Source organism: Brachyhypopomus gauderio, chromosome 7 (genome assembly GCF_052324685.1).
Source record: "Brachyhypopomus gauderio isolate BG-103 chromosome 7, BGAUD_0.2, whole genome shotgun sequence".
Lineage (NCBI taxonomy): Eukaryota > Metazoa > Chordata > Actinopteri > Gymnotiformes > Hypopomidae > Brachyhypopomus > Brachyhypopomus gauderio.
This window is the reverse complement of record NC_135217.1, coordinates 33,116,330-33,258,780: the sequence shown is the minus strand read 5'-3', so window position 1 is coordinate 33,258,780 and position 142,451 is coordinate 33,116,330. Positions and strand designations below refer to the sequence as shown.

At 43.2% G+C, this 142,451-nt stretch overlaps 8 protein-coding genes, 4 long non-coding RNA genes and 4 other non-coding genes across 33 annotated transcripts; 7 read left to right on the top strand and 9 right to left on the bottom strand.

Moving 5' to 3' along the window:
• Positions 1-4,833: 4,833 nt before the first annotated feature.
• LOC143518295 (uncharacterized) lies at positions 4,834-6,085 on the top strand. The gene is made up of 4 exons (XR_013132152.1): positions 4,834-4,883; positions 5,178-5,313; positions 5,507-5,617; positions 5,789-6,085. It is a non-coding gene; the product is annotated as an uncharacterized LOC143518295 (long non-coding RNA).
• A 30,387-nt stretch (positions 6,086-36,472) lies between these two features.
• On the bottom strand, positions 36,473-44,545 carry armc1 (armadillo repeat containing 1). The gene is made up of 7 exons (XM_077013410.1): positions 44,353-44,545; positions 43,413-43,615; positions 42,084-42,175; positions 41,096-41,285; positions 40,468-40,584; positions 40,309-40,383; positions 36,473-39,372 (listed from the first exon to the last, which is right to left on the bottom strand). The coding sequence occupies exons 2-7, from the start codon at positions 43,572-43,574 to the stop codon at positions 39,181-39,183; spliced, it is 828 nt and encodes a 275-aa protein (XP_076869525.1). The 5' UTR covers positions 43,575-43,615; positions 44,353-44,545; the 3' UTR covers positions 36,473-39,180.
• Positions 44,546-44,897: 352 nt separating this feature from the next.
• Positions 44,898-50,556, top strand: mtfr1 (mitochondrial fission regulator 1). Of its 4 annotated transcripts, none has more exons than XM_077013408.1 (9): positions 44,898-45,060; positions 45,365-45,469; positions 45,606-45,704; positions 46,179-46,216; positions 47,363-47,471; positions 47,579-47,805; positions 48,017-48,257; positions 48,965-49,139; positions 49,230-50,556. In XM_077013408.1, exons 3-9 carry the CDS (start codon positions 45,628-45,630, stop codon positions 49,275-49,277), a joined length of 915 nt encoding a protein of 304 aa, XP_076869523.1. In that variant the 5' UTR covers positions 44,898-45,060; positions 45,365-45,469; positions 45,606-45,627; the 3' UTR covers positions 49,278-50,556. The 4 variants fall into 4 exon arrangements, with proteins under 4 accessions (XP_076869523.1, XP_076869522.1, XP_076869521.1 ...); XM_077013409.1 differs by having other exon boundaries at positions 44,983-45,026; XM_077013407.1 differs by lacking the exon at positions 46,179-46,216 and having other exon boundaries at positions 44,900-45,026; positions 47,341-47,471.
• Positions 50,557-52,954: 2,398 nt separating this feature from the next.
• On the bottom strand, positions 52,955-91,857 carry pde7a (phosphodiesterase 7A). Of its 9 annotated transcripts, none has more exons than XM_077013403.1 (14): positions 91,772-91,789; positions 62,088-62,148; positions 60,969-61,001; positions 60,285-60,374; positions 59,101-59,255; positions 58,296-58,359; positions 57,947-58,042; positions 57,623-57,723; positions 57,360-57,491; positions 57,150-57,241; positions 56,822-56,966; positions 56,496-56,592; positions 56,298-56,378; positions 52,955-55,460 (listed from the first exon to the last, which is right to left on the bottom strand). In XM_077013403.1, exons 1-14 carry the CDS (start codon positions 91,772-91,774, stop codon positions 55,258-55,260), a joined length of 1,353 nt encoding a protein of 450 aa, XP_076869518.1. In that variant the 5' UTR covers positions 91,775-91,789; the 3' UTR covers positions 52,955-55,257. The 9 variants fall into 9 exon arrangements, 8 of the variants coding, with proteins under 8 accessions (XP_076869518.1, XP_076869513.1, XP_076869516.1 ...); XM_077013398.1 differs by lacking the exon at positions 91,772-91,789 and adding an exon at positions 78,704-79,731; XM_077013401.1 differs by lacking the exon at positions 91,772-91,789 and adding an exon at positions 66,266-66,544.
• LOC143519699 (uncharacterized) lies at positions 66,773-82,846 on the top strand. The gene is made up of 3 exons (XR_013132499.1): positions 66,773-66,834; positions 82,306-82,363; positions 82,805-82,846. It is a non-coding gene; the product is annotated as an uncharacterized LOC143519699 (long non-coding RNA).
• Positions 83,362-88,684, top strand: dnajc5b (DnaJ (Hsp40) homolog, subfamily C, member 5 beta). Its single transcript, XM_077013405.1, has 5 exons — positions 83,362-83,584; positions 84,027-84,149; positions 86,518-86,731; positions 86,922-87,096; positions 88,299-88,684. The coding sequence occupies exons 2-5, from the start codon at positions 84,043-84,045 to the stop codon at positions 88,382-88,384; spliced, it is 582 nt and encodes a 193-aa protein (XP_076869520.1). The 5' UTR covers positions 83,362-83,584; positions 84,027-84,042; the 3' UTR covers positions 88,385-88,684.
• LOC143519698 (uncharacterized) lies at positions 87,259-88,361 on the bottom strand. Its single transcript, XR_013132498.1, has 2 exons — positions 88,223-88,361; positions 87,259-88,073 (listed from the first exon to the last, which is right to left on the bottom strand). It is a non-coding gene; the product is annotated as an uncharacterized LOC143519698 (long non-coding RNA).
• On the bottom strand, positions 89,049-89,134 carry trnay-gua (transfer RNA tyrosine (anticodon GUA)). The gene is given in 2 exon segments: positions 89,049-89,084; positions 89,098-89,134. It is a non-coding gene; the product is annotated as a tRNA-Tyr (tRNA).
• Positions 91,858-92,805: 948 nt separating the features above from the next.
• On the bottom strand, positions 92,806-92,891 carry trnay-gua (transfer RNA tyrosine (anticodon GUA)). The gene is given in 2 exon segments: positions 92,806-92,841; positions 92,855-92,891. It is a non-coding gene; the product is annotated as a tRNA-Tyr (tRNA).
• Positions 92,892-94,678: 1,787 nt separating this feature from the next.
• On the top strand, positions 94,679-101,747 carry LOC143519695 (uncharacterized). Of its 2 annotated transcripts, XM_077013396.1 has the most exons (15): positions 94,679-94,802; positions 95,080-95,129; positions 95,446-95,598; positions 95,778-95,858; positions 95,993-96,100; positions 96,204-96,281; positions 96,356-96,535; positions 96,645-96,985; positions 98,584-98,911; positions 99,370-99,444; positions 99,577-99,774; positions 99,930-100,139; positions 100,234-100,520; positions 100,607-101,314; positions 101,509-101,747. In XM_077013396.1, exons 12-15 carry the CDS (start codon positions 100,106-100,108, stop codon positions 101,578-101,580), a joined length of 1,101 nt encoding a protein of 366 aa, XP_076869511.1. In that variant the 5' UTR covers positions 94,679-94,802; positions 95,080-95,129; positions 95,446-95,598; positions 95,778-95,858; positions 95,993-96,100; positions 96,204-96,281; positions 96,356-96,535; positions 96,645-96,985; positions 98,584-98,911; positions 99,370-99,444; positions 99,577-99,774; positions 99,930-100,105; the 3' UTR covers positions 101,581-101,747. The 2 variants fall into 2 exon arrangements, with proteins under 2 accessions (XP_076869511.1, XP_076869510.1); XM_077013395.1 differs by having other exon boundaries at positions 99,370-99,774.
• Positions 101,422-108,932, bottom strand: LOC143519694 (uncharacterized). 5 transcript variants are annotated; one of them, XM_077013394.1, is made up of 12 exons: positions 107,938-108,932; positions 107,142-107,294; positions 106,881-106,961; positions 106,639-106,746; positions 106,458-106,535; positions 106,204-106,383; positions 105,622-106,094; positions 105,189-105,516; positions 104,313-104,387; positions 103,983-104,180; positions 103,622-103,831; positions 101,422-103,231 (listed from the first exon to the last, which is right to left on the bottom strand). In XM_077013394.1, the coding sequence occupies exons 2-10, from the start codon at positions 107,289-107,291 to the stop codon at positions 103,998-104,000; spliced, it is 1,656 nt and encodes a 551-aa protein (XP_076869509.1). In that variant the 5' UTR covers positions 107,292-107,294; positions 107,938-108,932; the 3' UTR covers positions 101,422-103,231; positions 103,622-103,831; positions 103,983-103,997. The 5 variants fall into 5 exon arrangements, with proteins under 5 accessions (XP_076869509.1, XP_076869508.1, XP_076869506.1 ...); XM_077013393.1 differs by having other exon boundaries at positions 103,983-104,387; positions 105,754-106,094; positions 107,938-108,930; XM_077013391.1 differs by having other exon boundaries at positions 103,983-104,387; positions 107,611-108,927.
• Positions 108,933-109,882: 950 nt separating this feature from the next.
• LOC143518294 (uncharacterized) lies at positions 109,883-110,698 on the bottom strand. The gene is made up of 3 exons (XR_013132151.1): positions 110,673-110,698; positions 110,346-110,395; positions 109,883-110,029 (listed from the first exon to the last, which is right to left on the bottom strand). It is a non-coding gene; the product is annotated as an uncharacterized LOC143518294 (long non-coding RNA).
• A 6,632-nt stretch (positions 110,699-117,330) lies between these two features.
• On the bottom strand, positions 117,331-117,416 carry trnay-gua (transfer RNA tyrosine (anticodon GUA)). The gene is given in 2 exon segments: positions 117,331-117,366; positions 117,380-117,416. It is a non-coding gene; the product is annotated as a tRNA-Tyr (tRNA).
• Positions 117,417-118,527: 1,111 nt separating this feature from the next.
• On the top strand, positions 118,528-118,600 carry trnaa-agc (transfer RNA alanine (anticodon AGC)). Its single transcript has one exon. It is a non-coding gene; the product is annotated as a tRNA-Ala (tRNA).
• A 257-nt stretch (positions 118,601-118,857) lies between these two features.
• On the top strand, positions 118,858-125,223 carry trim55b (tripartite motif containing 55b). Of its 2 annotated transcripts, none has more exons than XM_077013388.1 (8): positions 118,858-119,117; positions 119,616-119,785; positions 121,362-121,536; positions 121,951-122,046; positions 122,501-122,734; positions 122,873-122,895; positions 122,979-123,103; positions 123,277-125,223. In XM_077013388.1, exons 1-8 carry the CDS (start codon positions 118,998-119,000, stop codon positions 123,435-123,437), a joined length of 1,104 nt encoding a protein of 367 aa, XP_076869503.1. In that variant the 5' UTR covers positions 118,858-118,997; the 3' UTR covers positions 123,438-125,223. The 2 variants fall into 2 exon arrangements, with proteins under 2 accessions (XP_076869503.1, XP_076869502.1); XM_077013387.1 differs by having other exon boundaries at positions 121,359-121,536.
• Positions 125,224-126,581, bottom strand: crhb (corticotropin releasing hormone b). The gene is made up of 2 exons (XM_077013389.1): positions 126,366-126,581; positions 125,224-126,105 (listed from the first exon to the last, which is right to left on the bottom strand). The coding sequence occupies exon 2, from the start codon at positions 126,083-126,085 to the stop codon at positions 125,600-125,602; it is 486 nt and encodes a 161-aa protein (XP_076869504.1). The 5' UTR covers positions 126,086-126,105; positions 126,366-126,581; the 3' UTR covers positions 125,224-125,599.
• Positions 126,582-142,451: the final 15,870 nt, after the last annotated feature.

Genomic DNA, 142,451 nt, shown 5'->3' with positions numbered 1-142,451 from the left:
CTATTTGCATAATCACAGAGCTTGTTTGTCTGTGTTACTTATCATTATCAACTATGCAACAGACAAAAACAACATGCTACATAAACTGACCTCCATAACCCTCAAAACCACAACCAACATGATTGCATTCATGATTGGACTCCCTGTTTAGGAACTCAAAGTGGACCGAGACTGCTTCGCTAGTTTTTTCTTATTTTGCATAAACGATATGCATGAAAAACACAGTTCAGAGATACTGTATGAAAACAAACAGCAGGACATCCACTATTGTAGCGCCCTCATCTGATCATTAGTGGAAGTGCACACAAGTTCAGAGCACAAGTTCAGGTGCAGACTGTTACCGAGACAAACAAAAAACACCACGTATATATCACGTTTATTCCAGTACACATGGAATACGTTTCAAAGGAACTGATGAAGAGAGCATGTGCTAAGCAATCATAAAAAAGTGATTACAGAAGTGGATGGAATCATAGCACTATAATCCAGACAGAGATTATGTTGTTTCCTACAACATCTTCACAGGCTTACAAGTAAACGGTTGAACATAGCAAATAAGTAAGAAGAATTATCTGTTCAAAGAATTTACATTGCTAATGAAATTCCAGTAATCTTTTTCAATAAAATAATTTGAACTGATGGATTAGAAGATCAGAAAGCCGGCAGCATGTGGGCTTCTACAAACACAAACCAGACTATCATCCCCTAAACTTTATATATATATATATATATATATATATATATATATATATATATATATATATATATATATATATATATATATATATATATATATAAAATTAATCCTTATATTTTTTACTTCTTACTTATGCATTCAATCATCTCAAAGCAACTCAAAGGTATTCCACACTAGACTGAAGCAAAGTTACTTCCAAAAACAATTCCCTTTAGTTATTGATTTAATATGGAAGTTTTGAGAATGGTAATATGTCATAATAATACGTTATTGTTTTATTAATTCTACATCCAAAGCAAGAACACTACTTGTGCAGACAGCTTTCTCAACAGTAACATTTATTATAGCCCGAGAGTCGTGACATTCTACAATGAGCCGGTATCTCATTTGGCCGTAAGACCTTCCCTAAGTGGATTTCCATACACACAGCCTTGCACGACATCCCTCTTAAACACCTCGCAAACCCTGACCTGCTGGACCCAGGCCCTGCCCCGCACCCTCAACACACCCCTCCATCCTGCCTCGTCTGCACAAACAGACAGCCGCACCGCCCACCGCTGCAAGGACAGAGGCTCGCCACGGCCTCCGAACCCCTGAATAATGCTGCCCGCCACTTTAACAGAAACCACCTCTCCAAAATTCTGCTGTGAAGAAACAAACGAAGCGGTAATAAAGCATCCCCGGCCCAAGGTGACGCTTCTCCTCACGACATGACCACAGAAAAGAAAAACGCCAAGGTCTACGGGCACAAGTGCTGTGGAGACGGTGCCTGAATCGAAATGTGTTGGTAACGCGGCCGCATCGCCCGTTTGTTAAAGCCCATCCTACGACTGTGGAGATCTTCACTTTCTCACTCGGTACTGATTAACGAGAAGTGCTTGGCCCAAAGGCAAGTGTGAAGGGTTGCACAAGTGTGAAGGGTTGCACAAGCAGAGGCTTGAGACAATAATGGGCCTTGTCTACGCAGTTACCAAATGGCTGCTGCTTGGTTAACTGTAAGCTCCATTTTGGGACCTTTTGCTCCCACATTTAATTAAAATATCATTATCACCTTTCTGCGTACTGAGCTGTATTACAGCCCGCACAATCCGGATCTGTTTGCTTAATTGGTCTTAAATGGGTAAATTACAATTCGCCCATTCTGTCTTTTTTTTTTAGCTCACCAATAATGGGGACTGAGAGAGTGATTGTGCACAATTGTTAATGTGTTTCAAATGAACATATCAAAACAAGAAAGTGAGTAGTAGTCAAATATTCACTGATGGCACAAATTAATTCATTAATGGGGAATATTAGTTTTAATAAAGTATTTGTAAAATATATCCAAATATACTAGAGCATATTTAGTGCCTATTATAAGCAAAATTCTTAGACGCTTATAACCTCCATCACCCCAAAGTACCTGTTCACCTGTTGCGTGGGCTGCAAACACACCAAGCCCGAACCTGACCCATCCCTGGAGCTGAAGCATTGCACCTCAGACGGAGACCCACCTGGGCCGAGCTGGGCCGGGCCAGACATGGCACATGAGAGTCTGGGCCGCGGTAGTCTGCCCTCCACCCTGCTCCACTGCAGCAGGTCGTGCTAGCCCGGTTCGTACTAGCCCAGCTCCCATGGCAGGCAGTAAGTGCCTTGCTGGCATATGGTGCAGTCTCCATTTGAGTGCTAAAAGCTGGGGACTGTTTTTGCAGAGCAGATGTTTGCCAGCGCAGGAGAGGCAGCTGATTTCGTGGAACAGCTGGGAACGGTGTGTGACCCACATACAGGCCATGTGGATACGCAGCACCAACCTGCCAAAAGGGGGCAAAAAAATCTAGTTTGTTCCGTTGTGTCCGTCTCCCCTTTTAGAGCAGGTACAGTAGATGTTCATCTCAACATGAGGGCACCTCAAACATCTTATTTTAACTTATAATTACTGAATCGATGAGAAGTGAACATATAAAGCGGTGTGACAAAATTAAAGCGTCACTATTCTGCACTGTACTTCGAGGCGGTTGTTTGGAATGGACTACGATTCAGAGAGTGTGGATAGACATCTGCACATCTATGTTTGCTTCACCGTTGCACTGGGGAAGAAAAGGCGGATTATTCTAGGCGTATGACAAGGATGGCAGGGTCATTACAGTGGGCACTTTGATAAACGTTGCTGCATCCTCTGAGCAGATGGGACCCTGTTTGGGTGGAGAACCCCGAATAAAAACATCCATCAGTGAAGCAGTTTTGCAGCGTGTTTGCGGGTGAGAGGGACAGTACCTCCAGTCGGTCCGAATGAACACACAGAAAAAAGGGTCCGAGTCAGTGTCGTCAATATAATAAACAGGCCATTCCTTATCCATCAAAATCGCACAACTTACACTGTAGTTTGATTTTACTGTGATATTAAGCTGACAATATACCGTGGAACTGATGACCATATCATGCACACTGATAACCGATATAACGGCCCCATAATTCTGTAAATCACTTTAAATAACTGGATGCACCGTTTTCATGGTAGGCGACGATTATTTTAGGTGTAATACTCATGAAATAATTCCATTCTTTGCGGTGGTAGACAGGGTGACTGAGTAGGACAGTATATTGGAGAAACATTTACAATGTAAAGCAGAAAGGTTTGTTCACGTAGGACATGGGACAGGACTGTTACAACACACACCCACACCCTAAAAAGGGTCTTGAACCACACTATAGTTTATCTTCCCTGACCCAACACTAACTCCAGGACCACTGGGCATTGTTAAATGCAGTGACAGCATGCCTGATGGGTAACCACACCACTTCCCCCAGATCTCCACACAGGCAGGCATAGGGGGCGCCAGAGCTCCCTTAATGCAGAGCTCACCAGAGGGGCAGAGCCTGATGCACTGGAAACCCTGGTAGTTTGGTTCAAGTGCAGACGCCCCCCACCCCATTCGCTCTGTAAGTGAAGTCATATGCAGGAATTTTGTAACGTATAGCACCACACACATGGCATGACAGTAAGGGATCAGGTATCTGCTAATTACTCAAGGATGATGCCATATCAATGTAATTCATAGTAAATTGTAAAGTATTTCCTTTGAACAATAAGGCAATATTGGACTTCTCTGTCAAATGAATTCATGCACTGTAGATTATTGGTAATTAAAGTGTACACTGTTATTACCTTAAATTCACTGACCGTGGGAACACAGAACAATTTCAATTGACTTTACTGTGGTCATAAACGTCAGAAACAGAAGCCGAACCGGACACACCACAGCTGCAGCGTAGCGCCTGTTCCCAGTAACCCAGCTGACAGTCAAACGCAGTCACATTCACAAGACTTCCAAGGTCAGGATTCTTGATTTCTGAGCACAGTTCATAGTTCTCTGGTCTCCAGTGAGCTGGCACGTCTGACGGAGTGTGGAGGGAAGAGTGAGGGGCCACAGTGACAGTGAGGTGCTCGATGTTTTGAGCAAGACGTGAGACAGAAGAGCAAACCAGGTGTACTGAGCACCAGGTCAGTTGAGGCTTGCATGTGCGGACGCAAAGGACCTGCAACCACACGGGACACGGACCACAACACGCATGCAGTGATAAATGGATAAATGTACCTTTTACTCATATAAAGAGTTGCAGCAATCTACTTGCTACCAGAAGCAATTCTAAAGTCTGTATGTGCCCTAAGCAAAAATTCACGAGGCCCCATTGGGGAATTCGGTTCTCATTCTGCCATTGCAAATTTCGCACATTGCCACTGCTGTAGTTTTAAGTTTGCCAGTGCTCAAGGGCTCCCCACTGGCCTCTGGGCCAGTAATACTGCCCATCTTGCCAAGTGGCAACTCCGTTATTGACTCATAGATCCACAACAATCTATTGACTCATAGATCCAGACCAATCTAATGACTCATGAAGCCATTCACCCACATCAAACGTACTGACTCACAACAATCTAGTGACACAAAGATCTGCATTAATCCAACATGTCGATCTGAAACAACATAAGGACACACAGACCCACACTTTCACCCAACAATTTTAAACTCTTTAAGACCAAGTTTCTTCATTTGCTATATTACACAATAAAGGCTTTTGGGAATTTTGCTTTATGACATCACTGACTTCCAGGTCCTTCTGTTCTGGATTAATTCATCATCTTAACTAGATGTCGATTTAATCCAACAACAGCAGCTGCCACAGTGGTGGTGCATCTCTCCTCCACCGTGTAAGGGACTCCTCCATCTTCCCCATCAGCCAGCAGCCCGCACCACCCAGATCATACTTTGACAGACACCTGGTCTGCGATACTTGTCAGGACATTCTTTCAAGGAGCCAGCAGGGAAAGAAAATACATGCTGTATTCAAATGTGTGAATGTGTGTGTGCACAAGAGTGTGTGTGTGTGTGTGTGTGTGTGTGTGTGTGTGTGTGTACACACATGCCCACCTCCTTGATGCTTGATTTGCCTCAGTGTGTGTTCCAGGACAAGAGCCTCTTGCTTTTTCCCCCATCAATCCCAGGATTAATGGTGAGAGAGTTGGAACGGAGTGTCAAATCTGTTGCTGCTGTCTGGAGGAACAGAAGCCCGTGTGTTGAAGCAGAAAGATGTCAGAGCAGATCTGGCCTAATTATTGTGCCCCCTCACTACAGTTTGAGGTGATGAATGTGATCCATTTAGCGACGGGTCTGCTAAGAATACCAAAGCGAATCATTTGCTCAGCAACTGTTGGTTTTCTGAATATTCTTCTGCATTTTGACTGTCAAATACTACACCTCACAGACAGTCGAATAAAGGACAGCAGTAACTATGTCTCACTAGCTAATAAGATGCAATTTTATTTTCTATTAGGCTAACTGAGGTTTTTACCACATTCTCGTGGGTCACAGCACGTCAAGACACTCCGCTAACTACAACTACTATAACAAAAAGGCATCAGTGTGACCGTAAATTACAACAGAGGTAGTGGCATTTACTTTCTGACATTTAAATTTGCTGAAATTATTTGAAAATATTGCTTCAGAAAACAATTGAGTTCTTCCACTTTTTTATCAAATCTGGGTTTTAGACCAGTGTCAAATTTCCTCAGTGAGCGACTGGAGTCACAGACATGTTCCTCTATTCATTTCGAAGACAAACGCAGCCCTATTGAAGTCAAAGCCAGCCCGCAGTCTCTGGAGGCAGCCTGCTGTCTCTGGTCTTGGACATGTAAGAGACTTCACCTGAAATGACAGGTGAGGGGCCTGAAGGTAGAACAGACCAACAGGAAAGCAGCGACCTGCCAAAGATCCATCACTCACTCTCACACCCACTCACAAGTGTCTCGAGCATGACATCTTTTTCTCTATGAATCAGTGTGACACATCAAGTGTATGACACAGAATGATGTTCAAACACAATCCAATAAAGAATGGCTGTGAGCTAGAAATCACTGTGTAACTAACACATAAATGATGGTCACCAGGGCTCGTGTAAATAATTAAGAGCAACAATATTTCCGCCCATGCTTTCATCATTTTCATAATTAGTAATGAGTATGGAGTTGTGTAGAAACATCCAGGGGCACTTCATGGGAGGGGCAAGAAGACTGACACTACAAGTGCAAATTTAACGAGATGTCACTTTCAGAGTATGACTTTCTCCTGTCATGCAATTAAATAAATAAATATCAAAACAAATAAAACTGATTTTCACAAAACAATCACATTTTGTGTACCAGTGTTCAGTTTTATTTTTGGTACCGTCAAGAACTTCAAACCTCAGAACTGTCTATCTTGCCAAGGGACTATGTGGAACGCTCTATTTACTTGAAGATGAACAATTATTTCATTTTCTAGGCTCCAGTTTCTCTGTGTGGTGCAAAAGGTTGAGATGACCTGGCCCTATAATCTTCCGTTATCTGCACGTAAGGGGTGGGGGCCGGTTGCACCATATGGCTAACGATTACAACAATAAATCAGGTTCCGAGGTCCCATTATAATTTATGCCAAAATTATGCAGTATTTTAATCAAAGGAGAAGTGGTTGTTATGACATTTCAGGACGTCATTTTGCTCATCTCCTTTCTGATCGGACAGCTGATTTTTATTTTACTGTGGGGATTGTACAAATAGCTCACACACACTGCTGACTGATTGAAGGGCCATAATTATTGGTGAGGCTTTTTCAGTATGCAAATGAGTAACCTTTAGCAGCCCTGCGCTTGGTAGCAGTGGCAGATGGGCAGTAATGGTAATGGGGTGGAGATTGGCTGGAATAAATCTGAAAACGGTCTGGACCGTGGTTCACAGCCCCCAGCCAGGCGAGAGAGCAGTGGTAGCGGAGGGCAGCGGGGGGTAGGGTGGGCGTAGGTTGGGGGTAGGGTGTCAGCCCTGCTGATGTGGCCCTGATCTTCCTGATCACTGCAACATCCTGGCCTCGCAGTGCCAGGTAGGTCAAATGGGAACATCCTCATGGTGTAGCTCGATGGTGTCTGAGGGCACTGGGCTATTTTTGAGGGTAGCGCTGCTCAATTAACACAAACCTTGGTGATTGTTACACCAGACACCTCATCATTTCAGCTCTGGACTCCTCTCTTAAAACCCAATGCCATTTCAAAATTAAACTTTTTTTTTTTTTAATATACAAGGAATAATATGACCCATTGTGTTTATACGAGAGCTGGATGAGTGCACAACGCAACACAGCTGTCAACAATGCCTAATTGAAAACCTCTCCAGAGAAGAGTCCAACGCAAATAAATACCAAACACGGAGACACAAAACCAGCAACACGGCAGCACAAGAGAATCCATCCCCTCTCTGGCTCTAAATTACCCTGACAGCCACTAGCTTTCCTGTACAGCCAAGTGAGTGATTAGTATCATCATTTAAATAGCAATTTGCCAGTTAATTAAAGTGACCTTGGTTGTTCCTCATGCATCTAAAAAAAATGGCAAGGCTACCTTTCTTGTGCCGTCTGTGCAAGTGTTGTCAGAGGCTCCGAGATTAAGTCACCCCAATGACAAAAGTAAATTAGACAGCTGTCAGGACGTACCTGCGTCTCTCCACACAGAGCGATTTACAACTGCCTGGAAACTGGAATTTTCCCTCATCATTATTATTGTGCAATTTACGACAAGTTTTAATGCTTTTTTGGCAGGTGTCATTAAACAGGAGACGTAAAAAGCGGATTGCATGAAATCGTCGGAACTGCACATTAATGTTTAATGAAAAGTCTGTGACAACATCTTTAAAACCCAATGGAGTGGATTTTATAATTAGCCGTGAAGATTTTGGGATGAAAATCATTGGCAGCATCTCCTGATCTTATTCTGGAGATCCAGATGACTACACCATGAATTATTTAGCAGAGTTGCTAATGTTCCACTGTTTTAAGCTTCATCTAAATGTTTTTACACATTCAATTTTAAGGAGGATATCACATCTGACAAGTCTATAACAAAACTGAACAAAACTTTGGGTGGCTGTTTAGCAGAAAGTTAATTTGGAATGTAATACTGCACATTTCACTATCAGACAAGCAAAAATATGAATAAAGAAGCAAACAGAAGATAATTCAACAGATCTGGGAAATCTCTCCCAATTGACTGCAAGCCGCCACAGTCATAAAACACTTAAAACACTTAAAAAGGACTCTAATGGAGTAAAATAAATAATTTCCTATGCTGCTTCACAAGGGACATTTCATTTAGTTCAAACCAAATTAGAGTGCGCGTGTGTGTGTGTGTGTTTATCTGTGTGTGTGTGTGTGTGTGTGTGTGTGTGTGTGTGTGCCCGCCCACCATGATGTACAGTATTCAGTACCCATAGAGGACTAGTTTGGGTAACAGTACAAGTCTATTCTTAGCAGTAAAATTACAGTGCTGTCAGCACTCAACCACAGCTTGTCACAAGGAAAATTACATCAAAGAAAGATACAGATTTTGCTCTAGGTCTACAACGGCAATGCTGAAGAAACTAGTTTGTCCTCCGATAAATTCCACAATGCTAATAATGTCAAGGTGCCGTTTGGGTTGGCTGCCTTAAATGGCCCGGTTCATTTCCCTTATTGCCTATGGCTCATTTGGCTTCCCAGGGGCCTGATGACTGTGTCCCTAACTCCATCACCTACCCCGCACGCGAGAGCCCCTCCAACCTCCCCGCTACACCGTAGTCGGGTCAGCCGGAGGGGGCCCCGTCACAACAGGTCGCCGCCACGGCAACAGCACTCCTAGTGACAGCAGGTAAATTGCGTGTCAGGAGGGCCCTGGTTTTGTGGCTCACACGAAGCCCTTCAGTGAGCGATTTCTCACTAAATGTTTATGATTAAAATGTCAGTAAAGCTGCACGGACCTTTCATCCTGGGGGTGCCGAGCTGTCCATCTTCCCGGCCGGGGCCTGGCACACCGAGCACCATTTATCCATGATGAGGATCACGTCATATAATAATGATTGTCTCTGGAGAGCATTTAGACTGAAGGAAAATGCTGATTGCGACAATGGGCTGCTGAATCTCATTTGGGCGCCACTGTGACAGGTGACTGCTGGCACAAAAACACTCCAGTCTCCAGGGACCCCAACAGGAATCCCTCTTCCTCCTTTCCTCCGTATTTCGTTTTATCTGTCTATTTATCTATTTATTTATTTTAATCATGTCGACAGCTGCTGCAAAAGTTTGTGTTTCATTCCAAGCAAGAAGAGAAATACTCAGAGGTGTTATCTGTGTTAATCAATATCATGCATTTGTAAACTTTAATCTTCTGTGCTAAGGCAGGGTTGGTGTCCAGTTGTCCCATTGCCCTTAAAAACCCTCACGAAACTCAACATAACTAAATATACAGTGAAAGGAAGTTCAGAGCAGAACAGCTTACAGCCGCAGAAAGAAAAAATCGAGCGTCAGTTTCAGCTTCTTACCAACTTAACACCATTAAACTGATGACGAGAGGCACGCGAGCAAAGCCGCGCGTATCATTGTGTGTTCGAGGCAACGGGGCCAGACAGCAGCTGTATCTGCAGATGCTGTTGGAGGGATAAAAAACACACAACCTCATCCACGCAGCTCTCTCCACTTGTTTGTTTGTCGGTAATTTAGCCCTTCAGCGCTGAAAAATACAGCTATGTTTTCATACTAACAAGGCAATTAGCAATAATTACAAATACTTTTCCCCCTCCTTTTCCCCTTCCCTCGATCAGATGGCATCGATGCAGCAACACCAAATGTCTGGTTCTCGTGAAATTGCGGGTGCGCACGTCTCCGCGTGCAGAGGAGCGTGCGCGTGGGCTCGCGAGCCAAAATGTGGGCGTGTTCGAATATCCGCGGCGTTAAAACGCAGGGCCGCTGTGGTCGGATTTGCATGAGAAAGAAGTGGGGGCCTCTGCGGTTCCGTCCCCAGTATGGCCGCGCTTTCCCCAGTGGACCTCCGCATGAGGAGTGGCAGAAGGACCCTTGATTAGGACGCGTGGCGTATAATCACATAAGAATAGTGCTATAGCGCCAGCGTCCAGCGCGAGGGAGGCAGCGTGGGAGGAGCAGACAGCCGACGTTAGCCCAGGAACCAGGGGACTACTGCTCCAACAGGACGGGCCCAGCCAGCTTGCTAGAATGCCGCTTCAGTCTGAAAGGTAAAAGTGGAGATTGAGAGCCAAGGATAAAAAAACATTTATTTTAATCAGCGTTCGATATTAATACGTTTTTGTATGCAATAACGCGTTTATTTTAAATTCAGAAATAACCAGAACTGATTGGCTAAAACAAAAACATAAAGGTACTAATATAACGTGCATCAAAACTAACGTGCTAACATAACATACAGAAGATGTCAGCCCTAACATAAAGTAAACTAAATGCTAAAAAGGTTTATACACAAGAACAGCGCACAGCTCCAAACTGTGTGCGCGTGCATGCTGGGTCTGGCAGCGGGTGCGCGCGCTGCCACAGAGCGCGTCCTCATTGTCTATGCAGGTTCATCTGGCCTGGGAGCGCGCACGGCTCTGCCGCCCAGAGATCCAGCCGCGTCCCCAGAGCGGGACACTCTGCTCCGGGACCACCGCGCCCGGCCTACCTGCTTCGCCGCATCTGAGCAACAATCAAAGCCATATGCTGCGACTGTGGAAAACAGATGCTGTTTTTCCATTTGTGAAATCAAGTTGTTGGACTACGGTCAGCTTTCTGGGCACCGTCAAGAAAGAGGAGAGATTAAAGTGACAGTGTTGTTTATGTGCGGGTCCTGTATTAGTGTTGGGTGGAGGAGAGAGGGGGCCCGCCCATGTTTCCAACTCAAGCAACCAAACATGAGTGCGAGCTAGCACCGTTAGCCATCTGTTCAGAGCCGCTGTCCGCACGTGCCACCGCACATCACCACTGCAGATTCTGATGGATCACGCCATCTCATTTGGGCTTTGACAGCTTCCCTTCTATAAAACATTTCGAGCCTACATTTTGACTTATTACCACGTAAACTTGTTATTGAGAGTGTTTACTTGTAACATTTATGCCAGCTGTTCTGTACCTTTCCACATGAGGTGAGGTGAGGTGTCACATAACATTGTGCTTCCTTAAACCAGGTCTGTCAACTACTATATATATGGTAGTAAACACAACCAGATTTCCTCAACACATCAGGCCTCAAACCCGTGTGGAGCACAGTGGCTCGTTTGTGTTTCTACTGTCTGTTGGCAAATGCACAGGTCAGGCAGTCAGATGAGGCCCAAGCCATGGCAAAGGGAGAGAGCACACACACACCACCCTCTGCACACACACACACACACACACAACCCACCCCCTACACACACACACACACACACACACCCTCTGCGCACGTGCACGCACACACACACACACACACACACACACACACACACACACACACACACACACACACACACACACCACCCCCTGCACACACACACACACAACCCACCCCCTACACACACACACCCCTTGCTGTCCCTCCCAATCGCCCTCACATGCCTGCAGGCCACCAGCTCTAAGATGACACCCGCCACTCACACCATGCTTGGTTCCAAAGAGTCGTCAGTGGGCTTCAGTTTTATAATATGCCCCAAGCGTTGCAGAGAAGAGCATGTGTGGATCAGCCAACAGATATCTACAAGATCAACACCGCACACTGCTTTTAAGTACAAATGTGCTAGTACTACATACAGAAAGAGTCAATGACTGCATATTTGCAATTTGCATATTGGGGGGGGGGGGGGGGGGGGGGGGCTCTTACTGTAGACAACCACAGCTGACAGACCTGAACAACCAACTTCCTAGTGGCGACAAATTTCATTAACAAACCAGATATCCACAGCGTAAAATACATAGCTGCAGTTCTTATGATGGACATAAATTTCAGGCCATGTGTGCCTGTGGTCATATTACAACTAATTACTGATGCCTCTCCTGACTCCACTTCCAGAAAATATCTTCTGCTGTTCAAGATGGGAGGGTGTGTAAAGGGGGGGTGTATTATTACTAATCAGCATAAATTACAAGCATCAATCTGAAGAGGCTCGAATTAAAAATCTCATTTGACAATGCAATGTGAGCAGTGTGAGCTCATATATGAATCAAAATGATTTAACCCAATCATCAAGGTCCCCAAAGCAAATATTAACATCTAGATCATTTGGCCCACCCCTCGTCTTCTTAATATCAGCCCTGCGTGATTCAGAGACGAAGGACACAGCTTCTCTTTTAGTTCCTCTAAAGTACTTCAGAGGATCCAGTCCACAACTTCATATTAAGAGTCCTCTGTACACCTGCCTGCTACCACAGACCAGATCAGTCTCTGGATGGCACTGCGTTCCTTGCAGTCCCCCAAATTACCTGCATTTAGGGTGCGGAGGGAGTGAGGGGGAGGGGGAGGGGGTCAAACAAAACCACAGCATGAAACGACTGGGGTTCTGAGATTTCGCCATCTCAGCTGGAACACGTATCCTCGGCTAACCTATTCTGTACGTCGGTAAGGCCCGGTCACACGTCCCAGTCCAACAGAGCCAGTCGTGGTCTAGCTGCCACAGACAGGAATGCAATTAGCACAAGCTGTGGGCCTCGACCGAGTGAAATGTCACAGGCTACAATCGCACCGCTGTCTCTGTCATGTTGAATGAAAAGACAATGCCAGTGCAACCTGACAAGCTAAGCAAACAGGTGACCTCCCGAGTCACTCAGACATGATGTTGTTGTGGTCATGATTAGAGAGGCTCTGGCACCTGCACCTGTGCTGTACAAACGGACTGGAGGGGAATTAACTACATCGTCACTAGTCACAATCCACCGAATCAAAGCCTTGAAACACTAATTCAATAGTGCCTCAAGATTTCTGCAATATGAATGAATCCAGTTAGTGATTTAAGTGCACATATTTAACATTTATAAAAATATATATATAAAATTGGATGATTAACAGCATTCATGGACAATTCAGTAAAATGATGCAGTGTATGGAGTACAATGAAATTTGACCAATTAATCAAGTGCAGTAATGAACTAAAGAGGGAGTAGGGTGAAAGGATTAAGGCCTCCATAACGGCCTCAACATCAACTCAACGCCAGCGCAGTGAACGGTGGCCCAGGCACTAAAAATACAAGATGGGTTATGGAACTGCTTCCTTTATGATGACGTTTTCATATAAATTTGCTGGTTTCACAAAGTTTAATTAACATTTTCACAATTTCATAATTTAGACATGATTAATATTTAATACAGGGTAGCAAACTCCGCGCCAACAGTCTGCTGACAGGAATGCTGTCCAATTCATATATTAAATACAGAATTGGTATTCTTAACATTAAATATCGAAGCCTGTGACAAGAAGTTCGAAAATGAAAAATTTCTAATCAAGAAAACATTGGATTGGCTTTTGCTTGGATTTAACAGATGGTGTTTCCATTTTGAACTTTTGCAGTGGAGCAAAAAAAAAAACTCGGAGAGTCAGGCTGTTTTTTTCTCACGTTGCTGACATGAGCTCGTGCCTCAGACGAAGGAGACGTGTGAAAAAAACGCTCCCTCGCAGATTTCCGCACCACGCGTTCAACCAGACACCGTGCCGACGCAGGAGTACGGTCGCAGAATCATCCGGCAGTCTGGCGAGCCGAGCTCAGATCAGTTGAATAACCGTGATCGTGCTCTTGCTAAATTAAATATCTCCAGTTCCACAATATGACAAAGGAAAAAGGGAGACACTGAGAGCGTTGAGGTAATATTATAGCGTCCAACCAGCGGGACCCTAAAATGGGCCGTTACATAAGACCTTCACATGCACGTGTCCCAGAATTTTACTCCCTCCACTTGGGTGTCCAAACCACCGCCAGACCCCGTGCCCCATATTAGTGACATCGTGTTCCTCATTTTCCCCCGGCGGCGTTACAGGCCTGGCCGTGCGTCCGGGCCCGCCCGTCGCGAGTGGGCAGGACGACTAGCAAAAGATCACAGTTCAAAAGCAGTCAGACGTAAAATATGGAAAACAGGGGCCGCCTGGCCGTGACGTCTCCCCCCTCAATGCAGCAAGCTGCCACAGTTTGACTGACAAACTGACTTTTGGAGGGGCCCGTGCCCATTCCAGTCAGAGTTTATTGAAGGTGATTTTGATCTCCTCCATGAGTCCACAGCAGTAGCCGTGCCATCTGTCACCTTGATTGCATGGCGGACTCTCTGGGGGGAGTGCTATGGCTCCTGATCGTTTACAGATTGTGCTGCTTTCGCCTCCATAAGGACCACATGCACAGGGCCAGATGGTGAGCATACACGCTTATTATGAGTCTTTATCTCTGTGCAGGAAAGAGTCGAACCATTAGGTCTCCCTCAGGAGCTTCACTCCTCCCTGTAACCATGCTGTTCTTCCACAAATACAGTCTTCTTCAGCTGTCACTGCCCTCAACGCAGCGCTAATAACTAATAAAAAAAAACCCAAAAAATAAATAAATAAACAATGATCCACTTCAAACACTTTGTACGGAGGTAAACAAAACGGGGCATGCAAGTGCACAAAACACTCGCTTTGTTTTGGTGGAAATAATGAGCGGCACAGTTACAAAATGCTAGGGATTCGTGTTGATATCTGTTGCCATAGAAACCTTTTTGCGACATCAGAGGTTGGAAGAACAAGAGGGTCATTTATTATGTGAATCAGAGTTTCATTATCTTCACTGCTGCCTGATATAATGAGGACAACGTATGGACATAAGACGACATCTTCCCTTATAGGAGCACGTCTACAGTCTCCAACACTCCTTACTCTAGTCTCTCTAAGACCATTTTTATTAAACCAAAATTGTTCTAGTTAATCTGGTCATGAGATCATGATTTTTGAATACACTGTTCCGTCGTCCAAGCACAGGCCAATAGACACGCCAAGCCAAGGGAAATTTATTCATAAGCTTTTTTACAGATGTCCAGGTCCAAACCTGCCCGTGAGCAAGCCACGTTGGCAGAGAAAACCTCTCCAAGAGCACAAGGAAGAAAACCTGCGAGGAACCGAGACTCAGAAAGGGAGATCCATCCTCTACCACAGCGGGGACAAAATAAGAAATGAGCACGCTGCACTTTTAAAGCAGACCCTGTCGTGTATAACATAATGACAGACAGTATGCGAGAGTGGACATGCAGAAAGAAGCAAGGTGTCCATGTCCACACTTTTTTCTCTAGGCCTGTCTAAAGCTCACTTAGGATTGCATTCAATGAACAAAACAATCATTTATATATAAACAATACAGTTTTTAAAAGGATAGAAAGTCAGGTCACAACTACGCCCATTCATTAAATATTCATATAATATATACTGGAGATAAACACTAGGAGTGGTTGTGAAGTGAAACTATGCAAGAACATGAAGATGCCCTGAGAAACGAGTACTAATGAAATCTCTCCCAGCAGAGTCACTGGCCAGGCCAGAGGGGGCGCTGGTGTGACATGTGCTAGAAACGCTGGATCTGCCTTCTTGAGTGCACGCCGGCCTGACCTGTCCGAGAGGGGACTGGGAGACTCATGCGTGTCCCCGATTCTCTGGCCCCAGGGCAGTGTGACGGCATGCTGCATTTTTAGGGCGACAGCCGGCTATCTGAGAGAACGAGGCCCCTTGTCGGGTGTCGCCGTGGCGCACGCAAGGCCACACACGTAGGCCTGGTGTCACAGACGAGCTTATGGTGCATGGAAAGTGCAGCTCGGCCCAACATGTCCAGAACCGACCGTAGACGTGGCCTAAAACGGAACAAGTCACTCCGTTTGACCTTTTGTTTGTTTTTTTAATCAATATGTGATGATGCCAGTAGCTCTGGCCCATCACCAAAAGACTCTATAGACATTCAAGTAATGGACAAAATGTAGTACGGACCTCTATGTGCGATTCTCAGGGGGACTGGCGGCCCAGCCAGCTCCTTCTCTTATAGTGGCCGAAGGGCCCTCGGCCTACTAAAGGAGGGGAGGGGGGGTTACAGGTCCTGGGAATACCTGAGGACAGATGTACACAATGGATGGACATATTAATCATCATTGTTGTTATGGTGCACTGAATGTGAAATGTCATGTATATATTGTTACTGCAGTAATGTTATGTAATGTATGTATGGTATGTTTGTGTTTATAGATAACCCCTGCTAGTGGTAATGGTATGCCCCAGCTTAATTAAGGGGAGGGGCTACCAGTATAAGAGGGCTTCCTCTCAGAGGCTAGAGGAAGGTAGATGGTGGAGAGGTTGATGTTGGTTGGTTATTGGTTGGTGGATATTGTATGTGTTGCGTTAAGCCCAAGGAAGTTAGGGGCTAGACTGGCTGCTGTTGCCAGTGCTTGTTTAAAAGTACTGCTTATAAGCCTTTGCGGGCTTGAGTACATTGTACATATTAGTTTTCCTTTATACAGTTTTCCTTTACGTTTATTCGTCAGTTATTTATTTATTCATTGGATTTCAACATTAAAACACCTGGAACTGGAACTTTTGTGTGTGCATGTTCATCTCACTCTCTGTAGTGGACCCACCTCCATATTCACCCACTCGTACCACGTTCACACAATAGGATTGCAATTATGGCTTACATCTTTCATCAGTGAGACACTGCACACGAGAGCCAAGGACAGATAAGAAATGGTAGTGCTACACGAAAAATTAAGCTATACTGAAACTAATCCAACTATGAAAAATGTTTTGAGTTTAATTTCATTAAGTATGTAAATATCCAAGCCACACAAAATGAACGACCCCCTAATGAATGTCAACATTCACTTTAGGGCTTGGCCTGAACAGAGGCTGAGCACAAACCGGCGTGTGGCCATGGAATCAGCCAGGACCTGCAGGCTGGCTGTGGATCCATCATGGACCAAAGGCGTGACCCGCGGCAGCAGTCCGATGAAGCTCCACACAGCCTTCACGTGGTCGCCAAGCCCCCGGCATGCGCCGTCTCGCCCCAGGATCCGTTCTGTCCTCCTCGAAATTCAGCAGGGGAGGTAGCGACGGTGCACAGTGAGACCATCGGTCTGTCAAGCCATTTCGCAATGAAATGAGAAACATTTAGAGCTTACACCTCAAACTTGGTAAAAGCACAATCTGGCGTTTTTCTTCACTGGACTATAAGAAACCAGTGAATCTAAAAAATAAAAAAGTTACATTTTAAAAATACCACTAAGTCCTTCTATTGTTATTTTGTCATGGGTATGATCAGGTGAATAACCCTTGTTTTCATTTCTTTTGTTTAATGAAATATTCAATGCTATCTGCTTCTACTCAAACATCAGTTGACCATGTCTTTGCTGTACATACACTCCATAATCCACTCTGTAATCCTTTGTGCTGTGGTGGATTTAGAACCCAAACCTGCTGGTAATTGCAGGAGGCCATTCAAGGCCACCCAGGACCCTCCAGTAGAGACTTTGAGGAGAGTCTAGCTGAATAGAGCCGGGTTACTTAGGCGAAGCTTCTACGCGCATTTGCTCTGGAATGGGCTGCTAGAGCAAACACACTCAGACTCTCTCACCCTGCTGCATCAATCTGTTCCCAAGCTGTTCCCACATTTTGGTGAATTTCCCAGGCTAATTCTTTGGCACAGATAGGGCTGAGGGCCTGATTACTTCAGTGTGAACCCCACAAGCCTTTCCAAGCCCATGCAATGTGCATGTTTTGAGGACCAGAATTTCTCCTTTGTCTGAGGCCACTAAAATGTGCATATTTAGATTTTACCAAATGTAGTTTTGGGATAGCGTAGTTTGCATCATCTTCAGTGAGAGTATACACTGGAGGTAATACATTTAGGTGTGTTTCACAATAAAGTGTAAGCCAAATGCATGAGTAATTAAAAAAACAAGTAGACTGAATAAAAGGCTGCCTTGTAGTTCTTAACATCACAATGTCTTCAAGCACGATCAACTAAATCTTAATTAAAAGTCATGCAACATCAAGATTTGAGATGATAAAAGTAGTATTTCAAAGCAGCCAGTCTTTTAGAAAATGCAACCAGCATCAAATCCAAATCTAATTATAAAGTCTGAATTTTAAGTCTTTTCTGGCATTCAATTCATGTGTTTTTTCCCTCCTTTTCTCATAAATTACAGTTCTGGAGCTCTGTGCAAATAATACTAAGCTGGAAGACAGCTGTGTCCCATTAAAAATGTGTGATGGTTACTGATTTCCTACAGCACATGGTCATCAGGCCAAATCTACAGACAGTAATTAGGAAGATGAAATGTTTAATTGTGCTTTGATTTGGATAAAAATTTCTCTGTCACCCATCCTATAATCAGCCATTATGCCCCCAAATCAATGTCAGCAGATTTAGGCTGAGAGACATTACGGGTCCTGACAGACATGCCTGCGTGTCTCATCGGGGCACTAGTGGCCTCTAGCACACGCAACCTCATCACTGGGTTTCTATACTGCTTTGGTTCTGGTATAGTAATCTTCTTGTATTTACTATTATAAGAAATGAAAATCTATTTACATGAGAAAATAAAGTCTTTCTGTATCCATCCCCTTCTGTCTGTGTATCCGTCAATCCATCTATACGTACTCTCTTTCCCCATCCATCCATGCGTCTATCTATAAATCCATCCATTCATCAAGTTTATAGGCTGCCCTCCCCAAAAAACAATGCAGTTTGAAGAAAAAAAATCATTGTAGTTTGTACTCCAAAACAGTCCCAATGCCAAAGATGAGTATTTTCAAGCCAACACCACCTTCAACCATGCAGTATTAGCACACTACACAAATCCACACCACCCCCACCATATCATACCAAATCCCATACCCATATTTCATTAGCATTACACATACCATGTTATGCTGCTATCCATATTCATAGCCAGGGTTATACCCCTCTACCATATACATGCTGTGTTAGCCTGCTTCTCATACCAGTGAAGAAGAGGTGATGTACCGATCCCTCTTCCCTCTTCTAATACTGATTATTTGTGCATTATTAAGTAAGTCATTGTTATCATGGTATTAGGAAACTTGCTTGTCCAATGCAAGCTTTTTTAAAATTTATTTTGAAGGGGGGGGGCATGTTACATTATTTGTTCTTATCACCCAATTTTATCTACAACGCATCTTTTGGCCATTTTCAACTTTGGCAACAGTCTGAAATAAAGGACAAAAATGTCCTATTGATCTGGTCACACCATAACTATGCAACTGAACTGAAAATACGCAATCTTAACACACATTTGCACGTGCCACCCAGCTACAAGTGTCCTGTTTGCAGTGGATAAGAGAAGCCCGTCCTGTGTCCTCTCCCGCACACAGACAGATGGACAGCGGAGGCAGACGAGTGGGAGAAGGTCAAGAGGAGAAAAACAAAGCCTTTCTCATACCGCATGATGGAGTGTGATATCTCTAAGCAAACGCACAGCTCTGCCAAGAGTGTCCCAGGCAAGCTCCGTCGAGCCTGTAGTCGTTATCAATGACAACATGCTCAAGGGAGGGGGGGGGCACCCCAACTCAAGAGGGGGGGGGGGGGGGGGGGTTGGAGTGATGGGGGAGAAGCTCTTAATGCCACGAACTCCAGGCAGACGATCAACAAGCCCAGTGCCAGTAATGGATGACGCTCGTAACCGCTGGCTGCTTGAATCCGGGGAAATCAATTACGAAACGCTGCTTCGGCAAGATGGGTAAACAAACACTGTGCTGATGTGCATTTGTGCTGCCAGAGTTTTCACACAAACTGTGTGCTGTACATTACACTGACAAACAAGGAAAAGTCAGGACACCAGTGCTTGGTTTCTTAAGAAAGAACTGAAATTGTTCATTGAATTAGGCCAAATTCCATGTACTGTTCACACAAATAGCTTATCTTTGGAAAGCAAGTTATTGACTCTTGCACTGACTAAGGAAATTGATGGCTGAATGCAAAGTGTGGTAGGAAATGGCTGAACTGACAGCAGACAGAAATTGTGGGAGTCTGCATATTAATGATTCGTGCTGTCCCCAAGAGGGGCCACTTCATCCCTGGAGCATTATGGGTGATTACTGTCAATTGAGTCCTGCCAGTTTGTTCACCCACACGCCACATGAGACACATTATTACAAAGGGAAATATAGGGGAACTGGAGACAGGGCATGGCTCCAGCAGTAGTACTTGATAATCAGAGTCTAACTGCTCCCTGCTGAATTCACTCACCCATAATCATGTGTGTGTAGACCTGTCCGGCAGGTCTGCAGCGGTAGGACATCCTGCTTAACATGTGGCTCCTATAATAATTAACAAAAAAAATGAATGCATATAATTTTATAGTCCTTCTGCCACTGATCACTGCCAAAGATGGCCTTGTTTGTACAATGTGCTCTGGAACCTCTTTATTACGCCCACACGTAACGCGTTTTACTCCAAAAACTGTGGCGAGAAATCTGTATTCATTTGATCCGTACATAGAAAGCTTTTAGAATTGCGTTTTCAAGTTGTGTCTAGAAAAGAGAGTCCTATACAATAGCGATTGCAACAGTATACGCATTAGCCGACACTACATCTACAACAACCTGCAAAGAGAGACACAAGTGTCCATTGTTACCAATCTTTTCAAATCTAAAGAAAGCATATTTTGCAATCTAGATTCTAAGATGGGTCATGATGAAATCAGGGCACTGGCAATTTGAGACGCATGCAATATAATTAATCACTCACTGTATGAATCGCTGTGAAATCACTGATGATTCACAAAAGCTGTAGCTGACAAAGTTTTAAAACCCAATTTGCAAAAAGAAAATGGAGCCTAAATGTTTATTCAAGCTATAATATTGCTGCAGATCATAAAAACCATCTTATTTTACTGATAAAAACCACTTTGCCTCTCGCTTGTGTTCTCTCTCTCTCTCTCTCTCTCTCACACACACACACACACACAAAAACAATATGGCAGTTGTAATTCAAAACATGTTAGTGAATATTGTAACAGCAGGAAGCGTTTGTCGTAGATGACAGGAAGGCACACTGGTTTGGTGCATCTGGGTCGACTGAGCAAAGTCACGCGTCTGCACCGGGGGCTTTGTATTTCACATCCAGGCCATTGATCGCATAAGCTAAAAGGGAGGAGGACTGTCTTTGATTTTTGTCCTTTGATTAAAGAAGAACATTTGTGATTTGCATTTTAAAACATGATGATCAAAAACAATTATCACCCCTTCTGCGTGTTTCTTACAACAAATGAATTGGATTACAGGCCTTTATGAGCACTGGCTTCTTATAGCCTTGTAGCGCTGACAGAATCTGAAGTTTCCTGCGGTAACTTCATTACCCATATTTTGTCCAGAATTAGTGGAGCGTGCTGAAAATTGCTAATGACAGATGTTTCTCCACTCTGTCACACTCCTTGTATCATTTGATTTGGAAAGCAACATACGGCGTTCTGCTCTATCAGTATGTCACAGGCTGTCTGCAAACAGCTGGTCATAACTCAGTTCAGTGAAAACCATTACTTTCCAATGAAGGGCTGGACACGTTCCAAATTGTGTTTTGGCATGGCCTCAGCCCCCATAATGCAGCCAGACTGATGCAGCAGGTAAGGAGAAACAGACTCTTCAGCTAAACAAAGTACACTGCTGGAAGAAGGGGGGGAAGACACAGCAAACACTAACAACACCCAACCCATTCTGACAGTTTATTAAAAAGACACAACCAGTAATAATGAAATAAATTACTAAATTTAAATAGCTTTTACATATAAATCTGCCATGCACTATGTATCCTAAACAAGAAGGCTTAGAAGGCCAGTCAAGCACCTGTAACTGTGAGTTGGGCGTCATTTATATTTGCTTTAAATCAAACATTAGAAACCGATCTGAATACTGCATCATTGAGTTGCAGTTTGCTTGTTAACAGCATACGGCTGGTGTCGGGACATTCAACAGAAGTTGTCATTGTCAGGAACTTCACGCACTGACAAGGTGGTAACAAGGAAGATGACATCAGCGTGAAAGCACCCCATGACACACAACACGGGGGCTCCCTGGCTGGCTCCAAACGTTGGCATGTATTACTCTATCCAGAAGCTTCATGATGTGTTGAAAAAATCGATTTTCCGATTCAGAATCGATTCGCATATGATGATCTGATAATCGATTCGTACGTCCAAAGATCGATTTTTTTGTGAACTTTTACCCCCGCCTCGTCACTGAATTCACGCAGGCGTGCTCGGTCTAACTAACTGTAAAACAACATGGCGTCGGACAGTGCCGGTAACTAGTCAAATCGGAAATCTAAAAACAGAAAGACAGTTATTTACAGTTAGTCCATGTCACTGACAGTTTACCCAGTGTTTTTACAGTTTTAAAAAGTTTAAAATGTTCTTGTAACGTTGGGCGCACGGCGATGGATGAGACAGAATCCTTTGCACTTTCCAAATGGTTACGTTTATTACATTTACCGAAGCGCAGACAGCGCACATAAAACACGTTTACAACGAACATGTGTGACTCAAACAACGACGAGCACAGGACGCTGCGCGAACACACAAACCCCACGTGACGAGACGAGCCACAGGTGAGAGGACTATCACAAGACGCACCCGCACCCACGGAGATCCACAGACGCAGACGAGTAGACGCAGACAACGTTAACACACGCCCAAAAGGGAGGGGTCGAGGACCGTAACATGATAGTTCTGTTCTTATATTCGCACTTTAAAGAAAAATACACGTTTACATTTTATACTTTCAGTTTATTAAGTGTGAGCACTTTTAAAATAAAAATGCATTTGGTAGCAACAGCTTTTGGGTGAATTCTTAATTATTTTAATCATAATAATAATGCACTGGTTAGTGTCCCAGTAGGAGTCCACTGTTGCAGATATAGACACCTCAAAGATGCCCTCTGTTTATTGTCCTGGATTACCTTTCTTGAAGGTGATTTATGATGACCCTTTTCACCAGTCTTCCAGCCATCAGTAACTACCAACTACCAGTAACTATTTGCTGATTAATATCGATATAATACTAGTTTTAACATGTTGCTTCTGTACATAGTCAGGAAACAGCTCAAATACATTTTTAATAACACCCTGAATTGGATCGAATCGGATCGAATCGATTAAATCGGATTAAATCGAAATAAATCGATTCTTAATCTTAATGTCTTAATCACACACACACATACACACACACACTCAAATGCAGACATAAAGCCTTCGATTGTAACATGGACAATGTGCTTTCAGTACAATGGGTCTTAATGAATACCAAATATCCTACGTATTCAAATGTCCCTGTCCACTTCGCATTGTGGAGTGTACAATGCCTTTCAGTTTGACTGGGGTTGTAGGTGTTACCTCTCCAGCGGTGCTCCTGTGTTGAGAAAATAAGGCTTGATAAACGTCTAGCCGCTGCGCAACAAACCACAAATGTACCCGTATACTTACGAGGTCTTTCTTATGAAGTCCTTCTGTGGGTTGGTGAGTGTTCTTCATTTTGGTCTACAAAAGGGTTTTTGTCGTTTATCATTCGTGTATCGAATTATCCAACTAGCTATTAACGGATATTAACCGAATTGTCTAACTAATTAGCCACTTGACTCGCGGTATCATGGTTCTGCCGGTTCTGAGCGGGAGATTTGTAGCTATGTGAGGCGCTTTTCTTCTCATACGCTGAGGTTTAAGTGTTCGTGGTTCTGATGGAGCCACATCAGGCCTGACCCGTCAACCGAGAGTCCAGAATATCAGTGGAGTCTATAAGAAGTGGGCTAGTTTTGGGCTGGGAGTTTGCGTGTCATATATTTAGTTTACAGATGAGTAAATAACGTGCTTCACAAGTTTTACTTTACATATTTTACTTTACATATTTAAAAATATTATTTAAACATTAAAAGCCATTATAACATGACCCCAACCGTCACATTATCTAATCAAAATTTGAAAATGACACCTTCCATAAATATATATATATATATGATATACATATATATATTAGGGCTGAACGATTTTGGAAAATCGATTGCGATTTAAAATCGCGATTTTTTCCCACTGTTTTCAGGAAACTCTGTTTCGGCATTTTTTATACAGCTTAGATACAGGGTTGCCAACTTTTCAAGATCGCTTGAAGTGAGACTTGAACCTGGAGTGGGTGGCGAACGTAATTTGTTGTTATCGGGGCGGTGTAAAATGGACAAAATTTATTATTATTATATCGCGATCGATCGATCGCCTGTGGTTGGCGCCAGAGCGAACTACTAACTTTTTAGTCTAAGACGCTCAATGCGTGAGAGTTGGCAACCCTGCAGGTATAGCAACTTGGCTAAAATATGTGTGTGAGGGCGTTTGGTAGCGCATATCCAGTGTGTTTAACAAAGCCATGAAGCCGGGCTTGTTCACTATATTAACGGGCATCATGTATTTCACTATGAACTCCGTTACTGCCCGAGTTATTTCAGCGTGCCGCTTCCAATTACATCCATAAGGAGTTACACTTTTAAACGGTTCGGTCAGTGAACCCTGTCTGCTGGACCGCGGTCAAGCTATCCGCGCTTCCGCGATTCATCCGTGCTTTGAATCTTATTGCGCCTATATGCGTGATTTTACGGTATTTCGCTGCTCACCGCATACTAAAGCTGTATAAGCGCAGAGAAACACTTTGGCGATGAAGATGCAGCACTGGTCGTTGGCATTTACATAGCCTTACAAATATCATACGAGGCTTTGTGGTGTTTTTTTTTATACTGAAGAAGTTTGTAGTGTTACCTCGCGTCGTAGTAACAGTAGCAAGGCACGTTTTGAAAGGTACCTGACGTTGAGCAGCATCTTTTTTAAAGCCAAAGTAATTTCACACAACTGATGTGCTGCCCCTCTTTGGTATTAGACTTTCAGTTGTGTCAGCTTCTGTCAAGCCTGAAGCCATTGTGCAACAAGTTAAAGTGCGCTGTGTTAACTTCACTTCTCCACCTCCCTGCCTCCTGCTAGGGTTTGTTCCGTTCGTCCTCGGCTCGGCTCGCTCCCAAGTCACGTGACCAGTTTAAATCGCAGCCTGTGCGATTAGAGAATCGCGTTTTAAAATATCGCGAGATTATCGCAAATGCAATTAATCGTTCAGCCCTAATATATATATATATATATATATATATATATATATATATATATATATATATATATATATATATATATATATATATATATGCAGGGCCGGAGTGGGACACTTTTTCAGCCCGGGAGTTTCATGCCCAAATCCGGCCCAAAATTATTTTCCCCTCCCAATCGGCCCAAACTAGAGACTGACATGAGCCGGCCCATCGGGAATCCTCCCGAATCTCCCGATTAGCCACTCCGGCTATGTATATATGTATGAGAGAGAATGAGAATGATACTATATATAGGCCAATAGTGTCTCATTTACTGCCCAAAGAGGAGTAATGTTGCATTAATTAGTTTTAATGCCAACTGGTACCAAAAAGCAAATCACTGAGCTGATCTAAATGTGGTCTTTCCTAACAGTCTGTTTTGCATCTCTTGGGTCTTACATGGCTTTCGTATTAGGGTGTCTCACTGAAGATAAGCATTACAGGACTGTCTTTATCTTACCAATCAGTGTGGTGTGATTTCCCTTATTTTGCACAGAGGAGCAACCACATTCCAGCCGATAAGGAATGATAGTCACATTTATATATGTAATTTCCAGCATCAGAGTATTAGCGTTGATAATGTGCTTTTTGTTATCTTGTTCTCTCTTTTTTTACACACCTCCCTTATTTCCACTGTTTGTTTGTTTGTTTTGAGCCCAGAAATGGTCAGGATGGTAAGTCTGATGCAGGGACACGTAAGCGCTCTGGAAAGGTAATTTAAAAGCGAGTTGAGCCATGACAAATGGGGACAGCTGGCCTAATTGAATCATTTGAGCTAAGACAGCTCAACTTGGTTATCCTCTGCAGCCCACAGTGATATTAGTGTGGGAATCATTAGCCATGAAATCATGTCTGTGCTCTGCGACTGCATCCTTTTATGACTTGACAGCCAGCAAGGCCTGCCTTTCATTTTAACCCTAGTGAGGGCCTTTCATTACAGACAAGCAGAAGGGCTAGAAGTGGATCCACCCTTCAATATCAGTGGATTTTGTGTGTGCGTGTGCGTGTGTGTGTGTGTGTGTGTGTGTGTGTGTGTGTGTGTGTGTGTGTGTGTGTGTGTGTGTGTGTGTGTGTGTGTGTGTGTGTGTGTGTATCCACATTTTAACATTGTGCTTTTCCCCCCCTGTATTTATGCCCCACTGAATATCTCTTTGGAATCTCATAGTGGAAGATTTTCCAAATGGGCTAATGAAATGGAGTCTGATCAATTTCATTCTCCTGTGTTTAATGCAGAGTCTTAGAGGAGCTGGAATGCGTTGCCTCTTTATAGTTTTGAGGCAGTGGGGAAGCAATCTCTGCTTCAGGCCTTGTCACACTCCAGAGCTCATAATGAGCTGCAATTACACTCATTCCCGTGGACCGCTTGCCAGTAATGTAATCAGGTGCGCGTGATGGGCTCCTCCATGGTGCTGTGGAAGGGCTCCATGGCAGGACGGCGGAGTTGCCCTGCGGTTTCTTGCCCCCTGGCGAGTATGCCTCCCCCAGTCCACCCGCTACCAGTGCGGGCGAGGTGCCATGCCACCCTCAGCTGCCCCCGTGCACATCCTGGAGGGTCTGGGAAGAAGACGTGTGAGCTGAACCCCCCAAGGAGGAGATTGTGAATGAAAAACTAGTAATGACATTTTTTACAAAGGGCATCCATCCTGCCACCTTGTGAGGAGTTTTCCACTATGCTACCGTGTATGCTACGCTTTTGAAGATGTATTTTAAATTTGGAGAGGTGGGGTTTTAAAGAAGCTTTACGTGGGTTTGCTTGCAATGTGTAGATCCATTTCGTTTGCAAGGGTGTGGGCATGACCCCAATGAGATGCCTGCTTTACCTCTGCAACACTGATTGATGCCCATATCTCTGAGAAGAGCCATGTCAAGACTTCTATTTGCTGGAAAAGCATGACTAAAGAAGCGTGTTTCTTAGCTGCACACACACACACACACACACACGCATGAATGCAAACCCCCCACCCTTAGTAAAATTTGACATGAGCAATTATTGGGACTTTTATGATGACAGGTCTATTCCAGGTCTGAGTGCTGAAAACGGACGAGAAGTGTGCTGACAATCGCCTGGAAAGATGAAATTACTGCTATTCCTGACGATGCAGTCTGGGCTGACTGCTCACGCTCTCTCTCCCTCTCTCTCCCTCTCTCCCTCCCTCTCTCCCTCCCTCCCTGAGGGCTGCTGAGCTGTGTGCTCCCCGGATGTTTACACATCATTAATGGGTCTCTCCCCAGCACTCCTTAGGAAATATGGATGCACATCAAGAGCAGAAAAAGAGACAGTCGCGGTCAAGCGTGATAGAGCAGGAAGCTAGTGCTGTAACATTTGATTACTAAAGAGATGATACGCCCCCGTGACAGTGGGACACCGGGACAGTCAATGTCAAAGAAGCAGTGACATTATATGCCAAGGGCCCCCTGTTAGATGTGTAGAAAGGCTTAATGCAGTTCAAAATGCATTTAAGAAATGAAACTCTTTTAAGGATGGTTATACCTAGATATGGCCATTTATTCAGAGGTTTGTGTGTGTGTGTGTGTGTGTGTGTGTGTGTGTGTGTGTGTGTGTGTGTAGCATAGGACAAGATATTGAGTAGCCTACCATATTTTACATCATATCCTGTATATATGTACAAGATAGATTTAGATAATAATATAACAATTTTATTGTTACCTGGTGAAATTCTGTCCTTTCTAAAGAGGAATCTAGCAAAGAGAGAGGAAGTCTGGTCTGCCACAGACACATTAGACGACAGTGGTAATGAAGCATTGGCAGAAAGTGATAATTATTTTAATTAATGATAATGGTTTTAATGATTCAACATTTTAGCTAATTGATTATGATTGATTGCACATTACCAAACAAGGAAAGTGAATCAGGGGGGTAATCAGTGAGATGACAGCACAGGTCAACAGTGCAGCATGACGAAACATACAGTACACATGCTAATCAGGCCCAGAGAGACGGCAGGCAGGAGTGAGAGCTGTCTGTCTGCCCACCCGTCTGTCTCACCGACATTCCCCCTACAGTCCTCCTTGAGGTTGCATACTTGGAGAAGAAGCTCTGTCCAAATCTGTCGTTAGACGTCAGTAATTTTAACTAGAGTGCAGTGTTAAGTGCTGTTTTACTATAAAACATTTTAGCTCGGATAGTAGCCCTGAGTAGTTCTTCATTTTTAAATGTATTTTTAGATGTTAACAAGTTGGCTTTGTAAATTAGATGCTCGGTTGAGAAATCTTTGACAGCACTGCCAAATATCTTTAGGTGTTAGTTTGGCAGACTACATGTTCTTACCAAATCTGTGTATGTTAATACTCCAAAAATATTTTGGCAAATACTTATTCTCACTTTATTCATTTTCACTCCTCTTTAGAGCCTGGTTTAGTGGAACCACTTGTGGCTAATCTGCAAGTTATCAAGAAAACAGAATTTTTGTTAGCCTCAGTGCAGCTTTATTATGAACAGTTTGTGTGTGTGTGTGTGTGTGTGTGTGTGTGTGTGTGTGTAGACAGGGGTGTGGGGTGTATCTGGCTGAGCTCTTGGTAATTGCACATGGGTTAATGCTAGCTACATTGCACAGTAAGTGCTCCTATCTGTGTGTGCTTTTGAGGTTCATCACAAGAGTGTCCGTGACAGACGCCACTCATCCAGGCCACTCCACGCTTTCGTGGGTGTCCAATGAGAAGTAGCAGGGTTTTCCAGCACCTCGTAGACACCCCCAACGGCAACCGCCGCGGCTGACCCGGGATCTAATTGTCCGTTCACCCTTTCCGCGTGCGGCCCTGCTATTAGCAGCGCCGAGAGGACACTCATCGGGCGAGGACCCATCAGAACCATGATGGCTAGGCTGCCACATGCGGTCCCAAAAGTCCCCCTCATGCATATGTGAGCCCCTTCTCTTCCACTCGGGCGCAGAGTGACCCTGAGTTCCACTCTCCCCGTTCAACCACTCGTCTCTGGCTTTGAGACTCTTGGAGGTGGCACTTCTCAGAGTAGACTGGGTTAGGCTTTAATTAATGAAATATATGATAATGTGATTTCTTTAATAGAATGACATAGTCTAATGGTGTTGTGTGATTATGATTAATACAGTGCTTTACAACATGAAAACCACAGCCAAGGGCTAAATGTAGTCCACTCCCTGTCCGATTCCCGACCCTGGACACATTTTATCCCATCTACATATCTGTGCCATTGTGTGAGCTGCATACATCACAGCACATGAGTGTGTCTTAATTGTGAAGGTCACTTTTTCTCCTTCTGTGACTCTATTAAATGGTTAAATGTCCAAAACTTTTGAGTGATGGAGGAATTATTCCACAATAAACATGGCGAGATGTTAGAAATCTGATACTGGATTTTTGAGGGTCACACCAATGATAGATGTAGGGCATCGTAGTGAGGAGCAGACAGCTCTTGTGGTGTGACGCCGCCACAGCGTTCGTCAGTCAGATACCAAGTGAATACGATAATTAATACCATAATTCAACTAAATCCACTCTGTGAGAGCTGTAATGAAAACTGATGTAGCCACTTAGCACGCCGAACATCACAGGTGGGCCCAAATTAATGTGCAAATCGAGCTAAATTGCCTGTGCCCAGTGTTTTCGTCAGCGTCATTTCAGTTTGGGGGAAGTATCGGTAATTAATTCTGATATAACAAAGTCGTAAAATTTAAGGTTAAATGCGCTTGTTACCTCCAAACGTGGTGATGGGGGGAGACCTCATGAGGGACTCCCAGCTGGGACCCTACTCTCAACGGCAAGATCAAGCCCTCAGATAGACAGGGCTACTGCCGCACCAATGTCAAGTTCAGTTAGTCCAATAGCAGAGGAGTCAAGGATACCGATATACAAACAACAGCTCAGAATCCATCAGTGTTACTGTCTCAGTCATCATAAGGTAAGTGCATATGACTACAAAATTAACGTGAAGTGACACTATTCCCAATTACGGCCTAACCTATAAAAATGAATACAATCGAAATAGACAGAGAAGTAAGGACAGTATAGTAACTTTGGGTAATATCATAGCTAATATGGTTCCCACGGTTCTTCCCTACAGGGAAAGGCATTAATGTGGCCATAGCCTGGTTCATTCTTATAGGGTTGTATAAAACGTTGGCAGTGAACTGCAGTGTCTTTTTGCTAAGAGTGGTAGAAGGTAAATGGTAACTGGAGGTGTCTCCATTCAGCCTGTGCTTGTGTTGTGTTGTTTTGTGCCACACACTGTGCTGCACCACTCTTCCTTAATGAACACGGTGGCTGAGACCAAACCCCAGACAAATCAGAGAAATAATCACACATTTATGAATATTTAATATCATAGTCATGGCAAATAAGGGGAGTAATTAGTGGTTTCCATAAATTTGCAAATTGTTATTTCATGTTAATGAAAGAGCTTTGGTTTTGTTCATGAATTATTCATGTGTCAGCAAAAGTTTGACTGAAAGAAATGAAAAGGAATAAAAGTGGATATTGGCCCATGAACATGTAGCAACACAAACAGTGTGACCCAAATCCAAGAACAATGACCCTTATTTATAGGTTTTCTAATGATCATCAATGGATGATTTACTTTGTATATAAAACAACATAATAAATAATCAAAAAAATTTAAAAAGGTCAATGATATTTTAACATATGAATCATTAAATGTGGAGCCCACATTATGACAGGATTAACCCAATATTGTGACCTCACTGAATGACAGGGACTCTTGAATACTGATGCACCATTTCATTGGCGTAAACACACTGCACATCCTATTCATGGATGTGTGAATGTGTGACTTTGCACAGTGAGGACCCTAAAATTCTGTGAGGTGAATGAGCACGTCTGACACTAATCCTAACATTAGTCACCATTACCTTCAGATATATATATATATATATCCCTCACAGTAGCAGTAACTCACCTTTAAGCACAGCTCATTACGAAAAGCTGGTAGCAAGGCAGCTGCGGAGAGGGCCGGGCCAGGGCAGGAGTGGGGCAAGAGAGGGGCAAGAGAGGGCGGGGGAAGGGCGGCTGGGGGGCAGGGGTTAACATGTCGGGTGGAGGGAGGAGATGCAGCGAGACAGAAAACAGGAGCAAAACAAAGCCGCGATCTGGAACTTCCTAAGCACCCACTCAGAAGGGATTAATGAGGAGTACACTGGTGTGAAATTATGTGCCCTTTGAGTCAGGAAAATGGTACTAGTGGTGCGTGACCTTGAAATGAGGTGAAACAAACTTCACCTGATCCACAATTAACAACGTTACACAGAGAAGCAGGGGGTGCAAACACCAGGCGAGGAAATCGCAGTCCTTTGGTGCGTCAAATCAGCATTGGCGAAAAATAGCAATTTAGCAAGGTGGAAATATTTATAGATTCATTTTTGTATTTTAGTTCTTTTTATTTTTCTATATTTTCAAAATCGATGTGAACGTACCGAATGTCTATAGGCGATTACAGTAGAGGAACACTTGCTTGCCGTGCCGATCTTTGTGTGCCTTTGTTGTCTGGTGGCTGCCTTCATCTTTGTGTAATTCTCTGTCTGATGAAATGTGTTTAAAGAGATGAATTGGGATCGGAGGAGCCGTCCTGACATGATTATGAAGGATTCATCGGGAGCCATCTGCCATCGTTATGAAAGGGGGTGAGGGTGGTTTAGCCGAGGGAGCGTACAGAGACAGCAGACCTTCTGTTCATCAGGCCTGCCACTACCACACAATAGATAAGCCTATAGGATGCAAAATTAACATGCACTCACCTCCGAATACACTTCGCAAGACAGATGTGGAAGACAACAGACAATGCATTGACAATCTGTATCGTTTCCTTTTCTCACAATGGGTAAACGTGGCCTAATTAACACTGCCTTAAACCTAAGGCGTTGGGATTTAGAGGATGCGGTTCGGATGAGAGCAGGTAGTTACAGGACGAGGACGCAAATGTAATGCACGCGCTCTATACGTCATTCACACACCAGTTGGAGGAATGCGAGCAGCAGATGGGTCCCATTGCTCATCAAAATGTCCAGTCGCTGTTCGAAGGGAAAAGACCGGAAATGAAGCCAGCATGCTTCTGTGTGGTGGCACGGACTTGGGTACCGGGCGATATCAAGCGTCGCTTTCTTCGCGCTCTTGGTTCTGTGCAACAATGCTTCGCGTGCGTGGGCGCGCGCCAGAGCCCGAGCCAATGAGTTCACCATACCAGAGGATTATTGTATCAGAGGCGAACCATTACACAACAGGAGATCTCCTTTTTGATTACATTAAGTCTGTGTAGGAGCTGGATACAAGCAGAGTCATTTTCAGATTGCAGGGATGTTATTTTATGTGATGTGATGCCTGTGAGCCGTACAGAAAGAATTTTAAATTTTTTTTTTTTTACTATTTTCAAAAGTCACTGCGGATGGAATAGACCGGAAGTGGTTGCAGCATGATTACCTGCAGGCCTGTGATCAGTAGGCATTATTTTTCTTCACATTAACTAAATATGAGAATCTTAATGTAATACACATTAAAGGGCATCTATAAATCATCACATTCGCAGGGATCTCAAGAATAAAATAAAAGGTCTGATTAGGCACAGCATTAACTATCTGAAAAATCTAATGTTTTTTTCAGTGTTCTTGCTTTCCTTTGCCTCCACTTTTCCCCGCTGAAGACATGGATTCAGTATAGCACCTTCAGGTCGTATTATGGACCTGGTATCTCGCTCCAGACAGGACGACCGCAGTGTCCGGAGTGATCAGACGAGCTGGGATGTGATCCCCATAACCTTCGAGTGAAACGGTCAGAAATCTCGGTGCCATCTTAACATCTTTATGACAGGCCGTTGCAAAGATAAACCCGGGGCGAGTCCGTGTAAAATAATCCCATCCGATAGGAGAGCGACTGCCGTTGCATCGCTGCTTCAACGGAACCCGTTTCATCCCCCATTACAATCCTGCCATCACGCCCCATTCCAGGTCAAAGTTATGGTGCTTAATTATACGCCGCCTGCTTTCCACTTCTAATAACCTGTCATTTGGGGTGAATTTGAATGTCACACCATATTGTAGAGCCCTAATAGTGTCCGGCAGATCCACTGATGGGACGTTTTAGGACAATTATAGCAGATATTCAAATCACAGGTGGGATATTGAGTGACCCTCCACTCCCCCATCCCCGAATGCAGCCTACTCGGTCTCGCATCTTGACCCTGTGCTTGACTTTGTCAAAATGAACGTCTCCACTGCTGAAATAGTTTAACTGTAGCCTGATCGCTTTTATTATCCTCCTAATCCGGATATCAGCTATTTCATCAGGGCGGAAGATATGCATATCATGAATTATTTTGACACGGGGACCTTTTAATTTTCGCGAGCGATATTTCATCTCACCAATCAGTGCCTACAGCCAGTGATGTGCCAGTGTGCGGCTACGAAGGTGTCGGAGGACAGCATCCCCCCGATGGCTGCAAATCATCTGGGAACCATAATGAGCTACAGCCACAATTATTATCGGCTTCTGTGCTCACGCATTTCATCAGCCCGGCGGGAGGGGGGGGGGGTGGTCCTGCAACACACACACACACACACACACACACACACACACACACACACACACACACACACACAGGCATAACAGATTATCCTAACAGCACAACACAGAAGGGACGAAATTGTAGAAGCAGTAATAAAACTGCGGCTGCATGTTTTAGGTATTTTAGATATCAGAACTTGTCTGTAAATATCCCAAGCAAATGAACTTCGATCTCACATGCACCTTTCATCCAAACCATGTAGAGAAGGCCTACCACGTTGCCTAAACAAGAAAGCACTTAAAGAATAAAAAAGTATTCCTGAAAACATTACTATTAATGTGAGTTATATGAGTTTTAGTTTGTTATTAGTGTTCTTTGTCGGGTTTCTCTAGTGTGCCATCTTCATAGCCTGAGTCTATATGACCTTCTCGCATCCCATGTGTTGACCTCCCATCTTAAGCGCGACATAACCGCACATTACACCTCGACATCCTCTCTATCAGCCCACACGATAAAGAAAAATGTTTCAATTAAATCTTCACCGAGCTCCGGCGCCGGAAACCGATTGAATCCGATCTCGCCACTTTTACGTCCTCAAAAGTTATTTGACATAAATTACAGGTGTCACATCATTTTCCCCGCACACCGGATGTAATTTACTGCTGATCCCATTGACTGGGAGCTGAACCTCGAATAAAATCGTCAAAGCGCCCAGCGCGTCCAGACGCACCTTTCTCCTCTATCAGCGCACAATCAGTGCTGCACTCGCACTGGCACATTAACAATGCAAATAGTACCTGCGATATAGATGAGGCGTTTATGCACAAATGTGCAAGGCTGCCTGATATCTCTCGGAGCCAGCGAGGGCCGGAGTTACAGCTTCTTATCTTCTCCTCAGTTCGCCCAAGGAGACGCGCCGCATAGGAATGCGCAGAACTAGTGGCCTATGTATAGTGTACAATAAATGAAGGCTTGTTACTGTGGGATGTACGAGAGTTTCATTCTATTATAATGGCCTATTTGGTCCCAAAAAGTGTTTAAAGATGAATGCTTCGATGCTTTTGAGCATTTTCTAACTGTGAAAAATATAAGGGACTGTGAGGAGACAGAGGGTGAACATTGTTGTAAAGGTGCTTTCTTCATAAACGCATGAGAGGTTGATTAGTAATTTCAATGGAGCTAGCGCTCAATATGTATAATGTACTAAATGTATAAAATCACAAAATCAGTTGTAGTACTGGGGAAACCAGATTAACTTTTGCATGGCTGCAGTTCGTCTTATTACTGTGAGAAACTTAAATATGTGTTCAAAATATGCATGTCTACGAGCCCTATTTAGATATGTGGAAATGATCACACACAGGACATTTACGCAGACACTTGACTTTATGTTATTGTTATCACTATATTCGTGAGCGAACTGAACATTAATCTAGTGTATCTGTGCATCTCCTGAATGTTTAAGTACCAGGGAGCCTGTGTGCTATCTGTGTTAACCATCAGTTCTGCAGGGGCAATGTGGCACAGCTTTTCGGGCACTTGAATGTATGCTGGATTTGGTCATATCAAAGCTGACTGACACCCCCTAGTGGCGGAATGTGCCAAAAACGGCAGCTATTATTAACGTCACACCTCGTTTTTGGACAGGACTTCACCCTTAGAACCAGCCCTCTTAACACAGACAGCCATTACGAGCCAGTCGGACACACACCTCTCCTGCCACGCCAGGCATCTGGGTCTCGCCTCCTCAAATCCATGGCCTTACGGGCACGAGCAGGGCACTTCCTGTGGCAGAGTCCTGCTGAAGAGGTTGACCTACTTTGCTGGCTGCTGCTGGGACTGGGGAGGCAAGTCCAGGCAGAGAGGGAGGTGAAGGTGCAACTCCACTTGACGCTACGGTGCCATGGCACACGGAGAAGACGGATGGACTTCCCTCCAGCACTCTCTGCTAGGGCTGGAAGAGGCCGTCACAGAGGACTGTTCTTGGAAGGGGTTCCTTACACCCCCACCCAAGGAAAAAAAAGGTGGTGTCAGAGGTTTGTTAGGTCTTGGGGCATTTCAAAGACAAGAGCAAACATACAACATTAATCTACCAATTATCTGCTTCAAGTACAAGACATTGAGGGCTATTTTCAACTATGCTCATTATACAACGCTTGCGTTGATGTGTACACATTACACCTCATTTTTAACCAGCGATTCATACTTAGCAAATGAAGGTCACCCCAGTCAGTGTTGTTTGTAGAACACGTGAACGGTGACCTAGCTCAGCCCTAATTGTACTAATTCAGTCAAGCTTGCTTTCCAGTGAGCAACCACGAGGCAGACTGCAGTGATGTAGCCCCCAGCCCACCGACCGGAGCTGCTGGCACCAGACAGCCAAAGCCCAGCGAACGCTGGACTCACACCCAGCCGTGCGCTTGGTAACCAGGCCCGGAGGGGTGGGGGAGGGGCCCGTGGCCATTCACAATCATCGAGATGAGGACAACACAGTTCTCCTCCTCTCCCTTCTTGGAGGCAATGCTGACCACACTGGGGCAGATGTCTGCCCCTAGGGCCCGGGCACAGGAGCTTCGACTCCAGCCGAGTGTACCAGCAACCGTGCCTAAAGGCTACAGGTCCCACTATGAACACAGACACTGTGGTGGCATCCACAACACTGGCGGCATTCACAAAGCATCACAGATGAATACATCTTACCCGATTAGGGTTTAAACATTTTTTTCCACCAGTGAAAGAAATACTGAAAACAGTGTTTTAACCCCATGCCACCCCCATAATCACCCCTGAACACAAAACACAACAATGCATTCTTTAATCTATTTAATAATGGTCATTACTGTGAACAGGCAACAACTCCCTGTGATCTGAAATAGCAAATATACACTGTACAGAATAAGCTACTACAGCTAAAACTGCTATTTTCTAACAGCCCTCGATGTTGTAGAGGTTACTTGGGGACAATTTCAGAGCAATACATTTAACTGGGATGAACCTAAACGATGGTCTAAACCAAAGCAAGCACAACACTACCAGAGGTGTAACAAAAATGGTCAGAGCTGAACTTGTGCGCAAGAAAACACTGTTAAATAGAATACTGTTGATGACCTTTCTTTGTTTAAACGCATGACACTCAAAGAAAAATGATCGATCTACAGATACTAATTCAGACCATGTAATTTCTTAAAAAAAAAAAAAAGACATACTGTAATGTTTTGATGGAATGCTTCAACAAAAAATCTAATTTACACAGTTTTCCACCCTGAGTTCAAATGTAGCTGATAAACGAACATGTTTTGTATCTAATGTTTGCTTTCATCATTTTGCACAGGACTACGATGCCAGCAAATCCACCAAATAATTTCCATAAATACATGGTGACATCACCACAGACCTGCCTTAAACTGTGTCCAGGTCATAAACATTACAGGCAACTGCCAATGTGGGTTGGGAAGAGGCATGGCTGACCCAGAACCCAGCATCCATAGAAATTAAGATGGTTCAGCAGATTAGAGAATCATCTTGCTGAAACCCATATTTGTTAGAGCCAGGTAAAAGTGATCACTGCACACTGGAGATTTTTAACAATCTCTCTGCTGAAACAACGCTCTTGCAAATTCATAATTCATTGTCATATTCATAGACTTCAGCTGCGCTGGAACATGTGCAGTGTTGTATACCTGAAGGACACTGGTGTTCAGCTCTTTCCCAGAGGGTAACACTAGATTATGGGACATTTAGAAATTCAAGTTGCAAGATCAGAAGTAATTATACTGTCCCAGTCTGCAAGCCTTAACAAACATATTTAAAAGTGAAATTAATTTGCTAAATGTTGCAGGCCAGAATATGGCAATATGGGCATTCATTTACATGAAAGATTTTGGACACACGTCCATTACTTGTTACTGACATTAGTCCACTAGTGAAGACTATGGGCCAAGAGGAAGATTGTGTAAAATAAGATTTTTTTTTTTGACAAATCAATCCTTTAAAATTAAAGTAAAAAAAAAAAGTAAAGTAAAACAACTTAAAAGGGGACACTGTTATGAACTTTACAATTTCTATGCGGCTTTTCTACAGGCTCTGGCTTAAAATAATTTGGGGCTTTTGTGCAAATACCAGAACTCACCCAGGCAGCAATACAACACCAAAGAAGACAATGACATTACGACACCACGTGGAGTACATGGTGTACCCACACATGGTGAATTTACATGCTGTTCAAAGAAAACATTGTGGGTTTGAGAGGTATCAATGTAGATGCCATCAATTTGTGGTTACTATGTACATATAACAGGCACTACCCATGTTTGTGGCAAGATTGGTGGCAACTCAAGATGCTCAAGATGTTCACGTTTATGAAAGGCCCTGAATGAAGCCCCGATTATGGTGGAACTGGAGCTATACTAGTCGTCAAAAGACTAGAATTGACTTATGTCAGGCAGGAAAACATGAGATCAAAGGGTAGGCAACAGCAAAGGAAATCAGAGGGAACAAACAAAACCAAAATCACAGGAGAGTTCCCCATTAAAATCTTCCCATTCAAAACCCTTCAGAAATTGGAAACAGACATTTCTTTCTATGCATTCGTCTTTAAAGAGGTTACTACTGTGCTTAACTGAGCTGGTTAGTGTTCCAACTAAAGCAAAAGCATGTGGCGAGCTCTCTTTCCCCGCATGCATGTAGGGCGATCGTTCGGTTGACATAGGCTTGCTCATAGAGAGGTTATTAGGTTACACAGGATTGCTCATAGAGAGGTTATTAGACTACACAGGATTGCTCTATGATGGGTCTCCCACTTCCCTTACTCAGCATTAACAAAGATTCGGGAGCAAATAACTGTTGCCAAGGGCTTTTAACCTCAGAATATGAATGTGGAGATCGAAACAAGTAATAAATCTCAAACTGCATTGCAAAGGCACACACACACACTAAAGAATAAAGATTCAAAGAGGATGGGGGGTATTAAAAAGTTACAGCATGCATTATAAAGTCCCAACAGCTTAAAATGAAAAATTTAAGTGGATTATTAAATAAATGGCAAGAAGAGTAAAGATGCTAAAAACACACAAGGGTTGAGAAAAGGGGCAAGTTCATGAAAAAAAGAGAAAACCCCCAAGCCTCGTGGCCAATGAGAGCACCATCATACAAAACTGACCCGCCCAAAGCTGTTTGGTGTCAGAGACATGGACCCACGAGAGCAAACCAGACCAAACCGCTCAAGAGAGAAACAAAAGTCTTCTGAACCGAAAGGGTGGGCGTGCGAGAGCGCAGCAAGAGAGGAGACGCTCCTTCTGACGCACATCTTAATGTCTCTCGTGGCGCGTGAGGTGAGCGTTAGGAGGACTTTGCTTTGCGGGTACTGTACACAGCAGCCTGCAGTAGAGTTCTTGAGGTTCTGGACAAGGGTGATGGTTATTGCGAGATACACGCGGAGGCCCGGGACGCTGACTGCTGCAGCGGCAGGGCGGGGAGGGTGGCGCGGGGGTTCGGTTCAGTGCACACCCACCCGCGGGTCACCAGTAGAAGGAACGGGAAAGGAAGTTGGCGGCCGTGCTCAGCCAGCCAATGCCGTCCTGCATGGAGCCGAGGCGCGACACAGCCTTGTGCTGCTCGTGAGACGGGCTCTCCTCCTCGGGCAGGTAGTCCGGCAAGTCCGTGTTCTGCTCCACCACCACGTCCGAATCTTCCTGGAATGGGACTATCACCTAGACACACAGCAGAAAGAAGGATACAGGCAGTGAACGACACAGCCTTCTCAGTGCTGCGATGTAGCACTGATTTACTTCTGAACGAAGAGGCTTGTGAACTACTAAATACCTCAACAACGCTTTTGAAATCAGTAAATGTTACCTTGCGTAAGACCAGAGGTGTCAATTCCAGGTTCAGAAAGTAAAAGTCCTCACCAGGATTTTGCTCAAGCTTGCTAGATTTTCTAATTAGTGCAATCCAGGTAAAATTTGTGGAATCAACACAATCCTGTGAGGACTTTTACTTTCTGAACCTGGAATTGACACCTCTGCGTAAGACTCTACATTAACTGCAAAGCAGCATGGCTCGGAAGGACAGAACACGGTCAACTATGCCCCCTGCTGTTTGACAGAGGGAGTGCACACAAAGCAGTGGCCACACTCCTATGGTGATGACCACTGTAGGTCACGGGTGCGTAGCTGCAAGTGAAGAATGCCCTTCCAGTTCTACAGGAGAGGACATGGCTCATAATTACCACACAGGGGCTGTTAAACTGTGTGTGTGCGGCCAATTCTGCTACTACAAAATGCTGCAGGGGCCAGTGAGCCCATTATTAAGGGGGAGGGGGACGGTGTAGGTCTTAGTACCGCCCCCTCCACAGACAGACTGGCTCCTACAGCTGAAGGTCAGACAGCAGAAGGCTCTGGATCCACCTTAACCAGAAACAGCACAGACACGGCAGCACTGCCATCGAGTCTGTACCTCAATAAACACACACAATAATTTATCAGGGTGGTCGAAGAGTTAGTGAGATCACGTTCTCACGTACGCCGTGTCTGTACATGTAAATTCTTGGCGAGTCAAGATGTCGCTGTTCAGCTTAATAGCACAGATCGAGCAGCGCGTTGGCACTCCGGGTGCAGGGAGATCTTCACTGAGGAAGACTCTCTTACCTCGCCACCGTCTTCTCCCTTCACTACCTGCTGAGCTCTCATCACTTTGGTTGATGCTATGGCTGTTCCCAGGGCCTGCAGAAGCAGAGCGGCTTTCAGCATAAAACTCCTCCACTCTCATTTACAGGGTTCGTTTTTTTGGTTAACGTGTTGACTCACTTCAGCCTTCAGGTCGGAGCGGATCCTCACCACACACCTCTTCACCGCCATCTGGAAGGTGAAGCTGATGACTCCACGGATCTTCAGTAAGGCCTCCTCACAGAGACTTCTCCGGATCTAACACACACACACACACACACACACACACACACACACAATGGCAATCATCCCAAAATTAAAACTCACTTTTTGCAACCACCCAAATCAATTCGTCTACAAATTGCACGTGGCTGATGTGCTGCCAACCCGTGATGATATTTCAGCGCTCTGCGCCGAGGGAGGCATCATAGAGAGGAGCCACGGGAGGTGGGGCTCCAGAGAGGAGCCACGGGAGGTGGGGCTCCAGAGAGGAGCCACGGGTGGGAGGTGGGGCTCCAGAGAGGAGTCACGGGAGGTGGGGCTCCAGAGAGGAGCCACGGGAGGTGGGGCTCCAGAGAGGAGCCACGGGAGGTGGGGCTCCAGAGAGGAGCCACGGGAGGTGGGGCTCCAGAGAGGAGTCACGGGAGGTGGGGCTCCAGAGAGGAGTCACGGGAGGTGGGGCTCCAGAGAGTGGCCATCAGGAGCAGCTGCTCCCTGGGGCCCGACTGCCGTCTGGGGAGAGATGGAGGGAGTGAGGCGGAGTCCTCACCGGGTCGTCCAGCCCGTCGATCTGCAGCACCACGGTCTTGGCCCGCTTATTGCTGGAGCCCAGGAAGAACTGGGCCTTGCGGCGGCTCGAGGCCCCCACCTGTGCCTGCTCACCCTCCCCGCTGCCCGAGCTCTGCAGGATCTCGTAGATCTCGGAGGCCAGGAGCTTGGTCTCCCCCGGCGACGTGGCCCTGTTGAGGTGAGAGGGCCATGTCAGGTTAAGTCGAGCAGACGGCTTCATGCGAGACCTCTACAGCAGCCGTCTGATACCACCACACGGAGATGTGCTCCGAAGATATATTCATATAACTATGCAGCACCTATTGAAATTGACTCTTTAAAAGATGCACACTTGCTCATTAACACTGAAATGGCCCCTGATCCAGCAGACACAAGACGACAACACAGATGAACAGTGGGCAAAGGCTCTAGTGGCTAAAGAGAGTCACCCTGACAGAGCAACAGCCAGATAACCTGTACCATGAAAAATTTACGAACAGTGCAGTTACACGTTCCACAGTTTAATCTCTTATGAGCTGCGAAAATAACGGCTGCTCATTGGTCATAAAGGTTCGGAGATGCCCTGTAAGCAATAACAGGGTGCTGCAGTGCCATTATTCAGAATGGGCTCCCTGTCTGCGTCTGTAGGGCCATGGGGGAGGAGGATGAGTTTGACACCTGCGTTCTGCATATCCACACAAATTCAGGTCACCAACGGAGAAACGCGGCTACCTGGACTGTGACCGTTTGGGGAGAATCATAAATGAAGACAATGTTAGTCAAATGGCCTGCAATGCACAAAGCCCTGCTAGAAATCACAACAGGCTCAGACCACTGATGTCAAACTGAATAGGTTTGACATCACTCGCACTTATCCGCCCCCCACCCCACCCAACACCCCCTTTTCTGCAAGGTGGAAAGCGAGGAAGAGCTGTGGGGTGCGCTGGTGCGTAGCGAGGAGGAAGAGGAGGAAGAGGAGGGCGACTCACTTCTGCATGACGGTCTGCAGGCTCAGCATCATACCCAGCACGCCCTTCAGCTTCTCTCGGTTGGCACGGCATTCTGCCAGGTAGCGAACCGCCTGTAAGGACATGCCGCGCCGAGGTCAACAGGAGACAGACAGAGCGCTTACAGCTTTCTAAATCCTGCCATCTGGATTTACTGTGTATTTGCGTGTGCAGGTTTGAGAAATTATATTTTTCATTATAATTTAATGTATTACATTGTTTACATTGTCACTACCTATATGTAAGTAGTAGGCAAACAAGATAAATAACGTTTAAAAGAAAAATGTTACGACCATATGACATTTGAGTAATAATAATAAAAGAACCCTAAGCATTCCAGTGTATTTGGTTAACCTTGAAACAAACTTGACCTGACCATGTTTTACTCTGGTCAACAGGAACAGACATTCATGGAAAACAAAACTAAACAAATATTTCACCAAACAGGACTGGTTTCTTCATCATTCCACAACGTCAGTCACCAATTGCTTCTGACATCTTTCCAAGAACAGCAATTTTACATGCACTACACAGCTTATATATCTACTCTTCATCAGCACAAAATACATATTAAATTAATATTTTAAAATCTGCGTTAAAATACCCAGTTTCAGTACATCAGGAAGAAACAGGAAGAACAAGAAAAACTATTTTCCTTCACTCCAGGAAACATTTTGTGAAATGTAGTCATCATGATACATTTTTGGGTGAATGAGCAAGATTAAAATGAATGTCTTCTGTCTACTGCCAACATTTAAAGAAGGATTTTGAATCAAGGAGAAAGTAGTGGATTTTATTGGCCTTCTTGGTTCACCTTGAACAACCCTTTTTAAGAATAAAGAAATCTTGGACCCTGAAGCTACAATACAGCAGCAGTTAAATATGTATGACAGTAATCTAATGTAATCTATAGCAATCAAAGGATATTGTAAAAAGTCCAGGATCTGTAATGCTTGGGCAGCCAGTTACCACAAATATCTCTTTTGTGTTCAAATAAATATATAAATCCACGCTACAGTATGTGTGTGGTGTTGTACATAAGAGCTATGTCTAAAAATGACTGTCAAGATTTAGTGCCAATTACAAACACAGCCATAACACCAAAGCTCCTGTCTGATGAGAACAGAGCAGACACCTGCTGTTCCCTGTCTGCTGCCTCCTTACAGAAGTGCAGCAGAAGTCACTGGAATTTCACATCAATACCAGCACAGAAGGACATGTGACACGAGGAACGTTCTAGACAGAAGCACATAGATGTTTTTTTTCCCAATATGCACATTTAGACTTTATTGTTAATTCACAGGAGCTCACCAATAAGGCAGAGTAAACAACTTGCGGGTTGTGGTGGTCAAGGAAGAGGATTAGACCTGGTAAGCATCCATGATCATCTACGATAGCTCGCCTGTTCAAGGGGTCTGCAGCCAAGTCCCTTAGCTGGTTGACCACAGTCAAGGCATCTGGCTCGGCACTCATTGTGTGACCACACTTAGTGCCATGTACCCAAGAGAGCCAGCCTTAAAATACAACACAAAAAAGAAGAAAACGTTAATGAAATTACACCCTTTCCACAAAATAACATACGTCCTGACTATATGAAACGACTAATACAGTATAAGGAAAGTCTACTTAAACTGGTATGAAACTATCAGAAAAAGTGATTAGGTGGCATATTAACAGCCACTGATCAAACTGGCATTTAAACTGCGGCTATAATGGGAGAATTACTATAATATCACGTGACACGTCTCGTTTGTGGATTGGGCCTCTGCTAACAATAAAGAAAAGATTCTGATATTCACAAACAAATGTGGATTTGCCGTTTAAAAGTTTACCTTCTATTAGCTAGCTAGTTTGTTTTCTTGTCCTCTGGCCAGGTTACACAGATATAAAGTAATCTAATTACTAACTAAATATATATCTGTATTATTAACACAGAGTACTGACTCCATCAGTTAGCTAACTGGCTAGCTACCGCAAAATAACGCAAAACATAGCAGAAAGTTCCCTGTGCCTCTTTATTTTGCTGGATGCAGCATTAAACACGTTTTAACGTATAACTGCACGCTTCGTCAGTAATTAAGACTATTTAACCTTGACCAATATGTTATGGCACTGTTGTCCACGCATAACCTTAGCATAGCTCGCTAGCAACACAACAGGACAGGACGGACGCCCTGTTGTCAGGCCAACTCGCTGTCTCGCGCGAGCGAGCCAGCTAGCTAGCTAGCTCGAGCGCTAGCGCGCGCGTTACCTCGCGTGAAGACGGTCCTCGCGACCTCGACAGGGACAAATGGCCGTTTGTTAGTTTTTCGCGGGCTCGTGGCTGAGTGACAGCGGTAGCACGCGCACCACCACACACATGACAACGGCTGAATTCGAGAACACGGTCGCTGTGAAAATGTTCAGTTGGCCATTTCCAGTCGCACTTCCGTGAAACGCTCATGACTTCCTGGCTACATCAACTCTGATTGGACAACACATCTGGCGAGACATAATCAATAAGAGAAGATTGGATTATTAACAAAAAAAATAATTTATTAAACTGTTTAAATTTGTTATATACTGTGACGGGTTATTTTGTAAAAAAAAAATAACAATAATTTTTTGAGCGCGTTTTCCTTTGGAATATCAGTATGTGGCGTGGAACAGTACTACATGTAATTTGGTTGGTCCGTTGAACTGTCCTTCACTCCGTTTGAACCAATAGTCATCATTAGAATATCAGCGACGCCTCCAGTTCTGAAGGTCGCCAAACCCTATTGGCTATTAGAGCGTCCGTTCTATTGCCACGGCCAACGCCAAGATTTGGAAATTTTTCGTTAGCAACGATACAGCTAGCTGCCTGCCTAAGGACGCACTTGCCGGCTACACTGCAACATAGATTGTACTAAATTCAGAGTATACTGTGTAGCATTTCAGCAAACGGTTTGTTTGAAGAACACACACCAATATCGTATTAGTAAGTTAACAAACTTTAATACCACGCTGTTACACGGTGTCATTTAAGTTCATCAGTGCTAGCTAGCTAAGCTACATAACTAGCTAGCGTGCTGGTGCTAATCTGGAGAAGTGTAGCTAACAAACAGTGTGTTGCCATCAGACACTTCATGAATGTTAACTCTTGGGTTTATCTGCTTTTTACTGCAAGTTTTGAAAAAGTAAATTTAGTAAATTAGCTAGCCAATGAAGATAGTTATAGATAACTAGCTAAATTAGTTATAACATCTCTTCTCAACGGTGACTCACGTACATTGTTTTCACAGGTTATTGGAGTGAATATGACTACGTAAAGGAAAATGCATCAGAAAAGTTTTGATTGACTTGGTTTGAAAATGAGTAAGCATCATGAAAGGATAGAAATGGACCTGGTGGGTTAATTTAATAGTTGATTGCACATAATGACTTAATTACTTAATTGGTGTTTAAACGTGTTATCATTCTTTAGTGACAACAATGCCTTATTTTTGTGCTGGGGAAAATCTGGATTTGTGAAAATATTTTCAGGCTGTTGGATCAGCGAAGCTTTATGGGTCATCTAGGAGTATTGTTAGAAGGATTGCCACAAACCTACCTCTTGCACCCTGCCCACGTGTCCACTTCCAGGTATGGTTTTAAAAATAACAGGACACTGATAAATCACGTTTGGTTTTGCATCTAATTTAATTTTGAAATGCAATGTTACTCACAACAGTGGCTGATGTTAATATCCTTCAATGGTAGCAGCCTGTAATCCCAGGCTCTTGGTGTTTACAGTTAGGCAAGGAAATTGTGCAACCCTGTTTATGCTCACACATACCTGTATTGGATCTGAACTGTTGGTGCTTTTCTGATACACTGTTAAGATTTCCCACTCTTACTCTGTCTGGCTACCTTAACCTGTATCAGTTTAACTCATGACTTCAAAACAGAAACATTATACCTGCCTCACCATGTTTCTCTGTCTTATGATTTGTGCTGACTATAAACAATATTGCTCATAGCAGAATCTCTTGCACGGTATTTAAAAAAGAGAAAGTTCTACTTTGCCACCTTGTTTTCTCACTGTTGTCCTCTCCCCTCTGTTTCCTCACTTTCCAGCTGTCCTGTCTCTAAGGAATGCAGCTTGTCTGCTTTAGGTTGGTTTATCGATTGCCTGCCTGAAATGTCTGTGCTGCTAATTTAAATGCTTAAAGTTGGGTTTAAATATGAAACACTTATCAGATCTCTTTACGTAAAATTGTTGTGCTAAATTCCAGAATATTGTGACAGCCCTAGCAATGCGTTTTCTAAAGCAAGGGGCTTGATCTTATTTATCTTTATTACATTTAGAGTTGGGATTCTGAATGTGACAACCAGTAATACGTCGTATAACGAGGACTCTAAATTATTATTTTTGTTGGGTAACATTTTGTATCTGCTTTGTTTAAAAAGAAATTAAATCCAACCCCATTTTTTTTGTTTTTTTCACTGAAATTGAGAAATTCCATAAAAATTGTGAGTAATTTTGAATACACTCTCCATTTGTACCTCAAGCACATTCATACTAACTCTAAGATGATCGTAACATTCCAGTGTTATTGGTAAATGGGTTCCTGGTCAACTTATGTCTGCACTTGAAACTTTGGGTGGGGTTTAAGAAACGTGGGTGTTCATCATTCCTGAGCAGATCCTGATTTTGACCATGAGTCAGTTTTCCCTGTTGTCACTGTTATTTTGTACTATTGCTTCTTTTAAACATTTAACCAATTATTTATAAAGTGTTACTGGTGGACAATAACATATAGAACACCAACACTGTTTAGAACAGTTTTAATGTCTTTGCAGCATATTCTTTGAGTTCCCAAAGAGTTAATCAGGCAAGAAAAACTAAACGGTGCAGTGCAGATGTTGCTTAGGACTGGATTGAGAGCCACAGCACTGGCACAAATGTGATATTACCCCTAACACACTGTAACAACACCTTACTTGGATAACACTAATACAAAGTGTGTAAAAAAGGAACTGCCATTTGGGGGAGAAATTTTGTTTTTAGCTCAGCATAGGTTGCTTTTAATGTAAGCTTGTAGCTGTGCCGTCACATGTCCAAACTGTTTGCACTCTGCTAACAGAAGGCTCGCTTTGCTTTTGCAGTTGCCAGTAGGCTAAAGTAACTAGTATTTTCGTTGGTTGGGGCGAGCTCTCTGAGCATGAGGCCTATTGTACAATTTATGTGGTTTTAGGTTTCGTGTGATGACTAACTGTAACCATCTCTAATATCTAGCTTCATTCTTTCACCCTTGGAGCTGCAGCCCACGTCCCAGGAGCTGTAGGAGGTTACAGTGGCCTTGTAGCGTCCCTCGCTGATGTAGGGAGGCTCGACCAAGAGGAGAGCGATGTATCTGGCAAAAACAGGTAACACTTAGTTTTTGTTTTTTAAATACAATAAAACGAATGAACTGATTAGAAGGCATGCTCAGTAGAACTTCTCCTCCCACGTGACGTTGACTCCGCCTCTCCAGGTGGGAGGTGCCGTCTGGGCTGGCGTTCCGCTCCCAGCACTGGCAGCCCCTCCAGCGCCAGGCCTCTCTCCCCAGCCTGTACGGCATAGCGGGTGCCACACAAGGCCAGGCGCTCGTCAGTGACGAGGCCATCCACAAGATCAGCGTTCTGGAGAACGAGCTAGCCAAGCTCAGAGTCCAGATCGCTCAGATCGTCCAGGCCCAGGAGCTGAGCACACAGTCTGCGGGTAAGAGCGTCCACAGCACAGGGGCGGTGGTTTTTTTTTTTATTTTAATTTTTTTACACTGAAGCCGATGTAGTGCTGGATCGTTTATTTTCTCTGGGACAAACCGCTTACCTTAGCCTCTCTGTTCGGGAAAGTCCTTAAATGTGAGGAACAATGCTTATCCGTACACCATCTTTAAACGCCTTTTGCTTTCGTCTTCTGATGACCTCAGCTCTAGCTCCAGGAGGCCCTCCTGTATCTCTGGCTCCTCCTCCACCTCCTCCGCCCCCGCCCCCACCCCCACCCCCATGCCCCGGCATGCAACGGAGCGTTTCAGCCATCGATCTCATCAGGGAGAGGCGCTGTAAGAAGGCTGGGCAGCATACGGAGCCTCAGGCAAGGCAGGCGGAGATCCCCAACATGCTGGACGTGCTGAAGGACATCGGCAAAGTGAAGCTACGCTCTGTTAAGAAGTACAAACATATCTACTTATAGGAATCCTCATGTGCTAGCATGAAATTTGAATCTGATTTGATTTTTTTATTTTCAGTAGTTAAGCAGGATGACGTTGAGCATCAGGTTAATTGACCACAGGCAAAATTTTACAAGGGCCCCTCCAAACAGCGTTTGTCGTCATTGTTATAAATAATGCCAATAAAAATAACCTGAGAAATGCCTGCTAGGCTATCGGTGCTGTCGAGTTGACTCCTGACATCTCTACTGACTAGTCACAGCCAACAGGCTAAGATGCGCTGCCAGCCAGGTTACCCAACAGTAATAATGTAATTCTAGTGGACGTTATGTTTAATTCCCTCACAGTTAAGGCTAAACAAGCAGTTATTTGGCATTATGTTCATCATCTGCTCCAGACACCAGTCATGCTTTTTTCCCTCTTTCCTTTTTTTTTGTTGATTTGCTTTGTGGTCATTATTAAACAATCATACAGGTATTTTGCAGAAGGAGGGAGCAGAGTTAGATGGGGAACCGTTGGGGGAATTCAAACCCTTATACTGTCATTGGGGGCCCCCTAGCAGTTACCAGCCTTGCCTGCTGGCAGCCTAACCAGGTTGATGTTAAAGAAAAGTAACTTCAAAGTAACTACCTAGTTGTTCTGGGAACTACCTAGAAGTCCCTGTCTGCTGTCAGAGTGGTCGGTCACTGACGTGTTTGTGTGCTGCAGTCGCCCTGACGACGGCCACCCGAAGCCCCCGGCCGGCCCGCCCACCGACGCTGCTGCCCTCATCGCCGAGGCGCTGAAGCGCAAGTTTGCGCACCGCTACCGTGCGGACAGCGAGTGTGAGAGCAGCTCCAGCCTCCCTCCTCAAGAGTCCAAACCCCACACGGAGGCTCCTGCAGTAAGATCCTGTCTCTCACTCTCACGTCTCTCAATGAGCAACGCTTCGTTGTGCCTTGTATACAACATTTTGGTTCTTTATGCTCTGCAGTTTGGACAGCACATGTTAAAGTCAACCGGGAAGAGGAACCTCTGCTGACTGCGGCTTTGGTTACCGTCAAGCTTTATCCTGTGTGTGTGTGTGTGTGTGTGTGTGTGTGTGTGTGAGAGAGAACAAACAGGCGCGTAGCTGCCAGAACACTAAATGGTCAGGCAGGTTTTCTACCACAAGCAGCACTGGTTGTAATGGGTGGGTGTTGCACTTTGAGGAGAAGGTTACATCTAAGACGGTTCTTAGTGAATTATTATGCATTTCTGCACTTATGTCAAATCGTTCCAAAGTTTTAAGACTAAAGAAATTGTTTAATTGTTTTTATGTCAATGTCTTAAGATGAATCTATTTAGGTTCTCAGACCCATTTTAAGGGCTATGGATGAATACCTAACCAAGTGTGTGTCTAGAAGCCAAGGATAGGCATGGTATCGAACTGAGCAAAATATTATTAAACCTATTGGATTAATTCAGTATTGTTGCTCTATTAATGTGCCTGTATCAAAATTACTTTGTGTCTAGGACAAGAATGATCACTTTCTGCATATTTTTTTCTTAGTGTTCAGAACCTCTTGTGAACTTGTTGAATTTAATTTATATTGTTTGTTGGAGGTTATTTATATTTGGTTTTATGTATTAATAATAGACATTTTGAATTATGCAGTAGTTGCTTATTTTAAATCAGGAAAATTCCTACCTCCTACAAATCAAGATAAAGCATGCTTCTGTTGTCTAGATCACCTGTATCTACCTCAACAGTGCTACCCAAGTTGTTTTGTTAGTGATACACCCCCCCGCCATACCTGTGTTGCCAGTGTACATATGATTTTGCTTTATTGCCAAAATTTGGCTGATGTACTGTTGTACAGGTCCACTTTTGCTCTACTGGCAACATAAGTGTATTCGTGCTCATCACGTACCAGAAAGTGTTGTTCTAAACTTAAATTAAAAAAGTGTTAAATTATGCATCCTATATGGTCATGTTAGACAGGTTTGTGTGCAAGTTGCATCATTCCTGACCGAATAGTAACTGGACAGTGACCAGCTGCATTAATGCACTTTTTCAGTAAAACCCATTTGATTCTGACTTGTAATTAAAATGTAATTGTGTAACACTAATATGTACTGTAGCATGTGATTCAGATTCCGGTGTTTCCATAACTATTCACTAAATTTGTATTCATATAACTGCAGAATTAGAGCAAGTTTTTTTTTTAGAGAGAACGTTATATTTAAATCCAAGTTAAAATGTTTGAAACAAACAGATGGATATTTTCTGAATATTCATAATAGGAACAAAATTCCTCAATAAAATTAATAAATGCTCATTTGTGGATTTTTTTTAAAATCTCCTTTAAATGTATATTTATATTAGGCTGTGCAGCTAGTATTTGCCTGCAGAGGAAGAAGTCTTAATCTTCACATTAAGCACTTTCAGACTTTTGTCTGTGTTTGTTATATTACTTGCTGATGCATATACAGAAGTGTATCCACATTGTTTACTGACATTTTTTCTAAAGTATCTGCTTGAGGCCGAATCTACTACAATTTTACGGACTCCAGGTTGTGAGTCCTTTGCTTGCACTGCACAATATTCCCACTGCATCTTTCTTTCTTTCTTTCTTTCTTTATTTATACAGGAAAATTTTAAGCAACATAAGAATGCCACACAAACTGGCCTGACTCAGTTAAAAACTGGTTTACAGCAGGTTCCTGTTCTGCAGCACAAAAAGAAATACAATACAGGATATACAAAACATTTAAACATACAATTAAGACAAAGTAAAGTAGAATAAGAGGGGGGCATGTCTACCTTTCAAACTTAGTCAGTGATTACAATTAAAGCTGTCCATAAGATGTTGTCTATATGCTTGTTTAAAACGTACACTAGATGTGCACATTCTAATATGATAGGGTATCTCGTTCCAGACTTTGGTGTACATATGAAGGAAAGACCTATAGCCATAGTTGTTTTTATAAGCTGGGACTGGAATAAGAATATTTGAGACAGATCTAGTAATGTATCCTTGCCTCTGATTAAACCTTGGAAGAAGATCAGCTAATGATGAGTGAACGTTGCTGTGTTGTAACTGAAAATAAAATCTCATAGCTAGAGTATTTACATAATTATGAAAAGTCAATGCATTTGAATGTTCAAGAGCAGCACAATGATGAGTCCATAAGGGCAAATTAGCATGGATTTTATATGCTCTGTTATATTGTTTTACAATTGGTTCGATGATTTCTTTGGTGGTAAGAGACCAAACAGGTAAGCAGTAGGAAATTGTGGACAAAATTATTGTATGAAGATATGTATAAGAAACATTGCATGTAAGATATGATCAAATTTTTCCATAAACATACAATTTCTTATTGAGTTTTTTTGTTAGATTCTGCATATGATCTCGATATGTAAGATGTGAATCCAAATAAACTCCCAAATATTTATAAGACTTTGAAATTGTTAAAGGCTGCCGTATGAGACAAATGGGCTCTGACACAGTTATGCATTTTCTAGAGGAGTGAAAAAACATACATTCCGTTTTCTTAACATTTATAGTTAGTTGATTATCTTTCAACCATTCATAGAGACACTGAAGGTCATTAGACAATTTTGAATTTATGACATCTACATTTGAACCAGAAAGAAAGATGACTGTGTCATCAGCATACAGAAGACAATTAGAATTTCTACAAATCTTTGGGAGATCATTAATATACAAGAGAAAAAGTAACGGACCCAAAATGCTACCCTGTGGGACACCCAGATTACAAGCCATGGGAGAGGACTTTACATGATCAATTTTGACTGACTGATACCTGTTAGATAAGTAAGAGGAAATCATCGATATCACAGAAGAGGACAATCTAAAAGACCACAGTTTATTTAACAAAATCTGATGATTCACTGTATCAAAGGCTTTACAAAAGTCTATAAAAATCGCACCAGTAATTTGTCCTTTGTTAAGAGAAGTTCGTACTTGTTCTGTAAAAAATAATAATGCATCCATAGTTGATCTACCAGAACGAAATCCATATTGTGAATCACTAAGAAGGTTATTTTTTTCAAGATAACAACTTAACTGATTATAAAGAGCTTTTTCCAATAATTTAGACATTACTGGAAGAAAGGATATCACACAGAAGAGACCAGCAGGGGGCGTACTGAGGGCACCCAACCCTTTCAGTTGAATATGGACAGTAGGACCGGAGATGTTCTGAACCACAGCTGCGCCATCTGCTGCTAGCAGTGTGAATCAACACTGGCAAAGTCGTACGCCATGCTAAAGAGTGCAGGGTCATTATTAGTTCAGCTGAAGAGTAGGGATGTTCCTCCCACTGTGGTCAAACTCATGCTGCTTGCAGGGCAGGCAGAGTACATGAGCTCAGCCTCTCAGCCCAAAGAACAGGATGCAAACTGAGCATCTTCTCTGAACACACTGACTAGATTCTTAGTGATGCATCTGCTGCAGCTATGCTGAAGTCAGCAGTAGACCTAAACACTCGAGCTAAACTGAACTTAACATTATTGTCCCACCACAGTCTGAAATACAATGGCTTTAAATAACATTTACTTTTAATATTAAACTTGTGCAGTAGCAATATATTATATATATACACACACACACGAAAGAGAGCATGCGAGATCACATATACATACCTACAGTGTGTGACAAACTCTTGCCACCAGAGGGCGGCATGCAATTAAGGCGTCTTGGCATTCAATAGCTTGAAACATGTTAAGTTTTATTCATCAAAAATGCAATTGCAACAAGCATGTATCAAAAACGTCTGTACGACAAAGCCTTTACAAAATGGCTTGACACTGAATTCTTCTTCCCAAAATGGCTGTTACAACAAATTGTAAACAGTTTTGAATCAACAGTCTTACAGCACTTACAACAACAAAAAAACAACAAAAATTTAGCTAAAATAAGGAAAGCACCTGCTCTCTTTCAAATGCAGAAAGGGAAGCGGAGAAACGACTGCACCATCTGTACAGTTTTTAAAAAATGCATCAACAAAAACGATGGAATGTTCAATGCTAAAAATCAACGCAAACTGATTTATTCTCCACAAATTTAAAGAACAAAAAGTTATTTTTTCCCCTCCCACAACAAAGGCAAATGGCTGGACAGGAATTAAACATACATGATTCTCTTTGATGAAAATACAAGCTGGTTTGGTCACTTAGCTTTGTGCATAGTTTTAAGGCATTATTTTAGCAGTTTTTTTTGAAGAGATGAAGTGAGAGTGAGCGTGTGATTGTGGTGCGATTGACATTCTGAGAGGAGCCTACGTAGAGCCTGACGTAGTGGCGTGGAGAGGAGCCTACGTCGAGCCTGACATAGTGGCGTGGAGAGGAGCCTACGTCGAGCCTGACAGTGGCGTGGAGAGGAGCCTACGTCGAGCCTGACGGAGTGGCGTGGAGAGGAGCCTACGTCGAGCCTGACATAGTGGTGTGGAGAGGAGCCTACGTCGAGCCTGACATAGTGGCGTGGAGAGGAGCCTACGTCGAGCCTGACATAGTGGCGTGGAGAGGAGCCTACGTCGAGCCTGACATAGTGGCGTGGAGAGGAGCCTACGTCGAGGCTGACGGAGTGGCGTGGAGAGGAGCCTACGTCGAGCCTGACAGTGGCGTGGAAAGGAGCCTACGTCGAGCCTGACAGTGGCGTGGAGAGGAGCCTACGTCGAGCCTGACGTAGTGGTGTGGAGAGGAGCCTACGTCGAGCCTGACAGTGGCGTGGAGAGGAGCCTACGTCGAGCCTGACGTAGTGGTGTGGAGAGGAGCCTACGTCGAGCCTGACAGTGGCGTGGAGAGGAGCCTACGTCGAGCCTGACAGTGGCGTGGAGAGGAGCCTACGTCGAGCCTGACGGAGTGGCGTGGAGAGGTGGCGGCTACCTACAAAGGCACGACTGCTTCCTCGTTTCTCCCAGCTGACTGACAGATACGCAGGTTGACTTGCGAAACCCTGAGCGAGATCCATGGAGATTCTGGTCGGCTACATGCCCTTTGCCGGGCCGCAGGAGCCCAGGGTTAGGAAGGCAGGCACGTCTGTGCTCGCCACAGGGTGAGGGGGGGAGATGCCGTCCCGTGTTCCATACGCATCCGTAGGCCGGGGGGGGGGGCTCGTTTCTGGAGTGTACGGCAGGGAGAGATGGACACGATGGAGCTCATATGGCACTGGGCACACGGGACTGACCTGAGGTCCAGTCGCATGGATTATTTTTTTTCTTTTTCTCCATTTCTTCTTTTTTTGTCTTTTGTTCAGTACATCAGCAGTAGGACAAGAGTTCCAAACATGTAAAAGTGGTTCTTCACATCTGTGCTTCAAGGCAAAAAAATAATCCAACAAAAACAAACAAAAACAGAACCAACATGATTCATTTATACCAATGACGACGACAAAAAAAAAGACACCTGTAAACAGTCTTCAGAGAGGCAGCAAAAGGACTAGGCTCTTCACATTTGCCTTTTTTGTTTGTGTACACAAGAAGGAAGATTCGTTTGCAATACACATACATCCACCCACCCACACACACCCACCCACCCCATGTCTCTCGGTGCAGTTTTATATTTTACAAAAAAAAAAACCCTTATGAATACTCTTGGTGACTCGCTAACAGAGCAATTCAAATGTGTTGAAAATGGCACTTATAACCCAGCAGAAGGGATCCTTCCTGTTCAGCATTTCCCCAGGGGCTGGAAACACAGCGGAGTTCACTTAGCAACACTCCCCTCTAAAGAAAGGGTAAATAAATAAAACTAACGCCATAAGAAGGAAAAGTCAGAAACAAAAAAAAAAGAAGGGGGCAAAAAAAAATACCTTAAAAATCGCAGCAGTAGCCAAATGAGGTATCGATGTATTGCTTTATGTCAAAGGGGGAAAAGGGATAAAAAATTAAATAAATTAAATAAATCAGTGGTTGGTTGGAGATGGGAGAGAAGCAACTCGTGGGGGTTTAAGGTATCAGGCTAGGCAGGGGCTGGAGGAGCGGGTCCTCCACCCAGAGTCGGTGAGGGAGCGTCAGCACTCCTGGCTTCCCTGAGGTACGGCTCTGGAGCCGGGCTGCTCCGTGGCGGTCTGCTCGCCCTCTGCCTCCTCGGGCTGCGTGGCGTTCCAGCTGGCTTTGTTCAGGCACAGGTGGCCCAGCATGGTCTGGGAGAGGCGCGTGTCTGAGAAGCGAGCCCACTCGGAAAACAGAGGCTCCACCACGTAGGTCATGAAACCTGGACACACACAACGGAGGGAGCAGGGGGTGAAAAGGAAGCAAAGTAAGAAAGGAGAGAGAGAGAGAGAGAGAGAGAAAGAGATCTAAGTTCAGTCCCAGACCAGGAACTCAGTTACTAACAAATGATAAGATTCCTCGTCTTGTTGGAGATTAGAAGTGATCATTTGTGCTGCTTGTGTCAGCGATGGCATCTTGTTCCGAGCTGTAAAAGCCGCCAGAGAGGGTTCATGCACGTGCAGAACAGAACCAGTGCAGTTCTCAGTGCTCAGTCTGGTGTGCATCCTATAACAGCTGGGAGCTGGTAGCTTCAATGACCATTGGCTCTCTAACACTCAGAAAAGCTCAGGCAACACGTCTCATTACTATTATGATTATTTTCAACTACCACTTTTACATCAAAATCCTCCCAAAATGATTCCTCCACCCACACCGGGATACACCCTCTTGATGTTGGGTTTAGACTGTATGGTGAGAGCATACAGCCATAACACAAATGTTAAATAAATAAAGTTTCCCCCGTCATAATTACTGATGCCGTTCCACCAGCCAGTCAGAAAACGGCCTGTGATACTGTTAATTAAAGTGCTGGAGCCTTCAGTCTGATTGGCTAGAGACCGCAGCCGATAGTCTGATGAAGAGCCTTTCAGATCCTGATGTTTGGATCATGGACTCCCTTCCAAAAACAATACAGGGCAAAGGTCAACGATGCTCTTACGCTCAAGAAACGGCCTGAACACCCAGTACAAACAGCAACAGGTCCAGGATCAGTGAACACTCTTGTGGACTGTGTCAGAAATGACATCGGTAGCTCAGGAAACCAAAATGCTGCTCTTACCGATCTGAACGTCAGCGATGGAGTTGGTCTGGCTGTCACACAGTGGGCTGACCTCCAGCTGGTGCTTCTTCTCAATGTCTCCTGAAGGGGGCGCAAGTGGGCGGGAGAAGGGAGAAACATGATCATAATGAAGGGGGAGACCTTTCCACACTCAGTAAGCCGATGTGGGAGTTGGCCGGCGCTGGCCGTGACGTGTACCTTGGTGGAAGAACTCCGCCGTCACCTTCTCACTCCACTGTTTGCTGAGCTCCCACGGTCTACATGGGTTACAAATATCAGCACACTTCAGGGCCATCTGCGCCCACACACACACACACACACACACACACACACACACACACACACAAGTGAGGGATTTGGCAAACCACAGAGATGACACTCACAGACGCACCCTTGCTTTGAGGCTTCAGTGAAGTCACACTTTAATGTGAATGTTCAGCTGTTATGAAACAAAACGTGTTGCTTTCGTTTACATTTTTGTCTCCTGCCCGTTGCCATGACACCTGCAAGCACCTCCCCCTCACCTGCAGGATGAAGTGGCGGTGGGCGGCGTTGCCCAGACACAGATCCTCCTGGTCCAGGTGTGTTCTGAACTTGGACAGGTATTCATTCTGCCTGCTGATATCGGTGGCCAGGATGAGGGAGCCCAGCTGCCTCTCCATGTTCAGGCTGAGCAGAGAGAAAACTCCATTACCCATAATGCAGTAGGACACACTGCTTGCACACAGAACATAACAGCCATGCTTGAAAAGTGAAGCAGCATTTCAGAGGGCAGCAACGTACGGGGTGTGTGTGTGTGTGTGTGTGTAAGTTTGTAGAAGAGCACCTCCACTACCACGTACTGATACACACCTGTCCTCCAAGGGAAGATGGGAGAACAGCTCCGTCTCTCGGAGCAAGCCCACTGCTGACCTCCAATGGTGGTTCTCCAGAACTGAGGTATTCTACGCAGCCAAACAAAGTCATTAAAACCGTGGTGGTATGAGACAAGAGCACCACGAGGGAGAGGTGGGGGCATGGGTGGTGGGCGTGGGTGGGGGCGTGTGTGAGTGCAGCCCTCACCCTGTACAAAGCGGCTAAGTAATGGTTGGTTTTGATGAGGAAGGGCTGGTTCACTCCAGGGTGGTCCAGGTCGTGTGTGGCTGCTGCCAACAGGCCCAAGAGTATATCACAGGAAGTGAGAGCCTTGGCAAGCTGGAGAGAGAGAGAGAGAGAGAGAGAGAGAGAGATATGAGTGGTAAGTGGTATGCTTGAACATTAGGTTTGCGATTTGAAGTCCTGCATGTGAGGGCAGTCGAGAGTCTCCAGCTCTCTTGCGGTCATACCTTGGGCTCCTTCAGGTAACAGTGCATTGCCTGGGTGACATCAGCGGCGTGGACCGAGTTGTGATAGGGGTTATGGTTGTGGTAGTCTTCCTGAACCAAAACTGAAACAACCAAAGTTCAGCAAAGTGACTTCCGGTAGAGAACCACATCAGGAGCACCACCTCACTGCATCAGGAGACACCGTCTCCCAGGTTTAAAAAAAAAAACAAAACAAAACAGCACAACACATTTCTGTCCATTTTCAGGCCACAGCTCAAATCTCATTTTATACCAAAGTCCGACATGAGGGAATTCCCCACTGGAACTCTGGGAAAAGCCACTCACCTAAAAAGCGACGGACTTTAACCATGTCTAACTGGAAGAGCTCAATTAAGCCATAATGTGTCAGCAGATATAACGTCAAGGAGATGAGACTGTTTCCTGAAAACAAGGGGGAGCAAAGGGTATGAAATTAGTCTGGTGAATTTACAGCCCTTTTAAAACAAAAAAGGAATAATCATAATGCAATGTCCATGCCAATTCTGGCCAGCAGGTGGGAGTGTTGGCCACAACCACAGCAGAGTGCCCATCACAGTCTATGCTCTGTGACTGGGGGAATACCGGCACACGCAGGGAAAGGGCACACGTGCACACGCAAGCGCAGCAGAGGCACACATGCTGCACACACACGTACCGTTTGTCAGCCTGTCAAAGAGGAAAATGTCAAAATTCCAGCTTCCGACCTTTTCCAACATGCACTGCGGAAAAACACACACAAAGGCCATTGAGTCAGGGGCACATAACAGACACAATGGGGGTATAAGTGCTGAATATACCATAACCGCAGTGGGGAAAGTGATTGGAACATCACAGCATCCTAAGGCTGCAAAGTACAACCAGTGATTTTAGACTCCCAAGAAAAACATAAAACTTAAGTGGCGTCATGCATCATACAGGGGTGTTTGAGGGGAGGCCCACCACACTGCTCAACACGGATCTGCCCTTTTACACATTTGACCTGTGCTCCATCCGTCACTCCCAGACCACGCCCACATTGTGATGTCAACACAACGGTAAAAAAAAAGAGCTCAACGTTCTCTTAAAATGTTTTTTTTTTAAAGGAGTCTAAATCAATCATTAAAGCAAAAGAAAATAATCTTAAGATGGTTCCCTTAACAACGATGAGTACCCACCCAATAACGATGAATACCCACCCTTCCACCTAAAAATAAGTGGCCGGCTGGATGTTTGGTGTGGAGGGAGCAACACGAGGGGGAAGGGGGGGTTTTGGCTTCCTCCGCCTCACGCTGCTTCCACAGAGAGACGGTACGCTGGCAGGGTCCCTCAAATCCCCCACTCATCAAATCAATGTACTGACTTCAGGAAATAAAAACACTTCAGCAGGACCCCACCGAGCGTGGCTCTGAACCTACAGCAAAACGGGCCAGTTCGGTAGCGCACTGAAGCCCAAACGGACCCAGTGACGGAGACAAGCCCACCTTGGCCTGGCCGCAGTAGTCCTCGTCCAGGAAGTGCAGGGGGCTGAGGTGTGTGACGCCCCCCCGCAGCACGCGGGACGTCAGCAGGTGCCGCTGGAAACTGAAGAGTCTCCGGATCCTCCTGGCTGGGATCGCCCCCACCAGCTCAGCATGGGCTGGATACGCACGCACACGTGTACACACACGCACGCACACACACACGTGTACACACACGCACGCACGCACACACGTGTACACACACGCACACACGTGTACACACACGCACACACGTGTACACACACACACACACACACACACACGTGTACACACACACACGTGTACACACACACACACACACACGTGTACACACACACACACACACACACACACACACGTGTACACACACACACACACACACACACACACACACACACACACGTGTACACACACACACACACACACACACACACGTGTACACACACACACACACACACACGTGTACACACACACACACCTCTGTGGTTTGACTGAACGACATGCAAATCGTTGACATTCTTCTTCATATGTTTTTCTTCGATCTTCAAGTGTCTCAAACCGAGATCTGCTCGTCATTTACATCAAGCCAGAGGCAATTTGTAAACTCACAATAAACACATGGTGTCAGATCTCTGGCTCCATGTTCACCTTACACTGACTCTGCCTCATTCCACGGCGATTACACACATTATATGATGTCAACTCTTCCTCACACAAGGAAGGAGCGAATATCGTTTCAGCAGAACACCCTGAGGCTGCTCAGCAATCTTTGCACAATAAGGAGTCCTAGAAAGATGGCTGACTGATGCGGCATTCTTACACAGGCTGAAATGCGTCTGCCGGGTGGACCTCACCAGGGCAGAGGGGCCGGCACCGTGCCTCTCCCCTGCCAGGGTGCTAAAGGACCCATCCTGGGTCCCCACTGGCTGGAGAACCCTTTAAATGGGCCTGTACTTGATCAGAACTAGCTAAGTGGATTCTGGCATGAAATAGAAAGTGTAGTAACGCCTAAATGATTATATATAGAGCTGTCATTTAGCTTACATTACATACAAAAGCATTACATGGCTTCTAGCAGGCGAAACAGCCAAGCTGCATTTTTGCAGCATTCGTTCAGTGGCGAGATACGGGTGTGTGCGCGGGTGTGTGATCTCCGCTTTGGTACTTACAGTGCAAGGTCCGGAAATCAACACCCAGGTATGGGTGTGAGCCCCTTCTCTCGGGTTCAAAGCCTACCTGGCTCCTCACTCTCACATCTCCTAAAAGGCATCAACACATAGGGGTCCTCAAGACATCCGTTGGCAAACCGGGCTAGTGCCATGACCCCAGGAGACGGGGCCTGGCAACAGAGGGGCGGGGCTCCTCACGAACACACACACACACACACACACACACACACACACAGCCAAAATGGGGGCTCGGTGGGGGTGGGGGGTGAGGTGAGCATGCAGAGTCATGCTAGGAGGCAGGCGTAGGCATTAGTATTCGGGCCGCCGTGGATGAAGCAGACAAGCGGGGGTGGAGGGGGGTGGTGCTGCAGGGTGGAGGGGACAAGCTCGTGACTCAGCCCGGACCAGAATGGAGGGGAAATCGGAGGGACTTCAGATGAGGCTGGCCAAAGCTCTCAAGTCACATAAGCTCATTCTCACTCAATCGTCCTTTTCATCCGTCTGTGTGTGCTGAGGAAAGGGGGCGGGGCAGGGGGCGGGACCACAGACATACAGAGGAATGGCTGCCTCCAACATATCAGTCACTACTGATTGGTGTACATGTGCATGGGGGAAAATAAAGAAACAAAAATGAACAAAACCAATGAAATTAAAGGACAGTCTCCCACCAGCACATTTACTTACTTGAAAACAGCTGTTTGAATATTACACAAGCCCCTATCAAAATACCAAAACTGTGAATTACAATTACATAAAAAACACTATCGAAAAAAATGAAATCAGTCAAACAAGGACGGACATGAGTGTAAAACCAGCATTCAGAGGTCGGACAGAACGTACGAAAGTGTAGTAGCAACACGGCACACATGCACACGGGAAGGAAACACACGAAAGGAAGAATAATCCAATAAACAGAAAAAAGAAGAAAAGAAACCCACTTAGACATGCAGGAGGGAGAACGCTGCCAAGGTAGAGAAGCAGGGGGAGGGGCAAGTAAAGGGGGCGTTCCCAAATTACAGAACCAAAAAAAGAATTTTTCCCTGCAACCACCTGCTTGCTGTTATGCTTAATTTATGGATTTTAAGGTTTGGTACCAAATACCTTTGCATTTGGTTTAAATAAAAGAGCCTGTCAGCAGCTGCTCAGGGTCGTCTCTATCTGTGTCTATCTTCACCACGCCGATTTCAACTTGTGGTTTGATGTAACGATGAAATGTACCACCTGCTGCTGATTGGCTGCTGTGCAGTGAAACTTGCATCTCATTACCGATAGGTATGACTCCATGGCCAACCGTTACATATCCGATGAAGTCATAACGTGAGCAGCGCTGTGCTCTCTAAAACCTGGACATGATTGTGTAAGAGGCCGAGCATCAGATCCAAAACCTGTAACTCCAGCCACCTTTGACCCCAGCAAGCAGGTACGCAGATCCAAATCCTTCTGCTGTAACATTCTATGTGGCCATTTAAAGTCCAAGTTCCAGCTGCGGTGGTGTTTGGGGGGTGGGCGTGTTGCTGTCTTAAAAACAAAATCACATGCAGAGGGTTGTGGGTAATGGGCAGAGCCAGAGAACGTGTACTGGTGAACCGCTCAGAGAAGTGATAGAGCCCTCAGTTTCCAAACTCCAGAAGTGTTGGTGGCATTCGCAGCAAAACACACATCATGGACAGTAGTTTGCATAGGATTGCGTGTGTGTGTGTGTGTGTGTGTGTGTGTGTGTGTGAGAGAGAGAGAGAGAGAGAGAGAGAGACAAAGAGCCAAGGTGCGAGTGAGCATGTGCGTGCCAGAAGAAATTATGCTTACCTAGCATCCGAATGTACAGGGCAGTTTGATCGGAGCTGTCGTAAGAGATCGCACCGCGTCTCTGTGGAACAAGAAGAGGGTCAGGCAGGTGTTCAGGTCAGGCAGGTGTTCAGGTCAACTTGCCCTCGACAACATCTAAAACGCAGGTCAGATAAAAATGACTCTGCTGCCGTGGAGGGCGTTGATGGTGATGGTAACTGAAGGTTGCTGGCCAAGACACTTTTTAAATGGCCTTGAGTGTTTCCTGCCCCCTCTCCAATTAATGAATAAATAAATAAATCCATCCAACTGTGGCATTAAACCATGGCTCAAATGGCCAGTGAGCATGTGCAGTCGGCCACTCAGCAGCTAGACTAAAGCCTTATGGTTGTCCAAGGCACATGTCGTAAGGGCACACATGCCTTTCTTACATGGTTATACTTCAACAGACTGTGTTTATTTAATAGCCAGGGATTGGCTGGTCACTCTGCCACTGATCCCACACACACACACACACACACACACACACACACACACACAGGTGCTGAATTAAGCACACCTCATCTCTCGCATGTAATCTACTCATCTGTTTCTAGCCCTACTACATCAGGCCGGTCAGTGACTAATGGGGGAACAGCACCTCGGCGCAGGAAGTGTCCAGAGCAGCATCACCCCCCCCTGGGTTCTGGGCAAAAACGCATTATGAAAGAACTGGTTATGAAATATAAAATCATGGCAGAGTGAGGAAAAGGAGTGCAAACGATGACCGTGCTCATCGCCATCGTGCAGATCTATTGTCTTTGCGTCTACATGCCCAGACAAAAAAAAACCTGTGACACTAATCTCTCATTGATAACCACTAGCTAACAACTACCAAAACAACTGCAATCATCAGTGACAGAGACCGGTCAGTTCTGTAATCACCTGGCCAGGGTATTGCCTCACTGCGCTCGTAACACTTAAGTACAAGTAATAATAACTTTGACCATATCATGAGTTCAGCAGTATCAGTATTAAATCAGTCTGCACATAAATGTTTAATAGTAACGCCAATGAAACATCATTACTTTTAGCTCAATTTTCGCAGGATTTAAAAAAAGCACAGAATAAACACTACAAGATTACATTCGTGTAGCCACAGTATTATTCACACCTTCCAGTAGGTCTTTAATAGCTCCATTTAAACATTTCTGAAGTGATATGATACACTTTATTGACTAGACATTATTGAGGCGTTTGAAAGATGACTTACATGAGTGTAGGACATGTAATCTGATGAATGACTAGCAAGTTATCAGGTTGCTTATCAGTTTACATTTCTAATCACAAATTAATGGTCAGATTTCATGTATTAATTTGGTAATTTGCAAACACTTCTAGGCTTCTGGGTAAGTGCAAATGTAAACGCAAGTCATTTTGAAGACGTTACTGGCACAAGAATAAAGGGGGGGGGGGGGGTGGTTAATAAAATGGAGGGAGAAGAGGGGGGGGGGGGGGGGGCTTTGTGAGGAAGGAGGAGCCTGTGAAAAGCCCTGAATGGAGGAGGGAAGAGGACATGATCACAGCTCACCACAGAACCTCAAACCTGGGCTTCTCTTCTGCTGGTTTACCTCTCCATCTACCACTTACAAACGCTCCTGCGCGCACACACGCACACACACACACTCACCCTTCCCCCTCTCCACACACACACACACACACACACACACACACACACACACACACACCAGTACAGCTTTTAGATGGCTGGCTGTGGTGTCCCCAGATGGCATACAATTCAGCGTTTGACGTCAATGGACTGAACCAATTTGCATTCTTGATTTTTTTTTTAGCCATTCCCAACCTCCTCCCCCCCAGGCTGCTCTTCTCAAATAAAATTACCCAACACAATGTGTCTTTTTCCAACTGCCAAAATGGTCGTGGGTGGGGGGTGGGAAATTTTTACCACAACATGCAAATGCATTATATTACACATCTTTATCATACACCAGACACAAAACTGCGTTGTAAAGGAGCAGAAATGGGTCAGAGTCTAAATGTAGTAAAAGGCCCTGGTGTCTTATAGTGCGAGAGGCCCCTGGTGTCCTATAGTGCGAGAGGCCCCTCGTCTGTTTGGGACCACAGCGCCTCAGCTTAATCCTCAGCCAGGCAAGATAAAGCCCTAAAACAGCTCGTCCATGATAAACAGCGAGGTGTGTCCTCTCCCTGCTGGCATTCACCCAAAACTGTGGTCAGCCCATGTGACGTCTGACATCACCCGCCACTTAGGCGGGGGAGGGGCATCGTGGGGGCTGGGGGGGGTCAGCTTCGTTCCGCTGAAGCCGGGTGCTGCGTTTGCTCACACCGGTCCACATCACGCCCGCTAGCCCGGTGTGAGTGAGTGGGTGAGTGAGTTGCAGGAGATCCAGACTGGAGTGACCTGTGGCTGAAACACGGAATGCTCACGGCAGGACCAGGACACACCACTGCGGAGGAGGACACACCACTGACTCGTTACAGGGGAGGTGGTGTCTAGAGAAACAAACCCCCCCCCCCCCCCCCCCCCGGAGCTTTAAAACAGAAATAATGCTGTTTAAGTATTGCACAGACATGTGGCTCTGCATCCAAAAACTTGACATTTACCAGAGTGTGAAGCAGAACGCATTACACTATGCAAAAATGGAACAAAACAAAAAGGCTGCGTGAACTGGAGAATTACAGAACAGCTCAGAGCGCTGGGCAGGAAGACCACGGCCGCCGCACGCCTGCTGCCCCTGGAGAGCTGTGGGTTCTCCATCTGAACAGCTGCACCTGCTGCCCGCCCACTGCTGCCCTAGTGCCGGGACAGGCGACGTGCTCCACACCCTCCCCAGGAGCACGAGCACACACACACACACACACACACACACACACACACACACACACACACACACACACACACACACACACACACACACACACACACACACACAGGCTTTACTCCTACAGAACCAGAACCAGGCCATGGGCCGGGAGAGGAGCGGAGCAGGCCCGTGCCGAGGCAGGTTACTGCACCTCCGTTATGGAGGAGCAGGACATCGTGGGAGGTGCAGGTGCAGTTACACTTTGCAAATATTGGAGTATTTTATGCAGATCCGTTGCTGCACCATTAAGGGTCATTTCATACACATAAGGAACTAAAAGGTTTACATAAGAGGTTATAAACTACTACCATCAAGTGACTCAAAAATAAGCTCTTCAACTCAGCAGAAATGGAAATAATCTTGGGGCACGGATTAGACTACACCACCGTCCCATTTGTTAATCTGCCTCCATTTTCAAAATTAATCTGAACCCTCATCCCAAAAAGGTCACTGCTGGTGTCCAGGAGCTTCTGTGTTCCTCACTGCGTTCCTCCCAGTCAAGGTAGCTTTGTAAACGGCAGCAGTCTCTTCACGTCCGGGTGCGTCCGCGCTGTTCAGACCCGTAGCTACACGCCATGGGGCCCAGGGCAGCTGAAGCAGGCTAGCTTTACCATGGTGTGAACAGGGCTGGATCTGTGCTTACAGAGGTGCGCACACCCTGAGATTTTGAAAGTAATGAGAATGAACATTAAGGCGTGTGTGTGTGTGTGTGTGTGTGTGTGTGTGTGTGTGTTTGTTTCAACCTTCTAGCATGATCAGCAGGGCTGTTTCCCATGTACTGTATAGAGAGCGTGTCATTCCATGCAGAACTCCAGGTGGTGGGTGGGGGGGGGGGGGGGGGGGGGGGGGGGGGGGGGGGGGTGGTAAGTACACAGGCATGTCTGACGCAGACTTGCGTCACGAGAGGATCAACGTTAAAATGTCACACTTCAGGAACTCTGCCAAAATCAGTGTGGATGAAAGTGCAAGAGCTCAGATGCTTGTCTGCTTGCACAAACTCGCATTCACTATTCCAAGGTGACTTCCAGAGCACCGGAGTGAACAGAACGTTCACCATTACAGATGCCAGAATCACCGGTGACCTTACAGGGGAGCTGTAGGTTGCCATCACAGACCGGCTAAAACACCACATCACCAAGGAGCAGCTAAGAACAAACACACACACGGTGATACTGCCCATATCGGACCAGCCTCTAAGGCCCTGTGAACCTTCCGTTTAAAACAGGACAGACAGGTGTCAGAGAGAGAGAGCGGGAGAGAGCGGCTCGCTCTGAAGTTTCAGTTCTGAACTTACTCCTACAATCTACTGAAACCTACCTTGGAGAAAATCCATCTGACGAGAATCGCAATTACAGACCAGATCAGAGCTATTCCCATCGGACCTCATGTACACGGTGGTTCATAGTCCGTCTGAGCGTGCGGTGTTGGCGTCTACGTCAGCGTGTGTTTGGATGTGTGTGTGTGAGGGTTAGTGCTGGAGACACTCCGCGCTGTCCGAGTGGAGGCCCAGACGAATCACACACTGAGCTTGGAGCGGCTGCCTTAGACACACAGCCATCGCCCGACCGCACGATCGTGGAACTGGCACTGCAGCGACACGCAAACGTACACAAAGCAGCTGGCTGGGATGGCCCTGAACGCCTCTCACTCGCCCTCTCTCCCTCTCCATCTCCCACACCAACTCCCCCCCAGGCACCTAGAGACAGCCAACCAGACAGGCAGCAGCATTGACGCACGCAGGAGGGGCTGGCCGAGCGCGCAGGACTCTGCTTATCAGTAGCGCTGAAGTGCAGTCTGCACACTCTGTTTACTAAAGAAAAGACTGCCGGCACCGCGACGTCTGCACTGGGAAAGATTGGAGCTCAAGAACACAGGGAGGGGTAGAGGTGAGGGGGGTTTGTATTCTTCTTCCTTTACCTTAAAGAGCAGCTCCATCCAGCGCAACGCAGGTCTACAGCAGCAAGATCCTTTAAGTTTACGTACTAACGAAGGAGACAGAGACCATTTGGGTGTTTAGTTTACCAACATGTTTGAAAATCTATATTTGAATTATGAATAACACCCAACACTAAAACAAAATCCCAAAACACCATATTTTTTTAATACACCACCCACCAGTCTATTGTCCATGATTTATAGCAAATCCTTAATTTTATTTTTCTCAAGCAAAATCAAATTCTCTTCCTCAAACGTATCCTTTTAACTATCTTAAGAGCATCTCGCCGGCCTGATTTTGCTCTTCAGTATAACGCGGTGGTCTTGAAGCAGTAGCCAGTTCACAGCCTTGGCCCTGCCAGACGGAGCCAGACGGACCCGCTCGAACAACAGGGGGCGCAACACTGTCCCGCAGCCCAGAACGAGGCCCCACGGCTGCTCTGACATCATGTATCTCCGTGGAGAAGCATTTCCACAAATAGCCTCCTGCAGCAAGTCAGACGGACACACGTGCTGGTCCAACACCACAGTCTCGCCAGGCACAGAACAGGGCCGGGTGCGTACAGCACACGTAAGAGGGTTATGAGTGTAAGGGTGGACTGCTGCTCTGAGGGAACCATAGAGCAAGGTGCTGGACACACCAAAGGTCATGGGCTTGATCCTCACAGAACGCACGACCCGATAAAAGTGCAGATTCCTCCCCAGTGCTGGGAGTCACTCTAGATAAGAGTGTCTGCTAAATGCTGTAAACGAAAATGAGCTTTTTCAGCATCTATTCCCAACAGCCACTGAATACATGGACCATGTCTTTGCTGAATATGCAGTCCTGTCTGGTAGTGCGCGCACACACACTGTATCCAAGGCTCACATGTTTAAACACGCACTCTCAGTGGGGGAAGCCAATAGGTACATTGTGGCAACGAGAGTCCCGCAGTCTGGGGACATTCGCCGTGACTCCGGCAGCCGGAGTGATTAAGCACGCAGCTGCAGGGTTCCCGAGGCACACGCAGGAAGCACGATGGCCGAGCGCGTGACCGGTCGCCCCGTCGGACTCCAACTCCCAGCTCTTCTGCCTACGCCAAGTGGAAACTCTGTAATGCGCGGAGGACACCCCTGCTATGGTTCTGGCCAGCGCCACTTTGCCCATCGTGAGCTGCCCTCTGGTTTCACCGCCCCATAAACCTCGGGGCTCATGATCTCCGGCGGGCGTGCGGGAGGAACGGCTGAAATGGAAGGTCAAGCTAAAATAGCGCACGATTCGATTAGATGACGATTCAATGCCACTTGGGCAGAAGACTTTTCCTGAGTGAATGATTAAGTAGTTTAAGTCAGTGTCCTTAAGAAAGAGCTATGCTGTGGCACGATCCAGCCGTAGAGCAGGCGTCAGGGCCAGGGTCCAGCCAGGAGACGACCTTATCTTCTCCCCTGTGCCAAGGCTTCCTGGTGACCCCCAGAGCAGGTCAGCCAGTCTTAAAGCGAGCCTTATCAAGGTTGCCAAGACACTGACCCTCATACAGATATGCTCTGCCTCCAACTGAAAGTTCTTTCCAATTAAATGCTGCTACAGCCTTTGTAGAAATCCTGATTAGCCTCTTTTTTTTTTAATATACAATCATATATTTTCTGAGCAAGGTCATCTCAGGGCATGGCAGACGTGCCATGTCCCTCCCTCCGAGCACATCCCACTCTCCCCAAGGCACCACTGCGCCAGTTTATCAGCACCCATAACTTGTTTCTTCCTCGTGTCTAATTGCGTACACGCACGCACGCACACAGGAAAGTGCCCATGACATCACAGGGGAAAAAAGAGGGTTACTTCCACAAGCACCGATCCCCCCACCAATCAAATGGGGCCTCAGACTGTAACCCATCACCCACCAGTAGTTGGTAAGAGACGAGTGTCAAATTGGGAGACACCGCATGCATTACACCAAACACACGATACACCACAGACATCCAGAACGTTTTTTTTTTTTTGTTTGTTTAGTCATTCCCTTAATGAAATCATGCAGCAAGTGACGAGGATCAGTAAATGAGAAACGCTGGGAACGTGAGGCAGGAAGGTGGTTTTGAGAAGAACGTGGACCGTCTGGAGCTCCTCAAGCAGTGGATTGGGAAACACGGCCGTCTTGTGTAACCCACCAGTCACGCTGCAGATAGGCCGCAGTGCGAGCTGAAATCACTCACTCTTTGCACTTTGCCAACAGCTGCAGACTAGAACAGCTCGCCTGTAACAGACGATTTGCAAGCCCGTTTACAAATGATATGAGAAGACTATGTGCACAGTCAGCCACTCATCATGTTGGACCTTAAGAAGAAGCTAAAGTACTACCAGCCACTAAAATCACAACAGTAAAATCATTATTCAAATACATGATCTGTACCCCCTGCATGAGCGCACACAAAATTGTAAAACCACCCACAAGATTGTGTATTGAGTAAAACATACTGTATTGAGTAAAACATACTTTAGTAAACGCTTATACCCACAAGTGACCAAACATTCTCCAGTGCCAACTTATGCTAGGACGTAAGTATGGCCGAAGGGTGTCGCCCTGCATCCCAGAGGCACCTGTCTCACTCTCCGTGTGCGATTAGCTGCATCAACAACGGTTTCTTATTTTCTCTCTTCATTTATCTGCCATTGGAAACCAAAACACAGCACAAAAGGGTTTTTGTTTGTGCTTTTGCTGTGTTTCTCTTACACTGAAACTTTGACAGAATATTTATCAACTGTGGGAACAGACACACGTGTCAAAATCAGAATACAGATTCCAAATCAACAACCATCTGTCATTTTATTTTTGTGCAAATTCAACCCCCCCTCCCCCCAGGAATTATTCAACATGATGGAGTGCTCTGCCATAGGACAGGAGACTCTTCCCCACACAGATTTCACTCTGAATGAACCACTTTTGTTTTTACAAATAGTTTCTAAATAACAAGAGGGGGAGTATGATTTTCTATATATACACTTAATTCAAAGGCTTGACATTACCAGTAACAATCTAGCCCTTCATAGTCTATAAATTTGGTTCTGTTCATTTGAAAATATATAAAAAATATATAAATAAACATTTATCAATCACCCTATCAAACATCAATGAATACTGAAGCCACATTTTAACAATAGATGTAAAAAAAAAAAAAAAAAAAAAAAAAAAAAAAAGACATTAAACCATTCTGCAAACCAAGCCCTTGTGGTACAGATGTAGTGATGTCACCCCTCTCACAAACTGTCAACAGTAATACCTGCTTCCAATATTAATCCAGTGACCAATAAAATGGCACCTGAAATCATATTCTAATCCATCATAAAATCTTGATACAAGTTGTAATGTGGAATAGAGTTGCACAAGGCATGGAATGATCAGTGTGTTTCCAATAGGCCTACTACAACATGGCAAACGTTTTGATTCTGTAGCAGTCGAGGCTTTCAATACTGAACATTGCTTGAGGAATTGAATCGGTACTCTGGATAAATGAATCAAATACCACATGTTAATTTGACTCGGATGGACGACGCACCCAAGCTTGAGCGGCCAGCCAAAGTTCAGCCACGTCCACAACTTACGGGGGGAAAACAACTGGCTCAAGAAGTGAGGTGTGGGCATATTTTGTCTAAATCACAGATGACAACGACCAGCCAACATGTTCGACAAAACTAATATGTAAAATGTATTATAAATTAGAGGTGTGCCAAAAAAAATCGATTCATATATCAAAAATCGATTATCGTTTACTACGATTCAGAATCGATTTTAAATGTCCCAAAATCGATTCTAAGTCGTGGTGAAGTCTCGCGTTACGTAATTACAAAATTACGCGAGACTTTACGCAGCATGTTCTGGGACACACTCATGCGCGGAAAAGGTTCAAAACACATGGAGGAAAGAGATATTTAACCTGTCCGGTCTTCATTTAAGGCAAAAATATGGGTTCATTTTGGTTTTTACCGAATGCCGGGGAAGACCGAACTGGACACAATGTAGCTCGTGTACAAGGCTTGTGTAACGCGGTGAGCACGGGAGCGTTAATATAGAGAAGGGTGAGAAATAATATAGAGAAGGATGGACCCAAGTGCCGGCTCGCAAGATCAAGACGTTTGACACTCAAATGTATTAGCGAGAAGGAAACGCGCACAGCGACCCAGAACAAACAAACAAAACAACACGGAAGACTTGACGCGCAAGAGAATAGAAACCAAAACCGCGAGGGCACGGAGTAAATAGAAACAAAAAACCAATGCGGAAAATACAACGCGTGAAAAATAACACTCAACCATAGTGAGACGGTAGGAAGAAACAAAACAACAGTAACTAAAAAACAGTGCGGACAAATGCAACGCGAAAACGAAACCAAGGACACCAGCAGAAGTAACTGGCAAAAAACGCTGCAGCAAAATAAAACCCTTCCCAAAAATAAAGGCAAAACGGTTAGGAAGACATACAGGATTGGGAAAACTTGAGATGGGTCAGGAAGCGACGCATGAGATACTCGAATAAGTAAAGAGAAAGCATAACAGAGAGAGGTGGCGAGACCATTAAACGATAAGCAATCACAGAGAAAGCAGAGACTGGTTGAGAACGTACGGTTACGTCGGTTTAGTCTGGGACTGACTCTGGTGCCCCTAGCGACGGCTGGGGAACTGCATCCGAGCCAGCCCTGACAGCTCGCAAAATGAAGCTCAAGAATTTTGGTAACAACAAAAACCATTTTATTTTACCAAAGCACTTAATTTTTGTTAATTAAATGTGAAAGACACTTAATTTTCTGTATTTGTCGTTCTGTCTTGCAAAGCAGACTGTAGTAGATCATGCAGATTTTATAGACTGAAGCAGACATTTTTATAAATCAAATCGTTTTTTGAATCGAAAATCGTTTTGAATCGAAAATCGATTTTTGAATTGAATTGTGACCCCCAAAATCGGAATCGAATCGTGAGATAGTAAACGATTCCCACCCCTATTATAAATCCCTCCACTGCAAAGCATGTGGCCAACAAACACTCTGACCTCTACAAGACGGGTTAGCAAAGTTAAGGGCTGTGCTGAAGTGCTTTCTTAAGTGATTACAGAAATGTTCCATTTAGAATTTAATTGCTTTGTAACAGAGATAAGCTAATTACTCGTCCCTGCCATGTGAGAACATGTTTGTGTTCTCACTGCCAATAGGCTGTCAAGCATGTTGCCTACTTAAAATTAGTCCAAAAGAAATGTAACAATTAAATGGTAAAATATTGTGTATAAAACTGAGAAATTAGTGTACAGATCAATATGAAATTATGAATCTCCTCTTTATTTTGCTCAATCAGAACTACAACCACTCCAAGTTCATCCAGTCGAGCTACTACAACATCTGTGCTACACAGACAAATAAAAAAATGACAAAGACACTAATAAGGTCAATAACTAACAGAACAGTCCAAGAAGAATGAGACTGGTGAACCACAAAGACACACTGGTCTTCATAGCTAAGAACTTTAAACAGGCAAAGAAACTCACTGACGTATTTCCAAAAGAAAGAGGCCATTTATTTAGTTTATTTTATGACATAGTAATTTTACTTGCTTTATATAGCAAGGTTTCACTGAAAAATCAAACCTTTGCAATCTGATTTTTCTGTGTTCAGCTGAGAAACATTTTATAGGTTCAAACAACGGAGGAACTTCATACTTTTGTGGGGTTTTCATGTTAAAGTGTTGTTATGGAGAACCGTGGCACTACACCTGGTATTGAGTCAATATTCGGTTATCGTGTCAAACCTACTGTGGAGTGAGGTGACATTCCCAGAAAATTAAACAGCTGTACAGACAGGAATGCATCAAATACCTGTATGAACACACCATCAAAGGTATCGACTCGAAAAAGCACATATACTGTGGTAATCTGCCTGTTAGGGATTTATTTACACATGGGTCAGCACAGTGCCGAGAGCACAACTACACATGATGAACTGATGCACTAAAGCAAATATCCTGACATCATACGTAAAACAGTTGGCCAACTCTTCTACAGGAACGCCACACCCACTACTACACCCACCCACCCACCCACACCCACTACTACATCCACTACAACACCCACCCACACCCACTACTACACCCACCCACAACAACACCCTCTACACCACCCACCCACACCCACTACTACATCCACTACACCACCCACCCACACCCACTACTACATCCACCCACACCACCCACCCACACCCACTACAACACCCACTACTACATCCACTACACCACCCACTACTACATCCACTACACCACCCACTACTACATCCACTACACCACCCACCCACACCCACTACACCACCCACTACTACAACCACTACAACACCCACTACTACAACCACTACAACACCCACTACTACAACCACTACACCACCCACCCACACCCACTACAACACCCACCCACACCCACTACAACACCCACCCACACCCACTACTACACCCACCCACACCCACTACAACACCCACCCACTACTACATCCACATCTTCATCCAGTTCGGCAGACAACTCCATCTAAGCAAATAACTTATTGTGCAAAAGTCTCTCCATCATGAAACCCATTAGTGGAGCTTTTGATTCTTCCAGTAATTCAGTACCTGATATCCAGCAGTGTGCTGAACAATCTGGACAGACAAGCGGACCATCCCAGCATCTGATTTATTTAATTTCTGTACAACTTCGAGAGCCTGTGTGTGTGTGTGTGTGTGTGTGCGCGTACACCTACACACCGACACACACTTTCACATATGAAAACTGCGTCTAACAGGAAATGTTTGCACTTGTTGCACTTGTCCTACAGTGGCTGACTCAAACAGCGTGGCTCGAACAGACTTTTGCGAGAACGATTTACTGCTACTAAAAGAGAAGTGATCACACATGGTCACAAGTTCACTCATTCAAACTAAAGCGAAATAACTGCATCATCACATCAGTCTTAAAAAACAGCCTACTATAAGACAAATATAATAAAACAATAAAATCTAATTATGAAAAAAGAGTAATGTACTTGTAGAGTAAAAATTTAATTTAATTTATACAAATTCAAACAAATGTATAAAATGTTTGTATAAATCAACAAAGTCATTAAAGAAGTTAAAGAAGGGGTGAGACCAAGTGAACAGTACAGAGTTTGCACATACACAAACACACACGCACACACACAAACACACACGCACTGACTTGTGAAACCCTGAACAGCTCCTTCAGCATTCTTACCACATCCTGAAACTACGTCACTACAACAGTTGCGTGAAAACCTTATCACCACAGTCAAGATAAACAAAACACACACACACACACACACACACACACACACACACGAGTGCCAGAATGCCACTCCAGCTAGATCCTAGAGCCAAACTGACATTTCTGACTTCCTGCATAAAAACATCATGACACAATCTGTCTGTGGCCATCCATATGCAAAATGATTTTAACAGAAATACATAAATATGGTGTGTGTACAAATGTGTACACACACACACAGTGTTATCATAAGGGGACCATCACTTAGGGCTGGGTGACAAAGTGCATAGATACATAAAAATGTACTGACGCACAGATGACTTAACACAAGAACTACATTTCTTAAACCTTTGACAAGTTCAAAATGTGACAAGCTACAAGGACTAGCTGTCCCATAAAAACGAACAGAAACCCAAAACATGATAGTCATCAGCAGAGTCCAACCCTCCAAAACAGCAGGACATTCTCCCCTGACCACATACAGTCCAGTAGCTCCACCCGAACACCAAGTGACCGGACAGCCGAACTAAATACAGGGAGAGGCCAGACCTGAGCTAGCGTGGGAGTTAGAAAACCAATGATGGAAACCTTTCACGGGCCAAGCTGAGGTGGAGAAGAACGCCTCACTAGAAGAAGACCTCCCTTCTTGTAGATGCCCAGTTGTTCCTCACGGAGAGCCTTGATGCAGCTTCTCAATCACAGGTGGATGTGACCGTGGTCGGCATGTGTGGAACGACACAGAAGGCTTTGTTTAGACGTTTTGCTGAGACGCCCACGTTTCACCGTGCCTTTACTGGAAAACATAACGTCAAACGCCAGGCCTACGAGAAGACATCATTACCAAAAACACACCTGTTTGGGACAAGCTTGGGGCAGCGGGGTTGAGAGAGGACACAGCAATAGTAGTGGAACTGTGTCATGAATTAGGGGGTGGCGCATGCAAGAAAGCGGTGTGGCCTTCCGTTGGCAACTGGCCAAACCACTGCGCAGACGCGCAAGCACAGGTTTAACTGTGTCCTCTGCATCCGCAGTCGAGCTCAGTGCTCACGAACGCAGCAGTAAGAAGCAACCACGCACATACACAGGCCTGCGCACAACACAAGCGATCTCCTGCACTTTATGACTACGCACACACTTCGCACTGCAACAGTCTCTCACGTTTTATGACTGCGCAGACAGGGAAACAACGTTTACAAAAGCTAATTACTAGCCACAGCTTGTATGCACTACAGCCTTGGTTTAGACTGCAGCAGCAAATGCTCAGATCACCCCCCCCCCCCCCCAATCCTAACACAGGTACGGTTCATTTTAATAATTAAATTATTTACATATCAGATATGCATCTGTTACATTTGTTTATATAATATACATGTATACACGTGTGCATGCAAGCATATACACACACAGATTTTACATATTCAATTTCACTGAACCTTAAGCTTAATTAAACAGCATCTGAAATACCAGGTACCTGATCTCAAAAACAAACTTGCTACCCTAGGCCCAAGCACATTTGTCTATTTCACCCAGGTACTGGAATGCTGGTCCAGTTTGCCCTAGTGGGTTTGTGTGGCACATGCTACTGTCCAATCGATGTTCGGTTCATAGATTGCCACATTGAATTTTGTTCCTCCCCCTCAGGAATCAACTGCAGCCCGATCCCTATGCTTTCTGGTTCACACAATACTGCTAGCCTGCTTTTCTCTTTACTATGGTAAATTCCAGCTCCCCAAGCACTGTCCTGCAGCCCCTGCCTGCGGAGTTTATTCCCAAACCTGGTGGCTTTCGTCCAGCTTAGTCAGGTCCTCAGGAGCAGCTGAAGAGTACAGTTGAATGTTTTACCTTTGAGCTTGGAAAGAGATTCAGTAGCCAAGCGGATTTTCAGGAGCACCTTTTATTATGGATACATAGTGCAATTATTCCCCTTTTATCCATTTATTACTCCTATTTGTTTCGTTTAATGTCAGGTTCTAATGAATGATTATGCTGTCACTATCTGAAGTTGCAATTAGTTTCAATTAGATTTGCCTCCATGTTTACAGGCTGAGGAAAATAACAGCAATCATGAAATGACTTGTTCTTTGGAACATCTCAGTAGTCTTTGGAACATGCTAGCGCAACTAAATAACTTGTCTGTTGGTCCCTGGAGCTCCAAACACAGTCTCATCCCAACGCTAGCTCCACATCGTAGCACACACCAGCGTGGCTTTGGTTTATCACTCATTACAGCTTTCTTCAGCTGTTGGTTTTAGGCCCATCACAGTTAAAGTGTGAACATTCTGACTGTCCCCATAACAGAATTCCCCGACATGTACCACTGGCCTACAGCAGGACACGTCCGAGCCTGGGCCGAGAGCCGGAGCCCTGCTCCAAATCCCCCCCCCCACATTCCACCCGCAGACGAAATTCCAGTTAAAACCCAGGGAAAGCCTAGAGGCATTCAATTGTTTATAGACTAGGCTCACCTGCCAGAAAAATGACGGATCTGACCTGTGGCCCACATTTATAAAACACACAAAAAAGGGATGGATCAATTTCTACCCAAGCATCCACTTATGATTTGGACAGAGGGAAAATGATTTGAGGCACCCAATAAATGGACTAGGTTTTCATCATGGCTACAATACAGATGGAGCCCATGTGCAGTGTGTTACCTTTAATGCCAGGTGCACACTGCATGATTTTAGCCATGATTTTGCTGTCACAGACAAATTTTTGGGCTGAGTGACAAATTGCTGCATTTGTCTGTGTTGTTGCTCACAAAAGTCTTAACAGTTCGGTGACAATTTCCCTTCTGTGTATGTAGACCCTCTAGTATTGCCAAAAAAAATTCTCAGCAGTCAATCTTGTCAACGTCAAATCTTGCAGGACAAGCTGAAAACGTAGAAGCAACAGCGACAAGCAGCATCTACTGAGAATGAGGTCCTTTTACACAGTACCGATTACATGTGTAACATGCTTAGGCCTTGTGTATAACTTACAAAATACTGAAAATAACAGTGGGGAATTAAAGCTAAAATTTAATATTTTGTCAATAGCATTCTGGAAAGCAAGGGTGAGTGAAATGAGAGACAATCTTGGAATTGTTTTTTTGGTCATCAAGGCTTTCTTAGGCTCCAAACTACCCATGTCCCTCCGTTTTGATGTGGGGCAAAAACTGGCTTTGGCTCATTAGAAACTGTTAGTTCTATACGTCTCTATAAAACAAAACACACAATACAAGTAGACTATTTGATTATGATAGAGAGATTTCAGTTAAAATAGAACCATTTATTTTTTCTTTAACCTGGATAAAAGTCAGGACATGTGACAACCAGGTTTCGAAACTTACAATCAGATTGAAGCAATTGATTCGTTTTGGCTTGAACGGTTCAATAGGTTTTTATTGCACTTTTTTTTTTTTATCTCCAAGCTTTCATTGAATAGGCTGTTCTTGCAGCCAGCGTCTCTCCAACTAAGACTTCCTCCATAGTTTTATTACAGTAGAAACAAATGCAGTAACAACCAGAATACTCAGTTGTTCAGGCTCCATTTTGCTACAGTGCATGTTTGTGAGAGCAGCATCTGAGGAGCACGTCGGGGGTCTCCTCGACTGAAAGATCTTGTAGCGAGAGCCTCGTCTGCCATCGCTTGTGTAGTCTACACATTTACACTTCATGTCAACTTAAACAGGTCTCGGGAGATAGATGTTGTGTGGTGTGAGCAGTACAGTGATCCTGAGATTTTAAAAGTTGTGTGGTGTCCACTTGGCATAAGCAAGCCAAGGACCTCAATAACATCAACAAGATTAGTGACCACAATACCATCAAAACAAACATCTCTCATACAACCAGTTACTTGAAGCCATTATTATTTTCCCAGTTGCCAAGATCTACAGCTCATCGCTTGCTTGAGATTTATGTAGAATAGGTGAACACAAGTACTCGACCATAAAAGACACCTATCTTTCATAAAAGAAAAAAATTCACGTTCATCAAGGCACATAACCAACACTTAGAACGTAGTAAAGAAACAGTCCCTTCCACTGTCAGCCAAAACGTGCTTGCAGCAAACACGCTCCCATCTGTGAACAATCTTATTAACCCAAAGCCTAATACTCATTTTAGTAAGCGCGAATACGAATAAAATGCATCGCCTGCATATAGTGTGGTTTAGCTAAAAAAAATAGTTTAAAACTATCCAAAATGTTCATTTGTAACAGGTCCCTCACTTGTACACAGGAAGGAGAGATTCTGCTGTACTGATACTATGTACCAGCTGCGAAGCATCGTGAGTGACTTACGCCGAGTGAGGAGTGAAGAGTGAGGAGTGATGAGTGTGGACATGTAGACTGATCTGGGGGGGTCACGTTTACTTTACCTACAGTAGTGGAAACTGACCATAAAGACAACGTCTCCGCGACTATTGTCCGTTGCTGTCATTTACAAAGTTAGAACACAAATATCCAACAACTCCAGAGTAAACATTTAGATCCCTAATATTTGAGACCACAGCATACACACACAGTACAAGAGTGTACACATGAGATGTGAGCTGGTGGGTTCTGTGGAGACGGGTTTACCTGCGACAGCTGTCTCGGGTCGGGGGCTCCGAATAAAGACGAGCTGGAGCTGAAACTGATGGCTCCCCTCCGGCTGAGGACGTGCTTGGGAACCGGCCTGTCCAGAGGCAACACCGGCAGCTGATAACATACTTCCATTGAACTACTTCAACGCTGGATCCAGATCAAATAAATTAAATAAAAAGCACAAAACAAGAATCGCTAAAAACGTGGAGAAGGAACTGCATGGAACTTCAACGTTGCTTGCAAATGTCGAAAAGCAGAATTTTCTTTAAATGCAAAAAGAGGCAGATGTTCAAGACACAAAGTGCTTCATTTTGTTGGGATGGATCTCAAACTCGCGCACGCCGCCGTCACTGGTACCGTCCATGTTTCCCCATATGCACGTCTCGTGTTCCATTTTATTCGATTTTTATTCATCAGGCTCGATCGCCTTTCTTCTCTTCTCAGACAGATCGCGGCCTACAGACGATGAGGCCTGTATCTTTTTAGTATCTTTTAAAAAATGCTTCCTCATTTTAAAAAAAAACTCCGCTCTCTCAGTCGTGCCTCATCGTGAAATGGCTCCGCAGTGTGCCTCTAAATAAAAAAACAAAAGGCATGACCACTTCTAATCGGCACCGATGCTTAGAAAATATTGTCAAATAAATCCTGGTCGGAATGGTGCAGAAACTTCAGAGAGCTTCGATGGGTTTTCATTCGGGCTCTGCAGCGCGTGCAGAGAAACTATCAACATTTATTCAGTCCCCTTTTTTCCCCTCAATGCAGACATAAGACAGGACTTCACACTCCGAGGCGTCTCAGTTCTGCACTGTGTTGAACACACAGCAGCGTGGATCAAACGCACATCCTGCAGCAGCCCTGCGCGTGACGCCGCACGTGCTGACGGTGTCAGATCGAACGCAAAACGAGAAATAAATTACGCGGATAACACATGAAGCCCAGGCAGGCTTCCCCCGAGCATCGCAAGCCGTTTCCGAACATGCACCACTTGCCAGAAATGGGGCTGTTGAACCGCTCGCAGAAGCGTCCTTGCATTTTTTTCCAGCCAATAGATATACAGCAGCTAATGTAAGGCCGGTTCTGATTGGGTTGAAACATGGAAAGATTTTAATACGAGTGATCTTACTGGGTGGACGTTCAGGGCGATTCCGAGACTGATTTATGCAGTCGTTCACCGACTGTATGGACCTCAACGAGGGTATTCCACCACAACGGGGTTTGCCCTGCAGACGGTCTACATCACACTACTAGTGATTACCTTTCTTGAATGAGTCATCCAGTTGTTTGTGAACAGCAAGCCTCACTTAACTGTCTGGGGGGTATATAAATGCAATAAATGTCATTTCACGTTTACTTTTTATTTAATTTGTATTACTTTATTTATTTATTGTATGGTTAAAATACAAGCCTGCATAGTCTCTGGTAATACCTTATAAGTAAACAGTAATTAGTCACTACGATAGCTGCAAATGTATTACAGTGAGCCACTTAGTTTGGATGCTGACATAGACTACATGCATTAGGCCTAAAGATACTTTTATCTGTGCTAAATATGGAGGTCTACTCACATAATGCTGTAAACATCTCAATCAAGGCTGTCTCTGAAATCATATATTGTTGTGTAGGCTGATATATTCAAAATCAAATATTTGGGTGTTTGCATCACCACACAGTTCAGCATTGTTCCAACATGACCTCAGGAAAAATATTTAGCTGTGCTTCTTTAAGGTGAATTATACCATACCTGACTGCAGCCTACTGAAACCAATACAGTGACATATCAGCCAATTAATACCTCAAGAATCTGTTCTCTTTTGGGGTTGCTCAAGTAGCCAGAGGAGAGATGACTTGTGGTTTGTTTTGTTTTTTTCTCATAACAGGTCGTGGACAAAGTGATATCTTTTTTGACCCATGGACATCCCAAGGAGCAAATTCATCTCATAATAGATTTGTACATCTTTATGCATTAATTACAAACACTCATTGTTTTCTCATTCAGGTGTTGGCTGCCATCTCCAGTGTCTTTAAGGGTGCCGTATTGTGACGGTGTAAACCAAGTATGCCATTCAGTTTGCTAATCTCTTGAACTTTCAGGAATGACACTCAGTTGACATTCGATTGCTTATCCTCTATATGCTTAACAAATGCTTTATATACATAGTTACACGTTACATAATACAACAGTCATTGTCACATTTGGTCCTGAGTTTCAGTCACCTTAATGAATTTATCTTTGGCAGACTAACCTGTGTGTTGCAGTCGTCATATATGAAGTGTGACGATCCCATTGCTTTACAATGTTTGAATGTTTTAACTTGAATCGCAAAAGGCCATGAGGACAATAGTGATTTGTGTCATGGCAACAGTCAGGCTGTGTGCCCATTGTGGGTACAACGATTCCCTCCCACCCCGTCCCCACCAGCTCAGAACACAATTCAGCAGAACCCAGGCCCCCGCTACGCAATCCGAAGGCTTTTCCAGGCAACCTGGCAAAATGGTGCCAGACCAATTTTACCTTCCCAAAGAGCAGCAAAGTCTGAACCAAGGCACATGTTTAAACTCAAACTCAATGTACTATATAAAACTGTGTTTAAGGAAATGCTTTTCATAAACATTCTAATTAAACATTATTATTGTTATTAAATAATGTAATGCTTCTCAGTGTATCAGAATTTGTAATTTTAAAATATGTCCAAGAAGGTAAAATACTGTGTGTCTAAAAATAAGCGTCTAAAATGTAACACTCTATGTCTGTGACGCATAACAGCAGTGTGCTCTGTCTGTGAGGATGGAGAGAGGTAAATAAGAATAACGAATTATACAGTGTGGACAGTGTACCAAACGTGAACAAAGCAGGGTGCTATGGAGAAGCTACATCAGCTACAGCCCCCCCATTCCCCCCCAACACCCACCTCTCCGACAGCTCTGGGGAGGCTGCTTATGATGAGACAAGGGAGGCAGCACAGCTGCTAATTCCCCCCGAGATGCCGGGTATCCACTCGCAATCCGACCTGCGCTATGCGCCAGTCATCAGGAGACCATAAACGCCGGGAGTGCCGGCATAATTGATAGCACTCGTTTGACGTCAGCAGTGGCACGAGGCCCAATCCCCATCCAGCCAGCATTCACTTCCCTCTGCCGCTTCCACTTGGGAAAATCCATCATGAAGGGGTCATCAAATTCTCACTTATGTGCAGCATCATTTAAAGCTCATAACATGTGTTGTATTTCATGATGTTACTGTCTATATTCTGACTATGCCAGTGCTGTTATGTGTCCATGAATTTTCTGGCATGACACTGAACTTACACCCGTTTGAAGATAAATGTGCACCCCTGCACGTTGGACTGTCCCAACTTGAAACGAGTAGCGGCTGAATGAGGCCACTTATGTTGAATGTGAACAGAAAAGTTCAATAAAAAAGATACTTTGATATAATGAAATCATTTCTGATAGTAAAAAATGCAGATTTGTAAGATAAGAAGGACGTGCTTGGTTCTATGCTTCTCCTGTTGCTTAATTTTATTCTTTTACTTCAATTTACTAGATATTTTACATCTATTAAAACAGTAAAAAATATAATGTTATTTCTTTTACAGGCCATGAATATTCTATAAGGAAGAGCGACGCAGGTTGGGCCCTGCTGGACTAATCCATGTACGTTCACGCCATCTTCTGGTGACACAGGATAAACACATGAAGACCATACTACATAAAAATGAAAATAATGCAATACACACCATGGCCTGTACTACACGGTGGCGCTGTTATGAAAACAACAGTCAACATAGTATGCTACAAACTGTTATTACTGACACTATGGGCTTATGCAGTTAATCAGTTTAAATGTTTATCGGTTCAGATTAATTTGAATACATGTTTTACCCCAGTGCACTGCAGTTTCTCTCTGTGAATTTATGTATTGTGCTGTATACGTACACTCAACAAACACTTTTCAAACCAACTTTCTTGGAAGCTCCTATAAGGTGTATAGTGTAATGTGTGTACAGAGGGGTACGGAGTCTTTTACCATGTACAATTTATGTCATCCACCCTCAAAGCACTCATCAATGATTCGTGTCTGACCACTAATGTCAGGATATTTTTCAGTGACAGTACTGCACTCCACCCACCTTTGACAGGGGCATACATGAATACTCCAGCAATTTTACTGTATCAGGTAAGCCTACCAACACAACTCCTGTATTGCCACCATAGTCCATATTATTGTTGAGAATGGTCAACCATTAAGAAGTGAATCTGCTGTCAGAAGGTGACCGATGGATCAGATCAAGCTACAGAAACAGAGCTATATTGTATTTGTAGGAGACAAAAGCATGTATTTTAGTATAACTGTGACGTTAAATGACAAATAAGTTAATTTGATGACCGCAATACAGTATCCAAAATAAAACATGGCAATATAACATGCTGTACCTCCACAGTAACATATAAGGTGCACCAAATATAAAACACCACAAGATGGAGTTCTTGCACAAGAAGAACAGAAACACATAAAAACATATTATACAGGTAAACAGATACCAGAAGACTAAACATATAAATGAAACTTAGATATAGTGTTTTAATCAGTGCCTTTTTTCTCATCATCAGATACCTGCATCTATCTACATGCAGTGGTCAGCCATACATCAGAGACTCCCCTGTAGTCCAGTGGACATCCACCATGAAACCCAATAAAGCCCGCTGGCAACCATGTTAGACAGACCTAACGTTACCTGAGCTCGTGGGTTGCTCCATGTATAATTCATTCCTTCAGTAATCTACTCACCTATAGAGGAGCAACCTGACTCCATTGACCTGTCTACTGTGTCTTGTGGAGCAACAACACTCAGTGTCTGAAGCTAAGCTTAACAGGTAAGAATGCTAATGGAATTCCTTGGGATTACTGGAGTTCTGATGGAATTATCTGATATTCACTCAGTTTGGGTATCCTAGCACAGAAACACACATGGAAGTGTCATGATTGGATCATTTTGTGGACTATTAAATAGCACAGGCTCACCTGTATTCAGGGAATACATAAAAATTTGGATGTTTCAATGAATATGTTTTATAGTTAATTTAGTTATTATGGGCAACCTACCTGCCTCGCTGTAGTAACCTTCAACAGGTATTCTCCGATATTCATATTGTATCGATTGGCACAGGGTCAAGCCAGCTGTACATATGACAGCAAAAAACACTAAAAGGATCCCATCAGGAGCCTTTTAAGGAATATTAACCCTGAGGTTCAGACTGCTTCGGTAAGTACCTGTCGTACGTAAAACGTCACATTGATAGTGTGTTTGGTGTGCAGGTAATGGTCAAAGAACATGAGTGAGCAAAGGCAACGGGCCCTGTCCACGTCGGGCGAGGCTCTATACGAACTGCTGGGCCTGGACAAGAACTGCACCCACGATGACATCAAGAAAGCCTACAGGTACGTTTCTACACTGCCCACAATTTGTCTCCTCTCTGAATAATTTGCTGGCGACGTTCAAAATGAGGCAACCGATGAGGTGATGAGAGGGTCTGAAATGAGACGATGCCTTTGGTGGGAAACTGAGAGCCACTCTGATGGCTGGCGGTGCCTGGGTGTGCTGCCCTGTGTAACTTTAAGAGCACAGTGTGCTGAAGGTCGCAGCAGAACACAATGCAGGACAGGTAGAACTGTAGGAATCTGTTTGCTAATTTCATCCTGCAACTGGTCAGCAGATAAATGAACGTAACGACTTTTATAAAATTAAAATATTTATGATGCTGAAGAGACAGCGTATCTCTTGGATTGGGGTTTGTTATAGCACACCAAACATGAGTGTGTGTGTGTGTGTGTGTGTGTGTGTGTGTGTGTGTGTGTGTGTGTGTGTGTGTGTGTGTGTGTGTGACCAGCGGACTGGTAATGCTTGCCTAGTGCTGTATAAGCACACTAGCCTTGGTTAAGAACAGCTTCATGGTGCTCTTGGACTCACTAGCAGTTCCGACGTGTGGCACCCAGCTCCAATCCGGAGAGACAGGCTCTTAGGTGATTTCCCAGATCCAACACACCCAAATCAACTAATCAATTAATTACAACGTTTAGTAGGTGTGTTGGAGGAAGGAAATCACCAAGTGTGCTGGGCTCTGGCTGTTTATCCAGGCAGTCCTGGACACGAGAGCGCAAAACAGACTGGAAAAAGACTGGACAAACTTCTCTTTTCTGTCTGGAGTCACTCACCTAGTGGGACCCTCACATCCAACAAGTAATAACTCAAAGTATAACAAGTAATAACTCAAATTCAAGCCTATTTGACATTCATGTAGATCTAGAGAAGCAGACATGTCATTCTATGCTTTGTTCCCTGCATGTGCAGCTTAGACGGCACTCGAACACGCTCCCATCTCGTCTAAAAATAAAGCCAGGCACTAAAAACACTGGAGCAACTAGTGGGGCGATTCTGTAACATGAGTTTACTTCAAACCCACAGTGATGCTCCAACAATTACAGGACCTAACTGCACTAATTCATGTTGCCTTTAAGAGCCATTTAAATTGTAAGCATTTTAACGGCACTTGTTTGTGGTTAATGAATATGTAATCATAGAAACCCTTTCAGAGGCCATTGGCTTAATAAAAATTTAATGAGCATGCATGCTTCAAGCATTATAAAATGTTGATGAGAAATGGCGATTTTTTGTGTTGAGCAACAAAAAAAGCTATGATTATTTCTTTTTTTAAAGAAATATGGTTTTACAGGATTTAACTCTGGGACAAATGAGCTGTAGTCCCTTTCAAAATAATTTAAACACTTCACTTTTATATAAAAGTCCTCTTTTTTGATATCATTGTTCTGAGTATTGATTTGTTTAGCAATTGTTCTTCTGCCACTTAGGTGAAGGCAACAGGGATGCAACACTAAGTCAAATGTCAAGTTCCCTGAATTCTCTGAATGAAGCTGAATTTCCATGACCTATAACAAATGGAAAATCAGGCCGCCTTTGTTAAACGGGCATGGACAAATCAAGCAACCATAACAACCACTTACACAATACAGGAAATGCATGAACATATAACATTTTGATAAATGACAAAAATTTAGTGCATGATTTGACCCCAAAAAATGATAAAATCCTTGACTTTTCATGTCTGGAATAGACTTTTCAAATTCTTTGACATTACACAAATTCCATGACTTGTGGGAACCCTGGTGCAAAGATCTGATCTCACAACACATTTTCATAAGAAGCAAAATGAAACGGGCAGGTGGGTATATACTTGACCAAAATGGACATACAACATGACCTAAAATTAGCTGAAAATGGTTTGGGAATAATATGGCGTGAATCTGGCGACCCATTGGGGGCATGCGTGGACTTGGCGGGGCAAGCACGTGATGGATCTAAAAATAGGGGCTGGTGATGTTCCTCTCCTCACCCTCTCCATGTGCTGAGATGCTGCCAGAGATGCTAACAGGGTCTGTGTTCAGCAGACAGTAGGCAGGCAGATAAAAGTCAGGTGGTTAGGTGTAAATAAGGTCATCTGACTAACAACTGCCCAGTAGCTAATTTCTGTGGAGATCCTACGGCAAAATGCCACATGTCTCCAAGTCCCAACTTATGCTGACAAATCTGAGTTAGAGAAATGCACATTCTATTATTTAGGTCCAAATGATTTTATTAAAGCTGCTCATTAGCTCATTAGCTGCTGATTGGCACTATATTTGGAGCAGATGAGACTCTGTGAAATCATGGATTTCAGATCATTTACAAAATCCTGTGAACTGGGTTTGAGAACACGAGGATGTGGTGAAAGGCCTCTCTCCATTTTTACAGAAAACTTGCCTTGAAATATCATCCTGACAAAAACCCAGAAAACCCTGAGGCAGCAGATAAATTCAAGGAGCTTAACAACGCTCACTCAGTGCTGTCTGATGTCACAAAGAGGAACATTTACGACAAGTACGGCTCTCTGGGTCTGTACGTGGCCCAGCAGTTCGGAGAGGACAACGTCAACACATACTTCATGCTCTCAAGTTGGTGGGCCAAGGTGAGATTTCCAATACAATATTATAAATATCATCTCTGTTATATATAAATGTTGTCTTTTCTTATTGTGTAGATTATAATGTGTGTCAGATTTGTTTCTCACCTTTTACCTCTTCCTAGGCTAAACCAAAGCATGTATGTGTGTGTGTACGTGTGTGTATTTGCGCATGTGTGCACATGTCCACTTACAGGGTCTATTTGCCATCTGTGGCTTGCTAACGGGCTGCTATTTCTGCTGCTGTCTGTGCTGTTGCTGCAACTGCTGCTTTGGCAAGTGTAAGCCCCACCCCCCAGGGGAGGAGGACACCGAGTGCTACATGTCTCCGGAGGATCTGGAAGAGCAAATCCGCTCAGACATGGAGAGGGGTGAGTATGCACGAGCACACACCCTCCCACCCACATCTGATCACCGTAAGGACGGCTTCTATATAGTGGCAGCGTCCCTGGATTGAAGGCACATTAGATGGAGATCAGCCATTTTGAGTCAAACTAAGTACTGAAGCAGGCTAGAAGTTTTTAAAACGCTGCTTTCCAAAATTAGCATCGTTTTGCATTTGACAAGAATGTTTATATTGAATAAACATGGAGAAAAACTTCCGAACATGGAAAAATATTGCATTATCTGTATGTGATATGTCAGTTCTTTATTAGTTCAAAAGCTACCGCCTTAAGAAAGTGTTTATGCTGAGTGGCTTTTGAAATCGGTGTATAAATCTCTCTGCTTTAAATAAACATCCTTCTAAACACAGTTGGGCACCGTGTTAGTGGCAATAAATAGTCTAGATACTTCTGAGCCAGATGTTTGGACATAAGCCATTGTTTTTCTGCCAGTTAGCTGCAGGAGGTTTTTCATGTCTGTTGAAGTCTCTCACAAAACTGATAATTACTGCATCTGAGTCATTTGTCAAAGTGAGTCTGCATCCTGGTTATTTTTAGTTGTCGCACAGTAATAAGGAACAATCTGTTTCTTTCTGCCCTTTGAAAAATATAATGTGAGACAGAGTAAACATGAAATGCTCGCCTTTATATTTACTCTTTCAGGTCTTATTTGCTCAAACCACTTTCTAGACAAAATACTGTAGAGGCGCAACTCACCAGCATGTGGTTTTTCTGTTTTGAAAAACTAGATGAGCATGGCACTTGTTAAAATGGCAGCTTAGAAGGAAGTCAGCAAAAAGGTCGATTTACATTGCAGGATACCGCATAACTTGCAGAACATCAAAGTGCCATGACTTTACTCTTGGAAAACTTTCTGGGCAGAAAGCATCAAATAACCTCGCCCGCTGTCGGGAACGCCAGCAGAGCCCGGACTGCCCTTCAAACCCGGGGACACGGAGCTCACTCTGTGAGGGCAAGAGCAGAGGCAGCTGGGGAAATTCAACAGCAAATTGTTCCGATGTCCTTGGACAGAACAAAACAGCTTTCATATTCTGCAGAATGCAATTAGAGCGTACGCTATAACGTGACACCACACAGGGCGTAGGTTGCACACCTCTTCTTTTGTTGATGATAATTGTCCTGGCTTAAATGATTGTTGTTGTTTTTTGTGGGGTGGGGGCATGTTCCAGATGGTGACACTCCTGTTATGCATCAGCCAGCCAATGCGAGTGAGAAGACCCAGTTGATTGGGGATGGACACCGGACATACACCTGAGAAAGGCCTGCAGCTTAGTCTCAATAGACAGCAATTTCTTCAATCCTTCTGATTTTAAATATTGTTAAATATCTTTTTCAGTAAGTCTCACATAATAGTAAAATAGGAATGCAGTGGACGAGTACACAGAAAATGGGTTAGCCTTCGTTTATGTACATCTTGAACATGGACTCGATCTATACTGTCTCGACCTATTTCACCCTATGCTGTCTGTAAATAACCGACAATGGATTGTTACTGTTTTGTTTTTGTGCGTACACTCACTCACACACACAATATATATATTTAAAATACTATATATTTTAAGTACTATATTTAAATTATATATATATATATATATATATATATATATATATATATATATATATATATATATATATATATATATATAGTATTTAAATATATATATAATCATATATATATATATATATATATATATATATATATATATATATATATATATATATATATAATGAGAATGTGACTCTCATGTCCAATATTAAAGAAAAAACCTCATCAGAGATTTCACATTAGATTATTCAATATTAATAATTTACGCAATAATAAATACGTAATGTAAATTTTGCAGTGTAATATATTATAGAGAATTGAGGGAACCACACACATCTGATTTTATCGTCATAAAATGTTTAAAAAGTCGGATTCCTTCGAGCCGGATTCGAACCAGCGACCTAAGGATGTCTATGTATCCGCTACAGTCCTCCGCTCTACCAACTGAGCTATCGAAGGGCCGGTGCACGGCAGATTTTATGTGTCCTTTTCATATTGAATATAACAAAAAATAAAATTTTAAATTAATATGATTGATGCCGGTTTTTGACCTCTACAATGCAGGCAGCTAGCTAACGCTACCCAGCTGGCAGTTTGTAAACATCTAACATTTATCACCTGAAAAAACGACAACAATTTAGACGTGTCATGTCAATTGTCATCTAACGTTAACCAATTTAGTGTTAGCTAACTTATTCTAGCTAGCATTACTTCGTTAGCTGGACAGCGACATTTCATATCCTAAAAGATAACTTTAATTTGGCTCATATCGAATTAAAGGTGGTGCATAGACTGTCCTGCCCAGCTGGAATTAGCGTGTAATAGCGATCCAACAATCTTTTTTGATCGATGGGGAATTCACTCGGACGGCATCGTGCTGTCGTAAAAAACAGGCTGACAAGACTTCTACAGTATGAATTCAGTATGACTTCTACAGTAAGAATTCAATATGACTTACATTATGAATTCAATATGACTTCTACAGTATGAATTCAATAAGACTTCTACAGTATGAATTCAATATTTCTACAATATGAATTCAATATGACTTCTACAGTAAGAATTCAATATGACTTCTAGTATGAATTCAATGATTTCTACAATATGAATTCAATATGACTTCTACAGTAAGAATTCAATATGACTTCTACAGTATGAATTCACTGACTTCTACAATATGAATACTGTCTGTACAGTTAGTCACTGATGAGTGACACCACGCTACAACAACTGGTGGAATACAGAGTAGAGACCCAGAATACTTACCAGGCCACTTATTTTCTCATTTTTTCATGGAGAATGTGGTGAAACTAATTAGTCCCATTTGCTTAGAAATATTTACCAAACCAGTTGTGATTCTTCAATGTCAACACAACCATTGCAGAAAATGAGCAAACAACATATTTCCGTTAGAGGAGTTCTTTCTAATGTATATTATGCATTGGTGCTGGGCTTAGGACTACCCAGTTTAACATATAACAGACTATGCTATTATTAATACTTACTATAATAACAGCTGTAAATATGGGCTGCAAATGTATCTTGTGGTGGGAAATACTGACGTGAAAACAGGAGTCAAGAAAGTGAGAGCTGCTAAATGGACAGGAAGTGATGAAATTATGTCCTTTCAGTATGGCCACTGGCATATTTGTGTAGCATTTTCACAAACCTGATTAACCACTGATTACAGATTTATTAAATCTACAATACCAGATTGTATGATTTCATTTTGGTAAGCAGTGATAGGATTGGCTGCATACCAAAATGAAATCATACAATCTGGTATTGTAGATTAGCATATTTTCACTCTTTGGACTCCGTTCATGTCTTTCTGCTGTTTTCATACAAAGAATATACTCAGCTTTATGACTGTTCACAATTTGCAATCGTGAACACAGGTCCCACCTCACTATTTGTCCAAGTGAGCTAACGAGTTACAAATGTAATACGCAGGATGAGATGTCCATGTTAAGGAGAGCAATAGCAGGAGATCTCAAAGGCCTGTGTGGGCATTTTCAGCTCCTCTACAGATCCTCACTACTGCAATTATACGCATGAGATTAAGACCTATGCCAAATCATTAAGGTTTCACATGTAGCCCAGCCCTGACAATAAACCCAATACCTTTAACAAACACATTTGTGTGTTATGTACTCTGTAAAATCCATACTTGACCTTAGAGGAGATAAAAAGCATTAGAGGTGACCGTCTGATTGTAATGGTGTTCGGTAGCTGTGTCACTGACTGGCGTGTCAACAGAAACACTGTGTATGTTTTGGGAAGGTGAAAAAATGGCATTATATGTGCTGGATGCTCTTTGTCCAGGAACTGGACTGAACACCAACTGAGGTATGATGGAGACAGCTTGACCCGGTGTGTTTGGTGGCATGTGGTGTTCATGAATCTGATGAGGGTAATGTGGAGGCACATCAGTTTGTGTCCTTGCTGGTAGTGGATCGCACACTTTGTACCACTGCACGAATTTTCTGGTTCACCACTACCAGCTGAAGGGAGGTCTGCTCCATCACTATCCCGCTGTTTAAAACAAGGTGCCATATTGTTTCTGTAATCCTCCAGCATCAGTGCACATTTTGACAGACTTTCTCTGGGTTTGGGGACTTGTGTGGCTGTTGCTCAGTCTTATAAAGATGGTTTCAAGAGCTGTCAGAGCCACCTGATCCCACACCTTGTTGTGCTGTCAAGACCAGGGGAGAAAACAGTTTTGGGGGTGGATCTGAAGTGGCCTGTCAGCAGCCTATCCTGATGCTGAGCTGAATACACCAGTCTTGTTTTTAATCAAACTGGCTCAGGTTTTGCCACAAACTCACAATAGTACTGGCTTGCTGGTATGTCAGCGTGAGGTTTGTATGTGTGTGGAGCTCAACCAGGTACTCTGCTAATTCATCCACCTGGTCCATTCCAGGAATGTAATGCACACCCACAGGCCAGAAAAAATAACAATATGAAACTGCTAATTACAATGGCTGATGTACAATAAGTGTTTAACTATGACAAACAAAATTAGAAAAAAACTGTGTTGTGTGTTTGTTTACAGAAGATTATCATGAAAATGACAAGTAAGACACTTTCACCTACCATTTGTTGAGCTGATGCCTCTGTTTGAGACTGGATAGTCAGTGGTGGAGGTTGGATCAGAGGTACTGCCTAAGGCTGGATCCAGTGTTGGCAAACTACAAAGCCGTGTTGGCAAATATTCACAGACAGCCATGCCAGTCCTTGTCAGCCATGATATTTTTCAGATGTTGACATGGTATGAAACAATACAGAACATTGCAAACTGGCAGTGCATCGTTTACCTTCTAATTAAAACAAGTAGGCCTAAACAATGTTAGCAATGTGTGTTTTAACCCCTTACACTCCAAGGACTGTTGTTGGATCCTGGAACTTATTCCTCACACTTAACCATATACTTTTGTTGTTGTTGTTATTTTGTTTCAGTGTCTGAGTTCCATAAATGACAAGACTATATACTTAACCGAGCTAACTACTGTGTAATTTGGTCGGTCATATTTAAATACAAATATATATATAGCCTATATATTTTTTACCTCAAAGATTTCTGCACTGATCCTTTGAAATTCTGATATCAGGGTAAATGACTAGAAAGAGAAACGATTGACGAATTATTCTTCAAATTATAATATGATTGACACATTACTTACATGGTAGATTATCCACAACAAGAAAGTTAAACGACAGAGCTACAAGTTACCTGACAGTTAGCTAACACTAGCTAACCTAACCTATCTGACATTTACCTCAGAAATAAGTTTAGCTAGATAGCTAAATAGCTAACAAGGTAATATCAAATTAAATGACATGGATTATACCTTTTTTGTTTACCTTCATAATTTGTTTTGCAAAATAATTGTACCCTTCTACAATTTTAATTATATCTACAATGGCGAGGACAAATTCCACATTTTTTTCAGTTACTTGTCAGAATTACATTTGTCTTCGGCCAACGACACGGCCCCCGGCTTCGTGTCCGACATAAACTGGTTTTTAAACAGTTTCCCACCTTTTCATATCGTTGCAAATATGTACAAGGAGGAACGTAACACACAGTTCTGATTTTAGTGTCGAAAAATATATTTTTAAAAAGTGACTCCTTCGAGCCGGATTCGAACCAGCGACCTAAGGATGTCTATGTATCCGCTACAGTCCTCCGCTCTACCAACTGAGCTATCGAAGGGGCCGGTGCACACACTGTCATCTATATCCGCTTCAAATATATAGTTCTCTTCAGTTCTATATTTTTAAACATTACACATTTGATGGATGCCAGTTTTTGGCTTATACAATGCAGGTAGCTAGTTGTTTGAAAACATGCTGCCTATCATCGCATGAAAAATACTTGACCAAAGTCTATTGCTCTTAGATAACTAGTTCGTTAGATAGGATTATCTAACTAGCTAGTAGTTGGAGGCACAATCTGTTGCTCTGCCACAGGCTCTCAATTTGGCAATTAGTGATGTGTCGTTCGCGAACGATCCGGCTCTAAGAGCCGGCTCTTTGTAGTGAACGATTGGAACCGGCTCCACAATGGGAGCCGTTTTAGGATCCTATTTGGGAGCCGCTTTTTCCTTCAGTATTGCGCTTGTGCTCTGCAAGTGCCACAATTTTTTCCCAACATCGTTTTTATTTGTCCTTCAGTGCCTCGCTGTCTCTCCCTCTCCTTGCGCGTATTGCTCTGCTTCTGCCAGTGGTAGAGAGCGGAGAGTTAATTTCCTCAGTCGAAAATGACGCAATCGTGGTGGCTCCGCCCCTGCGTGAGGACCCCTGTGAGAAGCGAGGTCGTGCACCTCTTCAGCGCAATGAACAAAGTTATGTATGCCGGGTTCATACACCTTTACAAGGTGGAATTCAAGCACTTGTACGTCACTTTCAAGGTCCATTTTCAATATTTCTCAGCACCTTAAACTTAAGTTAAATATTTATACATATACTCGAAATTATTCGCTTTTTTATCACATCGATTCAGTCAGACAGCTATTTGTTGTGAAACAAAATACAGTTACATTTTCAAGCATTTTCAAGTACTTTAGCCTACTTTAGCACTTTTCAAACGTGGAACACAATGCAACATCAGGTAAATTTCTTCCCGTTTTTGAGGGGTGTTTCTTTATACTACCACATATCATTTCGGACAACACTGCAAAGAATGTCTCCACTGCCCGCATGTCATGCATGTGCTCCACACATCTGACCAATCACACGCAGCTTTCAGTTAATAACGTGGTGGGAAAACACTGAAAAAACATGTTATCTCCACTTTTTTTGTGGAAACAGGCAGACAATTGGCCAAGCTGTATTGTGTTCTTTTTTGGTGCTATTTTGTGATAATTTAATAATTGGTTATAATAAAAGTTTTATTTATAAAGCATTGTTATGCAGCATTTTTACTCATCACAAGTGCTTAACAATGTCAATAATGAAACAAAATGTTATAAAATTAGGTTTAAGCTATTAATTAATTAATAATGTAAAAAATATATATGGGGAGCCATTTGGGAGCCGAAAGAGCCGGCTCTCCACAGTAAGAAGAGCCATTAGAGCCGCATCTCAGAATAGAGCCGAAAATCCCATCACTATTGGCAATAACAGTCACATCAGTGCCAGATACCGCCACCCGTCTGTAAAATACATCCAATGCCTGAGCCCCATTCCATTTTTCCTCGGCCAATGGCGCGAACCATTCCATTTTCTTCGTTTTCCTCGGCCAATGCCTGGCCACCATTCCATTTTTCCTCGGCCAATGCCTGGCCACCATTCCATTTCTCCTCGGCCAATGCCTGGCCACCATTCCATTTTTCCTCGGCCAATGCCTGGCCACTATTCCATTTTTCCTCGGCCAATGGCGCGAACCATTCCATTTTCTTCGTTTTCCTCGGCCAATGCCTGGCCACCATTCCATTTTTCCTCGGCCAATGCCTGGCCACCATTCCATTTTTCTTCGGCCAATGCCTGGCCACCATTCCATTTTTCCTCGGCCAATGACACGACGAAGGCGATCTTGCCCCGGTCACTTCAAAGTATATAAACTTTACACCGCGTAGAAGAAAGAAACACCGTCTCGGATTTGGGATTTCTCAACAAGACACAGGTATGCCTTATTTTTGCTAGCATATTTATTTATACGCAGGGCTGTTTTATGCCTGTTTGTATAAGGAACCAATAAATAAATGCTGTAGATATATTTTGCGATCATCGGAAAGGTAGTCAGCTAAGAAATACTGTATATACATTATTTCCTGCGGTGACGCTCATGGACGTAGTTCGTTAGCAAGCTATCGGATAACTTCTAACTAGCCTAAATTGGAGGAATAATTTATGTAATTCTAATCATGACGAATAATCTAATTAATGTTTCTCTGTGTTAGCCATCTATCCTGTTTTTCGATTTTCAACGGACAATCGCCGAAATTGTGAGGTAATTTAACGGTATATAAACGCTTTATTTAACGGTTTTTAAACGTCTTGGAAAATACGTGCCCCTGCCTAACGTGTTATTATTTTGTTATTACTAAGTATCTACGTAGAACGAACATTATAAAGTATATGGTTAAGTGAGTAATACGAATCCTTGTAGTATTAAAAAGGTTAAAAACACATTAGTAACTAGTGAGTTGGTACCAACTGCTCACATTCATTCTTAGTTGCCATTGATTTACTTATTTGTTAATTTATGTTTGTTTTAATTATAAAGTATATCATACACTTTCGTTATTTACAATGTCTTGTTTCAGATCATGTCAGCATCAAAAAAATCTCACAAGGCCATGGCTGACACTGACTGGCTTGCCCGGCTACAAGCATTTGCCAACACAGGGGTTTGGCCATCGAGCGAGGGCAACAGACCTGCTCCAAGACAGAAAAAGTGGCACGAACTCTATAATAAGGTAAAATAATATGATTTCTCTCATTTTAAAATAACTTAAGCCTTATTATTCCATATTTATTTATTGTTGCCTGACTCTTTAAATAGTTCTAATTGGAGTTGTGAAGGACAGGTGAGAATTGCAGAAAATTACAATTACAAAAGAGAAGATTCTTGCCTGAATGTGGATTTTTTTTGCAGATTCAAAAATGCCCCCAGCACCTGAAGGGACAGTCAACCCTTGTGGGAGGATTGCCCAAGTGTGTTTGTAGCTTTCATAAGGTAACTTAAATTAATTAAACCTGCAATCTGCAAATACATAATAATGTATTACTAAGGTTGACTGTTTATGATGAGTTTTAGTAACTATATATGTTTTCTCCCTATATATAAATGTATTTCTGCTACATTTTCAGGAACGTTCCAAGAATCCACTGGCTCCTCAACCATCAACAAGTACTGCCAGCCTGAGCACTTCTCCCTCCACCAGTCCTGCAAAGAGGCCTAAATTGACTTTATCCATGGTAACATACATTGTACTATAAAGATATGAACATTATGTGATGTTGCTGTGCTGAATATTCTTCATGGTTTCCAACAAATATTGTGATCTTCTTTTTGTACTAGTTTGAACGATCAAGGTATGGTGGAACCCATGTGGCTACAGCAAAACCAAACCTGAATGTCACAAGGAAGCATGTACAGGTAAAAAAAATATTATATATTAATGTTTTTTCTTCTATTTGTTCTAACTGAATAACAAACTATGAATTCCACAGCCACAGGAGATCATAGGAGCAGGTTCAACGTCTTGCCAGTCTCCTGGTCCTCAGCCTTCAACATCCTTCCATCCTCACAGGCCTCTCCTACAGTCCCCATGTTTTCTTGCTCCACCACCACAACCACAACCTGCAGAACAAGGGCAACATTCTGCAGAGTCTTCTGTTGTGATGAGCATGGTACGGTAATGTGTCATTAATAAATCACAAGTACATTCATGATTCATTCACAAGTTATTCATGATTACACATAAAATCTGTGTATACTTGTGCTATTTTTTCATCATAGCCAATCTATCAGCCAGAAAATACAGCAGAGCTCCCACTATTGTGGCCGCAGACATTGCCATGACAGGACCAGAAATGGGTGTCTGAAGCTCTCTTTAGACTTGGGCCGAAGGGAAAGCTGGAGCTACGCGACAACCTGCAACTATGGTATCATGCACCACCTCCAGCTCTTTTGTATCACCAGTCTCCCACTCCTGATCGTTTCTTCTCGCAGTCTCTGTTGTTGTGGATGCCTTACAGGTTGTGGAAGGTGCGGCTTTACTGTACGAATCCTGACTGTAAACATCGGCTGAGTGGAGGTGGTCTGCACAGGAGGGTTCGGCAGGTCCTCGACATCGATAGGTACTACAACCTGGTGACGGAGACACTGATCTGCAGCAGATGTAGATCCAGCTACGTATCGTGGAGCCAGACAATCCTTCACCAACTGGACCTAGCACATGGGTTAAAGTTCTCCGTCACTACGACGGATTTCCGTCATTTGATTTTTTTGGGGAAAAAATCCGTCAAATCATAACAAACAACACACGCGCGTGCTATCTGTTTTGTGGCCGAAATATGATTCTCACTGGCGCTCATCAGCGCTGGATGGATGACGGCGGTGTCATTTGATTGACTTGCGGTTCATTCCGCCTTCAGATTTGCGGATGTTACGTAGAAAAGTTTTTACCCCCCTCCTGCCTGGCGTGATCGTAGCGCGCGACTCTGTACACCTGCGCGAACGGCGGAGGCTACTTGCTGCGTCACATTCTTTTTGCAGTGTAGTCCGAAGCAATATGTGGTAGTATAAAGAAACACCCCTCAAAACAGGGGAATGAACATTTACCTGACCAATTGTAATGTTGCATTAGTGCTGGAATTTAGGCTAAAGTACTTTAAAATGCTTGAAAATGTAACTACTTCGTTTCACAACAAATATCTGTCTGACTGAACAGTTATTACGTTAACAAATACGAGCCTCTTGTAATTCCAGGACGAAACATGAGAGAACGTGAAGTCGTTAAGATTGGGCGTTTTGAAAATAAACCACCATTAAATAATGTGATAAAAAGCCAATTATTTCGAGTCATTTCGAGTATATGTATAAATATTTAACTTAAATTTAACGTTGAGAACGCGTTGAAATGGACCTTGAAAGTGACGTACAAGTGCTTTAATTCCACCTTATAAAGGTGTATGAACCCGGCAAACATGACTTGGTTCACTGCGCTGAAGCGCTGTGCGCGCGAAGTTACAAAACTGCGAGGCTCTCGCGCACGGGTGGAGCCACCGCGATTACGTCATTTTCGGCGTGCGGACCCTCGCGCTGCTCACGCCACTCGTGCTGCGTCAAGTATAAAGGCTTAAACCAGGATTAACATGGATGGTGTTGTTCTGTTTGTATTTAAAAGCTCTATCCAGTGGTGTTAATTTTTTGTAACATACCTACATAAAGCATGTAATATTACGGCTTATGTTTTTGCGATGGTGAATCTGATAAAAACAAGAGAGCTTCATACCTCTCACCAGGATTCACTAAATTTGACTTGATCTTTAAATAATTTTCTGGAAGAGGACCCCCAGATAACTCCATTATATAAACATTTATGTACATTTATTGCTCAGGTGTTCATTCTCTCTTCTCTCCTTACACAGGCTGTTTAGATAAATATACTTTATAAATGTGTTTATTGTGTAGAATTAGGCAAAAGAGGCCGTGTCCCAACTACACTACATTTTCAGTAATTGCTGGCATTGTCTTTTGCCAGGAAAAATTTTTCAGTCAAATGAAAATTTCTTGCTTTAACCCATGACCTAGCACATTGCTCTGAGTTTAGAGTGATCCTTACTCGCAGGTGAATGAAACACTAAATTACTTTGCCATCATGGACATATCTTTTTGCAAATCTGACACTTATTTCCCTAAATAACAGAATAATAAAGATTTTTTTCCCCCCAAGATATGCCTGTGACATTCGGGTGATCCGCCTGCTGCGTGAGCGAGGACTGGGAAACGGCCCTGTCCGGATCATCGGCCAGCTGAAGGAGAACCACAGTGAGCAGTGGCTCCAGAGGGCCGCACGATATGTATCGGAGTGTGCTGCCTTCATGGAAAATGCTAGTGTGCTTCCACCACAGTTTCAGGAGCCCCAAGAACCTGCCACAGTGCCCAGCTACAAGTGGCTCCTCACTGTGTACAGCCAAGACATCCTCAACAGACTGGAGGAAATCAAGGCTGGAATCACTTCAACTTATGGAGCCATTTTAAAAATGGATTCTACCAAAAAGGTTAGATGTTATTTATTATATTAGTTATCATTTGGCAAACTTTTTTTCTCAGGTTATTTCTCAACTATATACACACTATATATAAATTTTAAAACACCACCACCCAGCTATTCTCTCAGGAAGGATCTGATCTGTTGTGTGTGATTATGGTTATTGCAGTTAACACTCAGTTTGAATGTACTTTAATGAAGGAACGAATGTCTAGGCCACTTATTTTGTTTTGTTGATAGAAGGCCATTGATCACTTACTTTCAAAATCCCCTTTAAATCACCTCTCTTTGTCTGGCAAGAAGAACCATTATGGCCCATGATGGTTTGTTTTTGTATATGCTAAATAAGTCATATAGTCTGTTTGTCCTGAAGGAGACATCCTCGTTTGGATCCTTTGTTATGATAAGCTAGGTATGATGGGTAAGCCATTGGGTTTGTTTCTTACATTGTTCCTCTCTTATTGACAGATCACCAAGAAGTTGACTGGACCTGCCAAGGGCACTGCACAATGGCTCACATCTGTGGGGAATGAAAAGGGCCAGGTGTTGATGAGTGTACTTACCACAAATGAAGGTGCTGGGTTGGACCTCATGATAGCAGGTCTAGTAGACCGGTACTGCAAGGCTGGTGTTGATCCCCCTGTTGCCCTTTATGTGGACTGTGGCTGTTGTAAGGAAGTGGGAGAGACAAAGCTGAAGACCAGATTCAGTGGGTGGCCAGATGTGATTGTGCGTCTAGACATCTGGCATTTTATGCGACGACTGGCAACAGGGTGCACCACCGATGCCCATCAGCTTTATCCAACGTTCATGTCACGTTTGGCTCCACATCCCTGGAATCGTTTCACTGCCATTTGAATCGCTTCATTCCAGGTATGTGATAACTGTTAACTTTAGTAAATGTTTTCTGCAAGATATCATGTTTGATTATATTAAAAATCACATAACTATCAATTAATTTAGCTTGTTTTGCTTTGTTTGTAACAGATGGTTCCTGTATTAATTAATTGTGGTACACATTCTTTCAGGAAACAGTGCCAATAGTCTGAACTTTCAGATATATCTACTGGAAGGGCTGAATCGCTGGAACAAAGACCGTGCTGCTTCTGCTCTTGCAAAGGAACCTACAACCCTGCGCAGTTACACTGGGGAGTTGGTTCACTTTGTCAACGACAACTACCAGAAGGTTTTTAAAAGGAAATTGATGCCGGCATTTACACCACCTGCAAAATACATTGGTAAGCATATTGTGATACAGCATTTAATATTTTAGAATACTTTATACGTCACAAAAAATGTTTATTTTTCTTTTTTTATTCAATACATTTTCAGGGGAGCTCATTGGTGTGCAGTACCTGCTAAGGCAGAATAATGAGCCACTGGAGGATATGCACCCAAATTCTGACAGAACCACCCAGCTGCTGGAGGAGTTAGAAGTGCATGACCAAGATGAAGATGATGAGGGGTTCAACGAATCCAGTCTGCAGGATGAAGCCATGGTGGCAGACCTGGTGGTTGCTGATGAGACATTAGAATTTGTGTTCCCTCACCCACCTCTCCACCATTCACCAATGCCCTTGGTCCAGCCTTCATCGTCATTACCTTCAGTTCAACAAATGGTAAATGATAGAGTCTTACTTTGTCTTTTTATAGTAAAATTTATCTGTTAAAACCACTAATCCAAACTACACCTATACTCCTTCAGCAGCCTCCACCAGTGACCTCGGCCCAGCCTCCACCAGTGACCTTCCAGCCTCCACCAGTGACCTCGGCCCAGCCTCCACCAGTGACCTCGGTCCAGCCTCCACCAGTGACCTCGGTCCAGCCTCCACCAGTGACCTCGGTCCAGCCTCCACCAGTGACCTCGGCCCAGCCTCCACCAGTGACCTTCCAGCCTCCACCAGTGACCTCGGCCCAGCCTCCACCAGTGACCTCGGTCCAGCCTCCACCAGTGACCTCGGTCCAGCCTCCACCAGTGACCTCGGCCCAGCCTCCACCAGTGACCTTCCAGCCTCCACCAGTGACCTCGGCCCAGCCTCCACCAGTGACCTCGGCCCAGCCTCCACCAGTGACCTTCCAGTCTCCACCAGTGACCTCGGCCCAGCCTCCACCAGTGACCTCGGTCCAGCCTCCACCAGTGACCTCGGTCCAGCCTCCACCAGTGACCTCGGTCCAGCCTCCACCAGTGACCTCGGTCCAGCCTCCACCAGTGACCTTCCAGTCTCCACCAGTGACCTCGGTCCAGCCTCCACCAGTGACCTCGGCCCAGCCTCCACCAGTGACCTCGGTCCAGCCTCCACCAGTGACCTCGGCCCAGCCTCCACCAGTGACCTTCCAGTCTCCACCAGTGACCTCGGCCCAGCCTCCACCAGTGCCTATTCAGTCTCCATCAGAGCCTTCAGCTCAACAAATGGTAAGTGATAGTACCTTACTTTCATTGTTAAACATGTTCATTGTTAAATTCTCTAATAAACAGCACACAAATAAGAACGCTACACACAAATGCTTTATTTTCTCATCCTTTATTGTAATTAAACCTTTATTGTAAATAGAAAATGCACATTTCTACAGACATTATAACGTTTCATATTATTTTTTTATTTCTAGGCTGTGGATGTCCATAACATTCCTGGAATGGAAAGGGTGGATGATGTAACGATTCACGGGGCGGGGAGATAGCAGGAGTGACGCAAGTGCAAGATTAGATAGTTTAATAAAATAAACAAGGAACAGACTAGACAGAAAAGACTAACAGGTACACGAAAACCAGCGTAACAGAAACGTCAAACAACAAGACGGCAAAACAGAACCACAACACGACAGAACCACTCTTGACTAAATACAAAACTCAAACACTCGTAACTGTAAGACAGAACAAAAACCACAGAGGACTGACTAACATAAGACTCAGGGTTAACCACACAGGAACAGCTAACAACTCTAACGTAAAGTGTTTGGCTACAGACAGTAACATAACACAAGGACACCACCGACTTTAAACTGAACAACAATACAGAGGAGAAAACTACTGAATACAAAGAGACCGAACGGGAAGCTGAAACAGACACAGAGAACACGTACGGCAGGCAAAACAGAGCACGGGCAAGGAAGACAGAGGGATGCACTTACTAACAATGACCGACACGGGAGCAAAACACTAGGGGGTTTTTATACACTGGAAACAAGACGGTGAAACGAGACTCAGGTGTGTGTGACCAATGACGAGGGCGTGACAAACAGAGGGAGGAACAAATGGGAGCGGGGAGCTAGGCGGGACCAGGGAGGAGGGAGGGGCTGGACGTGACAGATGAATTAGTATCTGGTTGAGCTTCGCACTCAAACAAGCCTCACCCTGACAAATCAGCAGACCACCACAATTGTTAGTTTGTGGCAAAAGCTGAACCAGTTTGACAAAAACAGACTGGTGTATGCAGCTCGGCATAAGGATAGGCTGCTTACTGGCCGCTTTCGATCCCCCAAAAAGAAGGCAGTTTTCACCCCTGGTGTTGAGAGCACAAAAAGGTGTGTTCTGGGATCAGGTGGCTCCCCTGCTCAGTGGCCTGACTGCTGTCGGCTGATTGAATCCATCTTTGTAAGACTGGCCAACATCCACAGAAGCCCCAAAACTCTGGGCAAAGTAAGTGTGTCAAGGTGGGCACTGATGTTGGAGGACTACAGAAAAATAAGGCAGCTTGTTTTGAACAATGGGGCAGTGATGGAGCAGACCACCCTTCAGCTGGTAGAGGTGAACCAGAAAACTCTTATGCAGTGGTACAAAGAGCGCCTCAAATCTCAGGAGGTCTCTGTGCTACTTCAAGGGGTGCGCCTCCCTGATGCACGGCCAGTGGCAGCTCAACCTCTACTGCCAGCAAATGTACAACCTGATGAGACTCCACAGTACCCTCATCAGGTTCATATTTACCACATGCCGCCAAACACAGCAGGTCAGGCTAAAACAAAGTTTCGAAAAATTCTGCCCAGTGCCACACCACCATTAGCCCCTACTCAACGACATCAGGACACTTCCATTCAGCCTCCTGTTGCTTCCATGGAGTCTGGTTCACAGGCCTCTTTGAGAATGATACAGCCAAGACCTTCACCTGTACTGATGATGTTACCCGCAGGACCAGCTGTGTCTGTCATGCCTCAGGTGTTGTTGCCCAGTTCTGTCCCTCAGCCTGCTACCCCCACTGAGCGACATTACAAGTGGACAGTCCCATATAATACCTGTAGGAAGTGTGGACAGTCACGCAAAACAGCAACTGGCCATAGCCAGTACAAGGGGAAGATCTTCTGTCCTATGACAGAGACTCTTACCAAGGAACAGTGGCTGGAAAAGATGAGAAAACTGTGATTAATGTGTATACTTTATTTTCATACATTACTATTGTATTTTTATATTACTAAAATATAATTATTATTATCTTTAATGGTTTAAAATGTTGTAAATGTTTTGCTGTAGTTTATTGGAATTTTTTATAGTTCAGCTGCTGTGGCATTAATATGTGTATATATGTATTAGTGTAGATTTAATATTTTATTTTTATGTAAATTGTAGTATAATTTTGTTAATTGTATTAGAATATCATTTTGTTAATTTTATTCATGTTTATTATATATATATATACATAAAGTGTATAAAGTATATAAAGTGTGAATAAATATATTTAAAAGTATAAAGTATTCTAAAATATTAAATGCTGTATCACAATATGCTTACCAGTGTATTTTGCAGGTGGTGTAAATGCCGGCATCAATTTCCTTTTAAAAACCTTCTGGTAGTTGTCGTTGACAAAGTGAACCAACTCCCCAGTGTAACTGCGCAGGGTTGTAGGTTCCTTTGCAAGAGCAGAAGCAGCACGGTCTTTGTTCCAGCGATTCAGCCCTTCCAGTAGATATATCTGAAAGTTCAGACTATTGGCACTGTTTCCTGAAAGAATGTGTACCACAATTAATACAAGAACCATCTGTTACAAACAAAGCAAAACAAGCTAAATTAATTGATAGTTATGTGATTTTTAATATAATCAAACATGATATCTTGCAGAAAACATTTACTAAAGTTAACAGTTATCACATACCTGGAATGAAGCGATTCAAATGGCAGTGAAACGATTCCAGGGATGTGGAGCCAAACGTGACATGAACGTTGGATAAAGCTGATGGGCATCGGTGGTGCACCCTGTTGCCAGTCGTCGCATAAAATGCCAGATGTCTAGACGCACAATCACATCTGGCCACCCACTGAATCTGGTCTTCAGCTTTGTCTCTCCCACTTCCTTACAACAGCCACAGTCCACATAAAGGGCAACAGGGGGATCAACACCAGCCTTGCAGTACCGGTCTACTAGACCTGCTATCATGAGGTCCAACCCAGCACCTTCATTTGTGGTAAGTACACTCATCAACACCTGGCCCTTTTCATTCCCCACAGATGTGAGCCATTGTGCAGTGCCCTTGGCAGGTCCAGTCAACTTCTTGGTGATCTGTCAATAAGAGAGGAACAATGTAAGAAACAAACCCAATGGCTTACCCATCATACCTAGCTTATCATAACAAAGGATCCAAACGAGGATGTCTCCTTCAGGACAAACAGACTATATGACTTATTTAGCATATACAAAAACAAACCATCATGGGCCATAATGATTCTTCTTGCCAGACAAAGAGAGGTGATTTAAAGGGGATTTTGAAAGTAAGTGATCAATGGCCTTGTCACGTTGAGGACCCCGGCCCCTCCCTTTTGGGCGTGTGTTGACGTAGTCTACGTGCATCGTCTGCGTCTATGGATATCCGTGGTTATGGCATGTCGTGTGAATAATCAGTATCACCTGTGACTTGTCTCGTAATCACGTGGGGCTAATGTGGTTTGTCTATTTAATGTGCGCTCGCGCAGTGTCCTGTGCTCGTCGTTGTCTAAGTCTGCACGTTGTGTGTTTAAACTGTGTTGCCCGTGCGCTATTGCGCAACCGCTATTTGTGATTAAAAGTGACGTTTTGCCACGAAAGCAAGGATTCCCGTGTCTCGTCCTTCGCCCTGCCCGCACGTCACAGGCCTTCTATCAACAAAACAAAATAAGTGGCCTAGACATTCATTCCTTCATTAAAGTACATTCAAACTGAGTGTTAACTGCAATAACCATAATCACACACAACAGATCAGATCCTTCCTGAGAGAATAGCTGGGTGGTGGTGTTTTAAAATTTATATATAGTGTGTATATAGTTGAGAAATAACCTGAGAAAAAAGTTTGCCAAATGATAACTAATATAATAAATAACATCTAACCTTTTTGGTAGAATCCATTTTTAAAATAGCTCCATAAGTTGAAGTGATTCCAGCCTTGATTTCCTCCAGTCTGTTGAGGATGTCTTGGCTGTACACAGTGAGGAGCCACTTGTAGCTGGGCACTGTGGCAGGTTCTGGGGGCTCCTGAAACTGTGGTGGAAGCACACTTGCATTTTCCATGAAGGCAGCACACTCCGATACATATCGTGCGGCCCTCTGGAGCCACTGCTCGCTGTGGGTCTCCTTCAGCTGGCCGATGATCCGGACAGGGCCGTTTCCCAGTCCTCGCTCACGCAGCAGGCGGATCACCCGAATGTCACAGGCATATCTTGGGGGGAAAAAAATCTTTATTATTCTGTTATTTAGGGAAATAAGTGTCAGATTTGCAAAAAGATATGTCCATGATAGCAAAGTAATTTAGTGTTTCATTCACCTGCGAGTAAGGATCACTCTAAACTCAGAGCGATGTGCTAGGTCCAGTTGGTGAAGGATTGTCTGGCTCCACGATACGTAGCTGGATCTACATCTGCTGCAGATCAGTGTCTCCGTCACCAGGTTGTAGTACCTATCGATGTCGAGGACCTGCCGAACCCTCCTGTGCAGACCACCTCCACTCAGCCGATGTTTACAGTCAGGATTCGTACAGTAAAGCCGCACCTTCCACAACCTGTAAGGCATCCACAACAACAGAGACTGCGAGAAGAAACGATCAGGAGTGGGAGACTGGTGATACAAAAGAGCTGGAGGTGGTGCATGATACCATAGTTGCAGGTTGTCGCGTAGCTCCAGCTTTCCCTTCGGCCCAAGTCTGAAGAGAGCTTCAGACACCCATTTCTGGTCCTGCCATGGCAATGTCTGCGGCCACAATAGTGGGAGCTCTGCTGTATTTTCTGGCTGATGGATTGGCTATGATGAAAAAATAGCACAAGTATACACAGATGTTATGTGTAATCATGAATAACTTGTGAATGAATCATGAATGTACTTGTGATTTATTAATGACACATTACCGTACCATGCTCATCACAACAGAAGACTCTGCAGAATGTTGCCTTTGTTCTGCAGGTTGTGGTTGTGGTGGTGGAGCAAGAAAACATGGGGACTGTAGGAGAGGCCTGTGAGGATGGAAGGATGTTGAAGGCTGAGGACCAGGAGACTGGCAAGACGTTGAACCTGCTCCTATGATCTCCTGTGGCTGTGGAATTAATAGTTTGTTATTCAGTTAGAACAAATAGAAGAAAAAACATTAATATATAATATTTTTTTTACCTGTACATGCTTCCTTGTGACATTCAGGTTTGGTTTTGCTGTAGCCACATGGGTTCCACCATACCTTGATCGTTCAAACTAGTACAAAAAGAAGATCACAATATTTGTTGGAAACCATGAAGAATATTCAGCACAGCAACATCACATAATGTTCATATCTTTATAGTACAATGTATGTTACCATGGATAAAGTCAATTTAGGCCTCTTTGCAGGACTGGTGGAGGGAGAAGTGCTCAGGCTGGCAGTACTTGTTGATGGTTGAGGAGCCAGTGGATTCTTGGAACGTTCCTGAAAATGTAGCAGAAATACATTTATATATAGGGAGAAAACATATATAGTTACTAAAACTCATCATAAACAGTCAACCTTAGTAATACATTATTATGTATTTGCAGATTGCAGGTTTAATTAATTTAAGTTACCTTATGAAAGCTACAAACACACTTGGGCAATCCTCCCACAAGGGTTGACTGTCCCTTCAGGTGCTGGGGGCATTTTTGAATCTGCAAAAAAAAATCCACATTCAGGCAAGAATCTTCTCTTTTGTAATTGTAATTTTCTGCAATTCTCACCTGTCCTTCACAACTCCAATTAGAACTATTTAAAGAGTCAGGCAACAATAAATAAATATGGAATAATAAGGCTTAAGTTATTTTAAAATGAGAGAAATCATATTATTTTACCTTATTATAGAGTTCGTGCCACTTTTTCTGTCTTGGAGCAGGTCTGTTGCCCTCGCTCGATGGCCAAACCCCTGTGTTGGCAAATGCTTGCAGCCGGGCAAGCCAGTCAGTGTCAGCCATGGCCTTGTGAGATTTTTTTGATGCTGACATGATCTGAAACAAGACATTGTAAATAACGAAAGTGTATGATATACTTTATAATTAAAACAAACATAAATTAACAAATAAGTAAATCAATGGCAACTAAGAATGAATGTGAGCAGTTGGTACCAACTCACTAGTTACTAATGTGTTTTTAACCTTTTTAATACTACAAGGATTCGTATTACTCACTTAACCATATACTTTATAATGTTCGTTCTACGTAGATACTTAGTAATAACAAAATAATAACACGTTAGGCAGGGGCACGTATTTTCCAAGACGTTTAAAAACCGTTAAATAAAGCGTTTATATACCGTTAAATTACCTCACAATTTCGGCTATTGTCCGTTGAAAATCGAAAAATAGGATAGATGGCTAACACAGAGAAACATTAATTAGATTATTCGTCATGATTAGAATTACATAAATTATTCCTCCAATTTAGGCTAGTTAGAAGATATCCGATAGCTTGCTAACGAACTACGTCCATGAGCGTCACCGCAGGAAATAATGTATATACAGTATTTCTTAGCTGACTACCTTTCCGATGATCGCAAAATATATCTACAGCATTTATTTATTGGTTCCTTATACAAACAGGCATAAAACAGCCCTGCGTATAAATAAATATGCTAGCAAAAATAAGGCATACCTGTGTCTTGTTGAGAAATCCCAAATCCGAGACGGTGTTTCTTTCTTCTACGCGGTGTAAAGTTTATATACTTTGAAGTGACCGGGGCAAGATCGCCTTCGTCGTGTCATTGGCCGAGGAAAAATGGAATAGTGGCCAGGCATTGGCCGAGGAAAAATGGAATAGTGGCTAGGCATTGGCCGAGGAAAAATGGAATGGTGGCCAGGCATTGGCCGAGGAAAAATGGAATGGTGGCCAGGCATTGGCCGAGGAAAAATGGAATGGTGGCCAGGCATTGGCCGAGGAAAAATTGAATGGTGGCCAGGCATTGGCCGAGGAAAACGAAGAAAATGGAATGGTTCGCGCCATTGGCCGAGAAAAATGGAATGGGGCTCAGGCATTGGATGTATTTTACAGACGGGTGGCTTGAGATGTCTGCCACTTGATCGCTTAACCCAGTGGTTCCAGGTGGGGCGCGGAGCTATTGCAGGGGGGGCGCGGAGCTTGAAAGTAAAACGTGCACATGTATCAATTAGGGATGCACCGATTCCGATATTAATATCTGAAAAAATTCTAGATCGGGTATCGGGGACAATGTGGCCGATCCATAAAAACAGATCTATTCACTCTAATTCTATGCTTGTATTGCTTGCTTTTCGGAGTTAGTTCAACCCTAATACTCGCGCTGGTGGTATTCCACTTAGTCCGTTTATTTGCTGGTTGACCAAAATAAACCTGGGCTCCAGCAATACTTCACTGTTCATACATGAACTGGTGAGTTGTCCAAAGCTCATTTAATGCGTTACTTACAGAAATAAAATAAAGAGCAGTGGTCTGACTCGGTCTACGGCAGAAAGCTAAAAAAACAACAATATTCCGTACGCACGCTCAACTCGCTCCCTTAAAGAGACAGTACACATATTTCTGGCCGTTACATGCTTTGTGCTCTGCGTGATGTCTGCGCTTGCAAACTAGCCGCATATGTATTGCTGTTTCTCTTATTTCATCTCCTTATTTATTTTAAATTACATTTAGAATTCTTGAACCATTTAAAATGTTTCTTGCAGTTAATTTTTTTCATGTTTGACCAAAGTTGTGAACCTATTGTTTTTGTAAGTTTTCAACACATCCCTAGTCAATATGGGGGGGGGGGGGGGGTGTAGGGGGGGCGCAAAAATATTCTCATCTACTAAAGGGGGGCACGGCAGAAAAAGTTTGGGAACCACTGGCTTAACCTTTAACACTAATTTAGTGTAAATTCACCATAAGGACTCGTCTGCTACCCTTTGAATTTATCTAATGAGCGCTTCTGCGACCATGTTTAAAAACTGCTTAGCGTGACAAAGTTTGAGCGCTGTTGGTATCGTAATGTTATTGCAGACAGGAGAGGCGCTATTTATCCATTAACGTTTGAATATTGACATATTTTAGCGTGGTAGCGAATAGCATTTTAATTACAAATCTGATACAACCTTTGCATGATCACATGAACTTGATCATTCAAATCGGGAAATACATTTTCATTTCAATAAAGGCACAAATAAAGCATTAAAATGTATGTGTAAATGAAATATGAATAGACGTCTACCACATTGAAAATGTGAATGGAACAATTGCATTTGAATTTGAATTTTGAGCTCAGAGTTGCTTGTATGAGTGGAACATGTAAATGCAAATGCGTATTACATGTTAATTTAAATCTTCTTCTTCTTCTTTCGGCAATTCCCATTTAGGGATCGCCACAGCAGATCAAACTCCTCCATCTGGCCCTGTCCTGAATCTGCAAAAAAAAATCCACATTCAGGCAAGAATCTTCTCTTTTGTAATTGTAATTTTCTGCAATTCTCACCTGTCCTTCACAACTCCAATTAGAACTATTTAAAGAGTCAGGCAACAATAAATAAATATGGAATAATAAGGCTTAAGTTATTTTAAAATGAGAGAAATCATATTATTTTACCTTATTATAGAGTTCGTGCCACTTTTTCTGTCTTGGAGCAGGTCTGTTGCCCTCGCTCGATGGCCAAACCCCTGTGTTGGCAAATGCTTGCAGCCGGGCAAGCCAGTCAGTGTCAGCCATGGCCTTGTGAGATTTTTTTGATGCTGACATGATCTGAAACAAGACATTGTAAATAACGAAAGTGTATGATATACTTTATAATTAAAACAAACATAAATTAACAAATAAGTAAATCAATGGCAACTAAGAATGAATGTGAGCAGTTGGTACCAACTCACTAGTTACTAATGTGTTTTTAACCTTTTTAATACTACAAGGATTCGTATTACTCACTTAACCATATACTTTATAATGTTCGTTCTACGTAGATACTTAGTAATAACAAAATAATAACACGTTAGGCAGGGGCACGTATTTTCCAAGACGTTTAAAAACCGTTAAATAAAGCGTTTATATACCGTTAAATTACCTCACAATTTCGGCTATTGTCCGTTGAAAATCGAAAAACAGGATAGATGGCTAACACAGAGAAACATTAATTAGATTATTCGTCATGATTAGAATTACATAAATTATTCCTCCAATTTAGGCTAGTTAGAAGATATCCGATAGCTTGCTAACGAACTACGTCCATGAGCGTCACCGCAGGAAATAATGTATATACAGTATTTCTTAGCTGACTACCTTTCCGATGATCGCAAAATATATCTACAGCATTTATTTATTGGTTCCTTATACAAACAGGCATAAAACAGCCCTGCGTATAAATAAATATGCTAGCAAAAATAAGGCATACCTGTGTCTTGTTGAGAAATCCCAAATCCGAGACGGTGTTTCTTTCTTCTACGCGGTGTAAAGTTTATATACTTTGAAGTGACCGGGGCAAGATCGCCTTCGTCGTGTCATTGGCCGAGGAAAAATGGAATAGTGGCCAGGCATTGGCCGAGGAAAAATGGAATAGTGGCTAGGCATTGGCCGAGGAAAAATGGAATGGTGGCCAGGCATTGGCCGAGGAAAAATGGAATGGTGGCCAGGCATTGGCCGAGGAAAAATGGAATGGTGGCCAGGCATTGGCCGAGGAAAAATTGAATGGTGGCCAGGCATTGGCCGAGGAAAACGAAGAAAATGGAATGGTTCGCGCCATTGGCCGAGAAAAATGGAATGGGGCTCAGGCATTGGATGTATTTTACAGACGGGTGGCTTGAGATGTCTGCCACTTGATCGCTTAACCCAGTGGTTCCAGGTGGGGCGCGGAGCTATTGCAGGGGGGGCGCGGAGCTTGAAAGTAAAACGTGCACATGTATCAATTAGGGATGCACCGATTCCGATATTAATATCTGAAAAAATTCTAGATCGGGTATCGGGGACAATGTGGCCGATCCATAAAAACAGATCTATTCACTCTAATTCTATGCTTGTATTGCTTGCTTTTCGGAGTTAGTTCAACCCTAATACTCGCGCTGGTGGTATTCCACTTAGTCCGTTTATTTGCTGGTTGACCAAAATAAACCTGGGCTCCAGCAATACTTCACTGTTCATACATGAACTGGTGAGTTGTCCAAAGCTCATTTAATGCGTTACTTACAGAAATAAAATAAAGAGCAGTGGTCTGACTCGGTCTACGGCAGAAAGCTAAAAAAACAACAATATTCCGTACGCACGCTCAACTCGCTCCCTTAAAGAGACAGTACACATATTTCTGGCCGTTACATGCTTTGTGCTCTGCGTGATGTCTGCGCTTGCAAACTAGCCGCATATGTATTGCTGTTTCTCTTATTTCATCTCCTTATTTATTTTAAATTACATTTAGAATTCTTGAACCATTTAAAATGTTTCTTGCAGTTAATTTTTTTCATGTTTGACCAAAGTTGTGAACCTATTGTTTTTGTAAGTTTTCAACACATCCCTAGTCAATATGGGGGGGGGGGGGGGTGTAGGGGGGGCGCAAAAATATTCTCATCTACTAAAGGGGGGCACGGCAGAAAAAGTTTGGGAACCACTGGCTTAACCTTTAACACTAATTTAGTGTAAATTCACCATAAGGACTCGTCTGCTACCCTTTGAATTTATCTAATGAGCGCTTCTGCGACCATGTTTAAAAACTGCTTAGCGTGACAAAGTTTGAGCGCTGTTGGTATCGTAATGTTATTGCAGACAGGAGAGGCGCTATTTATCCATTAACGTTTGAATATTGACATATTTTAGCGTGGTAGCGAATAGCATTTTAATTACAAATCTGATACAACCTTTGCATGATCACATGAACTTGATCATTCAAATCGGGAAATACATTTTCATTTCAATAAAGGCACAAATAAAGCATTAAAATGTATGTGTAAATGAAATATGAATAGACGTCTACCACATTGAAAATGTGAATGGAACAATTGCATTTGAATTTGAATTTTGAGCTCAGAGTTGCTTGTATGAGTGGAACATGTAAATGCAAATGCGTATTACATGTTAATTTAAATCTTCTTCTTCTTCTTTCGGCAATTCCCATTTAGGGATCGCCACAGCAGATCAAACTCCTCCATCTGGCCCTGTCCTGAGTGTCCTCCACTGACACACCAGCCACTCACATATCCTCTACCTCTGCATCCATAAACCTCCTCTTAGGTTTACCTCTCCTCCTCTTGCCTGGAAGTTCCTTCCTCAAGACCCTCCTACCAATATACCTCTCCTCCCTCCTCTGTACATGTCCAAACCATCTCAATCTCGCTTTTCTAACTTTATCTCCAAAACATGCTACATTTGCTGATCCTCTAATAAACTAATATCTGATCATATCCGTCCTCATCACTCCAAATGACAATCTCAGCATCTTCATCTCAGACACCTCCATCTCCCTCACCTGTATCTTTGTCAGTGCCACTGTCTCCAGTCCATACAACATAGCAGGTCTCACTACTGTCCTATAGATCTTTCCTTTCATTCTAGTCGACACCCTTCTATCACTGATCACCCCAGACACTTTATGCCATCCACACCACCCTGCCTGCACTCTCTTCTTTACCTCTCTTTCACTTCCTCCATTACTCTGTACCCTCGACCCTAAGTAGGTAAACTCGTCAACCTTCACCAAATCAACTCCTTGTAACTGGACCTGTCCACCGTCTGCCCTCTCATTCACACACATGTATCTGTTTTACTCCTGCTCACTTTCATTCCCCTCTCTCCAAAGCATATCTCCATCTTTCCAAGCTCACCTCCACCTGCTCCCTACTCTCACTACAGATCACAATGTCATCAGCAAACATCATAGTCCAAGGGTACTCCTGCCTAACCTCGTCCGTCAGTCTGTCCATGACAATTGCGAACAGGAAGGGTCTCAGGGCTGATCCCTGATGTAGTCCTACCCCCACTTTAAACCCATCTGTCATTCCTACCGCACATCTCACTGCTGTCACACTGTTCTCATATATCCTGCACTACCCTCACATACTTTTCTGCTACTCCCGACTTCTTCATACAATACCACAGCTCCTGTCTCGGTACTCTATCATAAGCTTTCTCTAAGTCAACAAACACACAATGAAACTCCTTCTGTCCTTCCCTATACTTGTCCATTACCACTCTCAAAGCAAACAGCATCTGTGGTGCACTTAAATGGCATGAAACCATACTGCTGCTCACAGATCTCTACCTCTCCTCTAAGCCTAGCTTCCACTACTCTTTCCCAGATTTTCAGGCTGTGACTGATCAACTTTATTCCCCTGTAATTACAACAGCTCTGAACGTCACCCTTATTCTTGAAAATCGGCACCATTATGTTCGTCTCCACTCCTCAGGCATCTTCTGACCTTCCAAGATTCTGTTAAATAACCCAGTCAAAAACTCCACTGCTGTCTCTCCCAAACATTTCCATGCCTCCACTGGAATATCATCCGGTCCAACTGCCTTACCACACTTCATTCTCCGAATTGCAGCCCTTACTTCCTCCTTGCTCACCTGAGGCACTACCTGATTCACAAACTCTACCTCTTCTAACCTTCTTTCCCTTTCATTCTCTTGATTCTTCAGTTCCTCAAAATACTCCTACCACCTTCCCAAGGCACTCTCCTCACCCGAGAACACATTTCCATCTTTATCCTTTATCATCCTAATCTGCTGCACATCCTGCCCATCACGGTTTCTCTGTCTGGCCAATCTGTACAGATCCTTTTCCGCTTCCTTAGTGTCCAACTTCTCATACAGCTTGCTATATGCCTTCTCTTTAGCTTCTGCTACTGCTCTCTTTGCCTTACGATACATCTCCTTGTACCTCTGTCTACTTTCTTCTACCACAGTCCTCATCCTTTAACTTCCACCACCTGATCTTAGGTTCCGCTCTCACTCTCTTCCTCTTCTTCACCTCCAAAACCATCCTACATATCACCGTCCTATGCTGTTTAGCTACATTCTCCCCTGGTAACACCTTGCAATCACTAACCTCTTTCAGGTTTTGTCTCCTACAAAGGGTATAGTCGACCTGTGTGCATCTTCCTCCACACTTATATGTTACTCTGTGCTCTTCCTTTTTCTTAAAGTAAGTGTAAACTACATCTTTATCCTTTTAGCAAAATCTACCACCATTTGTCCTTCCGTATTCCTTTCTTTAACACCATATCTACCCAACACCTCCTCATCACCACTGTTTCCTCCACCAACATGTCCATTTAAATCTGCTCAAATAAGCACTCTCTCTTCTTTAGGAACCTGCAAAACAACTTCATCTAACTCTCTCCAGAATTCTTCTTTCTCCTCCACATCACAACCTACCTGAGGAGCATAAGCACTGATCATCACACATCATCACCCCATCAATCTCTAACTTTACACAGATCACCCTGTCACTTACTCGCTTTACCTCCACTACACTCTTACTAAACTCATCCTTCAGGATTACCCCTACTCCATTTCTCTTCCTGTCTACACCATGATAGAAGAGTTTGAAGCCACCACCAATGCTCCTGGCCTTGCTCCCCTTCCACTTGGTCTCTTGTACACACAGTATATCTATCTTCCTCCTCTCCATCGCATCAGCTAGCTCTCTCCCTTTACCTGTCATAGAGCCCACATTCAACGTACCAATTCTAACCTCCACCTTCCTGCTCTGCCTCCTCTCCTTCAGCTTCAGAACCCTCTTCCTCCCTCTCCTCCTCCTCCTTGTCCCAACAGTAGTCCAATTTCCGCTAATGCCATGTTGGACAACAGCACCAGTGGCGGTCGTTGTTAACCCGGGCCTCGACCAATCCGGTATGGAATTTAATTTTTGATCCGCATCATTTGATTTGGCACAGTTTTTATACCGGATGCCCTTCCTGATGCAACCCTCCCTATTTATCTGGGCTTGGGACCGGCATGAAAATACACTGGTGTGTGCACCCTATAGTGCCTAGGTTACATGTTCATTTTAATATTGACACAGAATAACTTCCATATCATTTAGTTCATATTTATCGGTTTTGATGTCCACGTTATATATCTACACTTGTGTTAACTAGCTAGAATTGGGGTGTTATAACTATCGACGGTTCGTCCTTAATAACTGCTATAAATAACTTCTATAATACATTTCATGGCATTTGGCAGACGCCCTTATCCAGAGCGACTTACATTTTTATCTCATTTTTTTTTTTATACAAGTGAGCAATTGAGGGTTAAGGGCCTTGTTCAGAGGCCTCAGGTCTGGGAATCGAACCCACAACCCTCTGGTCACAAGACCAGCTCCCTAACAGCCAGGCCATGACCACCCAATAACAGAAGCATCTAGAATGATATACAATGTCTAGTGGTTTATACTTGTTTTGTAGCACAGAGACTCTGAGTTTTGAGGCAGTCTTTGTATCAGTGCATGAGAGTTTACTGGTTCACTTTACCAGCAGAAGGTTGGACTGCTCCATCACTGTCCCATATATACTGCACTGATTCTTTGAAAAACTAAAATTAGAGTAGAAGGCTACACAGAAAAAAGGTTTGATAAATTATTTTTCAAATTATAATATGAACGACATATTACTTACATAATAGGTTATTCATAACGGGAAAGTTAAATGACAGACAGCTAGAAGTTACCTGATAGATAGCTAACTAACATAACCTACCTATCTGACATTTTTCTCAGAAATTGGTTTAGCTTCAGTTCACTTCATCCTATCCATTCTACCAACAACCACACGTCTGTAAAAAAAAAAAAAACAGCACCCAATGGCGTGGACCAATTCCATTTTTCATCTGCCAATGGCACCAACGAAGTCCATTTTCATCTGCCAATGGCACGGACGAAGTCCATTCTCATCTGCCAATGGTGCAGACGAAGTCCATTTTTCTTTAGCCAGTTACCTGGAGGAATTCCATTTTTCGTCAAAAACAACAAAGTCCGTTTACTTGTCCAGGCCATGTTCAGACTACTTATGTATCGCCTATGATTTGGGATGTCGGAGGAAGACACATGTATGCTAACATATTTGTTTATACGCAAGGCTGTTTTGTGCATGTTTGTGTTATATAGCTTGAACTATTTATTTTCCCATGAGGTTTCTTAGGTAAAACTCACAAATCTAGTTAGTTAATTAGTTAGCTATTGTCTCTAGACATATATCATAGCGATCTGGGTTTGCAAATAGCCCTCAGTGTTCTGTAGCTTGAGGAGGTACAGTGGAGTGGATGTAGGGTCAATGGAAAAGTACAAGATAAACAGGGAACAGAAAAATTGAAAAGGTCTTACTGAGGTGCAGGCACACAGATAAAAAAAGAATGAACACAATGTCAGTGTTGAGATTGAGGGTCACAGACAGTGAATCATAAATGTCCTTACAGCTGTCAAGTAACTTCTAGCTAGTGTGATGTAGCGATGTACCTTACTTGTTATGGATTCCATGTAAGTCATTCATATTACATTTTGATCTACATGTTATTTATCATTTAATGTTTCCATGTTATCTAGCTAAAGACGTTTATTTTTTCCTGAGTTAATTCTCACAACGGTATAGTTAGCTAACCTAAATTTGAAGAATAATGTATCTAACTAATGTCTCTCTGTTATCAGTCCTGTTTTTAGATTCTCAAAGGTGCAGAAACTGTGATGTAGAAAAAGGGTATTAAGTGTGAGGAATATGTGTCAATCTTTTGAGTGTAAGGGGTTAATCACATATGAAAAAGAGAATCACTTTGCCATCATGGATATATCTGTATGTATGTATGTGTGTGAGTTGCAACATGAAAAACTTGTGGTGCACTATTACAATTTTAACGTCAGAAAAACTCCAAAAGGTTGTCTCTTTCGAGCCGGATTCGAACCAGCGACCTCGCTGGTTGCATATTTTTTTAGTCAGTTACCTGTCAGAATTACATTTGTCTTCGGCAAATGACACGTCGAAGTCTAATCAAATCTTTGCCCGGTTACGGGATTCGTGTCCACGTAACACACAGTCCTGATTTTATAGTCACAAAATACATTTTTAAAAAGTGACTCCTTCGAGCCGGATTCGAACCAGCGACCTAAGGATGTCTATGTATCCGCTACAGTCCTCCGCTCTACCAACTGAGCTATCGAAGGGGCCGGCATGCACACTGTTTTCTGTTTTCCCTTCATATACACTTTTATACTTAGTTTGTAGTTTAAAAGCCGTTAATAAAACATCCGAACTAAATCTGGCAGACGTTTTTTACTTGGAATCAGACATTTAATTAAGGCATAATAGTTGCGTTTTTTTTCAAGTTGCTGAAGATTGAGTTAGGTTAATATACGAGGCTGAAGTTGGTTCCTTATTCGCCAGTGTCTTATTCGCACTTTCCGTTCCACCTTAAAAAAATAAAGCGGTAGTTTCATTATGTCGCCGCGATAGAATGTATTGTACGTTTCTATGGCTGTATCTCCTGATTATAACATCGTCTCAGAAATCTAATGAGCAGGTTTGATTGACCATATAAGTGACTGTATAAATCCAGAAGAAGAAGAGTTTTTACTGTAGAATATTTTTATAATCGTCCTGTGAATTTGGCATGTCAGGCGAAAATGTACTATGCATACAGTGCATTGGTCTTAGTTTGTATGGCTGTATCTCCTGATTCTTACATGGTAAGATTTATACAGTCACTTATATGGTCAATCAAACCTGCTCGTCAGATCTCTGAGACGATGTAAGAATCAGGAGATACAGCCATACAAACTAAGACCAATGCACTGTATGCATAGTACATTTTCGCCTGACATGCCAACTTCACAGGACGATTATGAAAATATTCTACAGTAAAAACTCTTCTTCTTCTGGATTTATACAGTCACTTATATGGTCAATCAAACCTGCTTGTCAGATCTCTGAGACGATGTAAGAATCAGGAGATACAGCCATACAAACTAAGACCAATGCATTGTATGCATAGTACATTTTCGCCTGACATGCCAACTTCACAGGACGATTATAAAAATATTCTACAGTAAAAACTCTTCTTCTTCTGGATTTATACAGTCACTTATATGGTCAATCAAACCTGTTCGTTAGATTTCTGAGACGATGTAATAATCAGGAGATACAGCCATAGAAACGTACAATACATTCTATCGCGGCGACATAATGAAACTACCGCTTTATTTTTTTAAGGTGGAACGGAAAGTGCGAATAAGACACTGGCGAATAAGGAACCAACTTCAGCCTCGTAGTTAACATGGGGAATTAGCTCAAATGGTAGAGCGCTCGCTTAGCATGCGAGAGGTAGCGGGATCGATGCCCGCATTCTCCACAACACCCGGCTTTTACAAAATTGTTGACTGGAAAACTTTCTGAAGTTCGCTGGCAGCGTTATTAAAATAGTTGTAGATCTATGGGTCAAATATATTACCATTTTTACATGACAATGCACCACGTTTTGCCAGGATTTGTAGTTTCTCGGTGTTCGCTCAGAGGAAGATGTTTCCCCACATTCATATATGGTAAACCAAACGTAGCAACTGACGTGAATGTTTCTAAAAACAGCACAGACTGATAAGACTTCTGCCATATGATCGTGGGCTGCACAAAGTTAGGCAATGGCGAATTCCACCAAGCCACAAAAACAGGGGACTTTATAACAGATAAATACCTATAGTGAGAAGAGAAAAGAATACAGAGTAGGTCACCTCTTATTTCCTCGTCCTATCATGGATAATTTGGAGAAACAACTCATTTGCCCCATATGCTTAGAAATATTTACCAAACCAGTAGTGATTCTTCCGTGTCAACACAACCTTTGCAGGAAATGTGCAAACGACATATTTCAGGTACAGTGGAATTCTTTCTTAAGAAACTTTGTTTTTGCGTTGGCATTCGACTCAGGACTATCTTGTTTAACATATAACACTATAATTACAAATTAGAGTGTATAAATATATTTTTATATAATAACAGTATGTCTATAAAAGTCCAGAATAATGTACAATGTAGTACATTATTATTAACACTTACGTTTGGTTTGATGTAGTCTTTGAAGTTATCAGAGTATTTAGCCATTAGCAGCACTAATATGTAGGCCATCATTTGTGTTCATTCTCTTAAACCAGTAAAACTTAAAGCTAAACGTGTCACCTTAGTTGTCTAAACATCTGTAAAAATATAGAAATGCCTACAGGAACAAAACAGTTAGTAGTGTAAAACTGCCACAGTAACAAATATATAATCATTTGGAAACTGTTCTGCTGTCACCATTATTTAGTGCAATGCTGCATTTTGAAAACCATGCTGTGGTGTAACACTTGTTATTGTCCCTACAACACATGCAGGCTTCTAATCCATACCTTCCCACCAGAGGAGGCACGGTGACTTCAGGTGGCCGTTTCAGATGTCCCTCCTGCAGACACGAGGTGCTACTGGATCGTCATGGAGTCTATGGGCTGCAAAGGAATCTTTTGGTGGAAAATATCATCGACATGTACAAACAGGAGTCAAGCAGGTCAGATCTGCTAAGTGGACAGCAAGCAGTGAAATTATGTCCTTTCAGTATGACCACCAACAGCATCTTTGTGTAGCATTTTAACAAACCTATGACTACTGATTGCAGATGTATTACATTCTTTTGCAGTCTTTCTGCTGTTTTCATACAGCTTGGTTCCACCTCACTATTTGTCCTGGTGAGCTAACGAGTTACAAATGTAAAAGGCAGGATGAGATGTCCATGTTAAGGGGAACAATAGCAGGATATCTTCCAGACCTGTGTGGGCCTTTTCAGTTCCTCTACAGATCCTCACTACTGCAATAATACACATGAGATTAAAACCTATGCCAAATAATTAATGTTTCACACGTATCTCAGCCCGCTGACTTCACTCACAATAACCTCATCACCTTTAACCCTCTCTCCCCTACCACTGCTCCAAGCCCCACTGAGTCGTACTTATATACATACACAATACATAATTATGCTTCCTAACATTTTGTCATCTCAGCAAGCAGGAAAATTTACAATTTTGAATAAATTCACTAATAATTAATGCTGTCCTACACTCCTAGCTTGCAACCTAGATTTGATTCCAAAGTGTTCAGCTAAACTAGCTGGCTAACGCTAACTACTTGGTTACAAAAATAAATACAGACAGTCCATCTATCGTCATTGAGAAGTTCACATTATAAATGTTGATTATACTCTTACAATAACAAAACAGATCATCTCAAATTAGGGTTGCCACTTAGGTCTGACAAAAACAAGGACACTGTCAAGTTGTTGAGCGGGGGTTGGGGGGGGGGGGGGGTGGCGAACGTAATAGAATATCCACCTTGGCTATAGAATATCCACCTTTATATGGGTGATCCATTCATTTCATGTATTAGTCTTTTTTCAACTGGATTAAGATAGCAAAATATTTTACTGGGTTGGTCTGTAATTTATAGGCCTACATTAACGGTGACCCCCCCCACTCCCCAACCCATGTCCATCAGTGTGGATGTTTTGTTTTTGTTTTTAATTCAAAACATTGAACATATATTGAATGTATTGAACATAAAATTTTTCATAATATACTGAACATTTAACTCAATATTCAATCTGCATTTTTTTTTTTGCTTACCCCTGCTCACAAAATAGTGAACTTTGGACAGATGGAGTAGAAAGATGTTCGTAGTGACTGCTATGATCTGCGAATTGCAAGGAAAGTAATACTTTTTGTGAGGCGCTGGTAATGGTGGTAGCAGTAATTTAGCCAAGAAGAATCTTAAAATTGAGTGCGGGTTCTTGGTGCCCTATAGTTTGTAGGTCAAAGGTTTGGAGGGTCTCTGTCTAGGGACCAAGCTAATCTTCTGGCTGCATTCTGTAGCGAAGCCCTCAGGGATTCCCCACAGCATGCAAGACACGAACCTCACCCTTTTAATCAGCAGATCATTCTGGGGTCAATGCTTCGGCTCTTTGCCTGGTACTGGGGGAATTCTCTGTCTGCGGATTCCATACTAGAGCACGAAGAGTCCACATTTTGATTACACAGTTCACCTGTTGACGTATCGTTTTAATATGTACATTTATTGATGTTTCACAGCAGCAGACCTACTCTGGAGAGAAAAGCTGACCAGCCCATGTGTGAGGTGCATCAAGATGAGAAGATCAACATCTACTGCTTGACATGCGCAGTTCCAACTTGTTCCATGTGCAAGGTGTTCGGCTCTCACAAGGACTGTGAGGTGTCACCCCTCAAAAGTGTTTACCAACTCCAAAAGGTTCATTATATATTGAAATTAATATCACTATTGAGTATTTTGGACTAGGTCACATTTGTTCAATTTAATAAGTAATGTTAAAATTAGAGTTGAAACAACACAACTGTTCAAGCAAACAGATAGTTTTCAACCATTGTCCTTAGTCTCACAGCTGTTACACTACATGGTCATGGTAAACTTACAGCATTCAAAAATAGTTATGTAATTTATACGTATATATATATATATATATATATATATATATATATATATATATATATATATATATATATATATATATATATATATATATATATATTGATATATATATATATATATATATATATTGATATATATATATATGTGTGTGTGTGTGTGTGTGTGTGTGTGTGTGTGTGCACCGTACTGATTGCTCACATATGCCATGAATTCCAGACAGAGCTGACGGACGGTATAGCGATGATGGTGGGCAACAATGACAGAATCCAGGGCATCATCAGTCAGCTGCAGGAGACCTGCCGGGCTATAGAGGTGAGTTGTCCTGTGTGTGGGCCGGTCCCATGACCGAAGGTACTGGAAGGAAGCTGGGTTACAGATGGGGGGCATGAGGTCGGCCCCTTGGCCAAACTTGCAACATAGCTAATGAGACAGGCTGGTGGGATGCTGGAGACGTTCCAGCCGCCCACAGACATATCCTGGACGTCTGCGGGACCGACAAGCAGAGGAAAGCTAGTCACCTCCATCACACACACGGCTGAGTACAAGCCACTGTAACTAGACCTGAAGGATAGAGACAGTCAAGGACAAATTAGGGCTGTCAGGTAAGGGATTTGAAAGTTTATTTTTATATATTTTTTATTTTTGTTTAATTGTGAATAATGTTTTACTCTTTCTTTTTTTTATCTTGTTTTTTAACACTTCACCTTTATTTGAGCCACTGTAAAGACCAGGGCTGGTTTATAAGAGATGAAACTCTGTCTTGCAGGTGAACAGCAGGAAGCAAAAATCCCAGGTGTGTGAAAAGTTTGACCATCTGTACGCTATCCTGGAGGACAGAAAGCAGGAGATGAGTGGGAGAGTGACAGCCGAGCAGGAGGAGAAACTTGGATATATCCGTGGACTCAAGAGGAAGTACGAAGATCACATCGAGTGCATGACCAAGATTGTGGAGTCAGGGATCCAAACCATGCAGGACCCTGAGCTGGCTGTTTTTCTCCAGGTGAATAAATTCAGCGCTGTGGATGCTCCACACAGCTTGGTTGTGATGCACCAGAACTGACTAATTAGCACTGGAATGCTGTCAGCCTGTTTTCCACTGAATTGCATTGCTTATGTACTCCTCTCTTTGGGATTTCAGAGTGCCAAGTGCCTGTTACAAAAGTAAGTGAAGACATTCAGCAACACTAGACAGATGTTTCAGTCGTGTGCCACATCCAGTCTGAGCATGCTGTCTATTCCACTAGGATTGATGAGGCCTCCAGTACATCCCATTTGGAGAAAGTGGAGCGTGGCTATGAGAACATGGATCATTTTGCTGTTAATTTTAAAAAGGAGGGAAGGGCCCTGCATGCTATAGACTTTGCCAGAGGTAAACTAAAATAGTTTATCCAGTAGCTTAAGCTTATGTATATTAAGTGTGGATGAGCTAATGGCTTTTCCAGACATGGACATGTTGTTGGCTATTTATTCCTAAAGCTGGTTCATGTGTTATGGCCATCAAGGCCTGTCTCTCTTCTCAAAATCTTGGCTTGCATTTTGTAGATGAGGTGGAGGAACAGGAAGATGGAGGTGTGGTGGAAGCACGGGTGGAAGACCACAGAGAACATGCTGCACTGGGAGAAGCCGTGGTGGGGTCACCACCCTTCCAACCCACTCCTATATCCCAGCCTCAAGTAGAGCATGGCGTACACAACACCACCTAGCTTCAGGTCTGCAGCAACCACCTCAAACACTCATAGCCTCACCAGATTCCTTTTACACACCTGTTTGCTCCCAGGGAATTTGTACTGGCACGTTTGAAAGTGGAAGGAGTGCCTCAAATAGGCCTAGTACATTTCCGTTTTACTTTTTTTTTTTTTTGTTACCGACTCTGTTACACACATCAAATGACTAAATTTAAACGTGGATGGTTTTGAAAACTCATCCAAGATTGATTCTGTTGTTTTGTGCTTAGGGAGCATTTTGCATGGTATTTATTCCTGATGTTGGTACTGCAATAGTCTTTAGATTCTGAATGACATGGTCTTCTTCAAATTGCATTTTTAATGTTACAAGATAATAGGTTTTATGTATAAATGTTAATTACATTAAACCGGTCTCTCAGTAGTCTAAAGTAAGGCCTGAATTAGGATCACAATTTAGTAGAATTAATTGTTATTCACATTCACCGTGTTTTCCAGCCAGCGTTTTCCCATAATATGTCCCGACCAACATCAAATTCCGTAGGTCGTTGTGGAAATAATCTCCCAGTTGATTTGGTTTGTTTGTTTATTTTTTCGCCCTTTTCACACTAAACTGACCTTAATGTACCCATGTTCACTATTGCTGTTCGAATTTAGCGGCACTGCAGGTCAGTGTGGAAACGAGGTTTGCTTTCAGGGACTGCGAGGACAGAAGTCTGTACACTGCAATGCCGCGTGTATCTTGTTAGCCCTTCGGCTTAAGTCTAGCCTTAGTGGAAAGGATTTGTAGTACAGGCATGCAATATCTTTAATACACGGTTCAGTGCGACCTTCCTTCGACACTGTGGCCCCGGTGAAGGTCTCGGTCCGGTCGCCGTGTACAGCGGACAGAATGAGTCACACCAGCGCCGATGTTTGTGGGGATATCAAGCAGAGTTGCACAGTAAAGTCATATTGAAACAGTTACACCATGTATTCATTATTTAGTAGCAATGAACCAAGAATTCAGAAGAATGTATTTTCGCAAAATCCGAATGAATGGCCATATGCTTAAACGTGGCCGCCCTGCCAGGAACAGAGTGTGCTGAAAGTTTGTAACAACAGTGATAAGCAGTCTTATCAGGATTGAAATTCAGTGTTTAGTGAAGTTACAGGGTTTCTTCCCCCCACGACGCGCATGCGCATGAGATGTTGGAATCATGAACGGTTCATACAGAGGTGCGAGTTGATCTTGGGCCTGTGGCACAAATGTTCAGGACAACATTTATCATAGGGCTCAGAGGTTGTAGCCCATGCCTGTATGATTGCCAAACTGCAAAACTTCGAAGAACTGTTAAACAGTCTCATCAGAGGTAACCACTGGGTTTAGTGCCGTGATTCTGTTGGACCGCTTGCGTATGTTTCGTTTGTGGAGCTACGTGCGCGATGTGCTTCATGTCTTCATTTCAGATTAAACCATATGTTCATAAATGTTTATGTAGACTATTATGACTCTGTTTATTTGTTTGAAGAGTTTATTCAAACACTCGCATGTCCTCAATACAGCATGCTCTTCTGATCCAAGACGTGATCAATCGTCCGTTTGTCGAGTTCACCTCAGACGAGACCTGTGAGCTGCCCTGAATATTTAATACTTCCATGATATATGGAGGGGTAGATCTCGGTGTCTTTTTTATGTTACATTTATTAACAACTATTGTTATACTCCAAAAATCTACACAAGAAGTGAAAATCTCTTTTAATGTTTTATTGAAAAATATAAATATACGACATTCTCCTGAACAAAAGAAAACTGCTGTTTGCTCATTAGTTTATTAACTTAAACAATGTACTGTATAATATACAATGAAACTGTATAGTCTGTCAGATAAAATATCAGTTTCTCAGTACAGTACTGTGAAAATATCTTCTTTTTATTTAAAGAAAATGAATGTATCATTGTATTTATGCTACAGGTTTGATTTAGCACTTATACAACAATTATGGAAAGTGATGACAGTTTCGCTCTTTTAATTCCCTACTTAATACTGTCGATGTTCATTCTCCCATTACTTTCTTGCTCAAATCTACAAATAAATAATTACAGTATAAATAAATAAGGATGGAAAAAGCAGCTCTATAGTACAGAATATTACGTTTTGTGCTAAATGTAAAAATTTCTTTGGCTGGTCAATTTGTAACGCTTACTTCCCAAAGATTTCCATCATTTTTCTGTTACTATGAGCTTGCTGGGCTAATTGTTCGGCCCGAGCCATTTCCAGAACTTCTCGAAGCAGGTGGAAGGTCAGGTCCAAAGAAATCGGCGGTTCCTCGGAGCGCCGCTCCCTGTCGGTCGCACCGTCGGGCTGCTGCGCGTAACTGACGAAGCGGCCGACGTTGCCAACTTTGCCCTCCAACAAACGCTGCGTTAGCTGCAGCTGAAGTGCCCGTTTGAACACCGCCAGGGATGAATCGAGGTGCATGTCAGATGAAGCACGGGGGCTGTTCTGATTTCTGTTACCCAGTCGGATGAAGTACTCCTCTCCCAGTCTGGCTAAGACCGGCTGCGCCTGCTGCGGTGGGTCCAGTTCCGGGACCTGCTGGTTCGAGACATCGATAGCTCTACATTCATATCGTGGCAGAAAGGCAAGGAGCAGAACCACGGTCGTGATAAGAAAATTGAGCTTCATTTCAGAAGATCAGCAGGAAACTGTGGGACGAATTGGTAAATTATGCACACATCAGAGACCATTTTTAATCGCATCGTTTCCTTTTGTGTTTAAACACGATCTGGCTACAAGTTCGATTACTAAGAAAAATAAGTGAACACACCAGTTATTTACTTTGGTTTTTACTCAAATTACTCAAACTATAATGAAGATGAATGATGGGTATTTACCCACGGAGACAGTTACGCAAACGACAAAGTTGGCACTTTTACGCATTACACGAAAACAAAACGTAGCGTACCTGTGGTGTGCACAAATGATATATCCTTGGAAAGATTTTTGAACTTTGTTGGGCGCGACTCTCTTCAGCTGTGGTCTATCAGGATATTAGTTTGAGGACTTCTTCAAAGGAGGGCTGGAGTTTGGATTTATATAGGTATGGTCTTCGGTAAGTGTCACGCATTTGTTCCCTCGCGTCTGCGCAGAGGAGAATGAGTGGACTTGAATGAACGTAAGTGAACGGTTTGCTTGTAATCTGAATGAGTCATCGAGGTGTGTGTGTGTGTGTGTGTGTGTGTGTGTGTGTGTGTGTGTGTGTGTGTGTGTGTGTGTGTGTGTGTGTGTGTGTGTGAGAGAGAGAGAGAGGGAGAGAGAACAGTATATATATATAGAGAGAGAATGTGCACATCCTCATTCCAAAAAGGGAGATAATGCTTCAGGTAAAAGTGAATTTCTGCTCAAATTGTATTCGCTTGTCTACTTTTTCTGTTGTCTATGCTGAAATGCAAAGTTTGCTTGAAATAAATATATGTATTTCATTTTGTGGAGTCCAAGGCATACATGTTTATGTATTGTAAAATCCAGGCTTTATAACTTTGTGCTGTGCAATTATTGTCTTAATTGGAAACTATTGCTTAACCATGAATTAATATGCATCACTAATTATAAAAAGCACATCCTAAGTGGATGTAATTGGAGTAATCAATTCCTTGCGCAGAATGAAGTATCTACAGTTTTCCTGTACCAAAACAATCTAATTGACCGTATTAACTGTTGAGACAATTAAAGAAGCAGAACACACAACCACCTTAAAAGATGCTTTTGTCTCTATGTGGTTTATTCACTGTCACTTAAATAGGCATATTCTCTCTTATTACTAGAAGATGGATGCAATCAGCAAGAGTGCAAATGTACTATAATACGTTCACGTACAATAAGTAATAAGCTTATAAACAAATTTCTCAGTATCAATATAAGACATGGCTGCATTGAAGTGAGACTAGCAGCCAGGCAAAGATCAAATTGTATAGGCTCATCATTACAGATGCACAGCAGTCGGGCCGCGTCGTTGCTGTCTGCCAATGCCTCCTCTCCACCCTCCTCCACGAAGATGGAGCACTTGCACCTGAGCTGTTTCAAAACTGCCCTCCGAATGCCAATCAGATGGGTTTCCGAGCCAGCGCCCAGCCTCTCTGAATGAGCTCACTAAGGGATCGCCGAGAGATGAGGGTTATCCAACCTTCTCTCCCTTTTCTGGTGGCAGGATGTTTTTTTAATGCAAAACTTATTGAATGGAAATGCCACGAGCATTTGGGCTCCTCTGTAGATGTTCCCCAGCATCTTATTGCTGATACCTCACAATTCGAACACAGTATATTTCCTACTTTATTTGCGGAGTTAAATAAAGAAAAAGTTATTGCAAGAAAAGGAAGGTTAAGGTAAAAGATAATTACGTTTTAGGTTTTGCGGAGGAACCCCAGAGATAATACCATCAAGCAACAAGAAAAAGTGGATTCATCCTGAGAATAATGTTATTAGGGTAATGACTGCATCCATCTCAAGACAGAGTTGACAGGTGCAGAAGGCAGCAGACATCTTAGTTCTATTTATGGGTCTTTGGTGCACCTAGTCTGTCAAAAAAGTTTGAGATAACTCACTCCAATTTACCCCAGTGATTCACTCTGGAAATTAATTATTAAATTACTCAACACAGCCTATCCTTTTTCCCTTTTCACCTCAAAGGGAAATCTAATGCCGCCAAATATTTAAGAAGTGAATTTATCTCTCGGTCTTATTTCTTCTCATCAGATGTGGGAGAACTCATTTTGGTTTATTTAATATGGAGGCCCAAAGCAAGTGGCAGGTCAAAGGTTTAAATGTTCCCTGAGTAAAACACTGGGGTTTCACCTGCACCCTGCAGTTCTCTAGTGAGACGGCAAGACCTTTCCACACGAATCTCCGACATCGCCACATCCTGGGATACATTTGCGCTGAATGACCACCGAATGTCAGTACAGTTTCTAATCAACACACTTGAGTGGATTGCAAAGTACGTTATGCAATGCAACACAGGGAACTGCTGAAAGCCTAGGATGCTGATTTGATGGCTTGTTATCTGTAATTCTAGATCATGTCTTCTGACTTGTCATGTAGGGGTTCGTGTCTGTCTTGTCTGAACCCAGCAAAGAGACCTGATTCAAATTTCAACCTAAATGCTACAGCAAATTCCCTTAGAAAAACACTAATATTCAACTTTTTTCATTCACATCCTATATTCTCTGCTTGGCCCATATGTCTTCTACATCCATGGATAAGATTGCACTAAGATAGGCACGTTGTAAAGAGCATTGTCGTCTTTGGTCAACCGGGGCAAATATCAGTGAAACATGCAGACAATGTAAATTAGACTTTAAAAAGACTCATAAGTCCTGATAATCTTTCTGGCCCTTATAGATTACAGCCAAGCTCAATAAAGGCTCATTTATCAAAAGTGGCATTGAGGTAATATGACATTAAGTCACTAACTGAATTCAATATTTGCATCTGCACCCAGCCCCTTTCGGCCTACCCCACAAAAATAAATGTTATTGGTGCACAGAAATGGGTTTAAAGCACGATACCGAAATTGTGATGTCTAGGAAATGTGCTTTTGATCGGAGAACTGTAAGCACTGCCACAAATCCTCTTCCTCATGCTAAATACAATGCAAGAGAACATTTAATATATTTAAGGTTAGAAAATAAATCATTGGACAGTTTCCACCTATCAGCCTTATCTTCAGTCCCATTTTGATCACAAGAGAGTATTCAAAGTAATTCTCTTATTATGCCCACATATCTGCCTCAAGTCCAAGCACATCCATTACTCCATCTGTGCGACCTTCCCTTGTGCATATGTAAAACCAGAGCATCAATAGGTCTCTTGAACTTTAATAAGTAGCATGTGTCTGGAATAGGAGGCAGCTAATCCTAATGCCCATGGCAATACCACTACATGGCCAGGCCATGCCTCCCTGTCTCTCCAAATCACACTGGACAAGCAACCAGCCGCCTGAGTGGTGGCCTGTATCAAACACATGACAGTGACAAGCAGTATGTCTATACAGCCTTACCTCTCATTATGCCGACAGTGGGTCCTCTCTCTCTCTCTGCAGCGACATTAGTTAACACAGGAACACGGCCCCGTGCTCTGTGACGCCTTCGCAGCTAAAGATTTATTACAACAAAGAAAGGTTCCAAAAATAAATCAGACTGGGGACATTTCCTTTGACTAGCAGGAAAAATTATGTGCTCTAAAGGAAGAGACTAGAATCTAGACTGTATTTTGAAAGCACATGTCGGTAGGGCAAAGATTAGCACAAAGATTACCTTGAGAAGCAGATGCAAATGTGCACACGCTATATGAATGTGTAGAGTTGTCAGTGTTCTGCTATGGGGTTTTTATTGTATTGGGTATTATGTGCTGAGTAAGCCTGACGATTTGCACACAGTGAAACGGTCACCAATGATCCACAATCCTCAAAGAGTCTGATTTGAACAACATAGTTTAAGGTTCTCTGTAATGGTCTTGTTTAAAACAGCAGGAATCATTTAAAAAATAGCTTAAGATTTGAGAGAATGAGATAGCCCGTCGTGTTTATTGTACTGCTCTAAAACACCCGCTGACATGTGATTTAACGCATCAGATATATCTCATGAGTTATATCATAAGTCACCAAACTGCAGGACATCAGCTCTCCAGGACTGGAGTGAGACATCATTTCCTTAATATAAAGAGTTTCTTATTGCTGGATGTCTCAAGATTCACGATTCATGACCAAACAGTGTGTTCATGAGGAAGCATTTTATAGGAACTCTCTTGTCATGCTTGTTTATTGTCAGTTTTGACATTCTCTTTAGATATTTACACTAGTAGAAATATTTAATAGTAGTTTATTAGATGATGAATTGTGCATACAAACACACATACAGAGAGAGAGAGAGAGAGAGAGAGAGAGAGAGATCAGTGCCCTTTTTCTGTCCTCTCTTCATCATCAAGTCTCCTAAGCTTGCAAATATTGTAGTTACTGGGATAGAGGTAGGGGCAATTTCCTTTTCCTGGGTAATTTTTTTCCACTAAGGGAAAAACTAGAGTTCTTTTTCAATTAAAGGAACGCTTCATCCATGTTTGCTAATGAGGCTAACACACGTAGCACACTCTTATTTCTATAGTGTTAACTCAATTTAGCTTTTCGTGCACTGATTGCTAGGTTGTTTTTGCAGATGAGCAGCTGTCTTAAGAGTGAATGCAATCAGTGGCGTGCAGCAGAGTGCTTCTGTGGATTTTTTGTCCCATGCAATTTCAAGTAAATCTAGGTCACAATCATTGCTCTGACAATGGCCATTGCAGCGGCTTGTTCTCTGCAGTATTGCTAAAATTTCGAAAATGCCCATATTGTCAACCTGAACGCCCATGTGTTCATTCATGTAATGTCGAGCAGCTCTGCTCTGCACAGCCTACATTTGGACATTTGGCCATACCTGCGATATCTGTTACGTCACCCCCATATCCGTTTATATGTGGGTCAACTTGGAACGGATGCCGTGACCCACATAGAGTTGAAAACGCTTGTGAAGTGGCATTTAAACTGTGAAGAGTGTTATTGTTCTCCTTTATGCTCATACATCTTAACCTTTAAGGTGAATCATTAGTCTGTATAGTTTAAAGAGTGATAATGACTAAAGGTTTGAAATCACCGCGTGCACAGAACATTGTCTGGGAAAGTTCTTTGAGATAGACATGGACCGTATCACATTCTTTTACAAATCTTCATCAAGGTCATTTTAAATTATGATGAGGTTGACTTTTCTTCTTTTGTATATGTACCTCTTCATGTCATTCACATTCTCCAGTGATGTCACATCCTGTGATTTGCCCAACCTCCTAACATCCTGGGCTGTATAAAGGACTGCAGTCAGTCTCCAACTAGAGCACGATACCCCTCTGTGAAAGTGTCATCTGGGTGTTCCTCCATCAGGTCCCTCTGACACACGATCAATGGCTTGTGGCCTTTTCCAGTATGAGCAAGCATGGAGTGTTCTGCTGGGTCTTGTCATCATCTCCTCACACACACACACACACACACACACACACACACACACACACACACACACACACACACACACACACACACGCATGCACGCACGCACACGCACACACACACACACAAACACACACACGCACACACAGATACAGACTCTGCACTAACTGAAGAAGGACATGAGATGTACTTCACTTTCTCGTGGATCTTTAATCATGTTGGCCAGCCTCTCTGTCTGTCTAACACGATTATATGTAGTCTTTACATTCTTTTTAGACATGCACACATTCAAAGTTGTTCATCTCAAAACATACAACTCAATAAACAACATAAAGCCTTACATTTTTTTATTCATATTTTAATGAAATATTATTACTACTATAATATTAATATTATAATATTAATATATTATAATATTATATTATAATATTAATATAATATTAATATTATTATTACTCTCCTAATGTACATTTTGTCTGTTATTTAATTACTTTTGCAATGTAGTTGAGCACCTAACAATAGCTTCTATTTGCTAAACAAATATGTTACAAATGGGTACAAGAGTTGAAAACACAACTAGCGCCTTGTGTAAACTGTGCTACATATTTTGATGTGAGGTTATTTACATGTCATCAGTTGATAAGACGTCCTTCACAGTAGATAACAGAGGCATGAACGAGGAAAGCAAAGCCGTGGGCCCAGGAGAACACGCCACACGCTCTCCGGGAAAAAAAAAAACTGTTGAGTTTCACAAGAAGTCATAGGACAAGAATACCGATGCAAACCAGGCTGTGTATAATTAGCCGAAGTGAAAGTTTCAGACTTCCTGGATGCTTGAGGAAGAACGATGCACATTATTCTTAGAGGTGTGCCATTAAAGAATTGTGTAATTGGGATGTGAAAGGGTCGCCGTGGTCACCTCCATCCACATCATTATGCAGCAACTTTGACACCTAGTCATACTTTTTCATCAGGTCGCACTGATGGTGAAGCTAAACAAAGGGCTTCCTGTCTCGTCCTCCCCTCTAATTGGTGTTCATTAGCTTGAGGACTGATGCTCCGGGCTCTCTTTCTGACTTTCCAACTCAAGTGATCATCATAGTAATCACTCACAGCCCCTGAGTTTGATTAACACTGTTAATTAATGACTGTCATTAAGATTGTCAATGGGGATGAAAAGATCTGAAACCCCTCTGGGTCAAATGATTTTCCTTTATATCGTTAGATGCACATTACATCCACTTAAGTCTGAAGAAGATTAATAATTGCTCCCAATACAGAAATATAACTCAGTCTTGAAGATAAGAGTTTTGCTCTTTTTAAACAATTTAAATTATATCTGAAATCTACGAAGACACATCACACAAGTCTTATTCTTGCCTTGAAAAACAGAGCATCTTCAGAGAACACGAAACCTGCTTGTTTAGATGTAATAGATGTATGAGGACGAAGAGTCAAGCATCATTCAGCGAAAGTGGCATAATTAATCGAATGTATTCATGCACATGGTAGCAATATGCATATGAATCTAACAAGACACCTCAAATGAAATGGCTTCAACTTCACCCCTTACAGTGTCAGGTCAAGACATTTAGATGCTCTGCAGTTTTCTCATCAACCAAGGTGGACATTTTTCTTCTGTTGTCTCTAAAAGTCATCAGTGGAATTGATTGTAGTATGCACTGTTGTGACATCCTGGTTGGACATCACACGTCAACCATCATTTAGGGAATGTCAGCAGGGCCATCGCTGTCTCAGGTCCGGGTTTATTATATTACAGGCTCCTGAACTCCTGAGACAGGTTGACGCTTCTCCAGAAGGCTGGATGCCTACCTTTATAGTCTGGGCTAAAAGAATTACTCCCTTGAACAACCTTAACATGCATTTACAAACTGCAGGACACTGCAATGATTCATTAAGAAGGAATATCTGCTTGCTAGAAACTGCCCCGGTCTATGGAAATGAAGTAAATAAATACTATGGGCTGAATATTCTCTGCGCCACATAGACATCAGAGAAATGAGGTAGATTCACCGGATTTCAGGAGTGCTGGCATTCTCAATGGGGAGCACACCAGGCCTTCCTGTGCCAGTTTAGATTACCACTGGCTATGAAGCACAGGTTGTGAAAGCAAAAAAAAAATAAAAACTAACAAACAACAAAAAAAAAACAAAACAAGCATATCTATTTTTGGAAGCTTGTTGTCTGGCATTGTGTATTAGTAGTTCATTAGAGCAATTAATCAGGATGCTGTTTATTGATTGTACAATAAGCATGTCACAACACAGCTGCAGCCTTTACACGCTGTGTCAACTGTTGAGAAAAATACAATTTAGATTCGGGTTTTAAGGAAATAGTGATACTTTATCAAAGTATGTTTTGATCAGGCTCAAGAATGTACAGTATATACAGGCCAAGAGATTCTGAAGTCACTCAGAGTAATAAATCAAAAGGTAAAATGTTTAAACATTTTTTTAATTTTGTTGATCCTCTGTTATGGTGTCAGATTAGATTGTTTTCATTTGTATACGGTGTGCTAATATGTTATATGATTCACAGTAATATAACATTTTATATTATTATTACACTATAATATGAGAGTCTTTTTATGCTAAATTCCTGGTGTAAAGCTGTCATTTGTTCCTCTATGAAAACACTTATGTACTTATTTTCAGAGGTGGGTAGAGTATTCAACAATTTTACTCAAGTAAAAGTACAGTTACTTGAACCAAATGTTACTCAAGTAAAAGTAAAAGTATGTATCCCAAAAATTTACTTGAGTAAAAGTAAAAAAGTTCTTTAATTAAAAGCTACTCAAGTAGTGAGTAAATGCATGAGTACTGTCTCGTGTCAGTAAATTACATCATGGGAAATTGAATTACGGGAAACGATGACTTTTAATGATAACAAAAATTATTTATTATAAATAAATATTATATATATATATATATATATATATATATATAAATTATTTATTATAAATAATATGTATTTTTGTTTGTTCCTAATTATTAGACTTGTGTAACTTTAATGTGTTCCACAAAGGCACTAACTGATGAGATTGTCAGCCAATACGTGTAGCTACAACTTGACACCAACTGAAACAATTTGTAGCAGACTTAATCATCATATATTGCTAGTGTGTACAATCAGTGTGAGAACTGGTTTTTAGTATTGCACTGCGTTACATTTAATAATTACATCATACAAACGTTATGATATGGCATTACACAAAATTATACATACAGCAAACTTATCGCATCGTGTTTCCTCATATTTGATGTCGAGTTCTTGTAGGCTGAAATGTCCAGACGTTTGCAGACACAATTGGCACCGGCCAAAAAATCGCTTGTTTTAATCCCACACCCGTCCGCCACATACACATTTCTGTCGCCCCCCGCCCGCAATCCTAATATGAATTGAATTAATTAGATTTAGTACTTGAAATTTTCTTATGTATTTATTAAAACAACAATATAGCGATTGATCGCGCTGTCCCATTTCTTACCACAGTCCAAACACATGCCGTCAGGTGACGTACACCAACACTTTCTGATATCAATCACAACAAGCCGATTTCCCTCTCCATTAATTACAATGGAATATGACTTCCATACATCAGACTTTCCTGTAGTTGGCTTAATTGTGGTGTATTCGCCTGTTTTAATTGAATTTTCCACAGCTGAAACTGGTTGACCGTCTACAGCAGGGGTCAGCAACCTATGGCATGCGTGCCACCATTGGCACGAGGCATAATCACTGGCACGCGACATGCTGGACCAGCATCAGCAAAAATATATATAATTTAATATAAATTATTATATTAATGGATTATAATTTAAAGTAAAAAGTATCCCCCCCCCCAACGGTTTGGAAGTATCGGTATCGGTATCGGCGATACTGACCAGTATCGTATCGGTATCGTATCGATACCAAAATTCCGAGTATCGCCCACCCCTAGTTACTAGTTCGCTCTGGCGCCAACCACTGGCGATCGATCGATCGCGATATAACACTTAATTTGTGTCCATTTTACACCCCCCCCCCCCCACCGTCAACAATTTATGTTCACCACCCAAACCCCCACCCCGGTTTAAATCTCACTAAATGTGATCTTGAAAACTTGGCAACCCTGCAGCGCATTATATAACTGTCCTTTTACACGTTTGTAATGTGAACATTGGCTGTATGAGGTCAGGGATGCTCGGGAGGTTTTTCTGTCACTTTCTTGCTACGGTGGAGAAAGTTTGCGTATGTGATCACGTGATTGACCGGCTTCATTTGATTGGTCACTCATACTCGGGTGACGAGACGTTGGTCAGTCTTCTCACTGAAAAGACGATTTACAAAACGAAAGTAACGGTAGCGCGGCGCAAATCTGATTGTAACGGAGTAAAAGTCGCGATTTTCTCACCACATATTTACTCAAGTAAAAGTAGAAGTCGTTCATATTAAAACTACTCTTACAAGTACATTTTTGTCCAAAAAGCTACTTGAGTAAATGTAACGGAGTAAGTGTAACGCGTTCCTACCCACCTCTGCTTATTTTACATTTTTATAATCTTCTATTTCAGTCTTTTAACTTTCAGTCATGATGTGTATGATGGAATCCATGTATTTTCAATACATTTGGTACAGTGTTTATTACAGGCCTGTCTGAGAGCTGCCCCACTGTGGAAACATCACCTCAAGTGTGAATGAAGTTAGAGGATCTGTGGTAATTAGAAGAACAGGCTGTCAGCTATGTTAGCTCACTGGACTGTGCTGTGCGTTCTGCTGGCTCTGTCCCTAGCTCAAGGATGACCAGAGAAGAGGATCATACCGAAAGGCCAAGCCATGACTCACCACCAAGAGACTTCATCAAACCCGTTGCACAGAACTTTGGATGACAGTGTTTCTGCGCGTTGAGCTCATGTGTGGATAGGAAGTGATTGGATGTGCTTTTTTGTTAAGGTTATGCTCTAGTGGTGGTATGCCCTCAGCACAAGAAGGAGTCCAGGAGATCTGAGCAAGACTCCAGGAGATCCACACCAGAGTCCAGGAGATCTGAGCAAGACTCTAGGAGATCCACACCAAAGTCCAGGAGATCTGAGCAAGACTCCAGGAGATCCACACCAGAGTCCAGGAGATCTGAGCAAGACTTCAGGAGATCAACACCAGAGTCCAGGAGAGCCCTGTTCCATTTGCCACTGCCACCCCCCATCAAACCACACAGGAGCCCAAGAACTATGTACATTTTTGTGCCTTACTATGGAGGATTTGTAATGACATCTATAGCTAAAGCGATCTGGCATGCAATGTTTCCTAACACTCTTCAAGGCAGTGACTCACCTCCTTGTATTTATAGTATGTATGCAAATGAGGCATCTCAGTCATCCCAGCGATCTCCACGGCACCACTGGTGGTGATGGTGGCGGGTAAAGGCGTTGGCACATCCTCCAGGCATCGTGAAACAACATTCGCAAACTGTGACCCCCGACTTCACACCCCCACACCAGTTTACTGGGGTGACTGAAAGTGTTCAAGTCAATTGGAATAGAGTGCAAAGTCAGAAATAAAGCTAAATTGTACCCCCCCCCCCCCTCAAACTACTGAATGGTGATTTCAGAATATCATTTTCAGTGAATGTCTGCATGTATTGTCATGTTTACATACTGGTGTGCTGGTGCATTTAATCTGTTTTTAAATTAATAAATACATTGTTGGGGGAAAAAAAGATTTTGTTTTCAGGGAGTGGCTACATCATGCATCATTCATTAACTGTCCGCCATTCATTTTTCATGTAGGCTACTGATAAAATCGCAGGCAATGCATAGTAATGCATTAATATAAGCTTTCTGTTATTTGTGATGAAAGTTGTGAACAAACTTCCCAAGGGTGTTGACAACAGAGGTGACTCTGCTGTTCACAGACATTATTTTTTAACCCCTCAGCCTTTGCTAACCACACATAAAAACCAGGCCCAAAGTCCATTCAGAAAGTTCACACTGACCTGCGTTCTTTAAATCATCTGGAGCATGGGTGGATAACACCCACACTGGCTGTCTCTATCCCTTAAGGAATATCATGAAAGCAGTGCACTTCCCCTACAGGAACTGTGGGGGGTTGCAACCAACTTTTGAAGTCGATGAGAAGGAGTCTGAGGCATTGTGGGGAGGGAAGGGGGGGGATGGTGGGGGGGGGGGTGAGAAATGCTTGACTGAATGCTTGACTATGAATGATGAGGGTTTATTAAGTCACACTGACATTTACAGTACAATAGTGACCCAATCAGTGAACAATGGAGAACATCACTCTTGCAGTAATCCCTCAGGAATATCATCACTTATCGTGCTACACTGTCATAAATGTCCAAATTAATGTCCATTAGCGTAGCCAACCTCAATGGTATGTTGGGCCTTGGACAAAAGATAAGGTGTAATTCATGTAAGATGGAATGACCAGTAGAGGTGTCACAAATAAGTACAAAGTGTCCCAAGTGTCAGCCAATGACTAATCATTCAGCATGCAAACTATTTTGTTTTGTTTTTTTTTTGTTGGGGGGGGGGGGGGGGTGTGTCGGGATGACAATAAGCCACAGCTTGCATAATGGGACACAAAATTTTCACACACATGTAATCTGAATTATTTATAGTTGCCCAGATTGCTGTTGGAGTTGATATACATGGGAATGTGTCATGTTCGCCCGGGCAATACTTTGGTGAGCGGGGCCTTCAATTAGCAAGTGAGGCAGCGTGCCAGAGAGCCGAGCAAGCACAGCTCTCATTCATCACTGCGGTGCATTGATCAGTAACACATAGGCTGGCAGCATCAAAGGACAGGTGACGTAGTTCCAGGGCACCACGGTCACTCATCACGATCTGTCTGCAGCACCCATAGATAATGAGTCTATGCTTTGCTGCTGATCTAGACTGCCTTGTTTCAGGTTGCTATTGGTGCTCCCTTCTGGATTCATTGGTACAGGTACAATGTGAAACTATGCTAAGGAGAACCGTTTTTGAGTCTGGCTGTAAAAAAAGGTAGAATATATCACACAACATAGTGAATCTGGCATGCATCCCACCCATATGCCCATATATATCTCAGAATGGATGCCAAAGACGTGAGCTATTAGCAGAAATGTTTTATGATGTGCTATTTAAATCAACGCCGGGATCCCAGACAGGATAAGAAGTTTAATCCCTCTTAAGGAGTTAAAAGTTTTCTGTATTCACAGGGAGCTTGTGATCTTCCTTTCTGAGCTGCAGCTGAGGTAACCTGTGTTTTCTTCACACTTTCCAATGCACTTTAACTATTTCCACTTTAAAGTCATCGCACACGTTAGCAGTCTCGTTTCAAAAAGGGAAACAATCTTTGAATTTGCTTTAATTTGAATCTTCTTGAGCAAACTGGATGAAAAGAAATTCAGTGGCAACTCAGGAATGACTTAATTAAACAAAAATCTAATTGTCTGCACTGTTTCATGTGGCTCTGCACCTGTCCAAACAGCTGTGTGTAAAGGAAGGTTGTTTAAGTGTTAGTGGAGGAGTGGCCGTTGGGGATGGCAGAAGACCCATAATAGCCCCAGCACATTTCTCAAAGGGCTAATTTGTCACTTGTCAAATGCAGATTTGGCAAAAAGTAATTTGCTTCAGTTGGGCGGACTCCCTGTGGTCTGTCTCTGTCAGTTCAGGCTGCCTGGGATGAAAGTGTGTTGAGGAGCGGTTTGATGGTAAAAGCTCCTACCTTCCTGATCCATCAGCACACTGAATCAGCCTCTCAGCACAGAAATACAACTCAGCCCCATCCACTCACAAAGAAGAAACATTAAGTCAAAAGCCATCCGTCTAAACTATACAACGTTGCCATTGTGTAACTGCGTTCATTTAGAAAAAACGCGGCAGGCAGCAAAGAAACGTCTGTCCTCTAACTCACATTTCAACTTACCATCTGTTGCTACATAAACTCAATTCTCAGTCTATTAGAAGCACTTATTTATCAGGAGCATATTTTAGGAGCAGGTTACACACTGTACACTATCTGCTGTCATTCACAGTCCATGTCTGTCATCTTGTGAGACTTCAGCAGTGGTCAGTTCCAGATCACTATTGCTGTAATTTTTGTTATCAGTCGCATTGACACATGTAACACTGCTGTGCTGATTCATACCATGTCAGTGTCACCGGTGTGTTCAGAAGGGTTCGTCATCATCAGAGGTCCTGTGGTCAGACACTGAACCACTGATAGAGGGGGATGAACTGTTCTTGGCAACAGACGAGATACAGTCTGTACCAGTGGACTTAAAAAGTGCACCTGTTTTTAATAAATGGTCATCAAGTGTAATTCCAATGGTGCTTCTAATAACGTGGTGTGTGTACAAGGCATTCAGTGTTCTATTTAACGAGAGAAAAAGAAGACCTTCACATTTTATTCATATTTTAATAATAGAAGTATTCACATTCACAACTAGGGCCAAGTATATAATAAGTATATAATAATTAAATCATGAAAATAGGCATATGGGAATAACAGCCAAAACAAAATAATTTTTAAAATAAATTAAAGAAAGGTAAAAATATAAAATAAATAACCACAATATAAATTGAGAACTTGTCACTGCTTTTACAACACTACATTACATCAATGTTTTCAGTTTAACAAGCAATGCTAGGTACCTGATGAATAGCAAAAAGTAATGGTTTCCAAATCTTTGAAGTCTAATAATAAAAGTCTGCCTCACCAGTCTTTCTGTAGTTCTTTCTTGGAATGATCCACACGCCAGCACTTGGCAATCTTAGAACCTAATTTGGAAAACAGCCTGCCAGAGATTTTGAAATGCATAAAGGTGCTATAACACGAAGAGCTTTCAAAACTGAAAAAAGAACAATGAAGCTAAATGATGTGTAATATTCTTTCTTTCTCTCCTGTATTAATCCACTGGCTGTGGCATTCTGAATGAGTGTGTCTGTTATGGTTTTACATAACGCGGCAATATAGCGGACATGATAACACAAAGGTACTACCTTATGACCACTGATATTCTACCTGATGGCTTGTACCATGCATACACAAGTTATCAACTTCTCAACATTCCTCTTGAAAGAAGACTTTTATAATGAACACCTATAACAAGCCCCAGGTATTTGCATACTTATTTCCACTGTTGTCCTTTTTTCCAGATGAGATTTTGAGTGTGTATGCAGCACGCAGGACCCGGGGCTATTCAGCAGACTCGGGTAATAAGGCAGCATTATTATACAGGCTGCATCAGCATTACTGATACCGCAGAGATTGTCTGCAGTGTCGGATTCGCAGTGTTTTATGAACAGGGAGGCGGAGGTACAACTGGGGCTTCCCTGGGTGAGAGGCAGCGGCGGGTAACAGGCGTCAGCGGGGGGACGGGGGTGACCTCCATTAGGGATCTAATGTTGTTTCCGTTACGTCGCGTCCGGACCCCAGCACGGAGGGAGCATGTCACCAAAAAAAAAGAAAAGAAAGGAAAAAAAAGGTGTAAAAAAGCAGAAAGGCAGGAGGGGGGAAAGCCTGGGAATGTCAGCTGAAGGACTCTGGTGCACACGCTGCGCGTTTTCTAGGAACGCGGCCAGGCGGTGTGGAAATGCAGCCAGTGCACACGCACACGCACCCGCACACGCACACGCTCTCTGCCTGCTCTGCTTGTTTGGGAGACTCCAGACGTCTTCTCCTCGGTGCCATTACTTCACAACGAGCCGCCGCACCTGAGCTGTAGGGACCCGGGGATTTAAAGAACCGCCCCAGTTCTGGCTGTCACAGTCGATAAACTCCTGACGGGGCTGTTGCGCTGGCCCCCAGGTTATCGCCTCCGTTCCTCCAGGAGATGCTACCTCGCCTAGCTGCCAAGCTGGCACCAGCCAGACCCTTTAGGAGGAACAACATCATTCACATTCAAGTGGAATTGCTCTTACTTGGTGCCAGAATACAAATGATGTACCTCAGAACCAGCTAAACACAAATTTTCCTATATTAATTTTCTCCAGCCTTTGTCTCACCAAGTCAAAACGTCTGCTTAAAGCGCCGATTGTTGAAAGGAATATCTGTGGAAAGAATATGTGCTACTATGTCGTGGAATTTCATCCTATAATTCATCCTTCTCTGATTGTGCTAAATTGATCCAGACAGATTCTATCCCACTCAGTTTCAATTAGACTGTAGTGGTCTAAGGATGTTTGCAGAATTCAAAATACCTGGAATAAAGGCAGGGGCTTGTGTACAAACTCCTGGACGAGCATGTTTTCACGAGGAAGACAAGTGTAATAAGAATGCACTTGTCATTTGTCTGCTGAGATATATGAATAAATGATGCACCTCATTAACTCACATCCGTCGGGTATGTGAACTTTAGCTGTCTTTAGTATCATAACCTCACACTTTAATCTCGTCATTATCCTCTTTTAGCATCATCTGTAGGGTAGGTGCTTAAAATTGTTATTTCTTCAGGCCACACTCTCCTTAGCTCCTATAATACAGTGAAAACTTTAGGCATAAATGAATCATCACCTTTCATCCTAAATATCTGTGTGTGCCTCACGCGATCGGCTCATTTAGACCTGTTAACGCCGGTGACGTTTCCCTTTCACTTGTAACCAGGCTATAACATTTACATTTAAACCTTAACTACAAACACACAGACGTGCCTGACGTCAGATTGTTGCCTTCGATTAAATCAGGTTGGCTGGGATGGAATAATTTCTCCCACATTTACAGCCCTTTCTCTCCCTTAGCATGACCTGTGATAGAAACAGCCCAGCTACCATGGGCAGCTCAGCAAAGGAGTGGCGAAGTCCAGACAGTTAGACTTTCCGATTAAGTGACGTGACGTCACCCTGCCTGGGTCATGGCCCACCGGGTGGTCTTATTGAAGGTGCTACCAGTCAGAAGGTGTTACAGCAAGAGCGCCTAGAAGCTGAACTATCCCGCCAGCCACACACTGACAGCATGACCTTTGCTGGGACACCTACATTCCCCAGGCTGATTACCCTATGTACCCCAATGGCATTCAGGACCTGACAC

Coding starts and splice junctions, on each gene's coding strand:
- armc1 (XM_077013410.1), bottom strand. CDS start 43,574: ATGAGTGCCGAGCCAGATGCCTTGACTGTGGTCAACCAGCTAAGGGAC. Junction 41,286..42,083: donor CTGCAGACCGTCATGCAGAA/GTGAGTCGCCCT, acceptor TCACCTCAACAG/GGCCACGTCGCCGGGGGAGA. Junction 40,585..41,095: donor TCGACGGGCTGGACGACCCG/GTGAGGACTCCG, acceptor TGTGTGTGTTAG/ATCCGGAGAAGTCTCTGTGA.
- mtfr1 (XM_077013407.1), top strand. CDS start 45,434: ATGAGTAAGCATCATGAAAGGATAGAAATGGACCTG. Junction 45,470..45,605: donor AAAGGATAGAAATGGACCTG/GTGGGTTAATTT, acceptor AAATATTTTCAG/GCTGTTGGATCAGCGAAGCT. Junction 45,705..47,340: donor GCCCACGTGTCCACTTCCAG/GTATGGTTTTAA, acceptor TCTAATATCTAG/CTTCATTCTTTCACCCTTGG.
- pde7a (XM_077013397.1), bottom strand. CDS start 59,691: ATGACGAGCAGATCTCGGTTTGAGACACTTGAAGATCGAAGAAAAACA. Junction 57,724..57,946: donor TAAAGTCCGTCGCTTTTTAG/GTGAGTGGCTTT, acceptor TGGTTGTTTCAG/TTTTGGTTCAGGAAGACTAC. Junction 56,967..57,149: donor CATCTTCCCTTGGAGGACAG/GTGTGTATCAGT, acceptor CTCTCTGCTCAG/CCTGAACATGGAGAGGCAGC.
- dnajc5b (XM_077013405.1), top strand. CDS start 84,043: ATGAGTGAGCAAAGGCAACGGGCCCTGTCCACGTCGGGCGAGGCTCTA. Junction 84,150..86,517: donor GACATCAAGAAAGCCTACAG/GTACGTTTCTAC, acceptor CCATTTTTACAG/AAAACTTGCCTTGAAATATC. Junction 86,732..86,921: donor TCTCAAGTTGGTGGGCCAAG/GTGAGATTTCCA, acceptor GTCCACTTACAG/GGTCTATTTGCCATCTGTGG.
- LOC143519695 (XM_077013396.1), top strand. CDS start 100,106: ATGCCGGCATTTACACCACCTGCAAAATACATTG. Junction 100,521..100,606: donor TACCTTCAGTTCAACAAATG/GTAAATGATAGA, acceptor ATACTCCTTCAG/CAGCCTCCACCAGTGACCTC. Junction 101,315..101,508: donor AGCCTTCAGCTCAACAAATG/GTAAGTGATAGT, acceptor TTTTATTTCTAG/GCTGTGGATGTCCATAACAT.
- LOC143519694 (XM_077013391.1), bottom strand. CDS start 107,291: ATGTCAGCATCAAAAAAATCTCACAAGGCCATGGCTGACACTGACTGG. Junction 106,962..107,141: donor GGCACGAACTCTATAATAAG/GTAAAATAATAT, acceptor TTTTTTTTGCAG/ATTCAAAAATGCCCCCAGCA. Junction 106,095..106,203: donor CTTCTGTTGTGATGAGCATG/GTACGGTAATGT, acceptor TTTTCATCATAG/CCAATCCATCAGCCAGAAAA.
- trim55b (XM_077013387.1), top strand. CDS start 118,998: ATGGATAATTTGGAGAAACAACTCATTTGCCCCATATGCTTAGAAATA. Junction 119,786..121,358: donor TACAAACAGGAGTCAAGCAG/GTCAGATCTGCT, acceptor GATGTTTCACAG/CAGCAGACCTACTCTGGAGA. Junction 121,537..121,950: donor GTGTTTACCAACTCCAAAAG/GTTCATTATATA, acceptor CATGAATTCCAG/ACAGAGCTGACGGACGGTAT.
- crhb (XM_077013389.1), bottom strand. CDS start 126,085: ATGAAGCTCAATTTTCTTATCACGACCGTGGTTCTGCTCCTTGCCTTT.